Source organism: Pelodiscus sinensis, chromosome 30 (genome assembly GCF_052426305.1).
Source record: "Pelodiscus sinensis isolate ZL-2025 chromosome 30, ASM5242630v1, whole genome shotgun sequence".
NCBI lineage: Eukaryota > Metazoa > Chordata > Testudines > Trionychidae > Pelodiscus > Pelodiscus sinensis.
This window is the reverse complement of record NC_143081.1, coordinates 8,734,111-8,873,756: the sequence shown is the minus strand read 5'-3', so window position 1 is coordinate 8,873,756 and position 139,646 is coordinate 8,734,111. Positions and strand designations below refer to the sequence as shown.

Genomic DNA, 139,646 nt, shown 5'->3' with positions numbered 1-139,646 from the left:
TTGTGGGAGTTTCTGTGGTTTAGTGGTTTTCCCGTTTGCCTAACTCTTATTGGGGCTTTCCTTGGTGTCCTGATAACTGCACCTACTGCTGCCTGACCTGTCCCTCTGGTAGTTCAGTTCCCCTGTGTCGCCAGCTCAGAAGGCACCTTGGTGTCAGCCTGGGGAAGTGAGATCAGTCAGGCTGATGGAGGCTTGTGGCTTGTGGCTTCTTGGCCTCTGGTGACCTTGGTAGGTGGCACATGGAGACGGCTCTTTCTGCTGCCTCCCGTATGTGACCTGCCAAAGGAAGAAGCGAGGCAGGAATGGGGCAAAGGAGGAAACTAAACCGGAGGGAGGCAAGGCAGAAGCTCAGCGCCTCAGTGGGACTAAACGGGCGGGAGCCCATACAAAGCACACGAGATCTTCTATAGGGGAGAAGGCAGCATGCCGCATGTATTGAGACTACAACAGTTAGCATATGCTTTTCACACACACACACACACACACACACACACACACACACACACACACACACACACACACACACAGAGTCCCTCAAGTCGATGTTAGGGAAGGCGGGACCGGCACCTCCGAACGGCCTCACCCAGCGAGGCAGCCATGGGAGCGAGCCAGTGGGAAATTCACAGGCGAGATTGGCCCTAAAGCAGCTCACCAAGATCGGCGCTTAGCTCCGACCCGCAGGTTGCAGGAGTCTCCGCTCTGCAGGAACGGGAGAGATTGTGTTTACACTGTGGATGCAGAGCCGGTTGCGGGATTCTCTGTGTTAGTGCTGCAGAACCGCCTCCCTTACAACTTCCAGCCGAGGGTTAAGCCCCCTAACGCGGGAGGTGGAAGAACAGGGATCCAGCCCCCTCTGCTGGATACAGAGAAAGGGTTTGAGCAGAGGAGAGAGCGCTAAGCTCTAAGTTGTGGGGAGCGGGGGGCGGGTGCCTCAGTCTCTGTTGAAACTATTTCTCTCCGGATCAATAATGAAAGAGAATCGGTTTGACGTTGGCTCTCCCCTGTCTCTCCTGTTGGTGTCCGAACCACCTGGCTAGGGTCATTCTCATTCGCCGGCTCCCTGGTACCCCACCGCAATGACTCTCCATGGGACGCTACGGAGAAATCCCCCTCAGCTCCCTGCTGAGCACCTCACAAAGCACAGGCTGTCTGGCTCACTCTCGGAAGCCCGCTGAGAGCAGCTCACACCGCTGACACGAGCGTGTTTTCCTTATAAGCAGAGGGAGATGCAAATGAAGGCGAGAAGTTACCAGTTAAATCGGCCTCCCGCTCTCTGTTCAGGCTGCAGACTGAGAGACAACCCGCAGTCCCCTGGGTCTCGGCAGTGACCAGCCAGTCCCCTGAGAACTTTCCCCGCCAGCACCAGGGACAATGAGACTTTGGCTTCATTCTCTTTTGATTCTCGCCTCTTTCGATGGTAACTGACCCAAAAGCATTTGCGGGATAGGAAGTAAAATCGCCGCCTTAGAAGTGACGTGAACTCACCTATTATTTCATTCCCAGGTGCCCGGTCCCAGGAGCTGGTGGAGTCCGGAGGGGATGTGAAGAAGCCCGGAGACTCTCTGCGCCTCTCGTGCAAAGCCTCCGGCTTCACCTTCAGCAGCTACTACATGGATTGGGTGCGACAGGCTCTCGGGAAGGGGCTGGAGTGGGTGGCTGATATTAGGCCCGATGCATCGGCGCAGTGGTATTCTCCGGCTGTTCAGGGGCGATTCGCCATCTCCAGGGACAATCCCAACAACCTGCTCTACCTGCAAATGACCGGCCTGAAGCCCGAGGACACCGCCCGCTATTACTGTGCCTGACACACAGTGACACGAACCCTGCGGCTCCTCGTACACAAACCAGAGCTGCGGAACTTCCCGCGTCCGCCGCACGGGGGCAGCAGAGACACGCGCAAAACAGCCCTGCCTGGGACTTAAGGGAACTAAGGCGGGTCAGGAAGGGGGGATCACTCTGACGTCACGGATTAACTCGTTCGTGTCCCGAATACGCCCCCTGGGTAGAATAGCGCTGCCGCCTGCACAAACTGCTCTTCTCAGTGGAGCTAAAGGGGGATCCCAGAGTGACGCCGGGGCGATTGGCCCCATTTCCTTCTGGCTGCACCTGCGAGGGAACGGTTCCCTCTGTCACTGCACAGGGAAGTGGGCCGGCCCGTGCTGGGAATGCAGCCTGCAAGAGGGAATTCCGAGCCTTAGGATAGCACAATCTATGTGTCTCCCTGAACCTTTCCTTGCCCATAGAAACCCCGAACCGCACCGCTAGATCAGCGGGCCTCCTGGTAAGTGACAACCCCACCCGCACCTGCCCGGAAAAGTCCCCCTGCTGCCGGCAGGGCGCCCGGGTCGGCCATTGTCCAGATCCCCATCTGCCCTAAGAAACCCCAGGCCAGCTGCAGCCGCACATCCCCGCTTCCCCAGATCCAACTCACGGTATTCATAGAATCAAAATTGGGAGGCACCTCGAGCGGTCATCAAGTCCAGTCCCCTGCACTCAGGGCAGGATCAGGCACCATCTAGAGCAGAGGTGGTTAAATGCCAGCCCCTAGGCCGAATCCGGTCTGCCAGGGCGTGAGGCCGCAGGCACGGCTGAAAGGTGGATTCTGGCGGGGCCCCACGCTCCCGTATTTACCTGCGCCTCTGTACGTGCAGGGGATCGTAGCTCCTGTTTGCCTCTTATCTCTGTGTCGCCGTAGCTGTGGGAGCTTAGGTAAATATAGTGGCAACAGCCCAACAGGGGCTAACCCTGGTGTTGTTTTCTTGCCTCTGACTCTACCCCCCCCCCCTCATTTCTTTTGCATCCAAACTAATCGGTGTCAGAAGATGTTTCACATACCAAGGCCAATTTCTCTACGTACCTGTTGATGTAGAATATTCCCCCAAACCTCCAGCAGTGCTGGTCAGCCTGGGGAGCAGAAGGATGCTGCCCCTCAGAGGCATCTAGATTCTTTCTCTCACTGCTCTCAGGCGTAGAGCGGGGTAGACAAAAGGGCCTCCATGGGCCAGATCCAGCTTGGCAAGCAGCTTGATCTGACCCACAGAGACCCTGCTCCTAATTGGCCTGGGGGCTGGGGAAGTGTGAGAAGCCTACTCCCACTGCCAGGGGCTTGAGTGTCTAGGGGGAACCTCTGGGGGTGGGGGTGGGGGCAAAGAATTCACATGCTCCCCTCCCACCAGGCCAATCATGGTCTGTGTTTGGGGAAGCAGGGAAGTATCCTGGCCCCATTCCTTCAGCTTCAGGCTCCGCCCCTTCTGGTGTGGTCTGGGGCTACTTAAAAAATGTCTGAAGTGGCCTTCAGCAAAAAAGTATTGCTCATCCCTGTCCTAACCTCCATGAATTTATGTAGTTCTTTTTTGAACTCTGATTTCACAGGTTCCACAGGTTGACGGTGCTCTGTGTGAAAAAAAGTCCTTTTGTCTCTTTTAAACCTGAGTATTGATTTCAATTGGTGGCCTCTAGTTCTCATGTTATAGAAACAAGTAAATCACTTTTTCTTATTCATTTTCTCCATATCTGTCATGATGTCATATAGATCTATATCATACCCCTCCTTAGTCTCCTGTTTTCTAAAATGAAAAGTCCCATTCTTTTAAATCTAACTTCATACGGCCCCCTTCCATACAGCTAATCATTTTGTTGTCCTTTACTGAATCTTTTCCAATGCCAAGATTTTTTTTTAAGATGTGGTGAGCACATCTGTGAACAGTATTCTAGATGTGGTCATACCATGAATTTATACAGAGGCAATAAGATATTCTCTGTCTTATTCTCTATCCCCTTTTTAAGGATCCCTAACATTGTTTGCATTTTTGACTGCTTCTGCACACTGAGTGGACGTTTTCAGACAACTATCCACAATGATCCCAGGATCTCTCTGTGACGGCGCGTTGGGGGTCCCCCGTCTCCTGCACCCCGAAATGGCACAAACAGACTGCACCAGCCGGTGGAATAGAGGAAGTTTATTGCCTCTCCAGGGTACAGCACAGCACAGATGTAATCTGGTCACAGAGCTGGGCTAGGATGCCTCAGGCCCCCTTGAGATGGGGGAGACTGGGCCCCTAAACTCCAGCCCCTTTCCCTAGGCTGTCTCCTCCATGCTCCCAGCCCGCAACTAAACTCACCCTCTTCGAGCCCTGCCCCCCAGCCAGGGAAGCCTCCACCTTCCTTTGTTCCTCTCCATGGGGGGTGTCTGGTTCAACAAGTTTGGCATCACCTTTGCATAGTGAGGTTTTCCTTGCTGGGTCTTGCTCCAGACAGCAGAGGTCACCACAGCCCAGCAAGCACCCCCACTACGTCACACTCTCTTTTGAGTGGTTTGAGCTAAATTAATCCTCAGTATATTGTATGTGTAGTTGGGAGTATTTATTCTAATGTGCATTACTCTTCATGAATCAACATGAAAATTCATTTGCCATTTTGTTGCCCAAACACCTAGTTTGGTGAGATCCTTTTGAAGCTCCTCTTGGTGTGTTTTGGTCTTAACTGTCTTGAGCCGTTTAGTGTCAGCTGCAAGTTTTGCCACCTCACTGTTTACCCCTTTCTCCAGATGATTTATGAATAAATGAATAGGATCTGTCCCAGGACAGACCTTTGTGGGACCCCACTAGTTATCTCTCTTCACTCTGAAAACTGTCTTTATTTCTACCCTTTTCTTCCTGTACTTTAACTAGTTCTCAGTCCATGGAGGGACCTTCCCTCTTATCCCACCACAGCTCACGTTACTTGAGAGGTACAAACACACACAAAGGTGCAATGTCCCTGTGTCACTGCGGCACAATGTCCCTGTGTCACTGTGTCACTGTGTCCGTTTATACCCGGTGGATGAATCCTGCATGAAAATCCCTGCTCAGGTGCTTCCTGTTTCAATGGAGATCCCTGGTTCTCGAAGCCTCAATCTTTCCCAGCCACAGACCTGCCCGCGGGGGAATTTCCCTCAGTGCATGAAAGTGAGACTGAAATTTCTGTGGCTTCTCCTTTGCCTGTTCTCATCCCCAGCTGTGAGTGCGTGTTAGAGAGAAATGGGACAGACTCAGATTCACTGGCTGGATAATTGGTTCCTTGCTTTGTCTCCCTTTCCCTAGGTGTCCTCTCTCAGGTACAACTGGCTCAGCCCGGTCCAAGCATGGTGAAGCCCGGAGAGACCTTCACCCTGACCTGCGCTGTCTCCGGGTTCTCCATCACTACTCGGCATTGTGACTGGAACTGGGTCCGGCAACCCCCTGGGACAGGACTGGAGTGGGCGGATCAGACATACCCCTATGACGGGGGAAAGTGGTTTGCCCCGTCTCTGCAAAGCCGGACCCGCAGGTCTGCAGACGGGGTCTCCCTGCAGTTGCAGACACCGCCCCCTATTACTGCGCCAGACACAGTGACACAGAGCTTAGCGGGGCTGGTGTAAAACGGGGAAATGGGTTCTCTGGAGTCACTGGGGCCCAGAGGGGGAGACACTGGCCGAAGGGAGTAAGGGAAAGAAGGGAAAAAATCGCTTCCCTGCTAATAACGCAAATGTGCCAGCCAGCGGCATAGGCCACTCGCCGCGTCAAACTCACTGAGCTCAGCGGGAAAGGGATGGGGGGAAAGTTACAGACACGATGCGAACTCGCGTGTCCCAAGGGGCGTAAAGGAGCAAGATTCGCACTGAGCGTCCCTGGGATCCAGCCACCGATTCGCATTAAACCTCCGTGAACTCCCAGGGCTCAGTTCCCAGCCAACCTAAACAGTTTCCGGGCGCACAACAAACACGGATTTGCCCCTCGCGAAGCCCGCTAAGGACAATGAAACTACTTCCCTTCCCACAGCCGATTCCCAGGCAACCCAATGGCGAGCTAAGTGACGTCATTCCGCTTTCTCTCCGCAGCGCGGTGAGAGCCGCATCGGGACCCCTGCGCTGTGCCAGGCGCTGCACAAACACACCGGGACGGGAGAAGAGACTCATTCTGCCAGAGGCTCCATGACAGTGACTCGGCTGGTTAAGGGAAGGCGCTTGTGTCTCTGATAAGGAGGGGAATATGGAGGTTGGAGTTCTGTAGCTCGGGCTTTTGCCTGTGACCTGGCCGGTGGCAGGGGAAGGGCTGTGGAGCTCTCCTTGGGACTGAGCTGTGCTGGCTAGAGAGCCCACAACTCTGCAGGCTTCTCCCCACAGGGAGGGCTCCGCGGTGCCACTCCCAATATGAACCCCACCACTCACAGCTTGGAGGATGGGAGGAGGTGGGATCGTGTCTTCAGCCAGATGGGTGCTGGGAATTCATGGGGTGGCATCACCAGGGGCTGTCAGGGATGGGGCTTCAGTCCTGCAGACAGAAAGGGCTGGCACCCCCCCCCCCTTGAGAAACCCTGCGTTGGGGTGTCCACAGGGAGCGGTGACACAAACCACTGAGTCACCTCCCATAGCCCGTGTGACGTAGTGGGGGGTACCTTGCTGGTTGCTATGCTGGGCAGTGGGTTGTGAGTGATCTCCACTGGCTGCTGGCTGCAGCAGGGCCCAGCAGGGCAGGGGATGAGTCATTATGCAAAGGGGGCTCTGAACATGTCCGACCAGTATCTCCCAGGGAGTGGAACAATGGGAAGAAGGGAAGTGTAGCCCTGGCTGGGGGGCAGGGCTGGAAGTGAGTGAATTAGTTTTCTGTCTGGGAGCATGGAGGAGACAGCCTAGGGAAAGGGGTTGGAATTTAGGGGCCCAGTCTCCCCCATCTCAAGGAGGGGCTGAGGCATCCTAGGCCTGCCCTGTAACCAGATTACATCTGTGCTGTGCTGTATCCTGGAGAAGCAATAAACTCCCTTTATTCTGCTGGCTGGTGGAGTCTGTTCGTGCCATTACTCGGGTGCAGGAGATGGGAAAACCCCAGCGCGCCGTCACACCCCGACCCCTCTATCACACACAGGCTGCCTCTGCTCTTACTGGCCTCTGCATCCTGCCCGAGAGCGCCACCTACTGGCCACCGCCTGCCGCATTCACCTGCCAGCCACACACAGGCGGCTGCTGTGTCTGCACTGATCGCGACTGACCAGCAGGGGCAGCAAAAACGCGAGAGACTTTGCTCATTAAAAGAAGTCGGGACACCTGCAGGGGGCTTAGATAAGGGACTGTCCCATTCAAATTGGGATGGATGGTCAACCCCGGGATCGTGGCTCCCGTTGGATACGGATCGCTGTTCCGGCCAATGGGAGCTGCGACAGCACAATTGTGGCTCCTTTGCCATCACATCCTCCCAGGTGATTCTTATGAGCGGTCTCTGAATATCTCCGCTCTATTCACCTGGTGCAGCTGGAAGGTGGGATTCAAACCCCAACCGGTGCATTCACATGAGACTCAGAAAAATCATGCCCTTTGAGGGGCTCCAGTGAACCCGACCTACTCTGCGTCACACGCTGGGACATGCAGGGGAATGTGACTCTGCTTCCCACCACACACTGCTCCCCAGCTAGAGGTCTGCTCCGTTTATACCCATTGGGTGCAAGTCGCATGCAAATCCCTGCCCCGAAGCTTCCTGTTTAAATACCAATCGCTGGTTCTAGGCGCCTCAGTCTCTCCCTAGGCACAGACCTGCTAGACCCTGCCCGCTGGGGAGTTTTGCTCATTGCAAGAAAACAAGAATGACATTTCTGTGGCTTTTCCTTTCCCTGCTCTCGGCCCCCCGCTGTGAGTATTTGTTAGAGGGAATTGTGTACAGGGACAGAGATTCATTGATTGGCTAGTGTGTTCCATGTTTTGTTTTATTTTTTTCCCAGGTGTCCTCTCTCAGGTGCAGCTGGTTCAGTCCGGCCCGGGGTCCGTGAAGCCCGGAGAGACTCTCACCCTGATCTGCGCTGTCTCGGGTGAATCCCTCAGCGTCGGCAACTATTGGAACTGGATTCGGCAGCCTTCCGGGAAAAGTCTGGAATGGATGGGTCAAGGGGACTTCAGGAGCTCTGGATGGTACACGACCTACGCCCCCTCTTTCCAGAGCCGGGTCACCATCTCTGCAGACTCCTCCAAGAACCAGGTCTCGCTGCAGCTCCGCTCGCTGACAGCTGCGGACACTGCCACCTATTACTGCGCCAGAGACACAGTGACAGAGAGCGCAGCAGGGCCCGTACAAAAAAAGGGGAAGCGGATTCTTCGACCAGTGAAACCAGTTTAGTAGAGAATGCTGAGTCCGTACCGCATGTATACAAACCTTGGATTTATGCTTGCAAAGCACACTCTTCTTTATGAAATAGGATCCGGGTGTGTGTGTGTGTGAGAGAGAGATTCTCGTTACTCCCAGCAGATATCGGAATATGCGCACTCGTATTAAATACTCATTTGGCCTCAACTCAAACACACGAACAGACTTACTAGCCTCATGACCTTATTTAGGGGATAGCGGTCATTTGTACAAACACGCGCACACACACACGCAACACAACTGAACATTTATGGATGGTTCCTAATCCCTGTTCCACTCAAGCTATTTCGGGATATCTATTTCTACACCTATTCCATACCTAGACATAGAGCTATATTTGACAACAGCTTGGCCTAAGGCCACTTTATCGTTTAATAATTGTAAGGTAAGAAGAGAGAACCTGGGTATCGCAAGCCATAGAATTCCATCCAAGTATTCTGCATTGAACCACATAATTTGTGTTTGACTAAGGAATATCTTCCAGAAATGCACCCACCCAATATTGATCTGAAGGCAGCAAAGTATGAACGCCCAGCACTTCCCGAGGGAGAACCTTCGAATAAAGCAAGAGGTGGAACCCAGACTAGAATTCTGCTTTCGGAGGACAATGGAATCAGCAGAGAAACGCGCAAAAACCCAGGCTGCGGAATCGCCCATCCCCTGCCAGGCGCGAGGGGGCAGCAGAGACACATGGACCGTTCTGGGCTCGGACAGGGGACCCGACACAGGGGTAAATGTAACACAAACCTCCCACCCCTGTTAGCCCCTCGATTGCCGGACAATATCTCGCCTTGGGTGCAGCGATTCCTCGCCTCCTTCAGGAACCTCAATCCGGGGCGAATCCCGTTCTGAGTCACCCTCCCCACGGAGGTCTGGCACTTTGACTCCCCCCCCCCCCCCCAATCTGGGACTTGGCAAAGGACTCGGGATTGTTTCCACCTGGCTAAGCTGGAGTCATGGGGTGGAGCTGAGACCTCCGGGGCCGCCAGCAATAAGGTTCCACAATTTCACGCAATCACCCTGGACGTAGAAGACACCATATATGATGTCATCCAGCCCAGAGTGGGCACCCCGGTCAGTGGAGCCAGTCACGTGGCGAAGGGCTGTAAAATAGGGCGGGGCCATTGGAATCACTTAGAGACAGGCTGGTGCGCAGGGCCGAGCTGCGGAGAAGTCGAGGGCACTATGGACACCGCCAATCCCTCAGAGACAGGTTGATGCGCAGGGGGACGCAGGGCAGGGTCGGGGGCATGAAGGACTCCCACAGAGACAGGGCCCGATGCTTCCCTGGGCCTCCTGTGAAATCCCCGCCTTAAGTCAGGCATCACCTGAATTGCAGATGGCGGGTTTGTGTCATTGTGTCCGACTAGGGAAAGGTGTTGGGGGGAATGGGCGAACCCTTCGCTTTTCTACGGAGGAAAATAATCTTCCGGGTCCCCTGACCAGGTGCTGCGCGCCCACCGCGAGCGCCACCGCCTGTTCCGCTCCCTAAGGCCAGGAAACATCGCCCACATCACCCGGGGAAGGAGCGTGTCTCTTATAAAGCGAGGTATGCAAATGAGGGAGTCAGTGTCCTGTTTAAATCTGTCCCTCCCTCTGCCCAGGCTGCACCCGCAGAGACAATCCGCAGCCCCCTGGGTCTGGGCAGGGAGCAGCCAGTCCCCTCAAAGGTCCTTGAACAGCTGGAAAATGAAAACGTTTCTCCTTTTGCTTTTCGCCGTAGCCGCTTTGCGAGGTATTTTCATCCTCCGAATAAGGGAAGTGTTGGGAAAATATTGTGTTATCGCTGCTTTTCTCCCCCTATTAACACTCAGTCTTTATTCCCAAGGTGTCCGGTCCCAGGTGCTGGTGGAGTCCGGAGGGGATGTGAAGAAGCTCGGAGACTCTCTCAGCCTCTCCTGCAAAGCCTCCGGATTTAACTTTGGAGGCTCCCATATGAGCTGGGTCCGACAGGCTCCGGGAAAGGGGCTGGAGTGGGTCGCTTATATCAGCAACGGTGGGGTAACTATACTCTACCTTGATGCCGTAAAAGGCCGATTCACCATCTCCAGGGACAATCTCAACAACCTGCTGTACCTGCAAATGACCGGCCTGAAGCCCGAGGACACCGCCCGCTATTACTGTGCGAGAGACACAGTGAGGAGAAGCCGGTCTGAGCCCAGACACAAACCTCCCCCTGCAGTGAGCAGAGAAGCCGTTTGGCGCTGGGGGCGCCCAAGCTCCATGCAGGAAATGAAACCGAGTTCAGAGAGAGGCTGGGACCAGCAAACCCCTTTCACTGTCGCTCTCAGCCCTCCGCCTTGAGGGGCGGCAGCTCCCGGGACAGGTCTGCAGTGGCTGAGGCGAAGATATTACAGCGGTTCCACCCGGCGCACAGACTTCCAGAGCCGGGTCAACATCTCCCCTGACCCCTCAATGAACCAGCCCTGTGCACCTGCTGCCTGAGGCTATGGGAGGGGCTGAGGCCCAGCGCCAAGTTCCCCCCCAGCAGCGGGTCTGTGCGGCTGGTGCTCAGGGCAGGCGGAGGTTTGTTCCCCCAAACATCAATGTGATCGCGACGGGGAGCAGACCCGGAATCGCAAAGGGGTGTTGATTGGAACGTGACCATGAACCACAATTACCTGAACGATGAGAAATGAGGCAAAGTCCTTTCATTTCACAGAACACCCAAATTAGACCCAGGAATTTACATCCAGAGAATGACACAGTTCAGGGGCCCTTCACCCTCCCCGGTGCTGCTCGAGCTGCAAATACGTCATTTCCGGTGTCAGGGCTCAGGCCTCGTCCTTTTGAATGATACCGTAGTTCACGCAGAGGGACCGTAATTCTTTGGAGCCTCGTTTTCATTCCGGGGCTGAATGTCCGGACCATGTTCAGCATCAAGGACCCCACGGGCCGGGCCGGGGCGTTCCATCCACAGCGTCACCGAGAAACCAGCCCCATCGGGCTTTGGCACTTAAGCAACATTCACCGGCATTGAGCGTGAAACTTCCCTGAGGGTCTGCAAAATATCACACCGAGCCTGCTCCCGCCTGTGTTTCTAAAGACATCATAATAGAGGCCCAACTTACATGTATACCCCCAAATTTAAAAAAAATAGGAAGAGACCTAAAAAAGAGTCACCGTGGCTTAACCACTATGTAAAAGTAGCAGTGAGGGACTAAAAAGCATCTTTTAAGAAGTGGAAGTCCAATCCTAGTGAGATAAAGAGGAAGTAACATAAACACTGTCAAATCAAGCAAAAAAAGATTTTGAGGAACAGCTAGCCAAAAACTCAAAAAGAAATAACAAAATGTTTTTAAGTACATTAGAAGCAGGAAGCCTGCTAAAAAACCAGTGGGTCCTCTAGACCGTGGAGATATAAAAGGAGCAATCAAGGAGGATAAAGCCATTGCGGAGAAACTAAATGATTTCTTTGCTTCAGTTTTCGCTGCTGAGGATGTTAGGGAGATTCCCAAATCTGCACCGTCCTTTGTGGGTGATGAACCTGAGGAACTGTCCTGGATTGAAGTGTCATTAGAGGAGGTTTTGGAACAAATAGAAAAACTTAATGTTAACAAATCTCCAGGACCGGACGGCATTCATCCAAGGGTTCTAAAAGAACTCAAATGGGAAATTGCTGAACTATTATCTGTGGTTTGTAACCTATCCTTTAAATCAGCTTCCGTACCTAATGACTGGAAGGTAGCTAATGTGCCACCAATATTTAAAAAGGGCTCTAGAGGAGATCCTGGCAATTACAGACCGGTAAGTCTAACTTCAGTACCTGGCAAATTAGTTGAAACAAATAAAATTGTGAGGCACATAGAAGAACATAATTTGTTTGGACAAAAGTCAACATGGTTTCTATAAAGGGAAATCATGTCTCACTAATCTATTAGAGTTCTTTGAAGGGGTTAACAAACATGCAGACAAGGGAGATCCAGTAGATATAGTGACGAGGAGTCCTGTGGCACCTTATAGACTAACTGAAGTGTAGGAGCATAAGCTTTCGTGGGCAAAGACCCACTTCGTCAGATGCATGTGGGTCTTTGCCCACGAAAGCTTATGCTCCTACACTTCAGTTAGTCTATAAGGTGCCACAGGACTCCTTGTCGCTTTTGCAGATTCAGACTAACACGGCTACCCCTCTGTGACGTAGTGGGGGTACCTGGCTGTTTTCTATGCTGCTGGCTCTGGGGTAACCCCCACTGGCTGCCGTCGGTACCACGACCCAGCAAAACAGGATGAGTCACTATGCAAAGGTGATGCCAAACCTGTTGAACCAGATAAACCCCATGGAGAGGAACAAAGGAAGGGGGAATGCTGCCCTGGCTGGGGGGCAGGGCTGGAAGAGAGTTAGTTAGAGTGGATGGCTGGGAGCATGGAGGAGACAGCCTAGGGAAAGGGGCTGGAGTTTAGGGACCCAGTCTCCCCCCATCTCAAGGGGGCCTGAGGCATCCTAGCCCAGCTCTGTGACCAGATTACATCTGTGCTGTGCTGTACCCTGGAGAGGGAATAAAGTTCCTCTATTCCACCAGCTGGTGCAGTCTGTTTGTGCCATTTCGGGGCTGCAGGAGACAGGGGACCCCCCAACATGCCGTCACACCCTCTGATACTTGACACCAGTAGATATAGTATACTTAGATTTTCAGAAAGCCTTTGACAAGATCCCTTACCAAAGGGTCTTGTGTAAATTACATTGCCATGGGATTAGAGGGAAGGTCCTTTTTTGGATTGAGAAATGCTTAAAAGACAGGAAACAAAGGGTAGGAATAAATGGTAAATTTTCAGAATGGAGAGGAGTAACTAGTAGTGTCCCCCAAGGGTCAGTCCTGGGATCAATCCTATTCAACTTATTCAGAAATGATCTGGAGAAAGGGGTAAGCAGTGAGGAGGTAAAGTTTGCAGATGATACCAAACTGTTTAGGATAGTCAAGACAGAAGCAGACTGTGAGGGACTCCAAAAAGATCTCACCAAACTGAGTGATTGGGCAACAAAAGGGCAAATGAAGTTTAATGTGGATAAGTGTAAAGTAATGCACATCGGGAAAAATAACCCCAACTATACATACAGTATGATGGGGGCTAATTTGGCTATGACAAATCAGGAAAGAGAGTTTGGAGTTATCATGGATAGTTCCCTGAAAACTTCCACACAGTGTGCAGCAGCAGTCAAAAAGGCAAATAGGATGCTAGGGATAGAAAATAAGACCCAGAATATCTTACTGCCCCTGTATAAAACTATGGTGCACCCACATCTTGAATACTGTGTACAGATGTGGTCTCCTCACCTCAAAATAGATATTTTGGCCTTGGAAAAGGCTCAGAAAAGGGCAACTAAAATGATTAGGGGTTTGGAATGAGTCCCATATGAAGAGAGGTTAAAATGATTGGGACTTTTCCATTTAGAAAAGAGGAGACTGAGGGGGGATGTGATAGAGGCATATACATTCATGAATGGTGTGGAGAGGGTGAATAAAGGAAAGTTATTTATTAGTTCCCATAATAGAAGAACTAGAGGACACCAAATGAAGTTAATGGATAGCAGATTTAAACTAATAAAAGAAAGTTCTTCTTCACACAGCGTGTAGTCAACCTGTGGAACTCCTTGCCAGAGGAGGCTGTGAAGGCTAGGACTATAACAGAGTTTAAAGAGAAACTAGATAATTTCATGGAGGTTAGGTCCATAAAAGGCTATTAGCCAGGGGATAAAATGGTGTCCCTGGCCTCTTATTTGTCAGAGGCTGGAGAGATATGGCAGGAGACAAATAGCTTGATCATTGTCTTCGGTCCACCCTCTCTGGGGCACCTGGTGCTGGCCACTGTTGGCAGACAGGATACTGGGCTAGATGGACATTTGGTCTGACCTAGTACAGGCGGTCTTATGTTGTTATGTTCTATCGCCCCTCAGCTTCATCGCTTTATTGAGCAACTTCCCTCTTCATCTTCTATTACTAATATTATTATTATATTCCAATGCGCAGTCTCGGAACACCCTTGAGAAAGATCCCAGTATCCCTCTCCACTATGCTGAAGGGCGGGGGGGGGGGGGGGGGGACGACTGAGGCAGTGAGTGCCTTGTCCCAACGGGCAGCCTCCCAGAATGAGGCGCAGAGTTCTGCTCTTTCCGTTTCCAGTTCAGTGGTTCATCCACGATGCTCCCCCGTTCATCTCTCACGGGAGGAATCTCGGCTCCTGTCACTAGCTGTGACTAGAACAGACAGGACACTGACAGGGATTTGAAGAACACTCTGAGTTGTCATAACGGCATCACCACGCACAGCGAAGGGATGTAAAACCGGGTGCTGCCGGGCTGAGGCCATCCCCCCCCCCCTTACTGGAAATCAGGGTGAGATGTAACGAGGAAGGAAGGGGACCCAGTCCTGCCCACTGCGGGGTTTCTCACTGACTCTGGTGCATCTGGCACAGTTCACTGTCCTAGGGCTGCTCCCGGACTATAGGGAACGAGGGTCCGACTCGTGGGGCGGTGACCAGGGTCCTGTGTCCGCCTGCCCCGGGCTAATTCTCTGCAGGCGGAGATGCTGAGATGTCGGTTCCGGCAGGGACAGGGCTGGATTCCCCCCTTTGTGCCTGGGGATGACACGTCCCCTCTGAGCCAGAGCCGCCCCTGCCGGCCCCTTTGTACCCCCGCTGGTGAGACCCGCATGCAAATCCCTTCCCGGGGCTTCCTCTTTAACACCGACCACTGGTTCTAGGAGCCTCAGTCTCTCCGCAGACACAGGCCCGCCCGCCCCGTCCCGCGGGGCGCAGTGTCTCTCTCGATCGCACGCAATGAAGCGCCTGGTGCTTTTCCTTGCCCTAGTGGCCGCCCCGGGCGGTGAGTGGCTGCTGCAGGGGCCGGGAAACACACAGCGAGGGGGCTGATCGGATTCATCGCCGCGATGTTTTGTTTTCCCCGCAGGTGTCCGCTCCCAGGTGCGGCTGGTCCAGTCCGGGCCCGGCGCGGTGAAGCCCGGACAGACCCTCACCCTAAGCTGCGCTGTCTCCGGGGTGTCCCTGGCTAGCAAGAGCTGGGACTGGTTTCGGAAGCCTGCGGGGAAGGGGCTGGCGTGGCTGGGGTACCTCAGTTCTTCTGGGGGCACAAGCTACGCCGCGTCTCTCCAGGGCCGCCTGACCTTCTCCAGAGACACGGCTAGAAATGAGCTGTCCCTGCAGCTCCGCTCGCTCACAGCTGCGGACACCGCCACCTATTACTGCGCCGTGGCCACACAGTGACACAGAGCAACGCGGCCCCCGCACAGAAAGGGGAAGCAGCCTCCAAGCGCAGCTGAATCGGGAGCGCAGAGTCCCCGGGACAGAGAGAGAGGCGGGCCCCTGGAGCCGAGTCCAACCCACGGGCCTGCCAAGAGGAGGGCCACAAACTGCCTCTAGGATCGGCCTCAGGTCTGGCCCGCCTCGGAGCTGGCGACGATGAACTTAGACACAAACCCCCAAGAGTTGATTTGCACGTTCTGCTAGGAACAGACAGGGAGAGAGTCACAGAGAGACACAAGAGGCAGTTTTCTCTCCCTTTTTGTGAACGAGAGAGCGAGAGAGACAGACAGACAGACCGATAGACAGACGAACGGACAGACGGACAGAGATTTCTCTGTGAAAAGCCCCCAGCACCTTATGTCCCCCTCCCACTCCCGGTTTATCTGGTACTGTCAGCACAGGCCTCGCTGTGACAAAGCCCGGAAGCGGCTTTTCCCCCTCATGCCGAGTCCTCTCCCGTTCCATGACGCTGTTTGTCGGTCTCCGGGACGGTTACCAAAGGGTTAAACGGGTAGCTCAGGGTGTCAGTAGGGAGCCAGAAAAGCCAATGGGATACAGCTCTGAAATTTTAATTACCTGCTGTTGCTCCTGGCTGATATTTGTCCTGCCTCAGACTCAGCCCCCGGGAGCCTTTTTCCCACTTACCCACTTTCCCACATCTGTAAGGATATAATCCTGGTAAGAAAATATGAACGTCCAGACTGGGTCAGACCAAAGGACGATCCAGCCCAGTATCCTGTCTGCCGACAGTGGCCAGTACTAGATTCCCCAGAGGGAGGGAACACAACAGGAAATCCTCACGTGATCCCTCCCTTGTCACTCCAGACAGCGGCTAGGGACCCCATTCCTAGCAATGCTGGCTAATACCCATTGATGGGCCTAACCTCCATTAATCTATCTAGCTCTTTTTTGAACCCTGTTAAAGTTCTAGCCTTCACCACATCTTGTGGCAAGGAGTTCCACAGGTTGGCTGGGCTTAGCCAAACTGAGCTCTGAGTCACAGGGATGATGTGGAGACTGCAGGAGCCGGTCACTCAATTCCTGTGTGAGGAAATACATCCCCCCTCCCCCAGGTATCCGAAAGTGTAAGAAGCATCCCAGAGCCTTGTGCCAAGCGCTGCAGAAACCTGGGAGGGGTCAGTCTGACTCCTGCACCCAGAGCCTTAGACCGCGTCAAGCCCATCACTGGCAGGAGCAGGCGACTAGAAGGAGGCAGTCGAGTATGAAAGGAGGGAGTCGGAGTCCTGTTTAAATCTGCCCCTCCCCGTAACCAGGCTGCAGCCTCAGGGACAATCCACAGCCCCCTGGGTCTGGGCAGTGACCAGCCAATCCAGCTGTGACGTAGTGGGGGTACTTGCTGGGCTGTGGTGACCTCTGCTGTCTGGAGCAAGACCCATCAGGGAAAACCTCATTATGCAAAGGTGACTCAAAAACCTGTCTGACCTACGGCCCCCCATGGGGAGAAACAAAAGGAGGTGGAATGCTGCCCTGGCGGTGGGCAGGGCTGGAAGAGGGGGAGTTAGTTCCTGGCTGGAAGGCAGGGAAGAAGGAGCTGGGGAGGGGGCTGGGACTCCCCTATCTCAAGGGGGACACTGAGGCCTCTTAGCCTCAGTTCCTGTAACCAGATTACATCTATGCTGCGCTGTGCTGGAGGAACAATAAACAACCTCCATTCTACTGGCAGGTGAAGTCTGTTCATGCCATTTCGGGGGTGCAGGAGACGGGAAAATCCCGACGCGTCGTCACAGCAGCACCTAACCCTAACCCGGTCCTCCGAGAACTTTCCCCGCCACCACCAGAGAACATGACATTTTTGCTCTTTCTATGTGTCGCTATAGCTCGGAAGGTATTTAATTCTTCTGAACAACGGCAGAAGAATATCACATTTCCCTCGCGTGGATACCAATACTGACAACTTGTCTCTGTTCCCAGGTGCCCGCTCCCAGGTGCAGCTGGTGGAGTCCGGAGGGGATGTGAAGAAGCCCGGAGACGCCCCCGGTCCTTGACCGTCTGTTTCCTGGTTCCCTGTGACTAGGGAGTGAGGGCAAAGTGCGGCGCAGCCTGCTGCGTCCTATTGCTCCCGGCTGTCCAGGGGAGGGCAGAGGACGCAGCAGACTCAGCACTCCCCTCCTCTCCATCCTCCCCCCCCCCGCCCCCGGCACAGCGAAAACGGGAACAACGCCCCGCTGCAGCTCCCCCCAATGGTCCCAGGGAAACCAGGGCTGGAAGTGGGGGGCGCCCCCAGCCAGACCCTTTGTGACGGCGCGTTGGGGGTTCCCCGTCTCCTGCACCCCGAAATGGCACAAACAGACTGTACCAGCCAGTGGAATTGAGGGTGGTTTATTGCTCCTCCAGCACAGCGCAGCACAGATGTAATCTGGTTACAGGAACTGGGCTAGGATGCCTCAGGCCCCCTTGAGATGGGGGAGACTGGGCCCCTAAAACTCCAGCTCCTCTCCCTAGGCTGTCTCATCCATCCTCCCAGACAGCCACCAACCCTAACTAAATTCCCTTGCAGTCCTGCCCCCCCAGCCAGGGCAGCATTCCACCTTCCTTTGTTCCTCTCCATGGGGGGTGTCTGGCCCCTGGCTCAACAAGTTTGGCCTTACCTCTGCCTAGCGAGGTTTTCCCTGCTGGGTCTTGCTCCAGACAGCAGGGGTCACCACAGCCCAGCAAGTACCCCCACTACGTCACACCCTTTAACCTGCCTCTCCGCCTGCTGCTAGCCTGGCTGCCGGCAGAGCCTCCCAACAGCAACGCATCGCAGTCTGGGTGAGCGGCCAGAAATGGGCCAGCGGCATCGGCCACGCACCGCATCGCACCCACTGAGCGCAGCCGGAAGGGAACGAGGGAAAGTTCCAGACACTGTACGAACTGGGGCTCGCGTGTCCCAGGGAGCAAGAATCGCACTGAGTGTCTGTGGGATCCAGGCACCGAATCACATTAAACAGCCCTCAGGCCCCAGGCCCAAGCTACAGTCTCCACCAAACCAGCCCAGAGAGGGGAAATGTTCGCTCCTCCGGCCTCGCCACAAACACGAACCCTCCCTTGCACCACGTGAGCAGAAGCCCACAAACGCCAGTGAAACGATTTCCCTTCCCCACAGCCGGCTCCCAGGCAACCCCTAGACATGAATGGGGAGCTAAGTGACGTCATGTCTCCTCCTCTCCCCAGCGCTGTGAGAGCCCATCGGGACCCCCGAGCTGTGCCAGGCGCTGCACAAACACACCGGGGGCGGGGGGAGATTCCTTCTGCCGCAGACTCCATGTCAGTGACTCGGCTAGTTAAGGGAAGGCGTTTGTGCCTCTGATAAGGAGGGGAATATGCAAATGGCGGTGACCGGGGCCTCCTTAAATCGGTGTCTCTCTCTCCCTAGTCCGCACCCGGAGAGACACCCCGCAGCTCCCGGTGTCTGTGCAACTAGCAACCACCTCTGCCCCCTGCAACGGCGAAAATGAAATTGTGGGTCTCTTTAGTGTTCGTGGTGGCAGCTTTGCCAGGTATTTTCTATCTAAGCACACTGGAGAAGCGGACGGAGGTTTTGTATTTGTACGGAATATTTTGATACTAATGTTTGTATCGCGTCTTTGTTCCCAGGTGCCCGGTCTCAGGTGCAGCTGGTGGAGTCCGGAGGGGATGTGAAGAAACCCGGAGACTCTCTGCGCCTCTCCTGCAAAGCCTCCGGGTTTAACTTTGGAGGCTACTCCATGGGCTGGGTCCGCAGGCTCTCGGGAGGGGGCTGGAGTGGGTCTCTGATATTAGCACGGATGGGAGCACCACGCACTATGCAGACTCCCTGAAAGGCCGAGTCACCATCTCCAGGGACAACCCCAAAAACCTGCTGCACCTGCAACTGACCGGCCTGAAGCCCGAGGACAGCGCCCGCTATTACTGTGCCACACACAGTGACACAGAAACTTCGTGAGGTCAGACAAAAACCCGGGCTGCTGAATCCGCCTTTTCCCGTTCGCCACAAGGGGGCAGCAGATCCACAAAGAGCTCCGCCTGAGAGCTGCGGACCCCGCCCTGCGTTACTATCTCAGAGAGGCAGCCGGGGCCCTGGGTGTAGCCCTGGGGGTGTCGGTGCGCAGGAGCGCGCTGTGGGCTCACAAGGGGCTGAGGCTCCTTCTTAGAACGCCGGGCTCCCCATGGAACCTACAGCCTCGAACCCACCGCCCGGCCTCAGCTCCGCCCTCATCCAAAGACTGGGCCGCAGGGGGATCTTGTACCTCCCAGGAGAGTGCCCAGCCCCTGGACTGTGAGGGTTTCCGGGGGTGTCGCCTCCAGGCCGTACCCCACAAAAAGGGATTTTCTTTCTTCCTTCCTTCCTTATGTTTTCCTGACAGGGAAGGGGGAGGGGAGGACACCCCATTTCTCTCCCTGTTTTGCTGGAACCCAATCGGTTCTCCCTCTGGACCAATCCTTCTGTTAGTTGTAACCAGGCTGGACTCCCCTTTCCTGCACCCTACCGAGTCTAAACGCAGCGTGACATCACTGGTCTCTTTGAGAAACTTAATTAGGGATGTTCATCCCTGTCACTGAGGCGGGGCGGATCCGCCAGTTGCACCCCGGATGTCACTGGGAGCAGGACCCACCCGAACTATATTTACGGTTTGGGTGGCGAAGTGGGGGGTGCTGTCTGCTTTGTGACCCGGGGTCTCCCTGCGCTGTGATGGGAGATTCTCATTGACTCTCCCAAATGTGTATTAACCCAGACACCCAGGCGGAGATCAACATGTGGTTGGGGGGGCAGGGCCTGTGAGGGGGGGGGGGGCAGTGGATGACTGGGAAGCGTCGAGAGGACAAGCTAAGCTGTGCTGTATCCTGGAGAAGCAAGAAACTCCCTCAATTCTACTGGCTGGTGGAGTATGTTCGTGCCAGTACGGGGGTGCAGGAGGCGGGGGAACCCGTGTGACGTAGTGGGGGTACTTGCTGGGCTGTGGTGACCCCTGCTGTCTGGAGCAAGACCCAGCAGGGAAAACCTCACTATGCAAAGGTAATGCCAAACTTGTTGAACCAGACACCCCCCATGGAGAGGAACAAAGGAAGGTGGATGCTGCCCTGGCTGGGGGGCAGGGCTGGAAGAGAGTTAGTGAGTGGTTGGCTGGAAGCATGGAGGAGACAGCCTAGGGAAAGGGACTGGAGTTTAGGGGCCCAGTCTCCCCCATCTCAAGGGGGCCTGAGGCATCCTAGCCCAGCTCTGTGACCAGATTACATCTGTGCTGTGCTGTATCCTGGAGAGGCAATAAGCAACCTCCATTACACCAGCTGGTGCAGTCTGTTTGTGCCATTTCGGGGTGCAGGAGACGGGAAACCCCATCGCGCGGTCACACCCCGTGAATCACTTCTCTCGTGTCCCGCTGCGGGTGCGGCACCTCAGTGAGTTTCTCCCATGTAGCCCCGAGCCACCGCCCCGCCGATTCTTTTCATCTCCCACCTTGGCTAGGTGCCACCCGCATGCAAATCCTGGTCCAGGGACTCCGTTTAAATACCAGCCCCTGGTTATCGGAGCCTCAGTCTCTTCCCAGACACAGACCTGCCGGGCCTGGCTGCGGGGAGTGTGTTCCTTCATCCAGAGCATCATGGACTCGTTCTTCGCCTGCCTGTTCCTCCTGGCCTCCCTGGCGCGTGGGAACTCTTGGATGCTAGGTCGTTTGTAACGTCCCCATTATTTATTTCGGGCAGTAGGTCCTTCTCGCATGACATTAACATGGAGGTGTGACGGCGCGTTGGGGGTTCCCCGTCTCCTGCACCCCGAAATGGCACAAACAGACTGCACCAGCCAGTGGAATTGAGGGTGGTTTATTGCTCCTCCAGCACAGCGCAGCACAGATGTAATCTGGTCACAGTAACTGGGCTAGGATGCCTCAGGCCCCCTTGAGATGGGGGAGACTGGGCCCCTAAACTCCAGCCCCTTCTCCTAGGCTCTCCTCCATGCCCTCCGACAGCCAGCAACCAACTCACTAACTTCCAGCCCTGCCCCCCAGCCAAGGCAGCATTCCACCTTCCTTTGTTCCTCTCCATGGGGGGTGTCTGGCCACTGGTTTGCATAGTGACTCATCCTGTTTTGCTGGGTCGTTGTACCCAGGGCAGCCAGTGGGGGTTCCCCCAGAGCCAGCAGCATAGAAACCAGCCAGGTACCCCCACTACGTCACAGTTCTCCCCCCTCCGAGAGCGAACTGAGCAGGGTCACTCCGCTCGTGACCTAGGGAAGTTCGGGTCCTCTGCGTGGGAACCCGCCCTGGGGACATGGGTGCTCCCCTTGACTCGGGCCGGCCGTGGCGAGGCCCCACATGAATTGGCTTCCCTCTGTCCACTCGCCGCCCCGCTCCAGGGCGACTGGCGCAGGCCTGTCCTCGGGGGTCACACCCACCCTTCCGCTGGCCTTGATCTCTGGCCGGGGTCTCTCGGGCCGGGGCCATGAGCCCAGCGAGCCTTCTCTGGACAGCCAGGGCGGCTTCCACCCCCGATGCTCCATCCAGGGAGGACTTCCCCTCCCATAACTCTCTCAGCCAGCCCAGAGGGTCTATCTGGGGTAGAGACCCCCAAGCCGCTTTCCTCCTGTCTTGGGCCTTCCCGCCCCTCTGGCAGGAGTCACAGGACCGGCAGTACCGCTGCACGGCTGTAAAGATTCCCGGCCAATAGAAGTGCTGGAGCAGCTTCAGCCGGGTGCTCCGGATCCCCCGGTGGCCCCCAACGGGGGAATCGTGGGCCAAATACAGCAGCTTGAGGCGATACTTTCGGGGGACGACCAGCTGCCGCTCTACCCTCCATGCCCTCACCTTCCTGGGGGGGAGCCACTCACGGAACAGGAGCCCACGCTCCCGCAGGAATCTCTCCTGGCCACCTCTCCCCCGGGGCTGAGCTGCACGGAGGCCAGCCTGGTCCCTCAGCCTCTGCAAGGAGGGGTCTGCCTGCACCTCAGCCTGGAATTCAGCTGCTGAGGCAGGGATCGGGACCTGTCCCCCACCTCTGCCTAGGTCCGGAGTCCCAGCCTGGCTGGACCCCGTGTCCACTGGGATGGGACCCTGAGGACGCTGCCAGGACTCCTTCCCTGGACCCACGTTGTCAGCCCCCCGCTGGCTCTGGCTCCGGGTAGTGACTAGAGCCCGCTGGGATTCATGGGGCCACTCCTCTAGGTCGTTCCCCATCAGCACCTCGGTGGGCAAGTGCGGGTGCACCCCCACTTCCTTGAGGCCTTCCTTCGCCCCCCATTTCAGATGCACCCTGGCTACAGGCACCTTAAACGGGGACCCGTCTATGCCCTTCAGGGTCAGCTGCGCGTGGGGTAGTATCCGCTCCTGGGCCACTATGTCAGATCGGGCCAGAGTCACCTCCGCCCCCGTGTCCCAGAAGCCCGTCACCTTCCTACCATCCACCTCCAGGGGTATGAGGCACTCGCTCCGCAGGGGCCGTCCTGCCCCCACCCGGTACACGGAGAAATCCGCCTCCTGAGAATCAGACCTCCCAGGGGAGGTGCACTGAGCATCCTTCCCCTCTCTCTGAGCTGAGGTTTGCCTGCCAGCCCCTGCCTCTGGGGCAGCCTGCCCTTCCTCCCGCCCCAGCCAGTTAACCCTGGAAAGTCCCCGGTCCTGGGACCTGGTGCACTGAGCCCTCTTGTGGCCTTTTTGCCCACAGCGCTGGCAAGTTAGGCTTTGGGCTGTCTCTGTCCAGGCCCTGGCTGGTTCTCTGAGGCGCAGACGACCTGTTCCTTGGTCTCGCCCCGTAGTTGACTCCCTCCGTCGCTCAGCCGAGATCCGGTCTCTGCGTGGTTCCCTTTCTCTCCGGGACTCTCGTTCACACCCGGACCGGCTCTCCGTGAACTCGTCCGCCAGTCTCCCGGCCTCCTGGGGGTTCTCTGGTCTCCGGTCCTTGAGCCACAGCCTCAGTTTGGGTGGGCACGCTTCATAGAACTGCTCCATCATGACCAGCTTGAGCAGCTCCTCTGCGGTCTGGGCTCCGACTCCAGACACCCACTTGCGGCAGTATTGCGCCAGGCGGGAGGCCAGGTCCACATAGGTCTCCCGTGGCCCTTTCTGTACCCCCCGGAACTTCTTCCTGTACATCTCGGGGGTCAGCCCGAACTTGTGCAGCAGGGCCTCCTTGACTCGGTTGTAATCCCCTGGCTGTAGGTCCTCCAGCTGACTGAGCACTCCGGCCGCCTCCTGGCTCAGTGCGGGGATGAGCTCCTGCAGCCAGTCAGCTGGGGGAACCCGTTGCAGTCCACAGGCCCTCTCAAAGGAGCTGAGGAACCCGTCTATGTCACCCATGTCCTTCAATTGGGCCACCACGAGCCTCTCCAAGTGGCTGGCAGCCCTGGGACCTTGGGGCCCATCCGCACTTGGCGCAGCCGGGGCCCCGCCGGTTCTCCGCTCTGCCATGGCCAGCTCATGCTGTCGCTGCCTCTCTCGATCTTGGCGCTCCTTCTCTCGGTCCTGGCGCTCCTTCTCTCGGTCCTCTACTTCCAATTCCCTGATCCGCAGCTGGATCTCCAGCCGCCGCAGCTCCGCTGGGCTGGCCCCTGCCCTAGATGGGCTACGGCTTGCAGGCCTCCCGGGAGACGCTGTCTCATCTCTCCGTTGGGTTCCAGCGCTCCTCCCCCTCTCTGAGCCTGACACACTCTCAGGGGGGGTCTGGCTGCTTCCCCTGGGGACAAGATCCTGGCCCTGTGGCTGGTCATTCTCTTCCAGCTGGGTAATCAGCTGGGCCTTGGTTGCTTTCCGCACAGGCAAGCCCCTCTCTCTGCACAGCCCCACCAGCTCTGCCTTCAAGAGTCGGGTGTAGGCCATCTGCCCGCTGGGCCCCTCGGTGCAGACTCACCAGTCTAGTGCTGCAGCGCCCCACGATTCCCAGGAACCGCTTCGCTCTGTCTCCAGTACGCCTGGCTCCAGGGCTCTTGCTTCTACTGCGCCTTGTCGCTTGCTGCTGGGAGCTTCATCCACGGGGTGCAGTGCCTCCCACTCCTGACACCAGTGTGACGGCGCGTTGGGGGTTCCCCGTCTCCTGCACCCCGAAATGGCACAAACAGACTGCACCAGCCAGTGGAATTGAGGGTGGTTTATTGCTCCTCCAGCACAGCGCAGCACAGATGTAATCTGGTCACAGTAACTGGGCTAGGATGCCTCAGGCCCCCTTGAGATGGGGGAGACTGGGCCCCTAAACTCCAGCCCCTTCTCCTAGGCTCTCCTCCATGCCCTCCGACAGCCAGCAACCAACTCACTAACTTCCAGCCCTGCCCCCCAGCCAAGGCAGCATTCCACCTTCCTTTGTTCCTCTCCATGGGGGGTGTCTGGCCACTGGTTTGCATAGTGACTCATCCTGTTTTGCTGGGTCGTGGTACCCAGGGCAGCCAGTGGGGGTTCCCCCAGAGCCAGCAGCATAGAAACCAGCCAGGTACCCCCACTACGTCACAGGAGGATTCAAGATGTGACTGTGGAAGACAATTTCGCCATTGGTTCAGAATATACTTCAGATTTGGAAAAGTCCTCTCGTAGGATTCCTGAGCTGCAGACGAGGTTAATACATATTTGTAGGCTAGAAAGAAGTGCCCGTAGGCCTGCGTGTGCAAATCAAACTTGGCCAGAACCTGGTGTGACGGCGTGTTGGGGGTTCCCCGTCTCCTGCACCCCGAAATGGCACAAACAGACTCCACCAGCCGGTGGAATAGAGGAAGTTTATTGCCTCTCCAGGATACAGCACAGCACAGATGTAATCTGGTCACAGAGCTGGGCTAGGATGCCTCAGGCCCCCTTGAGATGGGGGAGACTGGGCCCCTAAACTCCAGCTTCTTCCCCTAGGCTCTCCTCCATGCTCTCAGACAGCCAGCAACCAACTAACTAACTTCCAGCCCTGCCCCCCAGCCAGGGCAGCATTCCACCTTCCTTTGTTCCTCTCCATGGGGGTGTCTGGTCACTGGTTTGCATAGTGACTCATCCTGTTTTGCTGGGTCGTGGTCCCCACGACAGCCAGTGGGGGTTATCCCAGAGCCAGCAGCATAGAAACCAGCCAGGTACCCCCACTACGTCACACCTGGTAACAACATGGCTGCAGGACAAGGTTTAACATCCCTGCCAAGAGCTCCCCCCGCCCCAGTGTGTGTCTCAGCGCCGCTCCTGACCTGCCTCCTTCGGCTACAGCCCAGAACCTCCCTCCCGCTGTTTGCGGCTGTGACTGGGGCAAATGCAGCCTGTCTCCCTCTGCCGGTCACACCTCTTGGCTACAGACCCAGCTGTCGGGGAGCCCTCCGGCACCCGCCCGCCCCGAGCTCCCTTGGCACAAGTCCCCGCTCCACTGACCGACTCTTGGTGCTTCCCTTTGCCGCCTTCGTCTGCGGTTTGTGTGAGCCCGGGTCACCCCCTGGACTGATTCCAAATCTTCATTCCCCGCCTGCACCTGGGGACACGCTGCCGGACACACCGCGCTCGCCAGCCGGTCATTCACCCTCTGGAGAGTGTCCCAGCCCCGAGCAACCCGGTGACCCGTCCCCTCCCCAGGCACTGACCCCCCGACCCGATGGCCGCACGGGCAGGGCCCCGGAGTCCCTCCCCCACGACGGGATCACTAGATGACAATCGAGCCCTAAATTTAATACCGGAGAACTGGCTTACACCCAGAAGCTGCTTCTCTCCCCTTTAAACCCCCGCCCCGGGGCCGGGAGCTGCACAGACACAGCGAGGGACGGTCTGACTCCGCCCTGAGCCCCGAGCCAGAAATTTACTGCTAAGGAAAGGTGGCTGGGACCGTTATAAGCAGAGGGCCATGCAAATAGGGGCGAGAGGTTCCTGTTTAAATCTGTGCCTCTCTCTGCCCACTCTCTGCCCAGCCTGCACCCGCAGGGACAATCCGCAGCCCCCTGGGTCTGGGCAGTGACCAGCGAGTCCCCGGAGAAATTTCCCCTCCAGCATTAGGGACAATGAGACTTTGGGTCGCTGCTGTTTTCATTGTAGCGGCTTTGGAAGGTATTTTCGTGTCCCTGTTCAAATAACAGGACCAGAAGCCCAGACAATTCTAGTTCGTTTTCTACCGGTTCTTCTAACATCCCTTTATTCGCAGGTGCCCGGTGCCAGGTGCAGCTGGTGGAGTCCGGAGGGGATGTGAAGAAGCCCGGAGACTCTCTGCGCCTCTCCTGCAAAGCCTCCGGCTTCACCTTCAGCAGCTACTGGATGACCTGGTTCCGGCAGGCTCCCGGGAAGGGGCTGGAGTGGGTCTCTGATATTAGCACGGATGGAAGCACCACGCGCTATGCAGACACCCTGAAAGGCCGAGTCACCATCTCCAGGGACAATCCCAACAACCTGCTGCACCTGCAACTGACCGGCCTGAAGCCCGAGGACACCGCCCGCTATTACTGTGCGACACGAAACCTGCGGGTGGTCAGACAAAAACCCGGGCTGCAGAATCCACCTTTCCCCGTTCACCACAAGGGGGCAGAAGATCCACAAACAGCTCATCCTGAGAGCTGCGGACTCCGCCCTGCGTTACGGTGTCACAGACACAGATGGGCCCGGCGGCAGCTCTCGCTGTGTGAGGTCCCTGGAGCGCGCTGGGGGCTCGAGTCACACGAGGGGCTGAGGCTCCTTCTTAGAACGCCGGGCTCCCCATGGAACCTACAGCCTCGAACCCACCGCCCGGCCTCAGTCCCCCCCAGCTAGAGAAGGGACTGGCAGGGGGATCTTGTATCTCCCAGTCGAATACCCAGACCCTGGCTGGGAAGGTTTCCGGGGGTGTCACCTCCAGGCCCTGCCCCACAGCTAACGGCTCTTTATTTCCTTTTTTCTTTCTAATGTTTTCCTGGCTGAGACGGGGGCGGGGAGGACAGACTATACCCACCCTGCTCTCCTGTAACCAGACCGGTTCTCCATCTGGACCGATCCCGCCGTTAGCTCAGCCAAAGGTAACCAGGCTGGACTCTCCTTTCCTGCACCCGGCGGATAAAAATGCAGCGTGACGTCACTGGTGTCGGTGAGGCTCTTTATTGGGGATGTTCATCCCTGTCGCTGGGGCAGGACTGAATCCGGCAGTTGCACCCTGGATGTCCCTGGGGGCAGGAGCCGCCCGAACGATCTTTGCGGATAGTTCCGAGTTCCCCAGAATAAAGGTCTTTCATTTCCTGCCTCTGGCGCTGACCCGAGAGCCTCCCCTCGCGCCCTGATCAGAGCCCCGAGTGTTGCCTGGTAACAGGGGCCAGGCCCAGAGAGATCCCGGCCTGACACCGGCCTAACGGATCCGCCAGTCACTTCTCTAGTGTCCCGGGGCAGGGCAGCAGCCTCCGCAGCTCAGTGAGTTTCCCCCATTTAGCTCCGAACCACCGGCCCGCCGGCCCCTTTCATCGCCCATCCCCGCTGGCTGCCAGCCGCATGCAAATCCCGGCCCGGGGGTTCCCGGTTAAATACCAGCCCCTGGTCCTAGGAGCCTTGGTCTCTGCCCAGACACAGCCCTGCCCGGCCTGTTCCTTCATTCCGAGCATCATGGACTCGTTCTTCGCCTGCCTGTTCCTCCTGGCCTCCCAGGCGTGTGAGTGTCTGGGGCGGGGGCAGGGAAAATCCTGCTCCCATTGTACTGGGGGGGGGGGGGAGAAATTCCCTGGGGGCTTCAGAGCCGATTGTTCCCCTCCTCAAAGCACCTGACAACATCCGGCCCCTCAATCCCTGCGGGAGGAAACACAGTCAGTGCAGGGAGCGGCTCGTGCCTCCCCGGAGCCCAGAGGTGCCGGGAGCTGCACAGATACCCAGGCCGCGGCAGTCTGACTCCTGCTCCCGGATCCCTGGGACAAGTCAGTCAGATCCCTGGCAGGAGGAACTTGTGCCTCTCATAGGGAGGGGTATGCAAATGACGGAGCTGGTGTCCTGGTTAAATCGGTCCCTGTTTCTGCCCAGGCTGCACCCGCAGGGACAATCCGCAGCCCCCTCGGTCTGGGCAGTGACCAGCCAGTCCCCTGAGAACTTCCCCCGCCAGCACCAGGGACAATGGGATTTTGGCTCGGTTTGATTTTCATTGTAGCTGCATTGGAAGGTATCGCTCATTGTAGCTGCAGAGAAGGGAGGATTTAGCCGCTGCGGCTACTCTATTTTCTATACGTGTCCTTATTCCCAGGTGTCCGGTCCCAGGTGCAGCTGGTGGAGTCCGGAGGGGATGTGAAGAAGCCCGGAGACTCTCTGCGCCTCTCCTGCAAAGCCTCCGGCTTCACCTTCAGCAGCTACGACATGAGCTGGATCCGCCATGCTCCTGAGAAGGGGCTGGAGTGGGTCGGGCGAATTTACACCGATGGGAGCCAACAGTTTTACGCAGGCTCAGTGAAAGGCCGATTCACCATCTCCAGGGACAACCGCAACAACCAGCTGTCCCTGCAAATGACCGGCCTGAAGCCCGAGGACACCGCCCGCTATTACTGTGCGGGAACCACACACCCACACACACTGATACGAAAGCGGCTTGTGGCCCTACAAAAACCCAGGCTGCGGAATCGCTATGGTCTCGGTAGCCACGAGGGGGCAGCGGAAACACGTCTGTGCTCTGCACGGGCCTGTGACTGTTCGTGCGGCGGTACTGGAGGGAGAGGGAGAACTAGAGATTTGGTCGGCTGAAAATTCTCTCTCTGCTCCGCTTTGCTTCCCCTCTCCACCCCCGCCCCCGTCCGCTCCCAGGCGCAGCTATTCCAGTCCGGCCGGGGGGCGGTGAAATCTCCCGCCTTGGCTAGGTGCCACCCGCCACACAGGCAGCAGTTTCAACTGGGCTTGGGTCAGGAGGCCTTGGGAATAGCGCAGATGGGTGGGAGACATTCACCCGCACAACCAGGACACAGCCTATGCCCAGTACCGCCGGGGCCAAATCACCATCTCTGAGTTTTTCCAAAAACCAGGTCTCCCTGCAGCCCCGCTTTCGCCGGCTCTCACTGCGCCGGGCACAGCGCAGGACACAGCACAGAAGAGAGCCACGGAACGCGAAGATATTAAACAACCCAGCACAGCGGTGACAGTTACTGGGGCAATGAAACCACCCAGGGACACACGCTGAATCGATTGGGGGGACGGACCTTAAATACAAAGAGTTTTTCTTCCATTAATCCAGATTTTTTCCTGCATTGGGCAGGGGCTGGACTCCATGAGTCCTGAGGTCTCTTCCAACCCTCGGATTCTATGAATCCCTGCCTCTCCCTGGGCAGTTTGCCTCTGACTTACCACAGGAGCTGGCCAATCTTCCTGAGAAAGGAAAGGTGTTTGGTTCCATTCATTGACTCACCTGAGAGCGGGGGTGTGACGTAGTGGGGGTACTTGCTGGGCTGTGGTGACCCCTGCTGTCTGGAGCAAGACCCAGCAGGGAAAACCTCACTAGGCCAAGGTAATGCCAAACTTGTTGAACCAGTGGCCAGACACCCCCCATGAAGAGGAACAAAGGAAGGTGGAATGCTGCCCTGGCTGGGGGGCAGGGCTGGAAGTTAGTTAGGGAGCTGCTGGCTGGAAGGCAGAGAAGAAGGAGCTGGGGAGGGGGCTGGGACTCCCCTATCTCAAGGGGGGCATTGAGACCTCTTAGCCCCCAGTTCCTGTAACCAGATTACATCTGTGCTGCGCTGTGCTGGAGGAGCAATAAACCACCCTCAATTCCACTGGCTGGTGCAGTCTGTTTGTGCCATTTCGGGGTGCAGGAGACGGAGAACCCCCAACGCGCCGTCACAGGGGGACAGCGCCCAGTTTCGCTGCGAGAGAGACACAGCGAGGGGAAGCGAATCTGAGCTCGGACAGAAACCTCCCCCTGCAGAGCCCAGGGCGGGATTTCCTGGGAGCGGCGCTCACACGCCCCGCACAGTGAGAACACGGGCAGTGTTCAGCGGGGGTAGGAGGGGTGGGATGTTGAATAGAACACGCGTGGCGGTGGGAATGGGAATGTGGCGGCAGGAGATGGTTCTGGGCCTGGGAATGGAAGTGTTTTATTCTTTGTTATTTTGTAGAACTAGCGCTGTTGGAATCCCTCGATGTTATACCGCGGGGACGGGTTCTGCAAACGGCAGCTTCCCTACGGCACAAGGACTTTGAACGCGAGAAGGAGGAAGCTTCTGTCTGCACGTTGCGTCTCACTAATCTTGGACTAAAGACATGAACTTGCCGTTGACGTTCACACGACCCTCGCTGCTTCTCCTACCTGCACCCACCGGCGGGCCCCGCGCTCCCGCGCTGCTCCCAGCGCTGGCTCTGAGCGGTGGGAGTGGCCATCAGGGGGCACAAAGGAGTCAAGAATTCGGAAAGAAGCACCGTGGGAGGCGTGGGAGGAAGAAAATGGGAGGAGCGCAGAGGTGAACCCGACACCAGACTGCAGCCCAGTGAGGCGTGGAGTGAGTGAGGGAAACGAGCGGTCAGAAACTCTGAATAATGCCCAGTAGATTTCAGCAGCAATTAGAAAACCACGGGAAAGGCAGTGATGCTGTAACGTTCCCACAGGGGGCAGCAGCGAGCAAGGACGAGCTCCGGCAGCTCTGCTCTGAAGTGCCCTATAGGCGGCAGCACGCGCTGCGTACGTGTAAAGGGGCCCGTGCGAGGCATTGGAACAGCCTGGGACAAGAATCTCCCAACATGTAACCTGATGTTTAATTACGAACCGAACTATTTTCCCCATCGGGGAAAGCAAACGAGGCAATTATACAAGGTACAGGGAGTGCAAGTCCCATTATGCAAGTCCCGCTGGGCGTTGTTAGCGTCAAATCTTTGGAGGCAAAACCGGTCAGTCGGGGAAAGGCTGGCGTAGGGCAGTCATGAAAAGCATGAAGACATCAGAGGATACTAATATCAGGAAGCGTTGATGGGAGTCCCAGTGGGACCAGGATACGATCGCTCTACTGGGGCAAATGGCAAAGAACGGGGCACAGAAACCCCCACACTATTAGTCTAATATTTAGATTCTCCAAACCAGGAAGCAAACAGCCCAGAAGCCTGAAATACAACGCAGCCTAGGGCTCCCACCCAGACAGCCAAGTCAAATACAATGAGGATTAATTAGAATCGTGTTCATCGCATAAAAAGTTCGACAAGTCCTTAAAGACATCACCCACCAGGTCAATGATTATTTCAGGTCTTAGCCAAATACAGATGCAAAGCGAATTCTGTAACAAAGATTTATCTGAAAAAAGACATAGAGTAGGGGTTAAAATATCATGAGAGACACATAACGGCCACACTGGGCCAGAACACAGATCCATCTAGTTCAGTATCCTGGCTGCCAACAGCGGCCAATGACAGGTGCACCAGAGGGAATGAACTGAACAGGTAACCATCAAATGATCCCTCCCTTGTCACCCATTTCCAACATCTGACAATTAGAGACCAGGGACACCATCCCTACTCATTCTAGTTAAGTCATTGATGGACTTAACCCCCTTGAATTTCTCGGCTCTTTTTTTGAACCCTTTTAAAGTCCTGAGCTTCACAACTTCCTCTGACAAGGAGTTCCACAGGTTACTGTACATTGTGTATGTGTGTATGCGGTGGTGGAGGGGGTGGTGTGACGTTAGTGGGGGTACCTTGCTAGTTGCTATGATGCACAGTGGGCTGTGGGTGACTGTGACGTAGTGGGGGTACCTGGCTGGTTTCTATGCTGCTGGCTCTGGGGGAACCCCCACTGGCTGCCGTGGGTACCACGACCCAGCAAAACAGGATGAGTCACTATGCAAACCAGTGGCCAGACACCCCCCATGGAGAGGAACAAAGGAAGGTGGAATGCTGCCTTGGCTGGGGGGCAGGGCTGGAAGTTAGGGAGTTGGTTGCTGGCTGTCGGAGGGCATGGAGGAGAGCCTAGGAGAAGGGGCTGGAGTTTAGGGGCCCAGTCTCCCCCATCTCAAGGGGGCCTGAGGCATCCTAGCCCAGTTCCTGTGACCAGACTACATCTGTGCTGTGCTGTGCTGGAGGAGCAATAAACCACCCTCAATTCCACTGGCTGGTGCAGTCTGTTTGTGCCATTTCGGGGTGCAGGAGACGGGGAACCCCCAACGCGCCGTCACACTGGTGTCAGAAGTGGGATGCACTGCACCCCGTGGATGGAGCTTCCAGCGGCAAGCGACAAGGCGCAGTAGAAGCAAGAGCCCTGGAGCCAGGCGTGCTGGAGACAGAGCGAAGCGGTTCCTGGGAATCGTGGGGCGCTGCAGCACTAGACTGGTGAGTCTGCACCGAGGGGCCCAGCGGGCAGATGGCCTACGCCCGACTCTTGAAGGCAGAGCTGGTGGGGCTGTGCAGAGAGAGGGGCTTGCCTGTGCAGAAAGCAACCAAGGCCCAGCTGATTGCCCAGCTGGAAGATAATGACCAGCCACAGGGCCAGGATCTTGTCCCCAGGGGAAGCAGCCAGACCCCCCCTGAGAGTGTGTCAGGCTCAGAGAGGGGGAGGAGCGCTGGAACCCAACGGAGAGACGAGACAGCGTCTCCCGGGAGGCCTGCAAGCCGTAGCCCCTCTAGGGCAGGGGCCAGCCCAGCGGAGCTGCGGCGGCTGGAGATCCAGCTGCGGATGAAGGAATTGGAAGTAGAGGACCGAGAGAAGGAGCGCCAAGATCGAGAGAGGCAGCGGCAGCATGAGCTGGCCATGGCAGAGCGGAGAACCGGCGGGGCACCAGCTGCGCCAAGTGCGGATGGGCCCCAGGGTCCCAGGACTGCCAGACGCTTGGAGAGGCTCGTGGTGGCCCAACTGAAGGACATGGGTGACATAGACGGGTTCCTCAGTGCCTTTGAGAGGGCCTGTGGACTGCAACGGGTCCCCCCAGCTGACTGGCTGCAGGAGCTCATCCCCGCACTGAACCAGGAGGCGGCCGGAGTGCTCAGCCAGCTGGAGGACCTACAGCCAGGGGATTACAACCGAGTCAAGGAGGCCCTGCTGCACAAGTTCGGGCTGACCCCCGAGATGTACAGGAAGAAGTTCCGGGGGGTACAGAAAGGGCCACGGGAGACCTATGTGGACCTGGCCTCCCGCCTGGCGCAATACGGCCGCAAGTGGGTGTCTGGAGTCGGAGCCCAGACCGCAGAGGAGCTGCTCAAGCTGGTCATGATGGAGCAGTTCTATGAAGCGTGCCCACCCAAACTGAGGCTGTGGCTCAAGGACCGGAGACCAGAGAACCCCCAGGAGGCCGGGAGACTGGCGGATGAGTTCACGGAGAGCCGGTCCGGGTGTGAACGGGAGTCCCGGAGAGAGAGGGAACCGCGCAGAGACCGGATCTCGGCTGAGCGACGGAGGGAGTCAACTACGGGGCGAGACCAAGGAACAGGTCGTCTGCGCCCCAGAGAACCAGCCAGGGCCTGGACAGAGACAGCCCAAAGCCTAACTTGCCATCGCTGTGGGCAAAAAGGCCACAAGAGGGCTCAGTGCACCAGGTCCCAGGACCGGGGACTTTCCAGGGTTAACTGGCTGGGGCGGGAGGAAGGGCAGACTGCCCCAGAGGCAGGGGCTGGCAGGCAAACCTCAGCTCAGAGAGAGGGGAAGGATGCTCAGTGCACCTCCCCTGGGAGGTCTGATTCTCAGGAGGCGGATTTCTCCGTGTACCGGGTGGGGGCAGGACGGCCCCTGCGGAGCGAGTGCCTCATACCCCTGGAGGTGGATGGTAGGAAGGTGACGGGCTTCTGGGACACGGGGGCGGAGGTGACTCTGGCCCGATCCGACATAGTGGCCCCGGAGCGGATACTACCCCACGCGCAGCTGACCCTGAAGGGCATAGACGGGTCCCCGTTTAAGGTGCCTGTAGCCAGGGTGCATCTGAAATGGGGGGCGAAGGAAGGCCTCAAGGAAGTGGGGGTGCACCCGCACTTGCCCACCGAGGTGCTGATGGGGAATGACCTAGAGGAGTGGCCCCATGAATCCCAGCGGGCTCTAGTCACTACCTGGAGCCAGAGCCAGCGGGGGGCTGACAACGTGGGTCCAGGGAAGGACTCCTGGCAGCATCCTCAGGGTCCCATCCCAGTGGACACGGGGTCCAGCCAGGCTGGGACTCCGGACCTAGGCAGAGGTGGGGGACAGGTCCCGATCCCTGCCTCAGCAGCTGAATTCCAGGCTGAGGTGCAGGCAGACCCCTCCTTGCAGAGGCTGAGGGACCAGGCTGGCCTCCGTGCAGCTCAGCCCCGGGGGAGAGGTGGCCAGGAGAGATTCCTGCGGGAGCGTGGGCTCCTGTTCCGTGAGTGGCTCCCCCCCAGGAAGGCGAGGGCATGGGGGGTCCAGCGGCAGCTGGTCGTCCTCCGAAAGTATCGCCTCAAGCTGCTGTATTTGGCCCACGATTCCCCCGTTGGGGGCCACCGGGGGATCCGGAGCACCCGGCTGAGGCTGCTCCAGCACTTCTATTGGCCGGGAATCTTTACAGCCGTGCAGCGGTACTGCCGGTCCTGTGACTCCTGCCAGAGGGGCGGGAAGGCCCAAGACAGGAGGAAAGCGGCTTGGGGGTCTCTACCCCAGATAGAGGACCCTCTGGGCTTGCTGAGAGAGTTATGGGAGGGGAAGTCCTCCCTGGATGGAGCATCGGGGGTGGAAGCCGCCCTGGCTGTCCAGAGAAGGCTCGCTGGGCTCATGGCCCCAGCCCGAGAGACCCTGGCCAGAGATCAAGGCCAGCGGAAGGGTGGGTGTGACCCCCGAGGACAGGCCTGTGCCAGTCGCCCTGGAGCGGGGCGGCGAGTGGACAGAGGGAAGCCAGCTCATGTGGGGCCTCGCCACGGCCGGCCCGAGTCAAGGGGAGCACCCATGGCCCCAGGGCGGGTTCCCACGCAGAGGACCCGAACTTCCCTAGGTCACGAGCGGAGTGACCCTGCTCAGTTCGCTCTCGGAGGGGGGAGAACTGTGACGTAGTGGGGGTACCTGGCTGGTTTCTATGCTGCTGGCTCTGGGGGAACCCCCACTGGCTGCCGTGGGTACCACGACCCAGCAAAACAGGATGAGTCACTATGCAAACCAGTGGCCAGACACCCCCCATGGAGAGGAACAAAGGAAGGTGGAATGCTGCCTTGGCTGGGGGGCAGGGCTGGAAGTTAGGGAGTTGGTTGCTGGCTGTCGGAGGGCATGGAGGAGAGCCTAGGAGAAGGGGCTGGAGTTTAGGGGCCCAGTCTCCCCCATCTCAAGGGGGCCTGAGGCATCCTAGCCCAGTTCCTGTGACCAGACTACATCTGTGCTGTGCTGTGCTGGAGGAGCAATAAACCACCCTCAATTCCACTGGCTGGTGCAGTCTGTTTGTGCCATTTCGGGGTGCAGGAGACGGGGAACCCCCAACGCGCCGTCACAGTGACCTCCACAGGCTGCTGTCTGTAGCAGGGCCAAGCAGGGCAGGGGATGAGTCATTATGCAAAGGGAGCTTTGAACCTGTCTGACCAGTTACCTCCCAGGGAGCAGAACAAAGAAAGGAGGGTGAGGTCAGCCCTGGCTGGTGGGCAGAGCTGGAGGAGTTTTGGTTGTCTGGTATCATGGAGGAAGTAGGTAAGGCAACGGGCTGGGATTTAGGGGCCCAGACACCCCCATCTCTAAGGGGGGCTGAGGCATCCCAGGCCTGCCCTGTAACCAGATTACATCTGTGCTGTGGTGTATCCTGGAGAAGCAAATAACCCCCTCTATTCTACTGGCTGGTGGAGTCTGTTCCTGCCACTACGGAGTGCAGGAGACTGGAAAACCCCAACGCGTCTTCACAGGGGAACCTTCCTTTTCTTTCTTTTAAACCTCCTACCTATTCATTTTACATGACCCCTAGTTCTTGAGTTACAGATACAGGTGTTCCTAGAATCACTATGTTATTTCTTCGCTCGCCACAGAGAGATTTGCTTCAGGGTTCAAAGTTTCTCCCCTCTTCGGGACTTTGCCGTAGGGACTAGAAGTTTACATCTGCCGGTGTCATTCAGAAATAGACCAAACTTCATCCTCCCTCGCCGGCAACGTTCCCCGCGGGACCCGGGACTGGGGAGGCGTCCCCTGCCCGCAGCAGGCTATACAGAGCACCGGAGCAGACTTTCCCCAATTGGCTCAGGGCTGAGGCGTGAGGCGCGTCACCGGACAGGGCGAAGGAGCCTCGGTCGCTGCTCTGGGCTCTGAGGTTCCATTGACCGGGCCGGGGCGCAGGGGAACGCGTCGGGCAGAGCAGACGGGCGGAGGAACCTGCCTCTGGCCCTGAGACGCTGCATGAAGAGCTGGGAGCCGGGATCCCGTTGCTGCCCGACCTGCCTTGGAGGTAAATCAGCCGTTTCCTCCCTGCGCCCTGGCGCTCCAGGGTTGGGAAGCAACGTGGGTTTGGTAGGACGCTAGTGCCGGGGGCGTTCACGGCTCACTGGGCGCTGGTCTCTCACTCCCCCTCCCCTTCCAAGGGCAGGAGTTCAGATCCGGGAAGAGTTTTCGGGTGACAGAGTCCCCTGCGCCCATCACCCTGGCATCTGGACACCGCACTCTCCGGAACGTGTTTCTCCTCCGCCCCCTCGCGTTGCTACCAGCTCAGCTTGGCCGAGGGGCGCCTGAGGCGCTGGAGGACCGATTTCTGGAGCTGTTCGGGCAGCTAACGGTGTGAAATCAATGGGCGCGCGATACCGCCCCACGCTGGCACCAAACCGCGGTCCGAGGCAGCGGCGGAGCCTTGCTAACTGGCCCGGCGAGTCCCAGAGGGAGCCGGGGGCAAAGCAGGGGCGGGCACTGACATGCCGCGCCCAGGGCCGCCCTGCAAACACCGGGCCCGCAGTGTCCCGCTTCGCGCTCCCCTCCGGCCGGCTCAGCGAGTGTCCTTCCCTGCCTGGCGGCCCTCGCCCGGCGGTGCAGAGCGGCCGGCGAGAGGCGAGGAGCGCAGAGCTGAGATTCGCTGCTGTCTCAGGCCAGGGTGCGGCCGGCCGGGGGGAAATGGCCCTTCCACAGTCTCATGGACTAAACTTCCGTTTTAAGGATCCCCGCCCCCATCGCAACCAGTTTAATTGTTCACCCTTGTGCGGAACGCAGCCCGGCTGGGGGTGGGGAAAGGTCCGCGGGGCTGCGGGGAAAGCCCACCTGTGACAGCGGAGATACACCAGCCCCCTGCACCGCCGAGGGGGCAAGACGTCGGGGGCCAGGGACAGGAACGGCGTCTGCTCTGGCCCAGGGCAGGGTCCATCCATAGCCGGGGCTGGGAGAAGGAGGCGGCTCCAGCACCATCACCCCCTCCTGATCATCCTGGTTGCCTTCCCCTGGACTCTCTCCAATGCGCCCGCAGCCTTTCCGTGGGGCAGAGGGGGCGGAACAGGCTGCGAAAGTCACAGGGCCCGAGTGCAGGGAGCTGCCATTTCTGCCAGGCAGGGCTCCCCAGCATCGAAGCTGGGAACAGAGCAGAGAGACGGGGGATCCCATCGGTGTCTGCGGCTGGGGGTTACAGGAAGGGGTCTATTGGGTGAATAGCGGTAGCTGGGGGAGAGGAAAACTCTATCGGCCCACAGAAATGTGCCTGACTGGTGCGCAGGGCCTGGGAACCCACCTGCTTGGACACTGGCCCAATACAAGTCCCAGTGTCTGCACTTCAGACTGTGCCCTGCTGCTTTCTGCCTCAAGGAGCAGAACCAGGGGCCAGGCCGAGGGGAAGCCCCTCACACCGGCCCTTACAGGTCCCAGGCCCGTTTGCTTGGTTGGTTTCTCTGCTGGAGCCCCCTGTCAAATATCCCCTCCTGGCCCAGCTCCCCAGTGGAACGGCTCCTCCCTCGCTCGGCTTTTACCCACCAGACAGTGACTGGAGGGACTGTCTGACACAGCGTCTGTCGCATCTGTCAGGGTGTCTGCACCCCCTGTTCGAGCCCAGCGCCGCAGGGTTTGAGTGCGCGGCGCTGTCTCTTGAGACGTTCCCCAGGGTGTAGAGACACGGTCTGATTCACCTGCTCTCTGCTCAGATGTTGAATCTGTCCCCGCGGCCAAGAGACGGTGATTCCCTTCCCCACCCTCCACTCCTCACTCCTCACTCCTCTGCTGTGCCAGGGCCGGCAGAGGGAGGCGATGGAGACAAGGCTGCCATATTGCAATGAATGTTAGTTACTGCTCCCAGTGACCCTGTTTGTGTCCCACAGACACACCCCATGGCAAGCCAGGGACAAGGAAACCAAACGTCTGTCACAGAATTCATCCTCCTGGGATTCGGGGATCTTCCTGGCCTGCAGGTTCCTCTCTTCCTGCTCTTCCTCGTGATCTACCTGGTGACCATGGCTGGGAACATCGTTGTCATAGTTTTGGTTGTGACTGATCGACACCTTCACACCCCCATGTACTTCTTCCTGGGCAACTTGTCCTGCTTGGAGATCTGCTACAGCTCCACCCTCCTGCCTCTGCTGCTGGCCGGGCTCCTGACTGGGGACTGGACAATTTCCGTCACTGGGTGTCTCACACAATTTTACTTCTTTGGTGCTCTGGCAGGCTCAGAATGCCTCCTACTATTGGGAATGTCTTACGACCGGTATCTAGCCATATGCAACCCGCTGCACTACGCAGCTCTGATGAGTGGCAGGTCTTGCCTCCAGATTGCTGGGGGATCGTGGATAGGTGGCTTGCTTGGCTGTAGTATAACCATAGTGCCAATATCCCAATTAACCTTCTGTGGCCCCAATGGTATCGACCATTTCTTTTGTGACTTTATTCCTCTTGTCAAACTGTCCTGCAATGACCCTCTGCTGATGGACACGTTGGCAATTGCAGTCTGCTTGATTTTCTCACTGGTCCCCTTCCTGCTCACCTTGGTGTCCTACATCTGCATCATCAGCACCATCCTCAGAATCCCCTCCAGCACTGGGAGGCAAAAGGCCTTTTCCACCTGCTCCTCCCACCTCATCGTGGTGAGCATTTACTATGGAGCTCTCCTGATTGCCTACATGTTCCCAACCACCGACCTCCTGAGAGACTTCAAGAAAGCTCTCTCAGTGTCCTACACCATCCTGACACCCCTGGTCAACCCACTCATCTACACCCTGAGAAACAGGGAGGTCCAGGAGGCCCTGTGCAAAGCTTGCAGGGAATTAAGGTTTCTGAGATATTGGCAGATTGGTTTGCTTAGGAGAAAATGAAATATCTGTACCATGGGTGGGAATCAAAGCCTACAAAATATAAGGTTCCTTCTTCACTTGTATCTGTGAGTTTCTTGTCATACACTTGCAGAATCATATCCCTGGGGGCAATGGAGGTGCAGAGACCTTTTTAAAATAGTTGATCTGTTATATTTAGCACCAAATGCCAATGCCACTGAGGAAGTAGAATTGGGCTGCAGGGGACTTGAATTGGTGGCTACTTGAAAGATAAAGAACAGGGGACATTCTATACATCTGCACTGCAGTGATTTTGCAGAATAATGGCCGTTATTCCAGAAAAACAATACTTGGGACCACACTGCTCTTGTATGCTTACGCTACCCCGATGTCCCGTTACTAAAGGGTTAAAGCGGGGTGGACAGTAATTTTAATGGGTGGGGGGGTACTCTGGAGGAAATGCAGGGTGTGCTATTGCGAGTGGGGTGTAGAGCGAGCTTGGGATATGGGCCTGGAGTGCGGGCAGAGATGTGGGGTCTGAGAGGGAGTTTGTACGAAGGAGGGGGTTATTATCTGGGACATGGGCTTGGGTTGCGTGTTCGAGAAGGACGTAGGGGTGCAGAAGAGAATTCCAGCCTAGAGAAGGGATGTAGGAGAAATGCAGGAGCTCGAAGAGAGCTCTGATCTGGAGAATGTGGAAAGAGAAAGTACAGAGAATGTGGGTGGTGACCTGGGATAAGAGAAGGTGGTGGTCTGGGGCAGGAATTTGGAGGGAAAGAAGAGTAACGAGGGAAGCCCTGGCTGAGAGGAGCTTACCTAGGCGGCTCCAATCCACCAGCCCTGCATAAACCAGAGGCAGGTCTCCATGTCTGTCTGCCAGGATGGCTGCTCCACGTGGCTCTTCTCCTGCACAGGGAGGGAGGACGCTCCCCTCGCTGCCCCTGCCTCCAGCAAAATGTCTCAGCCCCTATTGTCCGGAAACTGGCCAATGGGAGCTGAGGCATTTTTCTAGGGGGAGGGGACAGCGCGGGACGCCACCCTATCCCTCCCCAGCGTCTAGAGCAATTAGCAGCCAGCCGCTTCATGCGGAGAGGCAGCAGGACCGCCCGGGCACTCACCGGCGGGAGCAGCACAGCGAGCTGTAGCAAAATTGCTCCGCTCCCCCCACCAGTGCCAGTGCCCCCCTTACTGCGCGTAGCCCCTTGTACCGCACCCCGCCCTGCCGCTTTCCTTGGTTCCCGCCCTCAGGAGCAGCACGTGGGCAATGGCTGTAGAGCCGGGTCTGGCTTGACAGGGCAGGGTGCTGAGCACTGGTAGCCCAGGGCGGGACCTATCCGGAGCTGCGTGAGCACGTATGCAAATGTGTGGGCACGCGGAACATTGTGGGAGCGGGACAGGGGTGATGAGCAGCGCCCGAATGTGGCGAGTGGGGCTCCACGTGGGGTCCCAAGTTGGTGCTGGAGCAGCTTGCGGCAGCAGGAAGCGGTGTGGGCGGGATTATTTGGCGTTGGAAGGCGGGTCCTACCGTGATGTGAGAGTTCGGGGCGCTCGAGGGCGGGCGGGGGTTGGGGGACGGGATTTTATACTTACCTGGCAGGGGAAATACCGCAATCAGGAACGTGGTTTTCCCAGGGGGAGCCCCATCCATTGCGCTGCGGGTGCGCGGATCCCTGCGATTTCCTCGACTAGTGGAAACTCGACTGCACAATTTGTGGTATTGGGGGACTGCGTGCGCGCTTTCCCCCGGTTCTAGTGGTGAAAAACAGTTGAATTTTTTTGCAAGCACAGACTAATACGAGCTGCGATTCTTGCTTATGCTGCAAAGATGGGTTGTGTTCTTTAAAGATTAATTGCAGTGCAGCATGTGAAGCAGGACTGTGTTATTTCGGCTTATGTCTTTGCTGCTTTCGAAGTTGTGTTCGGGGTTCAGTGTTTCGTGTAATCCCCCATCCCCCACTGGGTTGGGCTCTTTGCTAGTTTCAGTCTCTTTATTTCTCCCTTGTCTGGTAGAATAATGGTCTGACCAAAGCCACGTGTCACTCCTGTTCCCTGGGAAGTTTTGATTGAACCCCAATCACTTTGGGACCAGTTTGGCTTTTGGTAATTGTACCAGAGGGATGGTCAAACACTGGCCCTCATCCGGATCTGGTCTGCCAGGACGAGGCACTGGCGGGTCCCCACGCTGCAGTATTTACCTGCGCCCAGGGGCAGACTGGCAATCGAAATAGGCCCGGAACATGGGTTGAGAATGGCCGACTTTATCACGGCACACTATTTTCGTTTACACCATGCTCCAGCACTGTTATTTATTGTCAGTTACGGAAAACCACACACCCAGAAGGACAGAGCATAACAGAACTCATCCAAGCACTGAGTACTCTCTACTTGCTGGTCAAGACTCCAGCGACTTCATCACCAATTCCACCGTTGCACAAAGCAGGCCAAGGCGTTGCTGTCATGCACCATCACGCATTGCACGTCCATTCAGTTGATGTCAACCATGACAGCATTCATTTTGGCACCAAAGAAACCAAGGCAGTGCCAGTGCTGCGTCCCATGCCCGGCCACACACACATAGGCACACAGCCTTGGCCGGCTCGGATTTATTCGGAAACATTTAGAATTTTGGTGTTATAGATTTTTTTATATTAGAACAGTGGTCTCCAGCCTTTTTACACCCAACATAACTTTTTAAATGTCAGAACAGGCCAAGATTTACCACCCCATCCTTCCCCCAAGACCCCACCCCTTCCTTGAAGCTCCACCCTTTCTATTCTCCTCCTTTCCATCACTTGCTATCCCCAGCCCCTATACACACTACACTGCCACTTTTCTTTTCAATTCTTCCGTAGGAAGAGGTTTTTCCAATATTTGGCCTGTCTGGATGGGACCAAAGGTCAGAAGAAACCCCTTCTTTTGGAAGTGGAACGAGGAATATAGGGCTTGCCAAAAAAGCATGTTTGTTCTTCCTCTAAAAAAAGTGGAAAAACAAACGCATCCATGGATGTGGAAATTTTTTTGGGGATATCTCCGGAATCCTGGAAAAACTCTTGGGCTATGTCTACACTGCTGGGTTCTCGCACAAGAACATCTTGCACAATAGTTCCGGCACAAGAAATCTTGCAAAAGAACCCATCCACATGGCCATGTGCTTTTGCGCATAGCAGTGTGGATGCTCACTTGTGCAACAAAGCTCCTATGTCCATTTTACCTATAGGGCTTCTTTGTGCAAGAAACCCCTACAGTGCATCCACACTTGTTAGAAAAGAGCGTAGCTCTTGCACAAGAAGCCCTGTCTTCTGATGCCATACTGTAAATCTTCTTGTGCAAGAGCAGACGGGCGTGTGGATCCCCTGTGGGTTCTTTCACAAGAACGGCCGTTCTTCCCCTGCACCTGCCTCCTCCTGGGACTCCTCTACCCTCGCCCTCCCCACTGCAGAGAAGGGAAAGCCCTGGCACGTGCCTCCTCCACAGATGATTGCCCTCTTCCACCTGTAGAGGAGGGAAAGCCCCAGTGCACGCCTCCTCTGGGGTCTCCCCCCACCACTCCATGCCACACCAGTTTCCGGGATGCCACAGACATGGGGGAGGGTGAGCAGCCACTGTGACTTCCAGAACCCCCAAACGTGGCGGCGCACTGATGCCGGACTTCGGTCCACACCTCAGGAAGCTGCCACTACCTCCATTGTCACTGGAGATAGGTACTGGGGCTTCTTGGGGGTTGGGGGGAAGTTGGAGTGAGGCCCCTGAATGCCTCGCGATCGACTGGTTGAGCTCTCCCAATCGACCAGTCGATCTCAATCGATGGGTTGGTGACCACAGTATTAGAAGCTTTACTGTGGATATTACGGTCCATTCAGTATCCTGACGGGCCAGTCTGCCCCTGCCCCTGGCTGCTGAGTGTAGGCAGCGGCAGCAGCTCTGGGTACGGCGGTGGTGCCAGCACCAGTGGTGTGTCCAGGACCTAGGCATAACGTTAGTGGGGGAGGGGAGGTGTCTGACTGGGGAAGGGGAGGGAAGGGAGGTTTGGGCAGTGCCCATGGCGTGCCGGCCAGTCATCGCACCGGCTGCTCAGGGCATGTGCCCCAGCGCCTGGAGGGAGAGGTACAACTGTAGCGGTGGTGGCAGCTCCTGGACCTGAGAATTAGGTTAGGGGTGGCTTGGTATAAAGGGCATAGGTGTCTGGCTTTGGGGGGTTGGGATAACGACTGGCTCTGGGGAAGGGAATGGGGATTGAATGGGGGTGTGTGCCTGATTCTGGGAAAGGGAAGGGGGATTGGATTGGGGGGGAGTGCCTGGCTCTGGGGAACGGAAGGGGGATTGGATTGGGTGTGTGTGCCTGGCTCTGGCAAAGGGAAGGGGGATTGAGTTAGAGTGTGTGTGTGGGGGGGAATATCTGATGGAGGGGAAGGGGAAAGGAAAAGCAGCCAGTATGCTTCCTGAGACCTGGGATCCTCAGGTACTGGCCCCTGCTGTCTCTGTCCCCCCCCTCTTGACCAGACACTCCCACGAGTACCCTGCCCCAGCACCCTATCCTAGGACCCTGTCCCCTGTCCCCACCAGCACAGTTAGTGAGGCTTGGGGGGGGGGGGGAGGTTGGAGGGGTTGGTTTTTTGCATTTCACTTGTGTGACCTCTACTGTCTTTTCTGTGGGTCAGTGACCCCTAACTCAAAACAGGTTCCCTGCCCATCTCATAAATAAAGACAATGCTGAAACATTTTGTGTTTGACATAGTATTTTATTTAAAAATGAATCCTGGTCAACAAGCCCCCAATTGGGGCCAAGCCTCCATCTGGCTGCAGCATCATAATGCTCCTGAACCCCTCTTCACCCCAAACCTTAGCCTATCATACACTGGAACACCCTGTCATGAGCTTCTTACATCCCCAAACTCCTGCACCCCCACATCCTCAGTCTTCTGCCACAACACTCCTGCACCATCCACACACTGCAAATCTGTGTCCCAGCCTCCCTGCCCTGAGCCCCTCATGCACCCCAGCCCAAACTCCTGCACCCTCACAGCTATCAGCCTGTGGCTTGCACACAAACCCAGCCCTCCCCCTGACCCCAGCACTGTCCAGCCTGGGGCCCCCTGAGCCAGCATCCTCTTCTCTACTTCCTCATGCATCCAAATTCTCTCCCCGAGCTTTCACCTCTCAACCCTTCCCAGTGCATTTTTTGTGAGGTACATTAGCAGTGGTGACAGTATGAAGAGCCAGGGCAGTCATTGAGCTCCCCTTCCCCCCCCCCCCGAAAAAAAAGGCCAGGGGAAAAGTTGTTAACAAAAGAGAGAGAGAGAGAGAGAGAGAAAGAGAGAGAGAGAGAGAGAGAGAGAGAGAAGCCGTGCCCTGGGACACATGTACCATCCACTACTTTCCCCCAGCGTGGCGATTTTTTTTTTCTCCATAACTTTGTCCCAGCACTTCACGCTGTCTCCACTGCTACTGTGGTTCTTTGTCTGGAAAGGGTTGGCCACCCCGGTAACTGTCTTCTTGGGCCAGTCAAGGGCACCCTGCTGGGTTGCCTCGTGGTGCAGAGCCGGCCCGAAGAACAGAGCATGCGACCGACCCCTGCACCTCTCTCTGGGCTCAATCTACCCAGCTCTTCTTATTTTGTGTAGCAAAATGTAGCCCATTGGTACGTCCCTGGGGCCATCGGCCACTAGTCCTAAATATCATGGGGCAACGGTTTTGAAAAGGTCCCTGCACTCCCGTTGCTCCCAGGCCTGTGACTGTGCAAGCTCAGGGCAAGCAGGTCAGAGAAGCGAGTGGAAATGGAAGCTACTATTTGGTAGGCTTTGATTCTGGCCCCAACCCCACCCACGCTACAGCTATTCCATTGTCACCTAAGCAACCCAATGGGACAAAATCTTGGAACACTTAATTGCCTGCAAGCTTTGCATGGGGCCTCCTGGACCTCCCTGTTTCTCAGGGCGTAGATGAGTGGATTGACCAGGGGAGTCAGGACGGTGTAAGAGACCGAGAGAACTTTCTTGAAATCGCTCAGGCTGTCCGTGGTCGGGAACATGTAGGCAATCAGGATAGTTCCATAGTAAACACTCACCACGATGAGGTGGGAGGAGCAGGTGGAAAAGGCCTTTTGCCTCCCGGTGGAGGAGCGGATTCTGAGGATGGTGCTGATGATGCAGATGTAAGACGCCAAGGTGAGCAGGAAGGGGACAAGTGCGAAAACCAAGCAAGCTGAGAACGCCAACGTGTCCATCAGCAGAGGATGATTGCAGGAGAGTTTTACAAGGGGAATAAGGTCACAAAAGAAATGGTTGATACCATTAGGGCCACAGAAGGTTAACTGGGACAATGGCACTGTGGTTATACTACAAGCAAGGAATCCACCTATCCATGACCCCCCGGCAAGCTGGAGGCAAGACCTGCTACTCATCCGGGCTGTGTAGTGCAGCGGGTTGCATATGGCTAGATACCGGTCGTAGGACATCACTGATAGGAGGAGGCATTCTGAGGCTGCCAGACCACCGAAGAAATAATATTGTGTGAGACACCCAGTGACAGAAATTGTCCAGTCCCCAGCCAGGAGCCCAGCCAGGAGCCGGGGCAGGAGGGTGGAGCTGTAGCAGATCTCCAAGCAGGACAAGTTGCACAGGAAGAAGTACATGGGGGTGTGGAGGTGCTGATCGGCCACAAACAGCACAATGATTAGGCTGTTCCCAGCCATGGTCACCAGGTAGATCATGAGGAAGAGTAAGAAGAGAGGAACCTGCAGGCCAGGAAGGTCCCCGAATCCCAGGAGGATAAATTCTGTGAGGGACGTTTGATTTCCTTGTCCCTGGCTTGCCATGGGGTGTGTCTGTGAGACAGAAACAGGGTCACTGTGAGCAATAACTAACATTCATTGCAATATGGGAGTGTGACGGCACGTTGGGGGTTCCCCGTCTCCTGCACCCCGAAATGGCACAAACAGACTGTACCAGCCAGTGGAATTGAGGGTGGTTTATTGCTCCTCCAGCACAGCGCAGCACAGATGTAATCTGGTTACAGGAACTGGGCTAGGATGCCTCAGGCCCCCTTGAGATGGGGGAGACTGGGCCCCTAAACTCCAGCTCCTCTCCCTAGGCTGTCTCATCCATCCTCACAGACAGCCACCAACCAACTAACCCACTTCCCGCCCTGCCCCCCAGCCAGGGCCGCATTCACCTTCCTTTGTTCCTCTCCATGGGGGGTGTCTGGCCACTGGTTTAACAAGTTTGGCCTTACCTCTGCCTAGTGAGGTTTTCCCTGCTGGGTCTTGCTCCAGACAGCAGGGGTCACCATAGCCCAGCAAGTACCCCCACTAGGTCACAGGGAGACTTGTCTTCATTGCCTCCCTCTTCCGGCCCTGGCACAGCAGCCGAGTGGGGCATGGAGGGCAGAGAAGGGAATCGCCCCATCCCCCCATTCCCAACCCCCTTCCAACTCCTTCTTCTCCTTCGCAGGCCCAGAAACACCCACAGTGCACACCTCAGTCACACACCTGTTAGACGTCATGTTCCATTCAGGGGGGCTGTGAGTCAGGGTCTGCATCCCACCCCTTTGGTCCCCTTTGGGACGGGTAAGGGGGGAGGCTGAGTGGGTCAGGGGCTAGAATATCTCTGGTCACTGAGTGTTTGACCTCTCAGCCAACCTCTCTTGCCCCTCCCATCGGGCTGCAGGGCCTGGCTCTGAAACATGGACGTGGGGCAGTCGGGCAGTGAGCGCTCACACATCCCATCCCGCCCTGTTGCACTGTGAACTCCGACTCGGGTCTGCCTTGTGGGTCCACAGGCCCTGCCTGGTGGTGGGAACACGGCACCACATCGCTTTGCCCTTTGTCCCACACACGTCTGGGGGGAGGGACGGATGCAAGTGTCTCAAAATTTAAACCCCCAAGAATCTCTCAGGCTCACAAACTGGCTCAGATGCCAATGGGACGGGGAGGGGTAAAACCCCTCCGTGAAGTAGGCGGGAAACGGCAGCTCCATGTGCTCCTGCCCCTCTGTTCTAGGGTGCGGGGGCATTGGATAGAGGCCAGAGGAGGACAACCAAAATGATCGAGGGGCTCAAGTTGCCTCCTCCTTCCAGCTGTGGCTCTGGATGGACCCAGCCCTGGGCTAGAGCAGCCACCGTCCCTGCACCTGGCCCCCTGATGTCTTGCCCCCCCCCCCTCGGTGTTGCAAGGGACTGTTGTATCTCCGCTTTTGTAGGAGATACAACAGCCCCGTGCTGGCACTGACCTACCCCTCCCCTAACCCAGCTGGGTTCCCCACAACAGTGAACAATTAAACTGGTTACAAATGGGGAAAAGACATAAAATCAAAGATTAGCCCATGAGATTGCAGGAAAAGGCCATTTCCGCCAGGCTGGCCCCAGCCAACATCTCCTCCCTGGCCTGAGACAGCAGCGATTCCCAGCTCTGTGCTCCCTGCATCATCCCGCCCCCTCTTCATGGCCCTGCGAGGGCCGTCAGGCAGGGAAGGACTCTCACTGTGCCACAGGGAGGGGAGTGGAAAGTGGGCCCACTGTTTGCAGGGCTGCCTTGGGCGCAGGATATCAGCTGGGAAATAACACAGGGGGGCACAGACTGGCCAATACGTTTGTGTGCTACATGAGGACAACTTTTTATTTCAGAAGGTTGGAAAAGCTACTGGGGAAGCTGCTCTAGATTTGAGTTTATCAAAAAGGGAGGAACTGGTTGAGAATTTGAAAGTGGCTTTGGTAAAAGTGATCATGAAATCATAGAGCTTGTGAATCTCAGGAATGGTAGAAGAGAAAACACCAAAATAGGGACAATGAATTTCAGGAGAGCAGATTTTGGTAAGTTCAGAGAACTGGTAGGTAAGGTCCCATGGGAAGCAAGACTGAGGTGAAAAACAACTGAAGAGAGTTGGCAGTTTTGAAATGGACATTATTAAGGGCCCAAAAGCAAGCTATTCAACTGTACAGGAAAGATAGAAAGTGTGGCAAAAGACCGCCTTGGAGTAACCAGGAGATCTTGCATAATCTAAAAATCACAAAGGAGTCCTATGAAAAGTGGAAAGTAGGACAATCAAAGGATGAATATGAGCAAACAATACAGGTACGCAGGGGCAAGATTAGAAAGACAAAGGCACAAAATGAGCTCAAACTAGCTGCAGACGTAAAGGGAAACAAGAAAACTTTCTATAAATATATGAGAAGCAAGAAGAAGACCAAGGACAGGGAAGGCCCACTGCTCAGTGAGGAGGAAGAAACAGTAACAGGAAACTTAGAAATGGCAGAGGTGCAATGGGCTTAAACTGTCAGGGTGGTTAAACACTGGAATAAATTGCCTAGGGAGGTTGTGGAATCTCTTTATTTGGAAATCTTTAAGTGCAGGTTACATACACATCTATCAGGGATGGTCTAGACAGTACTGGGCCATGTCGCAAGCGCAGGGGACTGGATTCGATGACCTCTTGAGGTCCCTTCCAGTTCTAGTGTTCTGTGACTCAATGATTCCCATCCTGGCTTTGCCCCAAGCTCTCTCTGGGACTCGCTGGGCCCATTAGAAAGGCTCTGGCACAGCCTCAGAATGGGCTTGGTGGCAGTGTGGGATACTACAGCATTAGCTGCCTAAACACCTCCAGAGATCAGTGCCTGTGTGCGCCAGACACCCCGCAATGCACAGGGCCGGAAGAGGAGAGACATGTTCCAGAGAGTGCGGTGCCCAGATACCAGGGTGATGGGAGCAAGGAAAGTTGTGAGCTGAAAGCTCTTGGCTGATCTGAAATCCTCTCCCTTTGTGTGGGAGGGTTGCTAGAGGCCAACGCCCTGTGCCCCATGAACATCCCCCTCCCCACTAGTGTCCTACCAAACCCACGTTGCTTCACAGCCCTGGAGCGCCAGGGAGCAAGGAGGAAACGGCTGATTTACCTCCAAGGCAGGTCGGGCAGCAACGGGATCCCGGCTCCCACCTCCGCACGCAGCGTCTCAGGGCCAGAGGCAGGTTCCTCCGTCTGTCTGCTCTGCCCGGCGCGTTCCCCTGCGCCCCGGCCCGGTCACTGGAACATCAGAGCCCAGAGCAGCGACCGAGGCTCCTTCGCCCTGTCCGGTTACGCGCCCCGAGCCTCAGCTCTGCGCCAATTGTGGAAAATCTTCTCGGTGCGCTGTATAGCCTGGTGCGGGCAGGGGCCACCTCCCCAGGTGCCAGTCCCACGGGGAACATCACCGGTGAGGAAAGTTGGTGTTTGGTCTGTTTCTAGATGACATCAGCAGATGCAAACTTCTAGTCTCAAAGGCAAAATCCCAGAGAGGGGAGAAACTTTGAGCCCTAAAGCAAATCCCTCTGTCGCGCGCAATGTCTGCGCTGGCTCTCAAGAAATAACACACGGATTCCAGGAACACGATGTGTGGCTGAGTTTGTCAGAGCTGCCTAAGTGCACAAAATTCTCATCCACTTCCCTTTAACAGGTTTGACAATCTCAGCTTGGTTCGCTGAGCTTGCCCCGTCTGGAAACAAACCTCCTGCTGCCCTTGGAAAGGAACAGCCAGGTCCCTGTCCTGTCAGCGTCTGTAACAGCTCAGTTCAGGTGTCATTATAATGAGCATCTAAGTGACTGGGGAGCTTGGATCCCATTTTCAAAGGGGCTTCATCGCCAGGGCTGAGCAGTCTCTGCCTCGCTGAAATTAAACCGGCTCCTTTCGAGATTCACTGAAGTGTGTGTGAGAATGTTCCCCACAGTCTCTGATACTGAGCTGGGAAGGGACAGGAAACTTCTGGGCTACATCACCCACATTCAGCCACTAAAGGCAGATTAGAACGGGGTAGAAATGGTCATTAGAGCCCGTCACCAGAGGTGGCGAATGGAGCCATGTCCGACACAGCAGCGCTTTGACCGACCGGCTGGTTGCTCGCTAGTGACTGTGCTGCTCTGGGGTCCCTGCACCTCACTGGAGGTCAGTGATGTCCCCATGCGATTTCTGTCCCTGCTCTATTCTATTGGTTCTGAGACCCCAAGGGGCTGTGACTGGCCAGGAATTGGCTGTGACAATGTCAGTGTCCATGAGTCACTTTGAAGTCGTGGCACCTGGGCAGCTGAATGGTTAATTGTCGCGGGCTGAGGAATGCAACTAGCTTCCCATGATCTGTAGGAAAGGGGAAAGCTCTCCAACCTTTTAAACCACAAGATAACATTTTCAATGTAAGTGCAATGTGAGATCTACCTCAAACTCAAATACCCTTGCCCGACTTCCTTCTCCCCTTCTTTGAGGCCCCGTCCCTGATCCATCCCTTCCCCAAGGCCTCATCCCATAAACTCCATCCTCCTCCTCCCCCCAATCTCATTCACTTTCACCAGGCTGGGGTAGGGGGGTTGGGGTGCAGGCTCTGGTCTTGGGCCAAGAGGTTCAGCGTGTGGGAGGGGACACCCTAAAGTTAGGGAGGCGGGGAGGGCTCTGGGGTGCGTTATCGAATAGGGCATTTGCCTGGGGCAGGTTTAGGGGTGTTGGGTTTATGCCTCACCCACCCCGAGAGGGGCAGGATAGCCAGGAAGAGACTAGCTCCTGCATTTGGAAAGCAGGGTAAGGGACCCTCTGAAGATAGATAGGTGGGGTGGGCTGTGGAGGGGACTGGGATGTTTGCCATTTCCCTGGGGAGCACAGTGTTGGGAGCTTGAGGCAACCCTATGCGTGACCAGACAGCTTATAAGGACCCTCTGAAAGTAGGCCAAAGGGTGAGTGGCTTGGAGTACAGGGCATTTTCCTGGGGAGCAGAGGGTGGTGGGTTCAGGTCCTCTCCAGGCTGGGGATCCAACAAACCTGCCCCAAGGATTGAAGTGGCCTCTGCCTTAGGAAGACAAGATAAGGGACCCTCTGAAGTTATGGAGGTGGGCTCTGGCATGGGCTAAAGCATTAGCCTGGAAAACATAGGACTGGGTGCTTGATCTTCAGCCGCTCTGGGGCTATGTCTACAATGGCGGGTTCTTGTGCAAGAACGACTGTTCTGCAGAGCGTCACACTGCTCACCTGCTCCTGCACAAGAAGATTTACAGTAAGGCCATGTCTACACTGGAATATATGTCTGGTGTCCCTAGAACAGAGAGGCTATGTCTACAGTGGTGGCTTTTTGTGCAAGGGTTCTTGTGCAAGAAGTCTTGTGCAAGAACATGTCCACACTGTGATGTGCAAAATGTGCTTTTGTACAAGAACGCCCATGGCAGTGTGGACACTCTCTTGCAGAAGAAAGCTCTGATAGCTATTTTAGCCATAGGGCTTTCTTGTGAAGAAAACCCTGCTGTGCAGCCACACTGCCTTCTTGTGCAAGAAAGCTTACACTTGTAAGAAAAGAGCATAGCTCTTGTGCAAGAGGTCGCCTCTTACTAAGCCGTACTGTAAATTTTCTTGCGCAAAAGTGGGTGGGCAGTGTGGACACTCTGCAGAAGAACGGCTCTTCTTTTGCAAGAACCCGCAGGTTTAGACATAGATTAAAGTGTGGGAAGAGAGGGCTTCTGGTGCAAGAGCTACACTCTGTTCTAACAAGTGTAAGAGCTCTTGTGCAAGAGGGCTGTGCGGACACGTGGCAGGGGTTTCTCGTGGCTAAAATGGCCACGAGAGTTTTCTTGCACAAGTGAGCATCCACACTGCCATGGATGTTCTTCCTCAAAAGCACATGGCAGTGTGGACGTGTTCTTGTGCAAGAATCCACCAGCGTAGACATAGCCTGGGAATGGCTGGGGACAGCTGGCCCAGGGATGGAGCAGCAGAGCCACGGTAGACTCACACCTGCCCTGGTCCCACAGCCCTCCTCACAGCAGCTGGCAATTACAGCAGTGGCTCCGTGGTTTGAGGTGCTGCCCCTCGGCTACAGACACTGATGCCACAGCTCCCGGATATTGATCAATGGGAGCTGCAGGAGCGGAGTCGGCAGGCAAGGACAGCGTGTGGCGACTCCCTGCTCTGCCTCTCAGGGGCTGCAGGGACTTGCCAGCCACGTCCAGGAGCAGCAGTTACTTTTGGTCACGTGTCCATCTTGCCCCCAGAGTGTTGCCTGCAGAGGCTAATGGGGGGCAGGGGCGTGGTTAACAGGCGTCAGGGGTCTGGCTAATGGGGGTCAAAGAGAACATGTAAAACATTCCCTGGGTGCACAGCCTAATGAGATGTGCTGCGCATGCCTATGACGGGACGCAGTGGGGCATGTAACTGCAGGGCTGGGTCCTAGAGAGAGCCGAATGCTCTGCCTGCAGCACAGTCTGAGGGAAGGGGGTGGAAGAGCAAGTCAGGCCTAGGGGCACCAGTTTAACAATCCCGCCTAGGGCACCATGGATCCTAAGGACGCCCTGAGAGCACACACACGCCATGGATGCTCTTGCACAAAAGCACCCAGCAGTGAGGGTGCGTTTGGTGCAAGTGTAGACACAGCCTGGGAGCGGCTGGGGAGCCCTCACCAGCTGGCCCCTGCTCTAGGAGGCAGGATAAGGGACCCCCTGACGTTATGGAGGGGTGCTGGGCTGTGCAAGGGCTGGAGCATTCACACAGAGAGCACAGGGCCTGGCGCTTGATCTTCACCCACCCTGGCCCCACAGTGCTCCTGAGAGCAGCGGCTACGTACTGCAGTGGCCTCACGGTTTGATGTGCTGCCCCTCATCTACAGACAGTTCCCTGGTATTGGTCAATGGGAGGGGCAGGTGCGGTGTCTGCAGGCAAGGACGGCATGTGGACACCCCCTGCTCTGCCTCGCAGGGGCTGCAGGGACATGCCAGCCACACCCAGGAGCAGCAGTTACCACGGGGATAATGACTCCAGACGTGGCAGGTTCGGCATTTTAGAGCTCACTGCTCCAAGAATCACATTTAAAAAACCCAGAGAAATGAAAGTGATGTCTGCACAGCCCAGTCAAACCCAAACTAACCCACTTTGCAAGCAGTGAAAGTGGTAACCTCCCCTCTCCCCTCCCCCCCTTCCCCTGCATACATGATGGGACCAGAGACGAGAGGGAAGGGCAGGGTCTGTGTGTGTGTGTGAGAGAGAGAGAGAAATGACAGAGACACACAGACTGTGAGCGTGGCAGAGATTTACATTGCCAAGCTCCCTCCATCCCCTTCTCCTGAACCTACACAGAGAGGGGGGAGGAGGGACACCCTGACATCAGCTCCTTTCCTCTTCCCCCTCCCACACCTGCCCAGCAAGCAGGAGGCTCCCAAGGGAGCGCTCCAAGGCAGAGGGCAGGAGCAGCATGACAGTGGGTGGAAGAGCAATGTTAGTGCCAGCACTTGACAGCTTCCTGGGCAAACCAGTCGGGATCCCCTGCCAGAGGCTCCAAGATCTACTGGTAGATCCCCATGGACTGGTTGGTCAGCACTGATTTAAGGGAACTGTGTTTCTGGCTTCTGGGTACCAGCAAAGTCCTACAGAAGCTTTTCGCTCCCCCGTTTGAACAATCCAAATATCAGACTGACAGTTTGGGGGACTGTCTGCCCCCTTCTTTGCCATTTGCCCCAGCAGAGCAATCCCAGCCTGGCCCACTGGGACCCCACTCAGCGTGTCCTGAAGTTTGTATCCTCTGATGTCTTCACACTTTTCATGACTGCCCAGCGCCAGCCTTTCCCCCGCTGACTGGTTTTGTCTCCTGAGCTTTGGAGTTAACAATGCCCAGTGGGACTTGCATAGAGGCACTTGCCTTCCATGTGCCTTGGCTAATTGTCTCTTTCCCTTCTCCCCATGCGGAAAATAGTTCAGTTCCTAATTAAACACTAGTTTGCATATTGGGAGAGTCTTGTCCCAGGCTGCTCCACTGTCCTGCACCAACCCCATCTTCATAGAACTCTAGCACTGGAAGGGACCTCGAGAGGTCATCGAGTCCAGTCCCCTGCCCTCCCAGCAGGACCCAGTACATTCTAGACAGTCCCTGACACGTGTCTATCTAACTTGCTCTTAAATATCTCCAGAGATGGGGATTCCACAGCCTCCGTAGGCAACTTATTCCAGTGTTTAACCAACCTGACAATTAAGACATTTTTACTAATGTCCAACCTAAACCTTCCTTGCTGCAGTTTAAGCCCATTGCTTCTTGTCCTATCATCAGAGGCCAAGGAGAACAATTTGTCTCAGTGCAGTGTAGAGCGGAAGAATGACTTCTTGTGTCTTGCTCACAACACTCATGTTCATCCATTACAGAATCATGTTTGCCATGTCACACTGCTGGCTCATATTTGGCTCGTGGTCCATTACTTGTGGGTCATTTCCTATTCAGTATGTGTGAAACTGATTGTTGTTTCTCAGAATAGTAAAACTTGAAGCAATGCATTTCAGGGGTGAAACTGATCTAAGAAGAGTTTTGGGAAGGTTTTTTTTTTAACTTTTGCTTTCACAAAGGTAAATTAATTTTTTTTCAACCTCAAATATGTTTTTCATTTTCAAGGTCACCGAACACCTTCATTCACACTGGTACACTGACACACACTCATTTGTTACAATTCATACAGTTTGTGTGTTTAAGAATGCAATCCATAGAAGTGCTTGCAAAATGAATAAAGAATTGGTGACTGTTGAAGGGAAATACTTTCCAGTGTGTTTTCAGGACATCCTTCCAAACTTTGATGGGGGGGAGGGGATAATGAAAAAAACATCAAAAAGTGAGAAATTAAAAAAATGAATTAATCACCGACGTCTGTTTTAAAATTATAGAGTGGGATTTCCAAAGATTCCTATTGGGATTTGATCATCTGAATTCCATGGGAGGTTTGTACTTAACTTCTTTAGTTTTTTTTTAAATGTGATCCTTAAAGAAGATGACAATTTTTCTGTTCAATTTTTTTACATAGCTCAACAAGTCCTAGGAAACTTTTTCCATTTGGAATTTCCCACTGGTATTGGCAGAGCCCAGATGAAACCATCCCACTTTAAAAAAACGTATTTATAGAATGGATGCAGGCAAAGTTTATTTCCCAGATGGGCAGAGGCAACATGATAGATAGAGCAACGGAGACTGACAGAGAGTAATTTGGAAAATAAGAGAGAGGGGCGTTTATTTCATTTGTGATTACAGCATCTGAACCACAGTCAGTCTGAAAAGGTGAGATCTGTATAACTATGCAGACCTATTCCTACGCTTTGATGTTCCTTGGCTCACAATTTCATGGACAAGAAGGGACCGTTTTGGTCTTCTAGGCTGAAATCCTGTGTAACACTTCACATAAAAAAAACTCCTACAGCAGAACTTTTAGAAAAAAATCCACTCTTAATTTAAAAGCAGTCCATTACGAGGAATCTATCACAATCCTCGGTAAAGTGTTAATTATCTTTAATGTTAAAACGTGCATCTTATGTCTAGTGTGAATTTGTTTTTTTTAACCACCATTCAGCGGGGCATTTTTGAATGTCTCTGTTAGAAGAGCCAATTTCCTCCTCATGTAGGTGCTACGTATGAGCAACCAAGACATTTCGGAATGGATTGAGTTCCTTGAGTCTGTCACTACAAGGCACACGTAAGTGGCACTTTGGCTGCTGTGTTGATGTTGTTGCTCAATTAAAGAGAAATAGAAAAAGAATCTAGCAAGGAATACAGAAAGGCGGAGGAAAAAATGTAGCAGTGAAGTTCAATCCAAACAGATTATTTAAGAACAGGCGGAGAGAAGACTTTGCGGGGAACAGATTTCTGAGAGTTCAAAACTGCTTCATCGAGCAGAAAAAAAAAATCCCCTGGCTGGAAACTGAAGTTAGACACATTGAAACAAGAGGTCAGGTGCATGTTTTAAAGAGTGAGAGTTGTTAACAATTGAGTTAGGGTTAGGGTTGGGATGAGAGAGGTGGTAAATATGCCGTCACATGAACTGTTTACATTGAGTCTGGATGTCTTTCCTGAATATATCCTCTATTTAAAATCCAAGTTGTGGGTTGAGTTGTGAAATTACCATACAGTGGTATGGTTTATGTTATGCTGAGAGAAGATTCAATCTTTATTTGGCAACTAATTTGGGGGCAGAAAAAATGAAAGGCAATCCGAGAGAGGTAGCTGTAGGCCACTGATATTTTTACACATTGTATTTTCCTGATACAATGAAAGTACATCTTTTAGAATAAATTTGGAATTATTAAAAGCTTCAGAGTTTCTGAGGTCACACACAGTGGTTGTATTACACAGGTTTCTTGTTGTCACTGATAAAATATTTTATTCTTTACATCTACCATGGTAGGATTCTGAATATATTTTCATGGAAAGGTTTGCCAGCCTTGAAATGCTGAAAAATATTGTTCCGTGTAAAGCACATGAGCGGCAATGGGGCATTTGAAAGTGTTTTGTGTGAGATGTTCTAGGATGAGTCTTAAGGAAAAGTGGGTTTGAAAAAAAATCTCCAGGGTCCTTTTGAAAAAACAGCAGAACATGAGCCTCCGACAGGCAGAACTGAACCTGGGCACGAGGCTCTACTGCAGGGGTTCTGAACCGAGGGTCTATGGACCCCCAAGGGGTGCATGAAGCCGTGTCAGGGGGTACGTGATGTTCGCGTATGTTCAACTATAGGTAATGTATTGAATTTAGTTATAAAAAATATTATCACCCAGCGGGATAGGTGATGTGTTTAGCTGAGACCAAGGGGTATGTGGACCGAAAAAGGTTCAGAACAGCTACTGCTTGAGGAAAAGAACAGCTGGGTCCCCGCTGAGGCTGTAGAGCAAGCTCATTCTCGCTCACTCACAGTGGGTGGTGTCGGTGCCACTACATGGGACAATGAACCACACCCAGCAGGTGCGGGGGTCACGCTGTGACCTAACAGGCTGACTGCTTTCTTGGCTGTTAAATCAGGGGAATAGTTACTAGGAGAAGAGGTGTCCTTTCTCCCCTGGATTTGGCACATGCGGAAATCCCACGTCCCGTTTTGCGGTGCCCATCTGAAAAAAGCTACTGAGAAATTAAGGCGTGTTCAAAAACTAGCCACAAGAACGGCGGAAGCTCTGGGAAGTTTCCTTGCAGTAACAGTCTCCATACGCTCCTCTTAGCAAGGAGAAGCCGGCTGGGTAATTTGATCCTGGCCTGTAGGTACCTACCCGGGGAAGACAGAGCTGGGTCCAGCAGACCGAAATGTCACGCGATGAAATGGCTGGAAGTGGAAGCTAGAAAAACAGAGACTGGAGCAAAGGTTCCCAGTGTTGATACTGAGGGGAGTGAGCCATCCGAATACCCCGCCCAGTCCTGTGGGGGATTCTCCTGCTCTGCTGAGATTTAAATCAAGGCTGGACGTGTTCCTGGGGCAGAGGTGGGAAATACTGGCCTGTGGCTGGGTTCGGTCTCTGGGGGTTAACCCCTGTAGGCCCCGGCCCCACCATATCTACCTGCACCGCCTCAGGCACTGGGAGCACAGCATCCCTTGGCCACGGATCGCCGTTCCTGGCCACTGGGAGCTGCGATCTCCAGGACCAGGGGCGGTGCAGGTAAACATGGCGGCGGCAGCCCAGCAGGGGCTAACCCTGGTGAAATGGCCCAGTTTTAGTTCCCACCCCCGCAGTAGATGATCATTCATGATTTCACAGACCATCCATAACTGCACAATTTCGATGTTTTTCTTCTCCCCTCATTTGAAACTGTTTCCAAGCCCCTCGTGTTTTATTGCCCTCTCGGCACCTTTTCCATACTTAGTGTAGATTTTTTGGGATAGGACAACCACACCCGCTTGCACATTCAAGGTGGAGATGTACATACAATAATTAAACCTAGTTTGGTTGTACCTGCTACCTACAGTACCAGGCAGGAGGTTCCTTTGAATGCTGGGTATGGGGAAGGGCTCCATTATTTCTAGTTACATCAAAAGCAAAACCTGTGGGTCATTCCTGCTTATTCCCTCCCATCGATTCTTCTTACTAAACCCAATTTATAGCAAAGCGAGACTTGGTGATTCTAGTCATAACTACCAATCAACTGCATATCGTGTACGATACCTATTATGTCAATATTTAGGATACATTTTGCTGGGCCAAAATATTGCAAAAGTGCTTAATTAATAGTTTTCCGGATGTCTCTGGAATTTTTCTTATAAAAATGGGATGCACTAGGACCAGGTTGTTTCTGGTCCAAGTGCCCTGGTCTCGCTGTCCTGTACAAGTTATGCAAGATTGGGCAGCACTCCTGACTCTCCCCCACCCTCTTTGGCCTTATTTTCATGTGTCCCTGAGTCCCCCAGAGCTGAGTCAGACCCAGGCTTTGCTTTGTGAGAGATCCAAGGACCGGATGAGGCTGGCACTGGAGACATTGTTGTTCTGGTTAAGGAAGGGCCGTCCAGGCTCCTCTACATGTGCCCTGCTGCTTTCTATCCATAGGAGGAGAACCGGGGGCCAGGCCAAAGGGAAGCTCCTCACTCGGCCCTTACAAGTCCCAGGCCGGCTTGCTTGGTTGGTTTCTCTGCTGAAGCTCCCTGTCAAATATTCCCTCCTAGCTGATATCCCCCTCACTCGTTCAGCTTTTAGCCACCAGGCAGTGACCAGAGTGACTGTCTGAGCCAGCCTCTGTCACATCTGCCAGGGAGTCTGTACCCCCTGTCCAAGTCCAGCACCACAGGCTGCCATATTGCAATGAATGTTAGTTATTGCTCCCAGTGACCCTGTTTCTGTCCCACAGACACACCCCTTGGCAAGGCAGGAACAAGGAAACCAAACGTCTGTCACAGAATTTATCCTCCTGGGATTCGGGGATCTTCCTGGCCTGCAGGTTCCTCTCTTCCTGCTCTTCCTCGTGATCTACCTGGTGACCATGGCTGGAAACGTTGTCGTCATAGTGTTGGTTGTGACTGATTGACACCTCCATGTACTTCTTCCTGGGCAACTTGTCCTGCTTGGAGATCTGCTACAGCTCCGCCCTCCTGCTCCAGCTGCTGGCCGGGCTACTGACTGGGGACTGGACAATTTCCTTCACAGGGTGTCTCACACAATTTTACTTCTTTGGTGTTATGGGGTGCCTCAGAATGCCTCCTCCTATCAGTGATGTCCTACCACCGGTATCTAGCCATATGCAGCCCGCTGCACTACGCAGCCCAGATGAGTGGCAGGTCTTGCCTCCAGCTTGCCGTGGGATCTTGGATAGGCGGCTTCATTGCTTGTGGTATAACCACAGTGCCAATGTCCCAGTTAACCTTCTGTGGCCACAACGGTATCGACCATTTCTTTTGTGACTTTATTCCCCTTGTAAAACTCTCCTGCAATGACCCTCTGCTGATGGACACGTTGGCATTCACAGTCGCCTTGATTGTCTTACTAGTCCCCTTCATGCTCACCTTGGGGTCCTACATCTGCATCCTCAGGACCATCCTCAGAATCCGCTCTACGATTGGGAGACAAAAGTCCTTTTCCACCTGCTCCTCCCACCTCATCGTGGTGAGCATTTACTATGGAGCTCTCATGATTGTCTACATTTTCCCAACCACCGACCTCCTGAGCGACTTCAAGAAAGTTCTCTCTGTCTCCTACACCGTCCTGACGCCGCTGGTCAATCCACTCATCTACGCCCTGAGAAACAGAGAGGTCCAGGAGGCCCTGTGCAAAGCTTGCAGAGAATTAAGAACATAAGAACACCCACATTGGGTCAGATATAATGTCCATCTAGCCCAGTATCTTGTCTGTAAAAAGTGGCCAGTGCCAGGTGCCCCAGAGGGAGAGTACACAAGAGGTAATCCTCACTGATCCCTCCCCTCTCACCCATTTCCAGACAAACAGAGACTAGGGACACCATTCCTACCCATTCTGGCTAATAGCCATTCATGGACCTAACCTCCATGAATCTCGTTAGCTCTTTTTGGCCTCTTGATCGCTCCCTTTGCCCCCTTCTGTAGGTCTGTGACGTCAGCGAATGATGTCATTTCGCTGCGGGTTTGTGTGCAGCATCATTGGCTGTAGCAAGAGGCAAAGGAGCAGGAATCAGATTAGCAGCAGCAGAGCTGATCCATTTCACTCGTGGGTTGTCCCTGCGCATTTCTATCCGCCCAGGCTGCGGCGCAGGCCCAGCTGGCGGAGGTACAGGAGACACCAAGGAGCCGGGAGAATCCCTGCGCCTCGCCTGCAAAGGCTCCGGATTCGATTTCAGGCGGGCGGGTTTACACTGGATCCGACAAGCCCCCGGGAAGGGACAAGAGTCAGAGCCACTTTTATTCTGGGATTTTGAATTGTCCAAAACATAGTGGGACAAAATAAGCACGGCCAGGGGAGTTCCCTGCTGATTCTGGGCTCACTAACCCCCCTGCCATTATATAGCCCAGCGCGAAGCTGCGTCACACCCCGCCTGGGTTCCCCCTCAGCCACTGCACCGCGGGTGCGCTGATCCAGCGATTTCCCCAAGCAGGAGGAACTCCCTGCACAATGCGCGGCAGTGGGGGGCTGTGCGAGCTGTGACACAGATGAACCTGCCTCCAGAATGGACCAATGGGAACAGCGCTCCGGAGAGAGCAGCTGCTGTTGAAAGCCGGAGCGTTACAGACCCACGAAAGCTCCGTGCTAAGACACAGGACACTCACCGAAAGGGGCTTCGTGCACGTCACTGCGCGCCTTAATCCCGCCAGAATCTGAGGCGAGCAAATACTGGCCCGCAGGCTGGGTCCCTCTGCGCATGAGTAGTGGTTCCGCAGATCACTTTCCCCTTCCCCTCCCCGCCCCATCGTCTGAGAGTCACCAGCCCTCAGTACCTGTGTAGGAAGCACAGTCACTGTAGGGAGCTCTTCAGGGGGGTCTCCGCGGCCTGTGCCCGGCGCTGCACAGACACCCAGCCCGGTGCAATCTGACTCCCGCACCCGGAACCCTGGGGCGAGCAAGTCAGATCCCTGGCAGGAGCAGCGCGAGTGTTTTACAAGGCAAATAATAGAGACAGTGGCCTGTTTAAACCTGTCCCTGCCTCTGCCTCTGCACAGGCTGTGCCCGGAGAGACCACCCATAACCCCTGGGGCTGTGCAGTGACCTCTCCCACCCACCACACTGCGCTCCCATGGGGTTCCCTGCTCCCGGTATTTTATCCCCGCTGGGGGAAACCCCCATGGAAATCTCTGACACAGCGGGGTCTCCTGCACCCCAGTCCGGGGCACCATCCGGAGTCCGCATTACCCGAGTCATTACACGTGGGCGGAGCTGAGCGTGCGGTTTCTGTGTCATGTAAACGGGCCCCCTGTCCTAAGAGCGCACCGCCCTGTACTGGGCACTGGTGTCTCTTCTCCCCGTCCTGGGGAACCCGCATGCAAATCCCTGCCCGGGGGTTCCTGTTAAATACCAGCCCCAGGTTCTAGGAGCCTCAGTCTCCGCCCAGACACAGCCCGGCCCGGCCCGGCCCGCTGGGGAGTCTCCCAAAGGAGAATGAGAAGGGAATTTCTGCTGCTTCTCCTTTCCGTGTTCTCTGCCCTCAGCTGTGAGTGTCCCTGGGCAGCGGGGGAGTCAGGGACACACAGAGACGTTCCTCGCTTTGCTTCACTTTTCCCAGGTGCCCACTCCCAGGTGCAGCTGATCCAGCCCAGCCCGGGTACAGTGAAGCCCAGAGAGACCCTGTGAGATAGTGTTGGTACCTTGCTGGTTGCTAGGCTGGGCTGGGCTGTGGGTGACCCCCACTGGTTACTGTCTGTACCACGACCCAGCAGAGTAGCTGATGGGACAGGGAGGTAACCCGCATATCACTGCCCGGACACAGCCCAGGGACACAGAGCACGACACCGACTGGCACAAAAAGAGGCCATTAAACAACGCAGCGCAGTGGTCAGAGCTACAGGGACAGTTAAAGCCCCCAGCGACGATTTCTCCAAATCGATTTGGAAAAACAGACCAGAATAACAACATAAATACAAACAGACATTTCCCTTGAATCCAAGAATTGCCTGTCGTCCTGGCCGCAGTTTGCCTTTCACCTACCCTAGGAGTTGCCAATCCTCCCGATAAAACAAAGGGGCGTGTTTGCATCATAGTGACCTGCCTGAAGCCCGAGGGCACCGCCCGGTAACGCTGGGCCGGGACACAGCGAGGGGAAGCGAATCTGAGCTCGGGCAGAAACCGCCCCCTGCAGAGCCCGGGGAAGGAATATCCGGGGAGTGGCGCTCACGCTCCACCGCAATGAGAACAGATCCTCTACGGACCCCCGCGCCCAGCTGGGAGGAGAGACAGGCGCTGCTGAGCCCAGCTCTCCGGGGAGCGCAGGGAGCGGATGCCCAGCGGGTGTTTTCTGACTCAGAGAGAACGAACAGCTGCATCCGGCCTTGCGCTGCGGGTACCCCAGGGACTCGCTGCTCAGACACTGTATAGTGTGAAGCTCCTGCCTCTTCCCAGGAAAAGCAGCGGGGAAGCTGGGCACTTCCATGGGAGCGCTGAGCCGGGGAGAGGATCCCTGGCTGGGGGCAGTGGGTGTGATGGGGGGCGGGGGAATGCTGTGGTCTGCGAGTGACCTGATGTCTGGTAGAACATTGGCTCAGCATCGGCGGAAAGACAGATAGCTAAATACATGGGCCGTGTATGGGGATAGATCGATGGATCTATAGATGCGGTTTCTGGGGAGGAGGGGGAAGAGAGATCGCATAACCTGTTCAGTTGTTCTGAATTGCCCAAACCATGGAAGCGCAAGAGACGTGTCCAGAGAAGTTTCCCTGTTTGAATTTGGACTCACTGACCCGCCTGCCGTTATATAGCGCAGCGCGATGCTGCCTCACACCCCGCCCGGGTCCCCCTATTCTATTGGCCCCGCCCCCGGCCATGCAAATAAGTTCCCCGGGGCCTGTTCATAGCCCGGATGCAGGCAGCTCCCACCGCTCAGAGCCAGCGCTGGGCTGCAGCTTCCCATCCCGCCTGGAGAACGAACCGCCAGCCGCAGCCATGACCCCCAGCCTGGTCAGCGCCCTCCTCCTGCTGCTCCCCGCGGGTAAAGGACCAGGCTGTGCTGCCGCTAGGCGCCGAGACCGCATGTCTCATAGTAACTGCGCCTCCGGAATCACTGCCGTATTTCCCCTTTATTCTCTGCCCCTCTGCAGGTGTCTGGTCCCAAATCAGCCTGGTGGAGTCCGGAGGGGGAGTCAAGAAGCCCGGAGAGACCCTCACCCTGACCTGCGCCGTGTCCGGATTCTCTCTCACTTATGACGATATTCACTGGATTCGCCAGCCAGCGGGGAAGGGGCTGGAATGGGTGGGAGCCGTATGGACGGGTGGCGGGACGGCTCTTAACGATGCTCTCCAAAACCGCTTCAGCATCACCAAAGACAACTCCAAAGGCCACGTGTTCCTGAAGCTGAGCGGCCTGCAGCCCGCAGACACCGCCCTGTATTATTGTACCAGTTACGCACAGTGAGGCGAAACCTCTGGGAGCCAGCACAAAAACAGAGAACCAGGCTTCCTGTGCGAACCGCCGAGAGCAGCGCCTCAGGGCCCAGCGTCTCTCTGCTCCGCTGCTCGCTGCATCCCACAGCGCGTCCCAAGCACTTGTGAGCGACACCGCCAGTGTCCGCTACAGTCAGTCAGTGTCCGTTCCACAGGTGTTACTCGAAACTTCCTTGGAATCTGCTAAAGCTAGAAGCTGTGCAAGGCAACCCCCACCCAGTGGGCTGGCATTTGTACCCTCCCTACCAATCCCCTCGTTCTCCTCACTGCCAACATGAGCTGTGATCCCCCGTACCTACTGAGGCGCAGGTAAAAACGGCGCTTAGGGGGGCCCAAGGTGCTGATTCTGGCAGACCGAATCCGGCCCGCGGGCCAGTATTTGCCCACCAGTAGTCTGCAGCAAGTTACTAGCGATAGCAGGGTATTTACCTCACCCGTGTGTCAAACCCCACCCTCGTACCTACTTCTCATCGGACTCTGAAGCTCATTCAAAGGAGCTGTCAGTGCTATTTTGGCCCGTTTCACATATGGGGAAACTGAGGTACAGGGAGCAGAAGGGACTTGTCCGCAGTCACCCAGTGAAAAACCAAGAGCCGCATCACCTCTCCTGAGTCCCAGCTTGCTGTTTCGTCCTCACAGACCTGCTCGTTTCTTACCCAGCAATACCTGCGTGACCCGTACGGGGTTGCTTTTCAGACTAGGGAGTCCCAGCAGAGATTTCAGGTAACAATAAATAAAATAAATCGTGTCCCTGCCTTTGGCTCACCCGCGTGTGCAGGCCCCTCACAGACACCTCAGGGTGAGGGGTGTGGCCCCTTCCCAAGGGCCGGGCTCACTGTGACTGCGGGTCTGTGCAGCGCCGAGCACAACGGGGCTGCGGACTTGGGTTCGGTTTCTAGGCGACACCTCGCTGGTGACTCGTGGGAGCCGCACGAGCCGCTCGCTGGGGACTATGAGGCCGGGGCCGCATCTCTGGGCACTAAAGAGCGAACGAACCGGCCCCTGCTTTGCATACCGCGCGCGCTATGCAAATGAGGGGTTTGTTTCCCCTCCAGCACAAACTATTTCTGTCCACTAGTCCCTCGGCCCCTCCCAACGCCCAGCCCGTGTCGCTCCCTCCGGGTCTCGGTGCCTGTGTCTGTCCGGCTGCCCAGCGGGGAGATGAAATTCCTGCTCCCGTCTCTCCTGCTCTGTGCCCTGGCGGCAGGTAAGTGCCTCGGCGCGAGCTGTCTCTGCCCCCCGGGGCCCGCCGCGCCCCGTGCTCTGGCTGAGGTTTCTCCTGGCTCTTTGCAGGTGGCCGCTCCCAGGTGACACTGCGGCAGCCCGGAGCCGCCCAGGTGAAGCCTTCGCAGACCCTGAGCCTCACCTGCTCCGTGTCCGGATTCTCTCTGACTGATAATACAGTGAGCTGGATCCGACAACCCCCGGGGAAAGGCCTGGAGTGGCTAACCACTGTGTACTGGAATGATGACAAGTATTACCAGGAGTCCCTGAAAAGCCGCTTGAGCATCTCCAGGGACACGTCCAAGGGCGAGGTGTATTTGGAAATGAGAGGCCTGGAAGCAGGAGACAGCGGCACCTATTACTGCGCCAGACACACAGTGACACAGAGCCCAGCAGGGACTCGCACAAAAAGGGGAAGCGGATTCCAAACAGCGCAGCAAGGCCAGATCAGCTCAGAGCAAAGAGATTTCCCGAACCAACCTTCCTACCAATGGGAAGGAAATTGAAAAAGGAGGAAACGCAACTGAGCAGTTCTCCCTGACTGAGCGGGGTGGACGGTCCTACCTACCAGCTACGGAGGTACTGCCCTAGGAAGATCGGAGATCACCGCTCACAGGCAGATTTCCCCTCGTGTTTACACATCCCTGGATTCTGTGTTGTGTCAGTTTCACATCCACTGTGTGTGACATTGTGACAGCCCGACACTGGGCACCTTAGCATTCAGCTTCTGCAATTGTCCCTTAGCTCACACGGACGCCCAGCTGAGGTCAAGTAGCTTCAGCGTTGTCCTAGGTCGGGGCCCAAATTCCATAGATCTGCTCTGGCCTCCTCCAGATTCTGCGGCCATGGCTTTGCACAGACTGGCACAGCCGAGGTTTCGTCAAACCATGTAGCCCCGCCCACATGCAAATGGGGTAGGCAAACTGCCTGATAAAGATTAGCCAAGGGGGCGTCCCCAACAGGCGGCGGGTTTCCTGCTTTGCAGCGCACAAGGTGGGAGAGGAGAATGACAATGATCGGTCTGGGGTTCTGTTTCCTTCTGGCGGCTGTCTTAGGTAAGGGGGTGGATGCGGGTGTCTGCTGGGCACAGCTGGTCTGGTGAACAAAGATGGTTTGAAGGTGAAGACGCAGGAGGTGGGTCAGGAACTCTGGATTCTAAATCCCAGCTCTGGGCACATCGAACAGGGTTGAATTTTAAAGCCAAGTTGAGTATTTTGCTGCCCTGGTTTCATTACTCGGTATTAGGAATCCCGTACACAGCTCTGAAAAAAAATCCAGCCCAGTTTATGCCTCACATTCCCCTCTGAAAAAAGGATGTATCTGCACTTCCCTACTGCACAGGAATATGGCGGGGACAAATTCGTTCCTACAAAAAGGCAGATCAGAGACGGGGCAAGACAAGCACTTGCATAAGTTTGGGAAGAGGTGCAGTAGAATGGATTTAACGGAATTTTTATTATCTTTGCACAGGTGCCTGCTCCCAGGTCCAGCTGACCCAGACTGGGGCAGAAACCAAGAAGCCCGGAGAGTTTGTGAAGGTGACATGTAAAACCTCCGGCTACACATTACATCCAGTGCCTAGGCACGGCAGGCTCCCGGGCAAGGCCTGGAATGGGTAGGACGGTCAGTCCCTACAGCGTAGCACGGGCTATGCTCCGGCCTTCCAGGGCCGAGTCACCATCACCAAGGACACCTCCTTCAGCACGGCCTGACTGCAGCTGGGCAGCCTGCGAGCCGATGACACCGCCACGTATTACTGCGCTCGGTGACACGAACCAGAGCTACAGCCCGTCACACACCTCACTGAGAGAACCCAGGGCTCTCGATCCTTCCGACGCTCCAGAGAGTATTCCCCTGTGTATACAGACCTTTGCTCCTTTCCCCCGAAAGGTCTTAGGTTCCTGACTCACTGCAACCTCATGGGAGAGTGTTTCCCTCCCCTCTCCCCTTCTTATAAGTCACTTTCCAAAGGATGAATTAGACTCCTGTGACAATCACCTGTCACAGCCACAAAGCTGCCCTGGGCAAATGCCTGCAGCACCAGACTATGGGGAATGTGGAGGACGGGTCTTTCAAAGTACCTTCTTGAAGCTGTATATGAATAAATTAATACTCATTAGGGCTGAAGAATCGCGGTGTCTGCAACACAAATTCCTTCAGCAGTGGAACATGTGGGCTCAAATTCCTGCCCCGGTGAGCCTGGCTTTACCCTGTCCTAGGCAAGTGCTCTAACCACTAGGTACAAGCTGTGGAACGCACCACTCACTCCTTCAGCACAAGGGGCTCGGGGCGGTTACTAAATACCAGCCCAAGCAGCTATCTACAAGAGAGGGCTGCGAATCCCAATTGCCCTTCTTGGCACCGAACTCTCCGTAACACCTGGGAGGTCACCTCCAAGCCCGCCTCAGAATTGCCCTGCGGATACAGCTCGAAGATGCCCGCTCAGAGCTCTGTCCTTTGCAGATCCCACAAGCAAGCCCCTAACTCTCCTCTACAATATCTGGGCATCGCTCCGGGCCGGGTTCACAAAGGGCCTCACGTTAGCGGCCATGAGTTCCCGACGGCACCGGCAACATCAGGCGGAGCGGCACTTCCGAATTGCTCCACGAAGGCAGCGCAGTGGCAGGGAGCCGTGGGAGCGAGCCAGCAGGAAAGGCCAGATGGGCCCGAACTCGCTCATTGAGATCGGCGCTTCTCTCCGCAGGGTATCTCCGCAGGAACGTGACTCCCGCTCCGGAATCGGGCCCCTACCCTGCCCTAGGCTTTTCTTGGGAGACTTGCACCTGACGACACACGGAAGGGCGAAAGGCGCCGAATGTGGGGGCGCCTCCCTCACAACTTCCAGCCCAGCAAGTAAGCCCCCGAAAGCGGAAGGTGGGGATCAGAGATCCAGCCCCCTCTGCGGGATAAAGGGGAAGGTTTGAGCAGAGGGTCTCCTGCCCCTCAGGAGAGCGGGAGCTGAGCACTGAGCCGTGGGACAGGCGGAGTGGGAGTGTTTCAGTCTTTCCGGCTGAAATTGGTGTAATAAGGAAAGAAGACGGGAATTTGAGCCTCTCTCGCTGGTGTCCTAACCACTAGGCTAGAGAATCATCTTCCTTCTCCGGTTCTGTCACGCCATCCCCATGACTCTCCACTGGACGCTCCCCATTAAATCTAATTTATCCTAGGGCGGAATTATCATCAGCACAACATTTAGGACAGTTTGATTCTGTTCCTTTGCCTCGGTCTGTGTCTCAGTCCCGAAATACAAGTCCCCACACTCAGGGAAGGAGCAGGCTTCTCTCATAAGGGAGGGGCTATGCAAATGGAGGTGGGAAAGTCTAATTTATACCTGCCTCTGTCTGACTCTGCCCGGGCTGAACCTAGACAGAGAATCAGCAGACTCCTGGGTCTGGGCAGTGACCAGCCAGTCCCCTGAGAACTTCCCCGGCCAGCGCCCAGGACAATGGGACTTTGGCTCCATTTGGTTACCATTCTAGCAGCTTTGGAAGGTATCGCCCATCCGGATTCCATCGCACAGGAGGGGGATTTAGTGTTTGCTGTTAATATAATTTCTAACTTGTCCTTGTTCCCAGGTGCCCGGTCCCAGGTGCAGCTGGTGGAGTCCGGAGGGGATGTGAAGAAGCCCGGAGACTCTCTGCGCCTCTCCTGCAAAGCCTCCGGCTTCACCTTCAGCAGCTACAACATGAACTGGGTTCGGCAGGCTCCCGCGAAGGGGCTGGAGTGGGTTGCCCACATTAAAAGCGCCCCAACCTACTACGCTGACTCAGTCAAAGGCCGATTCACCATCTCCAGGGACAACCCCAACAACCTGCTGCACCTGCAAATGACCGGCCTGAAGCCCGAGGACACCGCCCGTTATTACTGTGCCAGAGACATCACAGTGACACTAACCCTTTAGCTGGCAATGCAAAAACCAGAGCTGCAGAACTTCCTGCGTCTGGCCCACGCTGGCGGCAGAGCAGGGCTGGCCTTACTATGAGGCGAACGGAGGCGGCGCCTCAGATACCACACTGGGGGGCGCCTTTAGGACCCAGAGTGTAGAACATCGTGTCTGCCACTGGTGCATGTGTTCTCTCCGCTCTAGATGCACAGAGATGGTGCAGTGCTGAGTCGTGGGACAGGGCAGCGCCAGCTGGAATGGATGGGACGCATTAATGGAGCGGTTAACACGAACCTCTCCGTCATTCCCAAACCGATTACTCGTGTCCCGGGACACGTCCAGAAATGAGGATTATCTCGTGCTGAGCGCTCTGAGCACTGCAGACAGCGCCACGTATTATTGTGCTGCAAATAAATATTACAACCGCACAGCGCTACATCCCACTGCAAAAACCCAGCCACCGGCATGCGAGGGAGAGGCAGCGCATGTGGCCACTGTACAGAGAGTGGGGACTTGGTGTATTTTAGGCTTCTCTTACTAATTTAAGCAGACTAGGCGGGTTTAAGTCTGTTAATACAATCTCTCTGCGCCTCCTTTTAATAGGAAAGGCTGATTGGTTGGCTGGCTGGCTGGGTGTGGATGAGGATGGATGGATAGGAGGGTCATGGCAGGGGCTGGGAACCTCGGTCTCGTTTAAATCTCACAGGCCACTGACAACTGCCCGGTTTGCTCCCCCGACACCTGGCACTGGGCCTGGGCACAGGAGACAGGCAGGAAGGGACTTTCTGAGCCCCCAGGGACCGAGTGGCGGAGCGACCCGGGGCTCCCTTGTGGGAGGGGAAGCTGCCAGGCGGGTTCGGCTGGGAGCGGGGTGTGACGTAGTGGGGGTACTTGCTGGGCTGTGGTGACCCCTGCTGTCTGGAGCAAGACCCAGCAGGGAAAACCTCACTAGGCAGAGGTAAGGACAAACTTGTTGAACCAGTGGCCAGACACCCCCCATGGAGAGGAACAAAGGAAGGTGGATGCTGCCCTGGCTGGGGGGGGGGGGGGGGGGGGCAGGGCTGGAAGGGATTTTAGTTAGTTACTGTCTGGGAGCATGGAGGAGACAGCCTAGGGAAAGAGGCTGGAGTTTAGGGGCCCAGTATCCCCCAACTCAAGGGGGCCTGAGGCATCCTAGCCCAGCTCTGTGACCAGATTACATCTGTGCTGTGCTGTATCCTGGAGAGGCAATAAACTTCCTCTATTCCACCGGCTGGTGCAGTCTGTTTGTGCCATTTCGGGGTGCAGGAGACGGGGGACCCCCAACGCGCCCTCACACGGGGTCACAGACCCGGGATCCAATCGCCACGTGGAGTCACAGGAGCCTGGAACCTGCAGTGTCCGCGCAGAGGGCGGAGCAGAAATTCCGCGCATGCGCCTGCGCCTCCCTCCCGCTCAGTGACCCATCTCCCAGTTCCCAAGCGAACATCCCTGCGCCGGCTCAGAGCCGCACCGACCTGCGGCCCAGGGGCTGGGATGGGAGAGGAGGCCAAACCGCCCGGCAAATCAGCTCGCTGGCCGCGCGTGTGACACCAGCTGTGAGCGCCACGGCCCGTGGAAATGTCCCACGGAGGCACCAACCCGCAGCAGAGCCCCGCGCGCCTCCCTCCAGCCGCTGCTCTCGCTGCAGTGAAGGGGGACACCACAGGGAGTGAGAAGAGGTGTCCCAGCCCGCCAGGGGTAGCTCTGTCTGGAGCCGGGCACTGCTGGGCAGGGTGCGGGTGCGGAGTTAGCTCCATACCTGCAGTCAGGGACCGAGACGACATCACACTGTTGGCTCTGACGTGGGAGTGATTTGTAACCGGTCTGTGTTCCCAGGTGCCCGCTCCCAGGTGCAGCTGGTGGAGTCCGGAGGGGATGTGAAGAAACCCGGAGACTCTCTGCGCCTCTCCTGCAAAGCCTCCGGCTTCACCTTCAGCAGCAACTGGATGGATTGGGTCCGGCAGGCTCCCGGGAAGAGGCTGGAGTGGGTGGCTGCGACTAACGAAGCTGGATCGAGCCAGTGGTATTCCCCGGCTGTTCAAGGACAACTCACCATCTCCAGAGAAAATTCTAACAAACTTCTGCACCTGCAAATGACCGGCCTGAAGCCCGAGGACACCGCCCGCTAAGACAGTGACACTAACCCTGCGGCTGCTCGTACACAAACCAGAGCCCCCCCTCTCCTCCAGCCCTTACCCCACCGCATATCCCATACCCCCACAGCTCCACCCCCTCCTCCAGCCCCCACCCCAGGCCCGCCTCCATACCCCACAGCCCCACCCCTCCTCCAATCCCCACACCCTGACCCCACCTGCAGCCCAAAGCCCCCATACTTCCCAGTCCCCACGCCCCTCTCCCCGCAGCTGACAGCCTTGCTGAACATGAGCCCCAGCGACACTCCCACCGCGGTTCCAGGTTTCAGTGGGCGGGGGGCGGGGAGAGCGGGAAGGACCCTGCCCGCTTCGGTTTAGTCGCTTCCAGAGAGGACAGAATTAAAACTCGAGCAGTCAGGCTGGGCGGTAGCTAAAGCCAAGAGCCCCGTTCCATTGTGTCAGCCTCCGGCCAGGGGGGTCTCTCAAATCCTGCCAGGGGGTCTCAGATCTAGTCTCTCAGTTTCCATCCTAAAAACACTACCGGCTTCAGTGAGGGTATGTCTACACTACCCCGCTAGTTCGAACTAGCGGGGTAGTGTAGACATACCCTGACATATTCCTGCAATAATCGCACTCACCTGCCAGCCACGAGCAGGAGACACCAGCTGACCAGCAGGGGGAGCCCACGAGCTGCAAATACTGGACAATTCGCCCGTCAAGACATCTTCAGGGGACTTAACTACAGGACTGTCGCGTTAAAAACGGGGCGGGTGGTCACCCAGTTTACAGGACATTTATTATCGGGGGGGGGGGGATACATTCAGGTGAATGCGGCAGGCGGTGCCAGCAGGGGGCGCCCTCAGGCAGGGTGCCGAGGCAGAACAACAGGCAGCCAGTAAGAGACGAGGCAGCTTGTGTGTGATAGAGGGGTCAGGGTGCGGGGGTGAGTCAGAGGTTTGTGTCACCCCTCCCTATGGGCGCCCTAAAGACGGTTCCTCAAGGGGGGGGCGGTGCTGAAGCCCCAAATCCCGGCACCTGCTGCGGGGCTGAAATGTTGATCCCTGGCAGCCCCTTCCATGCTGAATTTCCAGCGCCCCCCAGGCTGAAATGTTGGAACCCGGTGAAACCTCCTGATTTTCCAGCACCTCTCCAGGCTGTAGCCGTAACCCGCAGTGCCCCCGGAAGTTCCAGCACCACCCCAGAATGAAGCCCTGGTCTGTGCTGACTTCCTGAATCGCCAGCACAAATATGATGCTGACGGGCCAGTCCCTGCCCCCTCCCACTTCCCAAGCCATGAATGCTGCAGCCCAAGCTGGGAGTGGCAGGGCTGAATCCTGCATGCCCAGTGCACCCTGAAGGGAAGAAGGCTCCAGAGCCCACGGGCAGAGTTGCGGGGCTCTCTAGCAAGCGCAGCGCAGTCCCGGGAGACCCCACGGCTCTTTGGCTCCCTGCCCCGGCCAGGTCAGAGGCAGGAGCACAAGCCACGGGAATCGCTCCCCCATCTAGTAAAATCTCCTGGAGTGAAAGTGCCGCGTGTTTATCAGCAGGTGGCGCTGTTGCTCCAAAGGGACCGACTAGCCCAGAGAAGAGCCCCCTGCCCGCACAGGGATCGATGCTCTCCCCAAAGGGCTTTGGGAGCCAGACCATAGGACCTAACAATAGTCACTGCAGGGTTCATTCCTCCGGGCGCCGAAAGTGCTCGGAGGATCCCAGCGCCCTGTGCCCGGCGCTGCACAGACACTCAGGCGGGGCCCCAGGGCGAGTCAAGCCCATCACTGGCAGTACCAGGGCGGGGCTCTTATGAGCAGCGCGTTATGCAAATGAGGGAGTCAGCGTCCTGTTTAAATCTGCCCCTCGCTCTGCCCAGGCTGCACCCGCAGGGACAACCCGGAGAACTTTGCCCGCCAGCGCCGGGAAACATGAAATTTTTGCTCCTTCTGTGTTTCGCCGTAGCGGCTTGGGAAGGTATCTTCTTCCTCTGAGTAACGGCGGAGGAGAGTTAAATTCCTCTCGCGTGGCGACCAATATTAATATCTTGTCTGTGTCCCCAGGTGCCCGCTCCCAGATCAGCCTGGTGGAGTCCGGAGGGGATGTGAAGAAGCCCGGAGACTCTCTGCGCCTCTCCTGCAAAGCCTCCGGCTTCACCCTCAGCAGCTACGAGATGCACTGGGTCCGGCAGGCTCCCGGGAAGGGGCTGGAGTGGCTCGCCTATATTTACAGCTCCACCACATACTACAGCGACTCGGTAAAAGGGCGATTCACCGTGTCCAGAGATGACCCCAGCAGCCTCCTGCACCTGCAAATGACCGGCCTGAAGCCCGAGGACACCGCCCGCTATTACTGTGCGAGAGACACAGCGAGTGGAATCCGGACAGGCTGATACAAAAACTCCAGCGGCAGAATCGCTCCCCTGCGCCGCGAGGGGGCAGCACTTCCACAGGAATCCCGCGCCAGGCCCAGAAATAAAGTTATCGGGTTCCAGCGCCCTGTGTCTGTGTGATCAGCTCTGAACTAACAATTGCTCGGCGCGCAGATCTCTGCTGTTTCCCAGAGGGCCAGAAGGAAAGTTGAACAGAGAAGAGCAAAGGCCGCTACAAGAGAAGCGCGGAACCTTTCTTGGGGTCGGGGACAGCTGACCCACAAAAAAATCTGTGGGGGGGGAGGGAGAGGGGCTGCAGACAAGTGAGAAACAGAAAAAAATATCAAATCCTCCGTGATGTGGCTCCTGACTGAGAAGGAAAAAGACTCCTCCGCACACTACCGCCTTGGGGTGCAGTCTGGTAGATTTTTGTACCCATCGTGGGGCAGGGCCCTAGGGCCAGCTGGAGCCCCCTTAGATTCCCCACTCCTGCCCTACAACAAGGGACCAGTGAGAATCAAATCCGGGTGTGACGTAGTGGGGGTACCTGGCTGGTTTCTATGCTGCTGGCTCTGGGGGAACCCCCACTGGCTGCCGTGGGTACCACGACCCAGCAAAACAGGATGAGTCACTATGCAAACCAGTGGCCAGACACCCCCCATGGAGAGGAACAAAGGAAGGTGGAATGCTGCCTTGGCTGGGGGGCAGGGCTGGAAGTTGGTGAGTTGGTTGCTGGCTGTCGGAGGGCATGGAGGAGAGCCTAGGAGAAGGGGCTGGAGTTTAGGGGCCCAGTCTCCCCCATCTCAAGGGGGCCTGAGGCATCCTAGCCCAGTTCCTGTGACCAGATTACATCTGTGCTGCGCTGTGCTGGAGGAGCAATAAACCACCCTCAATTCCACTGGCTGGTGCAGTCTGTTTGTGTCATTTCGGGGTGCAGGAGACGGGGAACCCCCAACGCGCCGTCACACTGGTGTCAGAAGTGGGATGCACTGCACCCCGTGGATGGAGCTTCCAGCGGCAAGCGACAAGGCGCAGTAGAAGCAAGAGCCCTGGAGCCAGGCGTGCTGGAGACAGAGCGAAGCGGTTCCGGGGAATCGTGGGGCGCTGCAGCACTAGACTGGTGAGTCTGCACCGAGGGGCCCAGCGGGCAGATGGCCTACGCCCGACTCTTGAAGGCAGAGCTGGTGGGGCAGTGCAGAGAGAGGGGCTTGCCTGTGCAGAAAGCAACCAAGGCCCAGCTGATTGCCCAGCTGGAAGATAATGACCAGCCACAGGGCCAGGATCTTGTCCCCAGGGGAAGCAGCCAGACCCCCCCTGAGAGTGTGTCAGACTCAGAGAGGGGGAGGAGCGCTGGAACCCAACGGAGAGATGAGACAGCGTCTCCCGGGAGGCCTGCAAGCCGTAGCCCATCTAGGGCAGGGGCCAGCCCAGCGGAGCTGCGGCGGCTGGAGATCCAGCTGCGGATCAGGGAATTGGAAGTAGAGGACCGAGAGAAGGACCGCCAGGACCGAGAGAGGGAGCGCCAAGATCGAGAGAGGCAGTGGCAGCATGAGCTGGCCATGGCAGAGCGGAGAACCTGCGGGGCACCGGCTGCGCCAAGTGCGGATGGGCCCCAGGGTCCCAGGACTGCCAGACGCTTGGAGAGGCTCGTGGTGGCCCAACTGAAGGACATGGGTGACATAGACGGGTTCCTCAGTGCCTTTGAGAGGGCCTGTGGACTGCAACGGGTCCCCCCAGCTGACTGGCTGCAGGAGCTCATCCCCGCACTGAACCAGGAGGCGGCCGGAGTGCTCAGCCAGCTGGAGGACCTACAGCCAGGGGATTACAAACGAGTCAAGGAGGCCCTGCTGCACAAGTTCGGGCTGACCCCCGAGATGTACAGGAAGAAGTTCCGGGGGGTACAGAAAGGGCCACGGGAGACCTATGTGGACCTGGCCTCCCGCCTGGCGCAATACTGCCGCAAGTGGGTGTCTGGAGTCGGAGCCCAGACCGCAGAGGAGCTGCTCAAGCTGGTCATGATGGAGCAGTTCTATGAAGCGTGCCCACCCAAACTGAGGCTGTGGCTCAAGGACCGGAGACCAGAGAACCCCCAGGAGGCCGGGAGACTGGCGGATGAGTTCACGGAGAGCCGGTCCGGGTGTGAACGGGAGTCCCGGAGAGAGAGGGAACCGCGCAGAGACCGGATCTCGGCTGAGCGACGGAGGGAGTCAACTATGGGGCGAGACCAAGGAACAGGTCGTCTGCGCCCCAGAGAACCAGCCAGGGCCTGGACAGAGACAGCCCAAAGCCTAACTTGCCATCGCTGTGGGCAAAAAGGCCACAAGAGGGCTCAGTGCACCAGGTCCCAGGACCGGGGACTTTCCAGGGTTAACTGGCTGGGGCGGGAGGAAGGGCAGGCTGCCCCAGAGGCAGGGGCTGGCAGGCAAACCTCAGCTCAGAGAGAGGGGAAGGATGCTCAGTGCACCTCCCCTGGGAGGTCTGATTCTCAGGAGGCGGATTTCTCCGTGTACCGGGTGGGGGCAGGACGGCCCCTGCGGAGCGAGTGCCTCGTACCCCTGGAGGTGGATGGTAGGAAGGTGACGGGCTTCTGGGACACGGGGGCGGAGGTGACTCTGGCCCGATCCGACATAGTGGCCCCGGAGCGTATGCTACCCCACGCGCAGCTGACCCTGAAGGGCATAGATGGGTCCCCGTTTAAGGTGCCTGTAGCCCGGGTGCATCTGAAATGGGGGGCAAAGGAAGGCCTCAAGGAAGTGGGGGTGCACCCGCACTTGCCCACCGAGTTGCTGATGGGGAATGACCTAGAGGAGTGGCCCCATGAATCCCAGCGGGCTCTAGTCACTACCTGGAGCCAGAGCCAGCGGGGGGCTGACAACGTGGGTCCAGGGAAGGACTCCTGGCAGCATCCTCAGGGTCTCATCCCAGTGGACACGGGGTCCAGCCAGGCTGGGACTCCGGACCTAGGCAGAGGTGGGGGACAGGTCCCGATCCCTGCCTCAGCAGCTGAATTCCAGGCTGAGGTGCAGGCAGACCCCTCCTTGCAGAGGCTGAGGGACCAGGCTGGCCTCCATGCAGCTCAGCCCCGGGGGAGAGGTGGCCAGGAGAGATTCCTGCGGGAGCGTGGGCTCCTGTTCCGTGAGTGGCTTCCCTCCAGGAAGGTGAGGGCATGGGGGGTCCAGCGGCAGCTGGTCGTCCCCCGAAAGTATCGCCTCAAGCTGCTGTGTTTGGCCCACGATTCCCCCGTTGGGGGCCACCGGGGGATCCGGAGCACCCGGCTGAAGCTGCTCCAGCACTTCTATTGGCCGGGAATCTTTACAGCCGTGCAGCGGTACTGCCGGTCCTGTGACTCCTGCCAGAGGGGCGGGAAGGCCCATGACAGTAGGAAAGCGGCTTGGGGGTCTCTACCCCAGATAGAGGACCCTCTGGGCTTGCTGAGAGAGTTATGGGAGGGGAAGTCCTCCCTGGATGGAGCATCGGGGGTGGAAGCCGCCCTGGCTGTCCAGAGAAGGCTCGCTGGGCTCATGGCCCCAGCCCGAGAGACCCTGGCCAGAGATCAAGGCCAGTGGAAGGGTGGGTGTGACCCCCGAGGACAGGCCTGTGCCAGTCGCCCTGGAGCGGGGCGGCGAGTGGACAGAGGGAAGCCAATTCATGTGGGGCCTCGCCACGGCCGGCCCGAGTCAAGGGGAGCACCCATGTCCCCAGGGCGGGTTCCCACGCAGAGGACCCGAACTTCCCTAGGTCACGAGCGGAGTGACCCTGCTCAGTTCGCTCTCGGAGGGGGGAGAACTGTGACGTAGTGGGGGTACCTGGCTGGTTTCTATGCTGCTGGCTCTGGGGGAACCCCCACTGGCTGCCGTGGGTACCACGACCCAGCAAAACAGGATGAGTCACTATGCAAACCAGTGGCCAGACACCCCCCATGGAGAGGAACAAAGGAAGGTGGAATGCTGCCTTGGCTGGGGGGCAGGGCTGGAAGTTGGTGAGTTGGTTGCTGGCTGTCGGAGGGCATGGAGGAGAGCCTAGGAGAAGGGGCTGGAGTTTAGGGGCCCAGTCTCCCCCATCTCAAGGGGGCCTGAGGCATCCTAGCCCAGTTCCTGTGACCAGATTATATCTGTGCTGCGCTGTGCTGGAGGAGCAATAAACCACCCTCAATTCCACTGGCTGGTGCAGTCTGTTTGTGCCATTTCGGGGTGCAGGAGACGGGGAACCCCCAACGCGCCGTCACAGGGGCGGCTTGGTATAAAGGGCGTAGGTGTCTGGCTTTGGGGAGTTGGGATAAGGACTGGCTCTGGGGAAGGGAATGGGGATTGAATGGGGGTGTGTGCCTGATTCTGGGAAAGGGAAGGGGGATTGGATTGGGGGGGAGTGCCTGGCTCTGGGGAAGGGAAGGGGGATTGAGTTAGAGTGGGGGGGGGAATATCTGATGGAGGGGAAGGGGAAGGGAAGAGCAGCCAGTATGCTTCCTGAGACCCAGGGTCCCCAGGTACTGGCCCCTGCTGTCTCTGTCCCCCCCCCCTCTTGACCAGACACCCCCACGAGTACCCTGCCCCAGCACCCTGCCCTAGGACCCTGTCCCCTATCCCCACCAGCACAGTTAGTGAGGCTTGGGGGGTTTGGAGGGGTTGGTTTTTTGCATTTCACTTGTGTGACCCCTACTGTCTTTTCTGTGGGTCAGTGACCCCTAACTCAAAACAGGTTCCCTGCCCATCTCATAAATAAAGACAATGCTGAAACATTTTGTGTTTGACATAGTATTTTATTTAAAAATGAATCCTGGTCAACAAGCCCCCAATTGGGGCCAAGCCTCCATCTGGCTGCAGCATCATAATGCTCCTCCACCCCTCTTCACCCCAAACCTGAGCCTATCATACACTGGAACACCCTGTCATGAGCTTCTTACATCCCCAGACTCCTGCACCCCCACATCCTCAGTCTTCTGCCACAACACTCCTGCACCATCCACACACTGCAAATCTGTGTCCCAGCCTCCCTGCCCTGAGCCCCTCATGCACCCCAGCCCAAACTCCTGCACCCTCACAGCTATCAGCCTGTGGCTTGCACACAAACCCAGCCCTCCCCCTGACCCCAGCACTGTCCAGCCTGGGGCCCCCTGAGCCAGCATCCTCTTCTCTACTTCCTCATGCATCCAGATTCTCTCCCCGAGCTTTCACCTCTCAACCCTTCCCAGTGCATTTTTTGTGAGGTACATTAGCAGTGGTGACAGTATGAAGAGCCAGGGCAGTCATTGAGCTCCCCTTCCCCCCCCCCCCGAAAAAAAAGGCCAGGGGAAAAGTTGTTAACAAAAGAGAGAGAGAGAGAGAGAGAGAGAGAGAGAGAAGCCGTGCCTGCCCTGGGACACATGTACCATCCACTACTTTCCCCCAGCGTGGCGATTTTTTTTTTCTCCATAACTTTGTCCCAGCACTTCACGCTGTCTCCACTGCTCTTGTGGCTCTTTGTCTGGAAAGGGTTGGCCACCCCGGTAACTGTCTTCTTGGGCCAGTCAAGGGCACCCTGCTGGGTTGCCTCGTGGTGCAGAGCCGGCCCATGCGACCGACCCCTGCACCTCTCTCTGGGCTCAATCTACCCAGCTCTTCTTATTTTGTGTAGCAAAATGTAGCCCATTGGTACGTCCCTGGGGCCATCGGCCACTAGTCCTAAATATCATGGGGCAACGGTTTTGAAAAGGTCCCTGCACTCCCGTTGCTCCCAGGCCTGTGACTGTGCAAGCTCAGGGCAAGCAGGTCAGAGAAGCGAGTGGAAATGGAAGCTACTATTTGGTAGGCTTTGATTCTGGCCCCAACCCCACCCACGCTACAGCTATTCCATTGTCACCTAAGCAACCCAATGGGACAAAATCTTGGAACACTTAATTGCCTGCAAGCTTTGCACGGGGCCTCCTGGACCTCCCTGTTTCTCAGGGCGTAGATGAGTGGATTGACCAGGGGAGTCAGGACGGTGTAAGAGACCGAGAGAACTTTCTTGAAGTCACTCAGGCTGTCCGTGGTCGGGAACATGTAGGCAATCAGGATAGTTCCATAGTAAACACTCACCACGATGAGGTGGGAGGAGCAGGTGGAAAAGGCCTTTTGCCTCCCGGTGGAGGAGCGGATTCTGAGGATGGTGCTGATGATGCAGATGTAAGACGCCAAGGTGAGCAGGAAGGGGACAAGTGCGAAAACCAAGCAAGCTGAGAACGCCAACGTGTCCATCAGCAGAGGATGATTGCAGGAGAGTTTTACAAGGGGAATAAGGTCACAAAAGAAATGGTTGATACCATTAGGGCCACAGAAGGTTAACTGGGACAATGGCACTGTGGTTATACTACAAGCAAGGAATCCACCTATCCATGACCCCCCGGCAAGCTGGAGGCAAGACCTGCTACTCATCCGGGCTGTGTAGTGCAGCGGGTTGCATATGGCTAGATACCGGTGTGACGTAGTGGGGGTACCTGGCTGGTTTCTATGCTGCTGGCTCTGGGGGATCCCCCACTGGCTGCCGTGGGTACCACGACCCAGCAAAACAGGATGAGTCACTATGCAAACCAGTGGCCAGACACCCCCCATGGAGAGGAACAAAGGAAGGTGGAATGCTGCCTTGGCTGGGGGGCAGGGCTGGAAGTGAGGGAGTTGGTTGCTGGCTGTCGGAGGGCATGGAGGAGAGCCTAGGAGAAGGGGCTGGAGTTTAGGGGCCCAGTCTCCCCCATCTCAAGGGGGCCTGAGGCATCCTAGCCCAGTTCCTGTGACCAGACTACATCTGTGCTGCGCTGTGCTGGAGGAGCAATAAACCACCCTCAATTCCACTGGCTGGTGCAGTCTGTTTGTGCCATTTCGGGGTGCAGGAGACGGGGAACCCCCAACGCGCCGTCACAACCGGTCGTAGGACATCACTGATAGGAGGAGGCATTCTGAGGCTGCCAGACCACCGAAGAAATAATATTGTGTGAGACACCCAGTGACAGAAATTGTCCAGTCCCCAGCCAGGAGCCCAGCCAGGAGCCGGGGCAGGAGGGTGGAGCTGTAGCAGATCTCCAAGCAGGACAAGTTGCACAGGAAGAAGTACATGGGGGTGTGGAGGTGCTGATCGGCCACAAACAGCACAATGATTAGGCTGTTCCCAGCCATGGTCACCAGGTAGATCATGAGGAAGAGTAAGAAGAGAGGAACCTGCAGGCCAGGAAGGTCCCCGAATCCCAGGAGGATAAATTCTGTGAGGGACGTTTGATTTCCTTGTCCCTGGCTTGCCATGGGGTGTGTCTGTGAGACAGAAACAGGGTCACTGTGAGCAATAACTAACATTCATTGCAATATGGGAGTGTGACGGCACGTTGGGGGTTCCCCGTCTCCTGCACCCCGAAATGGCACAAACAGACTGTACCAGCCAGTGGAATTGAGGGTGGTTTATTGCTCCTCCAGCACAGCGCAGCACAGATGTAATCTGGTTACAGGAACTGGGCTAGGATGCCTCAGGCCCCCTTGAGATGGGGGAGACTGGGCCCCTAAACTCCAGCTCCTCTCCCTAGGCTGTCTCATCCATCCTCACAGACAGCCACCAACCAACTAACCCACTTCCCGCCCTGCCCCCCAGCCAGGGCCGCATTCACCTTCCTTTGTTCCTCTCCATGGGGGGTGTCTGGCCACTGGTTTAACAAGTTTGGCCTTACCTCTGCCTAGTGAGGTTTTCCCTGCTGGGTCTTGCTCCAGACAGCAGGGGTCACCACAGCCCAGCAAGTACCCCCACTAGGTCACAGGGAGACTTGTCTTCATTGCCTCCCTCTTCCGGCCCTGGCACAGCAGCCGAGTGGGGCATGGAGGGCAGAGAAGGGAATCGCCCCATCCCCCCATTCCCAACCCCCTTCCAACTCCTTCTTCTCCTTCGCAGGCCCAGAAACACCCACAGTGCACACCTCAGTCACACACCTGTTAGACGTCATGTTCCATTCAGGGGGCTGTGAGTCAGGGTCTGCATCCCACCCCTTTGGTCCCCTTTGGGACGGGTAAGGGGGGAGGCTGAGTGGGTCAGGGGCTAGAATATCTCTGGTCACTGAGTGTTTGACCTCTCAGCCAACCTCTCTTGCCCCTCCCATCGGGCTGCAGGGCCTGGCTCTGAAACATGGACGTGGGGCAGTCGGGCAGTGAGCGCTCACACATCCCATCCCGCCCTGTTGCACTGTGAACTCCGTCTCGGGTCTGCCTTGTGGGTCCACAGGCCCTGCCTGGTGGTGGGAACATGGCACCACATCGCTTTGCCCTTTGTCCGGCACACGTCTGGGGGGAGGGGCGGATGCAAGTGTCTCAAAATTTAAACCCCCAAGAATCTCTCAGGCTCACAAACTGGCTCAGATGCCAATGGGACGGGGAGGGGTAAAACCCCTCCGTGAAGTAGGCGGGAAACGGCAGCTCCATGTGCTCCTGCCCCTCTGTTCTAGGGTGCGGGGGCATTGGATAGAGGCCAGAGGAGGACAACCAAAATGATCGAGGGGCTCAAGTTGCCTCCTCCTTCCAGCTGTGGCTCTGGATGGACCCAGCCCTGGGCTAGAGCAGCCACCGTCCCTGCACCTGGCCCCCTGATGTCTTGCCCCCCCCCCCTCGGTGTTGCAAGGGACTGTTGTATCTCCGCTTTTGTAGGAGATACAACAGCCCCGTGCTGGCACTGACCTACCCCTCCCCTAACCCAGCTGGGTTCCCCACAACAGTGAACAATTAAACTGGTTACAAATGGGGAAAAGACATAAAATCAAAGATTAGCCCATGAGATTGCAGGAAAAGGCCATTTCCGCCAGGCTGGCCCCAGCCAACATCTCCTCCCTGGCCTGAGACAGCAGCGATTCCCAGCTCTGTGCTCCCTGCATCATCCCGCCCCCTCTTCATGGCCCTGCGAGGGCCGTCAGGCAGGGAAGGACTCTCACTGTGCCACAGGGAGGGGAGTGGAAAGTGGGCCCACTGTTTGCAGGGCTGCCTTGGGCGCAGGATATCAGCTGGGAAATAACACAGGAGGGCACAGACTGGCCAATACGTTTGTGTGCTACATGAAGACAACTTTTTATTTCAGAAGGTTGGAAAAGCTACTGGGGAAGCTGCTCTAGATTTGAGTTTATCAAAAAGGGAGGAACTGGTTGAGGATTTGAAAGTGGCTTTGGTAAAAGTGATCATGAAATCATAGAGTTTGTGAATCTCAGGAATGGTAGAAGAGAAAACACCAAAATAGGGACAATGAATTTCAGGAGAGCAGCTTTTGGTAAGTTCAGAGAACTGGTAGGGAAGGTCCCATGGGAAGCAAGACTGAGGTGAAAAACAACTGAAGAGAGTTGGCAGTTTTGAAATGGACATTATTAAGGGCCCAAAAGCAAGCTATTCAACTGTACAGGAAAGATAGAAAGTGTGGCAAAAGACCGCCTTGGCGTAACCAGGAGATCTTGCATAATCTAAAAATCAAAAAGGAGTCATATGAAAAGTGGAAAGTAGGACAATCAAAGGATGAATATGAGCAAACAATACAGGTATGCAGGGGCAAGATTAGAAAGACAAAGGCACAACATGAGCTCAAACTAGCTGCAGACGTAAAGGGAAACAAGAAAACTTTCTATAAATATATGAGAAGCAAGAAGAAGACCAAGGACAGGGAAGGCCCACTGCTCAGTAAGGAGGAAGAAACAGTAACAGGAAACTTAGAAATGGCAGAGGTGCAATGGGCTTAAACTGTCAGGGAGGTTAATCACTGGAATAAATTGCCTAGGGAGGTTGTGGAATCTCTTTATTTGGAAATCTTTAAGAGCAGGTTACATACACATCTATCAGGGATGGTCTAGACAGTACTGGGCCATGTCGCAAGCGCAGGGGACTGGATTCGATGACCTCTTGAGGTCCCTTCCAGTTCTAGTGTTCTGTGACTCAATGATTCCCATCCTGGCTTTGCCCCAAGCTCTCTCTGGGACTCGCTGGGCCCATTAGAAAGGCTCTGGCACAGCCTCAGAATGGGCTTGGTGGCAGTGTGGGATACTACAGCATTAGCTGCCTAAACACCTCCAGAGATCAGTGCCTGTGTGCGCCAGACCCCCCGCAATACACAGGGCCGGAAGAGGAGAGACACGTTCCAGAGAGTGCGGTGCGCAGATACCAGGGTGATGGGAGCAAGGAAAGTTGTGAGCTGAAAGCTCTTGGCTGATCTGAAATCCTCTCCTTTTGTGTGGGAGGGTTGCTAGAGGCCAACGCCCTGTGCCCCATGAACATCCCCCTCCCCACTAGTGTCCTACCAAACCCACGTTGCTTCACAGCCCTGGAGCGCCAGGGAGCCGGGAGGAAACGGCTGATTTACCTCCAAGGCAGGTCAGGCAGCAACGGGATCCCGGCTCCCACGTCCGCACGCAGCGTCTCAGGGCCAGAGGCAGGTTCCTCCGTCCGTCTGCTCTGCCCGGCGCGTTCCACTGCGCCCCGGCCCGGTCAATGGAACTTCAGAGCCCAGAGCAGCGACCGAGGCTCCTTCGCCCTGTCCGGTTACGCGCCCCACGCCTCAGCCCTGCGCCAATTGTGGAAAATCTTCTCGGTGCGCTGTATAGCCTGCTGCGGGCAGGGGCCGCCTCCCCAGGTGCCAGTCCCACGGGGAACATCACCGGTGAGGAAAGTTGGTGTTTGCTCTAGTTCTAGATGACATCAGCAGATGCAAACTTCTAGTCTCAAAGGCAAAATCCCAGAGAGGGGAGAAACTTTGAGCCCTAAAGCAAATCCCTCTGTCGCGCGCAACGTCTGCGCTGGCTTTCAAGAAATAACACACGGATTCCAGGAACACGATGTGTGGCTGAGTTTGTCAGAACTGCCTCAGTGCACAAAATTCTCATCCACTTCCCTTTAACAGGTTTGACAATCTCAGCTTGGTTGGCTGAGCTTGCCCGGTCTGGAAACAAACCTCCTGCTGCGCTTGGAAAGGAACAGCCAGGTCCCTGTCCTGTCAGCGTCTGTAACAGCTCAGTTCAGGTGTCATTATAATGAGCATCTAAGTGACTGGGGAGCCTGGATCCCATTTTCAAAGGGGCTTCATCGCTAGGGCTGAGCAGTCTCTGCCTCGCTGAAATTAAACCGACTCCTTTCGAGATTCACTGAAGTGTGTGTGAAAATGTCCCCACAGACGCTGATACTGAGCCAGGAAGGGACAGGAAACTTCTGGGCTACATCACCCACATTCAGCCACTAAAGGCAGATTAGAACAGGGTAGAAATGGTCATTAGAGCCCGTCACCAGAGGTGGCGAATGGAGCCACGTTCGACACAGCAGCGCTTTGACCGACCGGCTGGTTGCTCGCTAGTGACTTTGCTGCTCTGGGGGTCCCTGCACCTCACTGGAGGTCAGTGATGTCCCCAGGCGGTTTCTGTCCCTGCTCTATTCTATTGGTTCTGAGTCCCCAAGGGGCTGTGACTGGCCAGGAATTGGCTGTGACAATGTCAGTGTCCATGAGTCACTTTGAAGTCGTGGCAACTGGGCAGCTGAATGGTTAATTGTCGCGGGCTGAGGAATGCAACTAGCTTCCCATGATCTGTAGGAAAGGGGAAAGCTCTCCAACCTTTTAAACCACAAGATGACATTTTCAATGTAAGTGCAATGTGAGATCTACCTCAAACTCAAATACCCTTGCCCGACTTCCTTCTCCCCTTCTCTGAGGCCCCGTCCCTGATCCATCCCTTCCCCAAGGCCTCATCCCATAAACTCCATCCTCCTCCCCCCCCCAATCTCATTCACTTTCACCAGGCTGGGGTAGGGGGGTTGGGGTGCAGGCTCTGGTCTTGGGCCAAGAGGTTCAGAGTGTGGGAGGGGACACCCTAAAGTTAGGGAGGCAGGGAGGGCTCTGGGGTGCGTTAGCGAATAGGGCATTTGCCTGGGGCAGGTTTAGGGGTGTTGGGTTTATGCCTCACCCACCCCGAGAGGGGCAGGATAGCCAGAAAGAGACTAGCTCCTGCATTTGGAAAGCAGGGTAAGGGACCCTCTGAAGATAGATAGGTGGGGTGGGCTGTGGAGGGGACTGGGATGTTTGCCATTTCCCTGGGGAGCACAGTGTTGGGAGCTTGAGGCAACCCTATGCGTGACCAGACAGCTTATAAGGACCCTCTGAAAGTAGGCCAAAGGGTGAGTGGCTGGGAGTACAGGGCATTTTCCTGGTAAGCAGAGGGTGGTGGGTTCAGGTCCTCTCCAGGCTGGGGATCCAACAAACCTGCCCCAAGGATTGAAGTGGTCCCTGCCTTAGGAAGACAAGATAAGGGACCCTCTGAAGTTATGGAGGTGGGCTCTGGCATGGGCTAAAGCATTAGCCTGGAAAACATGGGACTGGGTGCTTGATCTTCATCTGCTCTGGGGCTATGTCTACAATGGCGGGTTCTTGTGCAAGAACGACTGTTCTGCAGAGCGTCACACTGCTCACCCGCTCCTGCACAAGAAGATTTACAGTAAGGCCGTGTCTACACTGGAATATATGTCTGGTGTCCCTAGAACAGAGAGGTTATGTCTACAGTGGTGGCTTCTTGCGCAAGGGTTCTTGTGCAAGAAGTCTTGTGCCAGAACATGTCCACACTGTGATGTGCAAGATGTGCTTTTGTACAAGAACGCCCATGGCAGTGTGGACGCTCTCTTGCAGAAGAAAGCTCTGATAGCTATTTTAGACATAGGGCTTTCTTGTGAAGAAAACCCTGCTGTGCAGCCACACTGCCTTCTTGTGCAAGAGAGCTTACACTTGTAAGAAAAGAGCATAGCTCTTGTGCAAGAGCTCGCCTCTTACTAAGCCGTACTGTAAATCTTCTTGCGCAAAAGTGGGTGGGCAGTGTGGAGACTCTGCAGAAGAACGGCTCTTCTTTTGCAAGAACCCGCAGGTTTAGACATAGATTAAAGTGTGGGAAGAGAGGGCTTCTGGTGCAAGAGCTACACTCTGTTCTAACAAGTGTAAGAGCTCTTGTGCAAGAGGGCTGTGTGGACACGTGGCAGGGGTTTCTTGTGGCTAAAATGGCCACGAGAGTTTTCTTGCACAAGTGAGCATCCACACTGCCATGGATGTTCTTCCTCAAAAGCACATGGCAGTGTGGACGTGTTCTTGTGCAAGAACCCACCAGTGTAGACATAGCCTGGGAACGGCTGGGGACAGCTGGCCCAGGGATGGAGCAGCAGAGCCAGGTCAGACTCACGCCTGCCCTGGTCCCACAGCCCTCCTCACAGCAGCTGGCAATTACAGCAGTGGCTCCATGGTTTGAGGTGCTGCCCCTCAGCTACAGACACTGATGCCACAGCTCCCTGATATTGATCTCCCACTCAGAGAGTTTCCAGTCGGACCTGTCAGTGCAGAGACGGGAATAGCGATTGTGGGGCCTGTTTTTGCCAGAGCCAGCTCTAGCTTTCTTGCCACTCGAAGCAAAACTTTTTTTGGCTGCCCCCTTTTTTGGTTGGCTTTTACACATTTGCACTTTCTATTTTTTTTTTACTGTTTAAAATTATTTAAAAATGAAAACTGAAAATGTGTAGTTAGTGAAATAAAACAGTTTCCTACTAGTGTACTCATTTTATTTTAATATAATCACAATGACCAAAACCAAATTGATAGACGAGAGAGGGAGGTCCAAAAGCCACGCTCACAGAAAATGAGCTAATAAGGAGAAGTCCTGTGGCAGCTTATAGACTAACTGATTTATTGGAGCACAAGCTTTCGTGGGCAAAAGATGAAAAGTGGGCAAAAGTGGGTCTTTTGCCCACAAAAGCGTGTGCTCCAATAAATCAGTTAGTCTATAAGGTGCCACAGGATTTCTGGTTGTTTATGCAGATTCAGATTAACAGATTCACAGATAATAAGGATTGTGAAATCTGTTATGTCAAATGTATTGGTAAACTCTTGGGGGAGACTATATGGACTCAACCAAAGATGCCGGCTCTTTTGGGAGGGTTCCACTTCTTAGGTGGAGGGGTCCACGTTACAATGATAGCTATAAGAAACTTAAGTGTTGTGCATGCAGAGACACAAGGCTGAGGGGTATGAGGCGCTCAGGGCAGGAGCTGAGAACATGGGGGTGCATGCCGCAGAATTGAAGAGTATGAGGGGCTGAGGGCAGGGAGCCGGGGACATGGGGGGGGAGGGGCACATAGCTGAGGAGGGTTGGAAATAGTGTGTGAGGGCTTGGGGCTCAGTGACATTCTCCTTCCGGCTGGACGAGACGTTGGGGCAGGATCACTGCGGCCAAATGGTGGCCTATTCTGCCTCCCCTGTTATTATCGCTACAGAGGGGCTGTGTCTACACTGGCCACTTATTCCGGAAAATAAGCCACTTTTCCGGAATAACTTGCCAGCTGTCTACACTGGCCCCTTGAATTTCCGGAAAAGCACTGATGATCTAATGTAAAATCATCAGTGCTTTTCTGGAAAAACTATGCTGCTCCCATTCAGGCAAAAGTCCTTTTCCAGAAAACTGTTCCGGAAAAGGGCCAGTGTAGACAGCAGAGATTTCTTTTCCGCAAAAAAGCCCCGATTGCGAAAATGACGATCGGGGCTTTTTTGTGGAAAAGCACGTCTAGACTGGCCACGGACGCTTTTCTGCAAATAGTGCTTTTCCAGAAAAGCATCCTGCCAATGTAGACACGCTTTTTCCGAAAATGCTTATAACGGAAAACTTTTCCGTTAAAAGCATTTCTGGAAAATGAGTGTAGATGTAGCCAGGGAGTGATGCCCCCTCCATCCTCTCCTATGGCCAGATGGGGTCGGACCACGAGGCTTCTACCAGGATCGGGGTCAGGGACAGGCCTCCATTCAGGAAAGCATGGAGGAATTTGCTGAACCCCAGCTCTGTGCGGGACACAGTTCTCCATTTCAGCCCAGTTCTTGGTCTCCGGCTGCACATTACACTCTACTCTCAGCAGTGTCACTGGCTGCAGGAGACCTGCGGGAATATTTGTCTTGTGTCCCTAGAACACAGAGAGTTCCTAAAATATTCACCTGCTGCTCTGGGCACCGACCTGCCCTTTAAAACTGAAGCACTATGTCTACACTGGCAGCTTCTTGCACAAGAATATCTTGTGCAATTGTTCTTGGGCAAGCAGTCTTGTGCAAGAAAATGTCCACACTGCCATGTATGAGCTGTGCTTTCGTGCAAGAGCATCCATGGCAGTGTGGATTCTCTCTTGCACAAGAAAGCTCTGATGGCCATTTTAGCCATAGGGCTTTCTTGCACAAGAAATCCCTGCCGAGAGTCCACACTGCCCACTTGCACAACAGCTCCTGTGCAAGAGAGCTTACACCTGTTAAAAACGAGCATCGTTCTTGTGCAAGAAGCCGGCTCTTACCAGCCATACTGTAAATCTTCTTGTGCAAGAGTGAGCAGACAGTGTGGACTCTGTGCAGATTCTTGCTCAAGAACGGCCATACTTGCACAAGAAGCCCTGAGTTTAGACATAGCCTAGTGTCTTATAGCAGGGGTGAGGAACCTATTTTAGCTGGGGGTCGCTGACCCACAAAGAAGGAAGACACTCCTCACATTCCTCTTGCACACCGCAGCATGTAGGGCAGAGGGAGAGGGGTCAGCATAGTAGATTTTCTTTGCTCCAGCCTCATGATGGGGCAACAGTAGGGCTGGATTGAGCACCCATCATTAGGTTCCCCACCCCTTTTATAGAGCAGGGAGTTCATGTGTCTCATTCTTTTATTCTTTCCTTTCTCCCATTGCCCCAGAGGACTATTGCCTGACCTAGCATAGAAACTAAGGGTTATTCCAGTACTGAGTGGGGATTAGGAGACAAATGAACCTTGTGGGAAGGGAAGGGAAAACTAAATTGTTTCTGCCTGGTTTCGAACCAAGGACCTTTTGCGTGTTAGGCAAACGTGATAACCGCTACACCACAGAAACCAGCTGCGCTTACAGCGGCAGCACCTTCCGCCCAGACACGCTCAGGTGAGCTTCAAGGCAGGTTTTTGGCCATCTCTGCTTCATTCTTTGTACTCCCCAGCCTGTCCAGGGCATGGGGCAGAAGGCGCAGATGGAAGGTGCGATTCCAAACCCCTCATCTTAGGGACCGATATTCCGAGTGAGAAAAGAACAGAAAAGACCAGAGGCGGATGGGGTAACAGGGCACCTTTACCGCTGATTCTGGATCCGCCTCAGATCCCGCCTACCTGGGGTGTGAGAGAGTGAGAGACGAAGGGAGCCCAAACATGCTCCACATGCGCCCTGTAGAGCCGAACGCGGCAGTGCGAGCACCCGCACAGCGCACAGACAGAGCCATGGGCTGAGGAGCGTTAGCCCGCCCCTGTCTGCTTATTTACTAGAGTTTGCTGAAGTCGGCTCATTATGGAGGGGTCCTGACTAAGTGCAGAGCCCTGTGCTCATTGGAGCTCAAAGGACCAATAACTGAGAAACCCAGCGACAGAGCAGTGTAGATAGAGAGCCCCCTTTAGAACCTTCCAGATTGAACCGCGTCTCTCTCTCGGATCTAGGGGCGGCAGACAATAAACCCGGGAAGGGGCTGGAGCGATGTATCCGTTCGGCTGGGAGACAAGCTACTGCCCGTCTCTCCAGGGTCGAGTCACCATCTCTGCAGACACCGCCAGGTTCCAGCTCTCGCTGCAGCTCCGCTCGCTGACAGCTGGAGACAGCGCCCTCTACTGCTACGCCAGACGGACCAACAGTGGCACAGAGCGCAGCGGAGACCTGGCTCAGAAGGGAGGTTGTTTCTACATAGACATGGGGCGGTGTTGATGCCCCCAGGACTTGCACTGATTGGAGCTAAATACCAGTTTATTAAGTTGCAGATCGCTCTAGCCCTGAGAGGGCATCGCCGATGGAGGCCTCTTCTGTCCGGAGCGGGATTTAAATTCTGGCAGCAAAGACTACAAAGCACCACTGGGAGTTGAACCCAGGATCTCCTGTTTACTAGACAGGCACTTTAACCAGCTAAGCCATGGCACCCTCCCTGAAAGTTTTTTTCCTTACTGTTCTACTTTATTGCCCAAGACAAAGCCTTCAGCCCAAAGTAGAGACACTCCCCATTTCCCTCAGCACTTCCACACCTACTCGAAGAGAAATCCGAATTTACCCATCCAGGTGCTCTCAATGGGCTGCTTCTGAAGGTATTGGAAGTCTCTCCAGCTTCTCTTGTCACTCCTCTCAGAGAAGCCCTAAGCACCTGCTCTTGCAATGTTAGGGGACACATGGAAATGACTTGAGGGTCACTCCTCCACACAGATAACAAAGGCTGTGCCCAGAGTGGGATCTCGCGAGTCTATACTACATCGGCTAGAACACCTGGGCTGTGTCTACACTGGCCACTTATTCCAGAAAATCAGCCTTTTCCAGAATAACTTGCCAGCTGTCTACACTGGCCCCTTGAATTTCCAGAAAAGCACTGACAATCTACTCTAAGAAATAAGCTGCTTTTCCAGAAATATTATGCTGCTCTCATTCTGGCAAAAGTCCTTTTTCCAGAAAACTGTTCCAGAAAAGGGCCAGTATAGATAGCACAGGAGTGTTTTCCTCAAAAAAGTCCCAATCGCGAAAATGACAATCCGGGCTTTTTTTGCGGACAAGAGTGTCTAGATTCGCCATGGACGCTTTTCCGGAAAAAGTGCTTTTCTGGAAAAGCATCCTGCCAATGTAGATGCACTTTTTCTGGAAATACTTGTAACGGAAAACAGTTCCGTTAAAGCATTTCCAGAAAAGGGTGCCAGCGTAGAGGTAGCCCTGAAGATCTGCAGGATCAGGGATCAGTATTCACTGTAGCATAGACCTGCCCACAGAGAGACCCTGACAGCGGCCAGACGGGACAGGGTCAGTCTCAGAAACGTTTGTAGCTTTGCCACATGGAATCTCCTTCTTGAGGTTTCTGCTTGAGGTTGGAAAGAGAATTTGGGGTCACATTCGTGAGCGCAAGGAGGAGACTCGGTTTAGCTTTCACAGCAACGCAATTTGAAGAGATTTGTGTGTAGGAGGGAGCAATAAAGAGGGGGCTTCCCCTGACTGACAGCAGATCTAGGGGAAACAGGACTACAAACCTGCGATAAGAGTAGGAGTCGAACCCACGTGTGCAGAGCACAATGACTGGGCCACCTCCTCGGAACCAGTTTTATTTCTTCCGAAGTAGCCAAAGTCAGCGCCGCTGGGAACCCGCTGGCGGGCCAGGGACACCGGATGGGAGGGTTTGGCTTTTACTAATGTTCCCTACGCGATTCTACAACACTAAGCGCTGTCCAGAAAACCCTTAAACACCCCCTGCGCGCAGAGAGGCGGGTCGGCTATTCCCAGCCGGGCTGGGAGTGTAATGGACAGACGAGCGTGCAGCGGTCACAGGGCAGCAGCGCACAGCTCCGGCCGCGCGGGGCGGGAAGTCCCAGCCTCTGGAGGAGCGTTTCGGGGACTGGCCGCTAGTGACACTGTCTGTCTCTGCTCTGATTGCCCCTTACGGCGAGACACCGGCCCCTACAGCAGCGGGGACAGTCCCAGGCGCTCGGCCCTTATCGCTTCTCTACAGCTGCTGTGTCCCCGGGACTCCCTCTCTCCTCCCTTGGCTCCCTCACCTCCCGGCCCTGCAGCGCTTCCCGCCTGCCCCGGTCCTGTGGATTTGAGCCTCCAGGCTGCTTCCTAAGGGCCCCCGGGAGAAAGGGAATTTCCTTAGGGGCAAGCAGGCAGCGGAAAGAAACACAGACCCGGCCTGGGCACTCTCGCTCGGGTAGCTGGGAAGAGGAGTCCGCGGGGCTCGAACCCCCCGCTCATTATCGTGTCTCTCCTGCTTCCCGTCGAGCTGCCCTCAGGGACCGGACCGGCCCCTCCGCAGCGCTGCTCCCTCGCGCATCCCTGCACACCGCGTCCTTGGGAACCGAGAAGGCTCGACAGAGGCTCGTCCGCCGCTGGGGCCATCAATTCTCGTTCCGTGGCCAAGTCACCACCGGCTCTGAGCTGGCTCCTGTCCCGCGTGGCTGTTGTGACGCGCTCACTGTGACGTCACTGCCTCCCGAACTGCCTTCAGCTGAGGAGTTGCAAAAGGCCCTTCTGATGTCACTACCCCCCCCCCCCCCGCCTCCTTGAAGGGCTTATCACACCCATCCCCCCATAAAGCCTCTGTCAGTCTCTGGGGCAGACACCAGACTCTCTTCCTGCCCCATCTGCCCCTCCCGGGAGAAACTCCCCCTCTGGGCATCCCCCTCTGGGCATCTCCCGGCCTCGTCTGTGTCCTAGGCAGGCTCCAGCAGATTTTAGAGGAGGCCGCGGGCCAAGGGTCTCCCGGAGCAAATGTGTGTGCGAGTGAAGCATTGTGGGAGTAGGAGCAGGCTGACGAGCGAGTCCCTAATTTGCAAGCTGGGCTCTGGGTGGGGAATGGGGGGGCGGGGGAGGCAGCTGGCAGCAGCGGGAAGCGGTGCGGGCGGGGTTTTTTGGAGGTGCAGGTGGGAGCCACCGTGATGTGAGAGTTCGGGGCGCTTGAGGGCTGACGGGGGCTCTGGGACAAGAGTTTATACTTACCTGGCAGGGGAAATACCACGCTCAGGAAGGTGGTTTTCCCAGGACTAGGCCCATCCATTGCACTGCGGGTGCGCTGACCCCTGCGATTTCCTCAAATAGAGGAAACTCGACTGCACAATTTGTGGTAGTGGGGGACTGCGTGCGCGCTTTCCCCTGGTATAATTGCTGAAAAAAAGACAATCTTATTTCCGCGATAGGGAATTAAGCTGACATGAGTAACTCTTACCTATTTTGCACCCATGCAGTTAAACAGATTCCCCAAGAACCGTTCCCGGCCGTGTATAAAGCAGGGTTAATGTTTGACGCTAGGAATTGTGTTCGCTCCGCTTTGGAAGTTTTTCATCTTAAGTATCATCAGTTTATTTCCCCGCGGGGCTGGGCTCGTTGCTCGTTTTTGTTTCTTTGCTTTTTCCTTGTCTGGCAGGAGAATGGTCTGACCGAAACCGCGTGTTTCTCCCACCTTCTTGGGACGTTCTGATCCAAGCTACAAGCTCCCCGCCCCCACTCACCTCTGGACCCAGCTTGGATGTTGGAACCCCCGAGTAACGCAAACGTTTAAGAAAACGAAGGTCGGAAGAAACTGCCCCGGGGCGCTCTCAGGGCGGCCGAGTGATCTAACAAAGCGGCCCACTCCGGGGCCTGCCTGCCCCCTCATGGGTGTTCTGGTCTCCGAACTCAGCCGTGGGTTCAAATCCCGCTCCGGGCGCCGCCTTTGCTTCCTGTGCGGAGAAGTAACCGCATGTCCATGTCCCCCCGTCATTGCAACAACACGCGCTTAGGAATCTGCCGGTTCGGGGCACCTGGACAGGTACGTTCTGGCTCGTTCCCCAGGAGATAGTTGGTCTTGTCTGGGCTTTGGTAGGCTGAGGGGGAGGCGGAGGGGAGAAGCGCAGCAAACACTGATCAGAATCTGTCCCCTCTCCCTGAGGAAACAGGAACCCAAAGGGCGCCCAGAACTATTGTAACTCAGACCAGTATCACAAACGCTGGAAGAGCTTCTGCAACGTGCCCGGGGCTGGAGTGGGTGGGACGGTGGAGCGGGATCACAGTCTAAAACCCGTCCCTGCAAGGCCGCATCGCCATCACCGCGGATTCTTCCAGCACCAAGTATTATTTGCGGCTTAGCTCGCTGACAGCTGCAGACACCGCCACGTATTTCTGTGCCAGACACAGTGCAGGGACCAGCACAAACAGGGGAAGCGGATTCTGAGCATGGCAGTGAAACCAGAGCAGCAGGGAGAGCTGAGACCTGAGCCTCGCCCCTCCCCACAGGGACACGGACAGGGATTGATCCCGCCGGCACGGAGCAGCACAAACCCACCCACCTTCACGCAGGGGATACTGCAATGGGAACTCCCTGATTTAAATCCCCCGTTTCTCAGAACATAGAGTCATGGGACTGGAAGGACCCAGTAGGGCGACTATCCTGACCAGTCCTCTGCCCTTCTTGCAGAGCTCAGTGTTAACTCAGCCGTCCCTGACAGGTGCCAGTTCCTGCATCTGGGGTTGGAACTAGCAAAATCCTTAATCCGGATTAGATCTGGTAAAGAGGCTGCCTTCCATTCACACAGAGAACCAGTTTGGAATTGACTGCAGCCTGTCGTGGCTGGGCTGCTGGGTAACTCTGACCCTGGCTGTGACAGGGGGAGCAGCTTTGAAATAGGACATGGCTGATCTCCGGCCTTCGGTCAGGTGGGGACTTGTGTCGATCTGGCCCCGCTGTGGGGAGTGGGCCCTGCGGGACCTGGCTCCGAGCCGGTAGGAGAACGTGGTTCTTTAGGAGCATCTGAGGCTCTGGGTCTATTTCCGCTTCCTAATATGGCCCTGGCTGCTGGACCGGTCAGAGAAAGTCTCCCGGAATCAAACACTCGCGTGTCTGTTCCCATGTGCTGGTGTCACAGGGTGCATTACAGACACTGGCGGACAGACAGACCCCACCCCTCCCTTCAGCGATTTCCCTGCTGCCCATTGTCAACGGGCTATTGGCCCGGGGCAGAGGAACCAGCAGCGGGACATTCTGTGTCCAGCCGGACTCTGGAACCCCCCTGCCAGGAGACAGAACAGCGCGACGCTGCGTCACACCCGGCCTGAGCCCCCCATTCTACTGGCCCCGCCCCCGGCCCATTTCCTTGCAGCTCACCACAAACCACCGCACCGCTGTAGGTTTGCAGACTGCTGGCTGTTTGGAGTCACCCGGGCGAGTCGCCTGTCCAAGCGGGACTGAGTCCCTTCCAAAGAGAAACCACGGCAGCCGAGCAAGTCCAAGGCTGCACGGGAAACCTCAGGAGCCGTGACTGGGGCTTAGTTGGTGCGGCCGGGCTTCCCAGGCGAGGCATGAGACAGGCCCAGAGGTTTGCGCAGCAAACAGGCCGGTAGGAGGGAGGCGGCTAAGAACCCGCGCGGCTCGTGCGTTTCTCCCGCTCAGCCGGCGTCGAGGCGGGAGGGGAGCGACACCCGCCCGGCTGGAGGTTTTGCTCTTGGACTCGAGGCTTAAGCCCTGAGGCCGAGGCCACGGGGCAGCTGCTGGGAGACGGGCTCCCGTGACACGGCACGGCCCCTGAACCTTGCCGGCCACAAGTTGACCTCACTGATTTGCTCTTCTACTTCTCGGTGTCCTGCCTCCCAAATGCTGATCAGTCTAGTGAAAGGTGACAGTTTTCTCTCTTTGTTTGGGGAGCAATGGTCTTGTATTTGACCCTCGGAGGCAACAAGCAATATGATTAGAAGCAGCTCCTGCAAGCAATAGATAAAAACAATCACACAGAAAGACAGCCTGGAAGTGCTCAAGGGAGGAGGTTGATGTTGTGGAAGCTGATAGCTCGTCAGCATCCACACCCCTCCGAGGGCCCTTCCCTCTGATTTGCCTCCTGTTCTCGCCAGACAAGTGTTCTCCTGCAGGGTTTGACCCAACGTTCTCTGAGCGAACGAGACTCTGTTCTGCTCGCAGCGGCTTTCGAGCCAAGCTAGAACCATGTCTCGGACACTGGGGCCGTAGAAGGCCCCCTGCAATCTCTCCTTTCGGACACGGTGCGCTGTGCTAGGCGCTGCACGTTTGTCTTTACCCAGACCGAGTCCGCTCAGAGCCTTAGTCACAGTCATTCCGGTGCCAATGACAGATGTTTGTACCTTAGAAAGAGGGACACTTGTACATTACGCTACCAGCCCGTTTAAATCTTTCCCTGTCCAGGCTGCCCCTGCGATCACAGCTCCCAGAGCCCTGTGTCCAGGCAAGAACCAGCTATTGGCTCGGAGAACCTTCCCCTCCACACGGCCGACTCTAGATTTTTTGCTTCTCCAAAGAGCGTTTAGCTCTTGCTCCGTCTTCGATGAGCCGCGAACCAGCGCCTTGGCTGGGGAGCGATTGCAAACGGCCTTGCTGGGCTGCAGCCGCCGTGGGGTCTGTCCCGGGGGAAGGGCCGAGGGCGCTGCCAGGTTAGTGACCGCTGCTGCCTCTCGCTCCCAGACCTGCTGACAGCCTGAAATCCGCGAGAGGGGAGAGAGACAGGGAACCGATTCCTCGCCACTAGGGGTCGCTGTTGTCCGAAAGCGGAAAGGTCCCCGCTCTGCTGCGGGCGGCGAAGGGAGCGACCTTCCCTCCCTCTTCTCGGAGCCGAGGCCGCCTCTCCGATTGGAATCTCACAGAACCCCCGTCGGCTCCTCAGTCCACCGCAGGGAGCAGGAGCCTCGAGTTCACCTGGACCAAGTGTCCGCTCACACTGACAAGCAGGGGCCAGACTGGAGGTGAACTTGGGACCATTCTACCCACTGTGATCCCTGGGGGAATGTCCAGTCTGTGAACATTGCCCGCATTTCGGGCTGCAGCTGAGATCAGGACCCTGCTGTATTAACCATGGTGCAAGTGTACAGGAAGAGAGAAATCTCCCCCCCCCCCCCCAAATCCTTGAAGGTAATATAAGACCATAATAATGACTATCCTGGGTCAAATCACATGTCCATCTAGCCCAGTATCCTGTCTTCTGGCAGGGGCCAATCCCAGGTGCTCCCGAGGGAATGAATAGACCAGGTACTCATGAAGTGAACCGCCCCGTCACCGTTCCCAGCTTCTGACAAACAGAGGCAGGGGCACCATTCCTACCCCTCCTGGCTAATAGCCATTGATGGACCTTTCCTTTATGAACTTATCTAACTCAATTTTGAACCCTGTTAAAGTCCTAATCTTCACAGCATCCTCTGGCTAGTAGTTCCACCAGCTGACTGTGCATTGAGGGAAGGAATACCTTGTTGATTTTAAACCTGCTACTTATTCATTTTATTTGGTGACCCGCAGCTCTTGTGTTGTGGGAACAAGTAAATAACTTTTCTTTATTTACCTTCTCCACACCAGTCTTGATTTTATTGACCTCGATCATTTCCCCCTCTTAGTTGTTTCTTTTCCATGATGAAAAGTCCCAGTCTTATTAATCTTTCCTCATATTGCAGCCATTCCATATTCCTGGTAATTCCTGGTAATTCCTAACTGCCAATGGGTCTGAGCCCCCTTTATGAAGAAAGATTTGATCAGTTGCATGGTCTTTGTGAAACTTTTGAATTTTAAACAATATTGGAAATATTAAAAATCAGTTTTCTAAAGAAGATCTAATCATGAAGCACTGCCAGGACCTACATTTATCGCTCAGTACTGATAACGCTGCTGACGCTGATGGAGTAGAATTGTATGATGAATTAATAGCTTTGTCTGAGCTAATAAGTCCTAAAACTTCTCCTCTAAAAGTATTAGAATTGAGAGCAAGAAATGATTTTTTCACTCCAAACACTGCTATAGCGCTACTCATTCTTTTAACATTACCAGTGCCAGCGGCTCCTGGTGAGTGCAGTTTCTCAAAACTGAAATTACTAAAAAATTATTTGAGATCTACCATCTCTCAAAATTGTTTGTCAGGACTCACATTAATTTCAATTGAAAGTATCATTACAAAAACTGTAGATTTTATTGAATTATTAAAAGGCTATGCAAGTATAAAAAACCAGAAAAATTCAGTTCATATAAATTCTTTAAATTTAGGAGAAACTGGGCGCACGGGAAGACACTAACGTTTTTCATTACAGTGTATAGTTGAACGCAAATAGTTTGTAATTGTGATTTCGTTAAAATTAAATGAGTACACTAGTAGGAAATTGTTTTATTTCTCTAACTACAAACTTTTTGTTTTAATTTTTTAAATTTTATTAGTCTAAAACAGACAAACAAACAAACAAACAAAAATTGCAAAGTGCAAATATGTGTAAAAGCCAACAAAAAAGGGGGGGCGGCCAAAAACTTTTTGCTTGGGGCGGCAAAAAACCTAGAGCCGGTCCTGGCAGGCTGCTCCCCCTGCCTGTTAACTCTGGGATCCCCGAGCGGAGTCAAAGCTCTTTGTGGCATGAACCCCCAAAGCTGCACCGTCCCTTCCGGTCTCCATTTCCTCCTGCCTCACGGCACCTGTTTATCTATATCCCCTGCCCAATGCCCGGGCTCTCTCCACCACTTTCCTTATCGGCTCTGTCCGCGGGGCAAGAGATTCATTAGTTAGTGTTACAGAAAGGAATCACCTTCCCCTTTACTCGTCCCCGCGGCAGCTCATTTCCACCCGCTGTGTCTGCGCTCTGGTTTAATCTGTGCCATCTCTATTCTCAGGAGCCGCAGCTGGAGGGCGCCAGATCCCGCTAAACCCCGCCCGAAGGTACATGGCACTCGGGGAAAGGCTTTTCCTACCGCCTGTGACCGCCCCATCCCAGGCCGGACGCGATGACGAGTTGCAGGTGGCTCCGCCGGACAACGCTCTAAGGAGACGTTGCTTTGTCACCTTGTATCCGCTGGGTGCGACCCGCATGCAAATCCCGGCCCAGGCCTTGCTGCTTGAATACAAACCCGGGTTCTTGGAGGCTCAGTCTCTGCCCAGACACGATAATGGAGCCTCTGCTGCTTTTACTCGCCCTGCTCGCCGCCCCCGGCTGTGAGTGTGGATGAGACGAGGGCAGAGGGGGAAATCAGGGACAGAACCGTGGGTTGGTTCGGTGGCTAATTCTTTCCTCCCTTTGCTTCCCTTTCGCCAGGTGTCCGCTCCCAGGTGCAGCTGGTCCAGTCGGGCCCAGGGACGGTGAAGCCTGGAGAGACCCTCGGCCTGAGCTGCGCTGTCTCGGGTGTGTCCATCACTGACGGCAGCTACGCTTGGCACTGGGTCCGGCAGCCTCCCGGGAAAGGGCTGGAGTGGATGGGGCGGGTGTATCCAGCTGGCGGGGGGAGCACAAGCTACGCCCCGTCTCTCCAAGGCCGAATCACCATCTCTGCGGACACCGCCAAGAACCAGTTCTCGCTGCAGCTCCGCTCGCTGACAGCTGCAGACACCTCCGCCTATTACTGCGCCAGAGAGTCACAGTGACACAGCGCGCAGCGGGCCCCGCACAAAAAGGCGAAGCGGTTTCTAAGCAGCCTGGCGAGGCCAGAGGAGCAGGGCGAGCGGGGCCCCTCAGAGATCAGGACACACGCGGGGATGGATGCGAACAGCCCACACGCTCCTGTCGGGCAGTGACCGGGGCGGGGCGATTGTCTGTCAGACTGGAACGCAGAGCGCAGGGACAGTCTGAGTCCCGGCTCTTTCTTCCCGGGAAATACAAGGGGTCTGGGAAACACCATCCCCGCCCCGCCCGCGCTACACAAGAAAATGCAAACGATACCAATGGAACTAACTCGCTCTGCCTCTTCTGGGGAGAGAGGGGGCCTCCTAGGGATCCCACAGTGCGCACTAGGGGGGAGGCGGCTGCGCTGGGAGTCAGACGCGGGGATCTGTCCCTGGCTCTGTCACTCCCCCGCTGCTGGGACAGTCCCTGCCATCGCTCTGCCTCTATTTGTCCTGAGCTCGCCCGGAACCTTCCCACTCCGAGCCCCTCCACACAAATCCAACTCCACCGACCGAGTCGTGCTGCTCCCGCCTCGCCACCTTCTCCTGCGCTTTGTGTGAGCCCGGGTCACCCCATGGACTGATTCCAAATCCTCATTCCCCGCCCGCGCCTGGGGAGAGGCTGCCGGACACGCGAGCTCTCCAGCCCACGACTTGTAATCCCCTAGTGTTTCCCAGACCCCTTGTATTTCCCGGGAAGAAAGAACCGGGACTCAGACTGTCCCTGCGCTCTGTGTTCCAGTCTGACAGACAATTGCCCCGCCCCGGTCACTGCCCGACAGGAGTGTGTGGGCTGTTTGCATCCATCCCCCAGTGTGTCCTGATCTCTGAGGGGCCCCGCTCGCCCTGCTCCTCTGTCTGTTCCAGCCTCGTTCAACCTTGTGACTACACTGACCCTATGTCCGCACGGGCGGGGTCCCCGAAACCTCTCTCTCCAGGACCAGAGGAGCTCATGAAAATTAAGCCCCTCACTGATGACCGAGAACCTGCGTTCAGACCAGACAGCTGATTCTTTCCCCTCGATACTCCACCGCCCGGGGGTCCTGCGGGCCATGGCTGTGATGCCTGGCCTGGTGGTGCTCGGGGGCAGGGGGCACAGCTGTCGGACTGGTGGTCTTCCTCTCCCCATCCAGATCTGGGAACAAGGGCTGGGGGAGGGGCTTGGGGCAGAGGGACCACTTACCTGGGCTACTGGCAGGCAAAATGGTGAGCTCTGCCCCCAGCTGGCCTCCCCCTGACACTGCAGGATTTGTCTCCTGCACTCACTGCCCCCAGTGGTGACTGTGAATGTCACATCCCTCCTGTCTCTGCCCCCTCCCTTTCCAGGTTTTGGGAAACAATCGAAATCCAGGCACATCCCGTTTTTCTGGCACAACCAAACCTTGACATTGAGAGAAGAGGAAATTGCCTACAAAAGTTGAATCCAGATTGGAATTCTGCTTTCGGATCACAATGGAATCAGCGCACAAATGAGACACGTTGCCTCTTTAATTGATTCACCTAATTTGACAGATGCGCAAAATCCCAGGCTGTGGAATCGCTCTTCCCACGGCAGCCGCGAGGGGGCAGTAGAGAAACAGGCTCCGGGATAGAGCAACGGACCCGGCACTTGGGTGCATGTAACACAAACCTCCCGCCCGTGTTAACTCCTCCGTTGCCGGACAATGTTTCACCTTGGGTGCAACGATCCCTCGCCACGTCCGGGAACTTCAATCCGGGGCGAATCCCCTTCTGAGTCACCCTCCCCACCCGGGTCTGGTACGTTGGCTCCCCCGCCCCCGCCCAGCTGGGTCTCGTTTCCCTCCAGCTCAGCTGGTGTCACGGGGCGGAGCTGAGACCTCCCAGGCCGCCCGCAATAAGGTCCCACAATTTCACGCCGTCACCCCCTGGAGGTAAAAGGACCCGCACTTCAGCTATTGATGACGTCACAAAGCAGAGCAGGCACCCAGGTCAATGGCGGCAGTCACGTGGGTAAGGGTGTAAAACAGGGCGGGGCTAATCACTCAGAGCCTGATGCGCAGGGGGACGCAGGGCCGGGCTGCGGAGGGGTCGGGAGCACGAAGGACTCCAAAGAGCTCCCCCCTGAGACTCCTGTGAAATCCCCGCCCTAAATTAGGCGTCATCTGTATTGCAATGGGCCGGTTTGTATCATTGTGTCCGGCCAGGGGATGGGGGGCGAACCCGTCGCTTCTCACTTGGAAAAAAGTATCTTCCGGATCCGCCTCCCAGGCACTGCGCGCCCATCCCGAGGGCCTGTCCGAGCCCCGCTCTGTAAGGCCAGGAAACATCCCCCACATCACCCGGGGAAGGAACGTGTCTCTTATAAGGCTGGGGGTATGCAAATGAGAGAGTCTGTGTCCTCTTTAAATCTGTCCCTCCCTCTGCCCAGGCTGCACCCGCACAGACGATCCTCAGCCCCTTGTGTCTGAGCAGGACCAGCCAGTCCCCTCAAAGTCCCTTGAACAGCAGGAAAATGAAAAAGTTTCTCCTTTTGCTTGTCGCCGTAGCCACTTTCCCAGGTATTTTCTACGGGAAGAGTCGGGATAATATTGTGTTATCGCTGCTTTAATCCCCGTATTAACACCCGGTCTTTATTCCCAGGTGCCCGGTCCCAGGTGCAATTGGTGGAGTCCGGAGGGGATGCGAAGAAGCCCGGAGACTCTCTGGGTCTCTCCTGCAAAGCCTCCGGCTTCACCTTCGATGATTACGGGATGCACTGGGTCCGGCAGGCTCCCGGGAAGGGGCTTCAGTGGGTCGCTTATATCAACTGGAATGGGGGTACTATATACTACCTTGATGCCGTGAAAGGCCGATTCACCATCTCCAGGGACAATTCCAACAACCTGCTGCACCTGCAAGTGACCGGCCTGAAGCCCGAGGACACCGCCCGCTATTACTGTGCGAGAGACACAGCGAGGAGAAGCCGGTCTGAGCCCAGACACAAACCTCCCCCTGCAGTGAGCAGCGAAGCCGTTTGGCGCTGGGGGCGCCCAAGCTCCATGTATGGAAACGAAACCGAGTTCAGAGAGAGGCTGGGACCAGCAAACCCCTTTCACTGTCGTTTTCAGCCCTCCGCCTTGAGGGGCGTTAGCCTCCCGGGACAGGGCTGCACTGGCTGGGGCTGGGATATTAGGGCGGTTCCCCCTGGCACACAGAGAACAGCTCCTCCTTCCTGAGCCGGGTCACCGTCTCCTCTGGTCCCTCCAAGAACCTGCAGCTCCGCTCGCTGGCAGCTGCGGGCATCGCCCCCTATCGCTGTGCCCGGAAAGACACCGCGACACAGAGCGCAGCGGGGACCCAGCCAAAAAGGGGAGGAGGATTCTTAACAGATTTTTCGGCCTTTCTCAGCCTGTAATTTGCCTGGCCAGGTGTGAGGTAGTGTTGCTAGGCTTGGGGCTGTGGGCGACCCCCACTGGCTCCGGTCTGTACCACTGCCCAGCCGAGTAGCTGATGCTGCCTTGCGATGGCCTGATCTCAGTTGCAGCCCGAAATGCGGGCGATGTTCAAAGACTGGACATTCCCCCAGGGATCAGAGTGGGTAGAATGAAGAGCAAACAGGTCCCAAGTTCACCTCCAGTCTGGCACCTGCTTGTCAGTGTGAATTGTCACACAGCCCTTCACAAACCTCCAGTAAGAGAACCCAGGGCTCCTGCTAATCCCGCACTCACCCTGGACAGTGGTTGCCCGTGTGAACCCGGGTAATTGACCGCAGTGACTTAGAATCAGAGACAGCAAAAGGGGTTTAGAGCCCTAAGTGCCTAAATCACTTTCCAGAGTACGACTCAGTTCCTGGGACACAGTCAGCTCCAGCTGGAGGGGACCGGAGCCATCGCAGCCGCTGGAGAAGCTGGATGTGGTTGGAGCAAGGGGCAGGAAATGTGGGTCTGTCCCAGGACCGGACTCGCCCCAGAGCCCTGCCCCCGGCGCTCACCCACAGCCCCAGCGCGGGAGGGACCCTGTCTCCTGACGCCTTTTAGCCAACCCCGCCACGAGCGAGGAGCCCTGCCAGTCACAGGCTCCTGGAACGCGCCTGCGGGCGGAGAGCGAGCCCGAGACAAAGGGCGCTACTCGGGGAGGGCTTTGCAGGGAGGGCAGAGCGGGGAGGAGCGGTGCTGAACGGAACAGCCGGGCATTGGTCGCTGTGGGTTCCAGCCGGAGTCAGCCCCGAATAAGGTCTCGCTGACTCTGGGTTTCCAGGATCCCTTCTTACCGCCAGCAGGGCCACAAGGGAGATTTGGTTCCAATTCTGGTTGCTCAAGTAGAGACACTTTTAAAAAGGCGGCTCCAGGTGGGGGCTCTGCCTGCCTCGGTTTAGTCGCTTCCTGAGGCACAGAATTAAAACTCGATCAGTCAGGCTGGGAGGCGGCTAAAGCCAAGAGCCCCGTTCCGTTGTGTCAGCCTCCGGCCAGGGGGTCTCAGATCTAGTCTCTCAGTTTCTGTCCTAAAAATTCTACCGGCTACAGTGACATATTCCTGCAATAATCGCACCCACCTGCCAGCCACCAGCAGGAGACACCAGCTGACCAGCAAGGGGAACCCACCAGCTGCAAATACGGGACAATTCACCAGTCAAGACATCTTCAGGGGAGTCAGGGGACTTGAGTACAGGAATTTCCCGTTAAAAACGGGACGGGCGGTCACGCTATTTATAGGAAATGTATTATCGTGAGGGGAAGGATTAAATTCAGGTCAGGTGAATGCGGCATGTGGTGCCAGCAGGGGGCGCTATCAGGCCGGGTGCAGAGGCAGAACGACAGGCGGCCAGTAAGAGACGAGGCAGCCTGTGTGTGATAAAGGGGTCAGGGTGCGGGGGTGAGTCAGAGGTTTGTGTCACCCCTCCCCATGGGTACCCCAAAGAAGGGTTCCTCAAGAGGGGAGATTTCAGGCTGCGGTGCTGAAGCCCCAAATCCCGGCACCTGCTACGAGGCTGAAATGTTGATCCTGCCAGCCCCTTCCATGCTGAATTCCCAGCGCCCCCCAGGCTGAAGCCCCGAACCCGGTGCAACCCCCAGAGTTTCCAGCAGAGTTGCGGGGCTCTCTAGCAAGTTGTGGCAGCGCGTCGGGGTTCCCCCTCCTCCTGCACCCCCATAGTGGCACGAACAGACTCCACCAGCCAGCAGAATAGGGGGAGATTATTGCTTCTCCAGGATACAGCCCAGCAAAATGCAATCCGGTTACAGGGCTGAGATGGGGGCCCCTAAATTCCAGCCCGTTGCTTAGGCTGCTTCTTCCATGATACCAGACAGAAATTAAAAAGCTCTGCCCCCTCCTTCCTTTGTTCCTCTCTCTGGGAGGCAACTGGTCGGACAGGTTCGGAGCCCCTGTGCTGCTGGGCCATGCTACAAATAGCCGCCAGCAGAGGTCACCCACAGCCCGCCGCCCAGCACAGCAACCACCAAGGTACCAACATTACATCACACAAGTGCAGCGCAGTCCCGGGAGAGCCCCACAGCTCTTTGGCTCCCTGGGCCCGGCCAGGTCAGAGGCAGGAGCAAAAGCCACGGGAATCGCTCCCCCCTATCTAGTAAAATCTTCTGTAGTGAAAGTGCCGCGTGTTTATCAGCGGGTGGCGCTGTTGCTCCAAAGGGACCCTCTGCCCATATATAGATCGATGCTCTCCCCAAAGGGCTTTGGGAAACAGGCTATTGGCTCCCATGACACCTGGAAACAGCCAGTCTATCGGCCCCTGTGTGAGGAAACACAGTCACCGCCGGCTTCATTTCTTCCAGGTGTCCAAAAATGTCAAGACGATCCCATCGCCCTGTGCCCGGCGCTGCACAGACATCCAGGCCGGGGTAGTCTGACCGTAGCCCTAGGGCGTGTCAAGCACATCACTGGCATGAGCACGGCGAGTCTCTGTTATGAGGCGGGGTATGCAAATAAGGGAGTAAGAGTGCTGTTTAAATCTGTCCCTCCCTCTGACCAGGCTGCACCCGCAGAGACAATCCGCAGCCCCCGGAGAACTTTCCCCACCAGCCCCAGGAAACATGGAATTTTTGCTCCTTCTCTGTGTCTGTAGCGGCTTGGGAAGGTATTTTCTAGCGCTGAACAACGGAAGAAGAATATTAAATTCCTCTGGCGTGGATACCAATACTGATAACTTGTCTGTGTTCCCAGGTGCCCGGTCCCAGGTGCTGGTGGAGTCCGGAGGGGATGTGAAGAAGCCAGGAGACTCTCTGAGCCTCTCCTGCAAAGCCTCTGGCTTCACCCTCAGCAGCTACTGGATGCACTGGGTCCGGCAGGCTCCCGGGAAGGGGCTGGAGTGGCTCGCCCAGATTCACGGCTCCACCACATACTACAGCGACTCGATTAAAGGGCGATTCACCATCTCCAGAGATGACCCCAACAACCTGCTGCAAATGACCGGCCTGAAGCCCGAGGACACCGCCCGCTATTACTGCGCGGCAGAAACACAGCGAGGGGAATCCCGACAGGCTGATACAAAAACACAAGCGGCAGAATCGCTCTCCCCTGCGCCGCGCGGGGGCAGCACTTCCACAGGGAATCCCGCGGCCAGCGCAGCAACAAAGTCATCAGGCTGCAGCTCCCGGTGTCTGCGTGATCAGGTCTGAACTAGCAACTGCTTGGAGCGCAGATCTCTGCTGTATCCCCGCGGGCCACAGGAATACACGGGCAGAGAAGAGCATAGGCCGTTTACAAGCGAAGAGTGGAAGCTTTTTGGGGGTCGTGGGCCAGTTCCCAGGTCCAGCTGATCCAGTCTAGGGCCGAAATGAAGAAGGCCGAAGAGTCCGTGAAGCTCTCATGTAAAACTGCACCGTTACCAGCTGTAACCTGCTCTGGATCCGGCAGGCTCCCGAGAAAGGCCTGGGGTTGGGCGGGATACATCTCTCCTGGTAGTGGTGTCACTGGCTACTCCCCGGCGTTCCAGGGGCGATTCACCATCACCAGGGACAAATCCATGAACTGAGCAGCCTGCGAGCCGCGAGCCGATGACACCGCCACGTCTTACTGTGCGTGATGCAGTGACACAAACCGCAGCTACAGCCCTTCACAAACCCCAGTGAGAAAGCCAAGGGCTCCTGCTAATTCCTCACTCACCGTGGCCAGTGGTTGCCCGTGTGAACCCGGGAAATTACCCTCTAGTGTCTTAGAATCAGAGACAGCTGAAGGAGTTTAGAGCCCCAAGTGCCTAAATCACTTTTCAGATTACGACACAGTCAGCTCCAGCTGGAGGGGACCGGAGCCATCGCAGCCGCCGGAAAAACTGGATGTGGCAGGAGGAAGCGGCAGGAAATGTGGGTCTGCCCCAGGGCCGGTCCCGCTACCAGGGCAGACAATCGCTGTCTGAAGGCAGCAGATACAAACCCACCAACGCATGCCCCCAAGCGCGGTTACAGCAGCCTCAAACCTGCAGACCCGGAAATCCCTGATGCCAGGCTGCCATAAGTGCTGTGCCAGAGAGAGACTCACCTCATAGTCCGGCGCTAAGGACACTCTCTGAGGCTGGGGAGCTGGGGAGGCTGGTCTGTAGGGGCCGATATGTGGAGACCACCCACAAGGAACCCGCAGAAGCCCCCCCGCCACCAACACTCACTGACCGCAGCAGGAGCAGCAGAGCAACACGCCCCCGGCTCCATCTGCTCCCCTGGTGACTCGTTCCGGGGAGGGGACAGGACCACACCGGGGGGAAACCTGCGGCCACGCGGCTTCCCCGCCGGTGACAGTGAGCGCGGGGCGTGTGGCCGGGTGCACCCTCTCCTGCTGCGCCCCTTTGTCCCCCGCCCTGCTACTTTCCCTTAACCCCCCGCCCCTCGGGCAGCACTTGAGAGAGGCCCCTGGGTCTGTCTGCCGGCCGCTGAGCAGCTGAAAAGCCGGGTCTGGCTGCACAGGGGAGAGTGTGGACCAAGGGCAGTCAGGGGTGTGGCCCATCCGGAGGGGCGGAGCCGCGTGAGCACGTATGCAGATGTGTGTGCGAGCGGAGCACTGTGGGAGTGGGAGTGGGCTGCAGAGCGGGGCCCTAATTTGCAAGCGGGGCTCTGGGTGGTGTCTGGGGACAGGGGCGGGGCAGCTGGCAGCAGCGGGAAGCGGTGCCGGCGGGGTTGTTTGGAGGTGGAGGTGGGAGCCACCGTGATGTGAAAGTTCGGGGCACTTGAGGGCTGGCGGGGGCTCTGGGACAAGAGTTTATACTTACCTGGCAGGGGAAATACCACGCTCAGGAAAGTGGTTTTCCCAGGGTGAGGCCCATCCATGGCACTGCGGGTGCGCTGACCCCTGCGATTTCCTTAAATAGAGGAAACTCGACTGCACAATTTGTGGTAGTGGGGGACTGCGTACGCGCTTTCCCCTGGTATTGTTTTTGAAAGAAAGATAATTTTGCTTTGAGGACACAGGATTAACGGTTCTTATCTATTCTGCACGCATGCAGATAAATACTGTGAGATAGATTTTCCCAAGAGCTAACCCTGTGTGGCCTGGTTTGGAGCTGCGGTTGGGTTGCAGGAGTTATGTTCAGATTCTGTGCTGGGCGGTGCTGGCGGAGCAGGGTCACATTCCAGGGAATGCCGAGAACGAGGGAGGTTTGGTGTCTATTTAGTTTTTCCTCCCAGATACTCGCAGAGACAAACGGGCTGGTGCATTCTGCGCACCCCCCACAACTCACCACTGCTGCATCGCCTCCCTATAAACACCATTCCCGAGAACCGCTCCCTCGGTCGCCCGCTGGCCAGGTGCGCTGGGAATGGGAAAGGGGCGTTGGTCAGAGGCACCGGGACATTTCCAACGAGGCTCGTAGCCAGGAACATTTGTCCTCCTGCGAACCCCGGCCCCGGCAGACACACCCCGCCCCTCGGGGGGCTTTGCCGTGGCTTGTGTTGCGAGGCGTTGCAGAGGCGGGTCCGATGCGCTGCGAACTGGCGGTCGGAGTCCGATGGGGTCGGTGCGGCCATCCCCGCGCGTTTCCGCCGGAGGGGGCGGTCAGTGACTCCGACACTGTATCGGGACCCATCGCAGTGTCCCCGCCTGGGAGTCACGTCCCCGAGGAGCATCCCGGGGCCGCTGCTGTCAGTGTGAATCCCGCGGGGAGGGGACGCGCCGAGATGGGGGCGGGCAGGGACTCAGGCGGACGAAGCGCTGCCCGGTCAGTGTCCGGGGCTGTGTCGCCGCTCCTTGGGGTGACGCGCTTTCGCGGGGGCTTCCCCACAGTCACACGATGACGATCGGCCCCTGCTGCGTTTGTCACCGCCCGGGCGCCTCCCCTCGGAAGTGTCCAGACCCCACATCTCCCCCGATGGCCTGTCACCGCCCCACGCGCAGGCGGAGCAATCTTCTGTGCTGAGTTGGCGCAGCCATCTCTGGGGGCAGCTGTCGTGTGTGTAAATGGTGCCCCCACTCTATGGGGTGTTTCTCCTTCCCCCCATAGCAGGGGCCGATCCGCACGCGCTGTCAGTCTCCGGGCGGCTGCGGAGTGGCCCAGCGCCCTGCGATTTTCAGCTCCCATGTCCCGTGCCAGGCTGAGCACAAGGCATTGATGCCCCAGAGGCGACTGTTCTGCGCACGCGCAGTGGGGGCTGGTTTCTGTCCATGTCGAACTGCCGGAAAAATCTGGCGGGAATCACCCTGCAGCCCCCACGTGGTGTTGTGATTTCCGAGCATTTCAGCTGCAATGACACGTTCAGTAACAGCCTCTCCCGCTCCCACCCCTCCCCCCACGTGTTTCCGGCGGGTAACAGCCCCTGCAGCCACAGGTCCCAGGCCCAGGTAAGAGTCCCCCCCTCCTGCCACGGGTCCCCAACCCAGGCAACAACACCCCACCAGATACGTGTCCCCAGACCAGATAACAGCCTCCCAAGCCAGGTGTCCCGGTCCAGGGTAACACTCTCCCTCCCTCCCACTCCTTCCCCCAGCCGCTTGTCTCACAGTGGGCTGCAAAGCCAGAAAGTGTTCTCCAGAACCTCTTCATCTGGCTGCGCTTTTCTCCACACCCCACCTGTGGCCCCACAGAATCGAGACCTTCTCGTCAACCTCCTGCCTGCTTTCGATCGGGAGCTTCCTGAGGCACAAAACTGGAGCAGCCAGGCTGAGAGGCAGCTAAAGCCAGGAGAGCTGTTCGGTTGTGTGACCTTCAACCTCCTGCCAGGGGGTTTTGCGGCTGGTCTACCAGTTTCTAGCCTAAAATATTATTTGCTCCAATGACTTTTTCCTTCAAGAATCGCATTCACCTGCCAGCCACAAACAGGCGGCTGCTGTGTACGGTGACACCAGCTGATCAGCGGGGGGAGTGCAGGAGCTGAAAACACAGGACAATTAGCCTGTTCTTAGAAAAGAAGTCAGGGAAGCTTCAGCGGGTCTTAACTACAGGACCCTCCCGTTAAAAACGGGACTGATGGTCGCCCTATTTACAGTAAAAGTATTATCCTGGTGGGAGACGTAAATTCAGGCGAATGCGGCAGGCGGTGCCTGCAGGGAGCGTTCTCAGGCAGGGGTGCAGAGGCAGGACTACAGGGAGCCAGTAAAAGACACGGCAGTCAGTGTGCGACAGAGAAGTCAGGGTGTGTGTGTGGGGGGGGGAGTCAGAGGTTTCAGTCACCCCTCGCCACGGGCACCCTAAAGAAGGGTTCCTCAAGGGTGGTGGGAGGGCGAGGGGGGATGTTGTCAGCCCTTTCAGGCTGCGGTGCTGAAGCCCCAAATCCCGGCACCTGCTGCGGGGCTGAAATGTTGATCCCGGGCAGCCCCTTCCATGCTGAATTCCCAGCGCCCCGCAGACTGACGCCCGGAACCCGGCGCAACTCCCATGAATTTCCAGCAATTTTTCAGGCTGTAGCCGTAATCCGCAGTGCCCCCTGAAGTCCCAGTGCTCCCCACCCTAGACTTATCTGTTCCGGCCCACACACACCCTGCTGAAAGCCCGATCTCTGCCCCCTTCCACTTCCCAAGCCATGAATGCTGCAGGGAGTTTCAAGGCTGAATCCTGCAGGCCCAGTGCTCCCTGTAGGGGAGAAGCCTCCAGAGCCTGTGCGCAGAGTTGAGGGGCTCTCTAGCAAGTGCCCAGGAGAGCTCCACGGGTCGGAGGCCGGAGCTCAAGCCATGGGAACCATTCCCCGTATGAGTGAAAGTGCCGCGTGTTTATCGGCAGGTGGCGCTGTTGCTACAAAGGGATGAACTAGCCCAGGGAAGAGCCCCCTGCCCGCACATATATCGATGCTCTCCCAAAGGGGCGTTGGGAGCCCGACCACTGGCTCCCATAACACCTGGCACCAGCCTGTCTCTCAATCCCTCTATGAGGAAACACAGTCACCGCCGGCTTCGTTCCCTCCAGGGCTTCGAAAGTGTCAGGAGCATCCCAGCGCCCGGTGCCCGGGCCGGGTCAGTTTGACTCCTGCACCCAGAGCCGTAGGGCGAGTAAAGAACACCACTGGCAGGAGCAGTGCGGGGCTTTTATAAGCTGCGGGGTATGCAAATGAAGGAGTCAGTGCCCTGTTTAAATCCACCGCTCCCCCTGCCCACACTGCACCGTAGAGACAATCCGCAGCCGCTGTGTCTGGGCAGCGACGAGCCAATCCAGCAGCTAACCCTAACCCGTCCCCTCCAGCACCAGGAAACATGAAATTTTTGCTCCTTCTGTGTTTCGCTGTAGCGGCTTGGGAAGGTATTTTCCCCCGCTGAATAACGGCAGAAGAATATTCAATCCCCCTTGCGTGGATACCCATATTGATAGCATGTCTGTGTTCCCAGGTGCACGGTCCCAGGTGCAGCTGGAAGAGTCCGGAGGGGATGTGAAGAAGCCCGGAGACTCTCTGCGCCTCTCCTGCAAAGCCTCCGGATTCACCTTAAGCAGCTACTGGATGCACTGGGTCCGGCAGGCTCCCGGGAAGGGGAAGGAGTGGATCGCCAGCATTTATAGCTCTGGCTACTACAGCGACTCGGTAAAAGGGCGATTCACAGTATCCAGAGATGACTCCAACAACCTGCTTCACCTGCAACTGAGCGGCCTGAAGCCCGAGGACACCGCCCGCTATTACTGTGCGAGAGAGACACAGCAAGAGGAATCCCTACAGGCTGATTCAAAAACTCAAGTTACAGAATCGTCCTTCTGTCTTGCGCCGCGAGGGGGCAGCACTTCCACAGGGAATCCCACTGTAGGCGCAGCAATGGGATCTCCGCCCGCAGTGTAAACAGAATCCCTCTCACTAGGCCCCAGGTCTCTACACCCATCGATGACCCTGTGTCCATGAACGACCGGGCTTCATGACTATTCACGTTTTGGTGCGGCCGGTGTCAGACATGGAGGTACAAAGGAGTAGCTCGGAAAAGCCAGATGCGGGGATCGGTTGTTAGCGGTGCAGGAACTAGAACCTGGATTTCCCAAGCTGACTTGTTGCAGGGCCCAACATCTCCACATCCGCCTCAGTCCCAGAGTGAGGGAGAAAACAGGAAAAGCAAGAGCAGCCGCCCTGGCTTCTGGGGCTCACTTCTGCAATTTCCTGGGCACTGGGCACTGATGCTCCGGACTGTCCTTCAAAACTCCCCCAGTGCCAGAGTGGGTCTAATCCGCGTGGAAAAAGCCCGTCAGGTTCCTAACTCCGGGCCTCCTTAGTATACAGATGTTCGCCTGATGTCCCCTCAAGAATTCCGCACCCTCCTTCCAAAACACATAAATGGGCCTTGGTGGGGGAAGCGCAATCCTCTCCTGCCCCCACTCCGTGTAATCCCAGCCTGTCGTCGGTCACTGTCCCACATTCATCCACCTGCAGGTGTCTCTCCCACCCACCTCCCCCACTCTGCCCTCCAGCAGCCCTGTGCCCAAATGGGATCCTTCCCCTCTCTGGCCACAGCCCAGCTTTGCCCCGAGGGGTGCTGTGCCCAACTCAGCTCCTTTCTCCCAGCGTCTCTGCCAACCCCTGCCTGCAGCCCTCCGCTCTTTCCCCTTCCCAGCCTGGTTTCTTCGCCCCCTTGGCCACAGCGCCCTGCAGCCCTGTGCCCGACTCTACCCCACAGCTCAGCTCCCTCCGTGTAATCCCAGCCTGGGTCCCTCCCCGCTTGCTCCCACGGTTACAAAAAGTTACAGCCTTGTTAACGTGAAGTCCCCCCGGGGACTGCTCTGCCCACTGGCCCTGGGCCGCTCAGAGTTCCTTCGGCTCCTGCACTGATTGGCGGGTGCACCCAAACCAGACAGATACTGGGACTCGGCGCAGGGAGGGCTACGGGCCAGCAGCCCTCCCAGGCAATGTGACAGACCCGAGTCTCCCAGCCCCCATCACTGCGGCCCCGTCCAGAGAACGGGGCCCCTTTAAATAGTCCGGGGCCTTGGGCGATGCCCCAGTTGCTGACAATGAGGGTCCCTGCGGTTGGTAAATGGGTATCAGAGGAAATGACCCGCAGACACATAGACAATCAGAAACTGGGAAGAAGGGATGTTTCCTTGGGGCCCCACTTCAGTGGCTGCCACGTTGGTCCCTTTGGAGAGGGGAGAGGAAATAAAACAGCGCAGGAAAGGAGTTTGTGCATCTGTGACGTAGTGGGGGGTACCTTGCTGGCTGCTATGCTGGGCAGTGGGTTGTGAGTGACCCCCACTGGCAGCTGGCTGCAGCACGGCCCAGCAGAGCAGGGGATGAGTCACTATGCAAAGGGGGCTTTGAACCTGTTTGACCAGTTATCTCCCAGGGAGCGGAACAATGGGAAGAAGGGAGGTGGAGGCCTGACTGGCGCAGGGCTGGAAGTTAGTTAGTTTTCTGTCTGGTATCATGGAGGAAGCAGCCTAGGAAACAGGCTGGGATTTAGGGGCCCAGGCTTCCCCATCTCAAGGGGGGCTGAGGCATCCTAGGCCTGCCCTGTAACCAGATGACATCTGTACTGTGCTGTATCCTGGAGAAGCAATAAACTCCCTCTATCCTACTGGCTGGTGGAGTCTGTTCGTGCCACTATGGGGGTGCAGGAGACGGGAAACCCCAACTCACCGCCACACCCACATGCAAATGAAGCAGCAAAACTGCCTGATAAGGAGCATCCAGGGGGCCTCACCAACAGATGACGGGTTTCCTGATTTGTAACACAAGCGGTGGGAGAGGAGAATGACAATGATCGGTCTGGGGTTCTGTTTTGTTCTGGCGGCTGTCTGAGGTGAGGGGGTGGATGTGAGTGTCTGCTGGGCACAGCTGGGCTGGGGGAGCAAAGATGGTTTGAAGGAGAAGACGTAGGAGGTGGGTCAGGAACTCTGGATTCCTAGCTCTGAGCACATTGCATAGGATGGAATTTTAAAGCCAAGTAGGGTATTTTGATGGCCTGATTTCATTACTTTGTATTATGAATCCCCTACACGCCTACGAAAAGCCTCCAGACCAGATCGTGCCTCAGCCCCTCTCCCCACGCGGCTGAAGGGATGTTAAACCTGGTGCTTCAGAGCTGAAGTCAATCCCCCTCTATTGGAAATCAGAGCGAGATGTAACGGGGAAGGCAGGGGTCCACGCCCTGGCCACTGCGGGGTTTCTCACTGGCTCTGGCGCTTCTGTCACTGGTCACTGTCCCGCAGCTGTTCTGGGACTAGAGGGAACGAGGGCCCGACCGGTGGGGCGGTGTCCATGGTCCTGTGTCCGCCTGCCCCGGGCTAATTCTCTGCGGGTGGATCTGAGATATCGGTTCCGGGTCAGGGCTGAATTGTCCCCTTTGTGCCTGGGGATGACACGTCCCCTCTGAACCAGAGCCGCCCCTGCCGGCCCCTTTGTATCCCCGCTGGGTGAGACCCGCATGCAAATCCCTTCCCGGGGCTTCCTCTTTAACACTGACCGCTGGTTCTAGGAGCCTCAGTCTCTCCCCAGACAGGCCCGCCCGCTCCGGCCCGCGGGGCGCAGTGTCTCTCTCGATCCCAGGCAATGAAGCGCCTGGTGCTTTTCCTTGCCCTAGTGGCCGCCCCGGGCGGTGAGTGGCTGCTGCAGGGCCGGGAAACACACAGCGAGGGGGCTGATCGGATTCATTGCCGCGATGTTTTGTTTTCCCCGCAGGTGTCTGCTCCCAGGTGCAGCTGGTCCAGTCCGGGCCCGGCGCGGTGCAGCCCGGACAGACCCTGACCCTGAGCTGCGCCATCAGCGGTGACTCTGTCACCAGTAATTGGTGGGAGTGGGTCCGGCAGGCTCCCGGGGAAAGGTTGCAGTGGATGGGACAGATCCGCTGGAGCGGCTCCAACTGGGGCACATACTACGGCCCGGCTTTCCAGAGCCGCGCCACGCTCAGTGCGGACACCGCCAGGAACCAGTTCTCGCTGCAGCTCCGCGCGCTGACAGCTGCGGACACCGCCACCTATTACTGCGCCAGGGCCACAGTGACACAGGGCAACGCAGAGCCTGGCACAGAACAGGGGAAGCGGCTCCCGAGCAGCGAGGCCTTGTTCTCTGGTGTCCCCCGAGCAGGTCAATAGACACAGAACAGGCCGCAGAGAACCACGACACTGGAAGGGAAACTCCTTTTCCTGACCCAAGGGCGCGCGGCAGCTATGCCTAGTGGCTAGAGCAGAGCCCCGGGCAACAAGACTCCTGAGTTCCCTTCTGCCGTTGTGCTGCAGAGTGACTATGGACAAGCCAGTTTCCTTCCCTGCGTCTCCTTCCCCGCGCAGCCTGCGATTCTCACAGGGCAGTTTTCCTTTGCCATTGAACAATAGGAACGTGTCACTGAGTTGCCTTCCCTTAAGGCCCTCTCCCGCGTGTCGCTGTGTCCCGGAGAGGGAGGCGAAGGCGCAGGGGATGATTGGGGCAAGGTCTAGGACCGGTAGCAAACAAAGCTGGCGCATCCTCGCAGAAAACGTAGGCCCTTCAGGAACGTAAACATGAAAATATTTCTGATTTTGTCAAGGGGGACAACGAAGCCCTGTTGTCTTGAAAGCGCGGAAAATAAGAACAAAATAAGGATTTTTCACGCAGAAAATTACAACTTACAAACCAAAACTCTTTCAGGTGTTTTGTGATCACATTCCAGCGATTTTTCTGGCAAGAGACCCAAACGTTAAATTTTTGCTCTAAAATGTTGGCACTTCCGTTTCCTAACCATATCTATATCTCGAAATGTTTCGAAAGAAGTAGACACCTCTGTGGGGAAATGTTTGATTTTCCCTTCAGATTCTGTGTAATCCCCCCGACTCCCCTTCGAGAAAGCGGTTTGTCCCTCTCTGGGGCGGAAACCAGCCTCTCTCCCTGCAGCTGCGGTTCCTCTCCGAACTGCCCCTCCGAGGAGAGATCCCTGTCTCTGGGCACCAACTGGGCATTGTCTGTGTCTGTGTCCATGGCAGGTGCCCGGCACATTGTGGAGCTGCCCGCGAGCCAAGAAAGAGACACCCCCGGTAACAAGGGGCTTCCCATTCAGATGAGGCGTTAGGACACTCCCGTCCACCAGACAGCGCTCCCCGCACAGGGTCCCTCCCCCTGCGAGTGTATCCCCTACAACAGGAAACCCCACCTGCAAATCCCTGACCACAGGCGGCTCCTGGGTCCTAGTGCTAGTGGGTTTCCTGCTCCCTCCGAACTGCCTCTACAGCCCGCTCCTGCCATTCCCTGTCCGCTGAGCTGAGCGCCCGGCCTCTCTGGGGTGTGACGGGGACATCTCCATGTACTGAGCGCTCCCTCCCAACCCCGCCGTGAGGGGCAGGGAGTTACCGCTACAGCAGCCTGTGCGGGAAACACCGACAGTCACCTGGGGCCCTGTGCTGTGTGTTTGCAGATTCTTAAGGTGTCAACAGAAGGAAAAGGACGTGGGCATCCGTGTGCAGGAGGGGGAGAAAAGACCGTCAGCCTCGCAGAATCGGTCATTTCATCTCAACGAATCAAGAATTGTAATGTTGTTTAAATGTACTCAGACCCCCTACTCCTAGCCTGTTTCTGCACCCCAGTTCCCTCCCAGATCCTGCACCCCATTCCTATCCTCCCTGCATCCCTGTCTGTGCACTTTACCCCTCATTTTTGTCTCTACCCCAGAGCTTAAGGGGGAGTGCCATAGAATCCACTAATTCCAGAACCCCAGAAACGTAAATCTGGTCAATGAGAAGCCCTGAATCTCAGTCCCACCTGTCCCTTCCCGTTGCCTGTGGGGCTGGAGCACCAGAGGAGTGAGGTGTCTCAGTTGAGGCCACATCAGTGAGCTTTGGGGGGGTTTGGAGGAGGGGTTTTTTTTGATTCTGCAAATGTTTTTTTTTGTGGATCAGTGACCCCCGACCCAAAAAGGGATCCCCACCCCTGCTATAAATAAGGAAAACATTAAAACCTTTAGTGTTGGACATAATATTTTACTTTATTTAAAATGAAGTTTGATAAACTAACATGGTCTCTGAAGGGAGACGCGAGTTCAAATCCCACACCCTTTGTTTTCTATTTGCACAAGTGACCTCATTTCCATGGCTCCTCTGACTTTGTAAGAGCGCTTGCTAAAGATTTATCTCAGACTAGTGGCAAGAAAAGGAAATTCAAATTCTTTCGGACACTGCCCAGTCGGGGCAGGTAAATTCCGGCTCATTCCCCAGGAGGAAGTTGGCCTTGCTTGGGATTTGGCAGGTTCAGGGGAGGGAGAAGGGAGCAGCGCAGCTTCTGGAATGTGAGGCTCTTAGTCTCGGGGTTTGGGCTTGATTCCTGCTTGATTCGGTTTAGTCGCTTCCAGAGGCACAGAATTAAAACTGGAGCAGTCAGGCTGGGAGGCAGGTAAAGCCAAGAGCCCGGTTCCATTGTGTCAGTGTCCTGCAGGGGGTCTCAAATCTAATCTCTCAGTTTGCGTCCTAACAATACTATCGGCTTCAGTGACTTTTTCCTGCAATAATCGCATTCACCTGCCAGCCACAGACTGGGGGCTGCTTGCTACGGTGACACCAGCTGACCAGCGGGAGGGGTGTGTGGGGGGGCTCAGCAACTGAACATGTGGAACAATTCCCCTATTCTTTAAAAAAAGAGTCAGGAAATCTTCAGGGGACTTAACTACAGGACTCTCCCGTTCAAAACGGGACAGATGGTCACCCTATTTACAGGAAATGTATTATCGTGAGGGGGAGGAGGGATAAACGCAGGTGAATGCGGAAGGCAGCGCAGCCAGTAGAACAGGAAGCAGCCTGTGTGTGGTAGAGGGGTCAGGGTGCGGCGGTGAGACAAAGGTTTGTGTCACCCCTCCCCATGGGCACCATAAAGAAGGATTCCTAAGGGGTGGGGTTTGTCACCCCGTTCAGTCTGCGGTGCTGACGGCCCAGATCCTGACACCTGCTGCGGGGCTGAAATGTTGATCCCTGCCGGCCCCTTCCATGCTGAATTCCCAGCGCCTCCCAGGCTGAAACTCCGAACCCGGTGCAACCCCCTGAGTTTCCAGCACCTCCCCAGACTGTAGCCGTAATCCGCAGTGCCCGCTGAAGTCCCAGCACCCCACACCGCAGACTGAAATCCTCATCTTTGGTGCCCCCCTGAACCCGCAGCACACACACATGCGGTCCAAGCTGGGAGTGACAAGCCTCCAGAGCCCGTGGGCAGAGCTGCGGGGCTCTCTAGCAAGTGCAGCGCAGTCCCCGGTAGAGCCCCACAGCTCTTTGGCTCCCTGCCCCCGGCCAGGTAAGAGGCAGGCGCACAAGCCATGGGAATCACTCTCCGTGCCTAGTAAAATCTCCTGTAGGAAAAGTGCCGCGTGTTTATCAGCAGGTGGCGCTTTTGCTGCAAAGGGACGGACTACCCCAAGGAAGAACCCCCTGCCCGCACATAGGTCGATGCCCTCCCAAAAGGGCTTTCGGAGCCAGGCCATTGGCTCCCATGTCACGTGGCAAGTGCCAGTCTCTCAATTCCTGTGTGAGGAAACAAAGTCACCGCCGGCTTTATTCCTTCTAGGGGTCCAAAAGTGTCAGGATCGTCCCTGTGCCCGGCGCTGCACAGACACCCAGGCCGGATCAGTCTGACTCGGAGACCCAGAAAAAGTCAAGCCCAACCCTCGAAGGAGCAGGGTGGGGCTCTTATGAACAACGGGATATGCAAATGAGGGAGTCAGCGTCCCGTTTAAATCTGTCCCTCCCTGTGCCCAGGCTGCACCAACAGGGACAACCCACAGCCCCCTGTGTCTGGGCAGTGAGCAGCCAATCCTGCCCCGACCCATAATCCGTCCCCAGAGAACTTTCCCCGCTAGCGCCAGGGAACATGAACTTTGTCATCCTGCTATGTTCCGCTGTAACAGTGTGGAAAGGTATTTTCTTCTTCTGAATAACGGGAGGAGAAAATTAAGTTTCTCTGGAGTAGAGACCAATATTTATAACCGGTCTGTTTCCCCAGGTGCCCGGTCCCAGGTCCTGGTGGAGTCCGGAGGGGATGTGAAGAAGCTCGGAGACTCTCTGCGCCTCTCCTGCAAAGCCTCCGGCTTCACCTTCAGCAGTCCTTGGATGGTCTGGGTCCGGAAGGCTCCTGGCAAGGGGCTGGAGTGGGTCGCTTATATCAGTGGCAAGGGGGATGAAATAGATTACCTTAATGCCGTGAAAGGCCGATTTATCATCTCCAGGGACAATTCCAATAACCTGCTCTACCTGCAAATGACCCGCCTGAAGCCCGAGGACACCGCCCGCTATTACTGTGCGAGAGTCACAGCGACACGAAACCTATTGATGCTCCTGCAAAAACCCAGGCTGCAGAACCCGCGGCCGCCACGCGGGGGCAGCAGAGACACGAACAACCGGGCGCTGGGCACAGAGCGGGGAACAAGTTCTGTGGATGAAAGACAAACTCATTGGGGGATTTTAACTCTTTCGTTGCCTAGCAACGCCCCCGCTTGCGTCACGAGGTCCCGCTGGGCCTGCGGGCCAGACATCGCTGTCTGCCTCATCCAGTCCACTTGAGGCGGGAGCCCCGTTCCTACGGCCCGGCTCGCCTTGCAGATCGGGCCCTTTCACTGGTGTAAATCGTGGTTAGTGGGACTCGTCCCCACGTGGCTGCTTCGCTCTCCCCCACCCAGTCCCACGGACCCGGCCCAGCAGCTTTTCGGAGGGGGCTTCTTGGCTTAGCTGGTTAAAACACCTGCCGTGTAAACAGGGGATCCTGGGCTCAACTCCCAGTGGTGCCCTGGGCCGTTGCTGTTCTCAGCTCCTGCTTTCTTATGTCCCTCTGGTTTGTTAAGGAAAAGGCTGATTGGGGGGAGCATTGGACAGAAAGAAACCACAAACCTGGAGCTGGTGAGGAGGCTGCTGGGACTGGCACGGGCAAGGCTCTGACTGCACGTGCTGGGACAGGAAAGCCAAGCTCCAAGCTCTTGTGATTCCCCGGGGGGTATCAGCGCCCAGACACCCTGAGAGGCAACCTCTGCAGATCGGGCAGCAATGGAGAGTTACTCTCCTCTCGTCTCCCTCTGGATGGTTAATGACAACGCACGGAGCGTGGGAGAAAAGTCCCAGAGGGCGGCACCAGGGTTAAGCCGGCCGGGTGAGGTGGAGAGGAGGGATGCTGCTCCCAGTGACCCCTGGACAAATGCTCATTTCGGTTACTCTTTTCTAAACCTTTTCCAATTAAAAAAAAATCTGTTCTGCTGACAGGGGGCTGCCACCTCTCCGCCCCGTGTCCGAGACACTGGAGGACCATGATTCCTAGCAAGAGAAAACGGTATTTTGTGTTATCTTTCTTTTTGTGTTTCTATCTGCTGTGGTCCCCTGTACCTGCGGTGGCGCAGGTCAATACGGCGGTGTGGGGCCGGATCTGGCCCGCGGGCCGGTATTTGCCCAACCCCTGAGTAAGAGTCTCTCTCCCAACACACAGCTCCGCCGGCTGGAGGTGTCTCTGCCACTTCATCCCAACCGGGTGGACACTGGCATGGGACTCCCTGTCCCAGCGGGATCTGCGGAGTCTCAGTCAGGCCTTGTGCTCACAGCGTCCCCCCACCCCTCACAAAACCGTCCCCCTCCATTCCATGTGCGCTGAACTGCAAGCGGACACCTGCCCCTGAGGGCACATCGCCCCGCACTGCGCGCTCAGCCCCTGGCCTCCCTTATAACCGCCTCGGAACCCGCATGCAAATCCCTGCCCGAGGGGTTCCAGTTAAATACCAGCCCCTGGTTCTAGGCGCCTCAGTCTCTGCCCAGACACAGCCCTGCCCGGCCCTGCCCGATCCGGAGTTTCCCTCAGTGCCTGGGAACGAGAATGGAATCTCTGCTGCTTTTCCTCGCCCTGCTCGCCGCCCCCCGCTGTGAGTGTCCTTGGGGCACGTGGGGGAATCAGGGACACACACACACACACACACACACACACACACACTGTCTGGCTAATTCCTTCCTTAATTTGTTTCCCTTTCCGCAGCTGTTCTCTCTCAGGTGCGGCTTGATCAGTTCGGCCCGACGGCAGCGAAGCCCGGAGAGACCCTCACTCTGAGATGCGCTGTCTATGGGGTCTCCATCACTGACGGCAACTACGGCTGGGACTGGGTCCGGCAGCCTGTCGGGAAAGGGCTGCAGTGGCTGGGAGGTATTTATCCGGCCGGCGGGAGCACAGGCTACTCCCCGGCTTTCCAGGGCCGGGTCACCATCTCTGCAGTCACCGACAATAACCAGGTCTCCCTGCAGCTCCGCTCGCTGACAGCTGCAGACACCGCCACCTATTACTGCGCTAGACACACAGTGACACGGCGCATAGCAAGGACCAGAACCAAAAGGGGAAGCCGTTCTCAGAGGCCTTAGGAAGCAAGAGCGGCTGGGCACTGGATCCATTTATGGGAGCAGGCGGGGAATTGAATCCAGTTTTGTCCCTGTGCCTTACAGAACACGAGTCATTGCCCGCAGCTGGGACAGGACACACGCACACACACACACAGAGAGCACAGAGACACACTCAAGTCTCCTTTCCTCTTCTGAAGCAGTAGCCACCATAGTGAGCCTGTTTATCCTGATTTTCCCCTCACACACACAGGTGTAAATCAAGACTAACACCACTGATGTCCATGCAGTTACACTGTTGCAAAACGGGTGTACTCAACAGAAGGGTCAGTCCTTTTATATTTGACTGATCACTTTCCTTGAGCATTTTCCTGTCTTGTTTTCATGCCCACCTAACGCATTTCGACCCTAGTTTGTTTCCCAGAAGGACGGACACACACACACACACACACACACACACACACACACACACACACACACACACACAGAGAGAGAGAGAGAGAGAGAGAGAGAGAGAGAGAGAGAGAGAGATTCATTCATGGACTCGCCCAAAGTGACTCCAATATGAATAAAATAGGTAAAATCGGGCTTTAAACTAGACAGACTTTGGGACATTTCTCGTATCACGTGCTCTGTCCGGGACACGCTCTGCCTAGTGCCTCACAATGGGCTGTCCCAAAGCTCTGTGTAAACTCAAAATCAGTCTCAACGTGGGTCTGCTCCTCCGACCTGCCATGGGGATTGTGTCACACGGACAGCCATGGGGAGAGGGCCCGAGCACAGAGGCCCACACGCGGCGGGCGGGGGCGCTCTCGGGCGCGGAGGGGCGCACAGACCCTCAGGGAAACACTCTCGGCGCTTGCAGTAGGGGGCGGCGGGCTGAGCAGGCGGTACCTGGGAACACTCCCTGTAGGCAGCTTGACCAGCGATCCTCGGGGAAACCCGCTGGTCCGTGCGCTGCTGGGGCTCGGGTCAGGCGGTCCTAGAGGTGCTGTCGGGACTCAATAGCCATGAGGCGATTCACTTGCCACTGACACAAACTACAAACTGCTGCTCCCCCTGCCTGTTAACTCGGGGGTTCCCCCGGGTGCAGTCAAAGCTCTTCATGGCACGAACCCCAACGCTGCATTGTTCCTTCTGGTCTCCATTTCCTCCTGCCTCCTGGCACCTGTTTATTCGTAGCCCCTGCCCAATGCCCAGGTCTCTCCACCGCTTTCCCTGTTGGCTCTGTCGGCGCGGCAAGGCATGAGTTAACAGAAAGGAATCACTTTCCCCTTCACATCCTCTCAGCGGCTCATTTCCACCGGGGAGGATGTTTCTGCGCTTTGGTTTAATCTCTGTCATCTCTATTCTCAGGAGCCGCAGCTGGAGGGCACCAAACCCCGCTAAGCCCTGTCCTAAGGTACATGGCACTCAGGGGAAAGGCTTTTCCTACCGCCTGTGACCGCCCCATCCCAGGCCGGACGCGATGACGAGTTGCAGGTGGCTCCGCCAGACAGCGCTCCCCCCTTAGACGTCCCTTTGTCACCTTATATCCGCTGGGTGCGACCCGCATGCAAATCCCGGCCCAGGCCTTGCTGCTTAAATACAAACCCAGGGTTCTTCGAGCCTCAGTCTTTGCCCAGACACAAGAATGGAACCTCTGCTGCTTTTCCTTGCCCTGCTCCCCACCCCCCGCTGTCAGTGTGGAGGAGACGGGGAAGGGAAGAAGGGGGAGGGGGAATCAGGGACAGAACCGTGGGTTGGTTCAGTGGCTAATTCTTTCGTCCTTTTGTTTCCCTTTCCCCAAGTGTCCGCTCCCAGGCGCAGCTGGTCCAGTCGGGCCCAGGGACTGTGAAGCCTGGAGAGACCCTCACCCTGAGCTGCGCTGTCTCGGGTGTGTCCGTCACTGGCAGCAGCTACATATGGAACTGGATCCGGCAGCTCCCCGAGAAAGGGTTGGAGTGGGTGGGGGCTTTGTATCCAGCTTTCGGGGAAAGCACCGACGTCCTGTCTGTCCAAGGCAGAGTCACTATCTCTGGGTACACCGCCAAGAACTAGGCGAGCGGGGCCCCTCAGAGATCAGGACACGCTCGGGGATGGATGCGAACAGCCCACACGCTCCTGTCGGGCAGTGACCCGGGCGGGGCAATTGTCTGTCAGAGGAGAACACAGAGCGCAGGGACAGTCTGAGTCCCGGGTCTTTATTCCCGCGTGGTACAAGGGGTCTGGGAAGGACCATCCCCGCACCCCGCTAAACGAGAAAGTCCAAATGATACAAACGGCAGAAACTCGCCGTGCCTCGTGCGCACTGGGGTGAGGCGGCTGGGCTCGGAGTCAGTCGCAGGGATTGGTTCCTGACTCTGTCACTCCCCTGTTCCTGGGAGAGCGCCTGTCAGATCTGTGCCTCTTTATCTCCCCGCCCCCCTTCCTTCTGGGGAGGGGCTGCAAAGCTGAACAAAGATTCTGGATTCTCAATTCGTGTCCATTTGGGCACCTGAACTTTGGATATGGAACCCAGAGAGCGACTCGGCCCGGGCCTAAGGACACTCTCTGGAGCTGGGGGGGACTCAAATCCCTGTTCTAATGGGTCCGTCTGGCAGCTCTGGGCGAGAAGGGCCCTGCCCCCTGAACGTTTCCGGCTGGCCCAGGCTGGGAGCTGGGGAGACGGGCGAGAGCAGGGGGCGATGTGTGGGGGACACAGGGACACATGCCCCCAGTGCCCTGGCAGAACGGGCAAGGGGCAGGCCCCAGATACTGGCGCGCCGGGTAGCTAGCGGATGGGCCTGGCACCCGCAGCAGGGGACACCCCAGCACTCACTGGCCGCGGCGGGAGTAGCAGAGCAACGCGCCTCCAGCTCCCCCGGTGACTGGTTCCGGGGAGGGGACAGGGTCACACCAGTGGGAAACGGAGCGAGCTGGGGCCACGCGGCTCTGTTTAACCGCCCAGGCCAGGAAGATCCCGAGCGTGTTCCCCGGGGCGCCCCGTCCTGCTGCGCCTCTTTCTCCCCCGTCCTGCTACTTTCCCTTAACCCCCCGCCCCTCGGGCAGCACTTGAGAGAGGCCCCTGGGTCTGTCTGCCGGCCGCTGAGCAGCTAAAGGGGCGGGTCTGGCTGGACTGGAGAGTGTGGACCAAGGGCAGTCAGGGGCGTGGCCCATCCGGAGGGGCGGAGCCGCGTGTGCACGTATGCAGATGTGTGCGCGAGCGGAGCACTGTGGGAGTGGGAGCGGGCTGACGAGCGGGGCTCTAATTTGCAAGCGGGGCTCTGGGTGGGGTCTGGGGACAGGGGCGGGGCAGCTGACAGTAGCGGGAAGCGGTGCCGGCGGGGTTGGTTGGAGGTGGAGGTGGGAGCCACCGTGATGTGAGAGTTCGGGGCGCTTGAGGGCTGGCGGGGGCTCTGGGACAAGAGTTTATACTTACCTGGCAGGGGAAATACCACGCTCAGGAAGGTGGGTTTTCCAGGGTGAGGCCCGCCCATTGCACTGCGGGTGCGCTGACTCCTGCGATTTCCTCGAATAGAGGAAACTCGACTGCACAATTTGTGGTAGTGGGGGACTGTGTGCGCGCTTTCCCCTGGTATAGTTGTTGAAAAAAAGACGATCCTGTTTTTGCAATGAAAAATTAAGCGACAGATTCCCCAAAAACCATTCCCTTCAGTGTGTAAATCAGAGTTAATGTTTGACGCTAGGAATTGTATTCGCTCAGCTTTGGAAGTTTATCATTCTGTTAAGTATGATCAGTTTATTTCCCCGCGGGGTTGGGCTTGTGTGACGTAGTGGGGGTACTTGCTGGGCTGTGGTGACCTCTGCTGTCTGGAGCAAGACCCAGCAGGGAAAACCTCATTATGCAAAGGTGACTCCATACCGGTTGAACCAGCCAACCCCCCATGGGGAGAAACAAAGGGAGGTGGAATGCTGCCCTGGCTGGGGGCAGGGCTTGGAGAGGGGGGGTTAGTTTCTGTCTGGAAAGCAGGGAAGAAGGAACTGGGGAGGGGGCTGGGATCCCCCCATCTCAAGGGGGCACTGAGGCCTCTTAGCCCCAGTTCCTGTAACCAGATTACATCTGTGCTATGCTGTATCGTGGAGAAGCAATAAACCACCCTCAATTCTACTGGCTGGTGCAGTCTGTTTGTGCCATTTCGGGGTGCAGGAGACGGGGGACCCCCCAACGCGCTGTCACAGCCTGAGACCAAGAATGGAACCTCTGCTGCTTTTCCTTGCCCTGCTCGCCGCCCCCAGCTGTGAGTGTCCGGGGGGGATGAAGGGGAACTAGGAACAGAGCCCTGGATTGGTTAGGGGGTTAGTATTGTCTTGGCTTGTTTTCTCCTTTCCTAGGTGTCCTAGCTCAGGTGCGACTGGTCCAGTCGGGCTGGGGGGCGGCGAAACCCGGAGAGACCCTCACCCTGAGCTGCGCTGTCTCTGATACTGTGGATAGCGGCGCTGGCTGGAACTGGATCATGCAGCCTGCAGGGAAGGGGCTGGAGCGCATGGGGCAGAGGTGCTATGACAGCAGAAACGAGGATTGGGAAACTGCCTACGCCCCCTCCCCCCAGGGCCGAGTCACAATCTCTGCAGACACCGCCAGGAACAAGGTCTGGCTGCAGCTCCGCGCGCTGACACCTACAGACAGCGCCCCCTAGTGCTGTGCCAGAGACACAGTGACACAGGGCAGAGCCGGGCCCGCTCTAACAAGGCGAAGCGGGTTTTCAACAGTGCGGAGACCCTGGGGACTGGGCCATTGGTCACACTGGGGGGCGGGGCTCTGGCTGTCAGTCTCCATTGCCTTTACCGGGGGTTGTTGCTCACAAAGCTCCCGTGTATGTGCCGGACTCAGGGTCCAGCAACCCCACGAGAATGGCCCGGCTCAGAGTCACGTAACATTTCCCGATCCCCTCCCAGGCCTACAAGGCACCGCCTCTGCGCCCCTGCGCCCACCAGTGTGAAGCGCTCGGAGCCCATTTAAAGTGTCACAAACCCTCCTGGCCAGCGTGTGGTTATGGGGAAAGAACAGCGGGCAAACCCTCCAGAAACGGAGCCTCTTGTCCCTGGGAATACCAGGCCGAGATTTGCAAACTTCTCCTGGGGATCTGGGCGCCAAGGACCCTCTCCCTTAATAAGGCAATAGAAACATGTAACCGCCCACTTCGCTACCTACCTGTGCCTCCAATTGATAATCAATAACCAATAAGCGGAGGTCAATAATGCATCAGGGGTAAGTGTTTGCGGGTTGGAACAGGGAAGGGTGCGGAATAACTGGAGTCCCAGGGCCCAAAACTCGATTTCTTCGGCGCCTGCTTTGCTCACACGAATAAACCAGACACTAATGGGACAGACTGGAGTGGGGTGAGAGAGTTTAATTCCCTGCGGGCTTTCGTGTTTTCCTCCTTTGCAGCGACGGAGCAAAGTGTGTGTGAGAGAGAGACAGAGAGAGAAGGTCCAGGAAGGGCACGAGGAGGCAGAGGGGCCTTTTGATCGGCTCCTTCTCGCTCCTCCCGTAGGCGCTGCCTCCTTATGCAAATCCCCGCGCCGGGCTCTGGGCTAAAGTAGCGGCCCCCGGGAGCTCACAACCACCGTGTCCCCATCCGCCGAGCTGCCTCCTCCTCCTGCACCATGAACTCCCCGCTCCTCCCGCTGCTCCTCCTGGCCCTGGCCCCAGGTGAGTCACGGCTGGAGGCAGTGGGAAGCGGCGCGAGTTCGGGAAGGAGGCAGGTGAGTTGGAGTCTGACCGATCCCTGCTTTTCCCAGGTGCCCGGTCCCAGCTCCAGCTCCAGGAGTCCGGCCCGGGCGTGGTGGAGGCCGGAGAGACCCTCTCACTCAGCTGCTCTGTCACCGGGGGCACCATCGCCGGCAGCTACGGGCGGGCCTGGATACGGCAGGCTCCGGGCCAGGGGCTGGAGTGGATGGGAGTATGGAGCGGGAGTTCAGATATAAACTACAACCCGTCCCTGGAAGGCCGCATCACCATCCTCGTGGCTTCTTCCAACACCAAGTATTATCTGCGGCTCAGCTCGGTGACAGCTGCAGACACCGCCACGTATTTCTGTGCCAGAGGCTCCACAGTGACACGGAGCGAAGCAGGGACCAGCACAAAAAGGGGAAGCGGATTCTGAGCAGGGCAGTGAAGCCAGAGCAGCGGGGAGAGCCGAGCCCAGAGCCCCTCCCCTCCCCACACTGACACTGACAGGGCTGAATTCTCCAGAAGGGAGCAGCCGGAGCCTCCCCCCATCCTCCCCTCCCGTACACACCCACCGGCACGCGGCCCGTTCTACTAGCCCCGCCCCCCCGCCCCCCATTGCTTTGCCGCTCTCCACAAACCACCGCACCGCTGTAGGGAGGGTGGCTGTGTGTGTCCATTAGCGGCCATGGCTGGGAGGGGGCAAAGAGGCGACACGTCGACCTCGCTGAGCAACTCCAGTATTTCAGAAAACTGTGTTATTGTCAAGACGACCGAGTGGCGTCAGGCACCAGAAGCAAGCGTGGGTGATTTCGTCGCCAGAAAAAGATAGGGGATCAAATCCCCCTCCCCGCCATGGCTTTTGTTTTCGATGTAGAGAAGCGACCTCATTTCACTACCCCCCTCCCCCAAGCACTTCGGGCTTCCCTTACAGTAGCGGCAGAAGAAGTTCGAGAGACTTCAAATATCTTCAGCCAATTCAGGGCACCTGGATGGTGCATTCTGGTTTCTCTTCGAGTGGGTCTGGAAGTCGTGAGGGAAATGGGGAATGGGGAATGTCTGCACCTTGGAAACAGAATTCTCGTCCATAAACTAGAACAGTTGAACACAGATTCCCAACAGGGCGCGTGGCTTAGCCTGCTAAAAGGGCTTCCTTGTAAGCGGGAAATCCTGGTTTCAACTCCCAGAGGTGACTTTTTGTGGCCTTTACTCTTCTCTGCTCCCCTTTCCCAATGTCCTTCTGAGGAAAGGAAGAGGCCTCCACTGGCCACCCAATTAATGGCTTGTTAAGCAAAAGTTTTATTGGAGAGGAGCATTGGGAAGAATGAAACTACAAGTCTGGAGCTAGTGAGGAGGCTGCTGGGACTGGCCTTGGCAAGGCAGGGCTCTGACTGCAAGTGCTGGGAGAGGATAGCCAGAGTCACATCCCTTGTGGCTCCCTGGGGGTGTCAGCGCCCTGAAAACGCAACCTCTGCATATCAGGCAGCGATGGGGAGTTACTGTCCTCTCGCCTCCCTTTGGATGGTCAATGGTGCGAGGACGCATCGGGATTTTCCCATCTCCTGAACCACCGAAATGGCACGAACGGACTCCACCAGCCAGTAGAATTGAGGTAGTTTATTGCTTCTCCAGGATACAGCACAGCACAGATGTAATCTGGTTACAGGAACTGGGGCTAAGAGGCCTCAGTGCCCCCCTTGAGATGGGGGAATCCCAGCCCCCCTCCCCAGCTCCTTCTCCCCTGCTTTCCAGACAGGAACTAACTCTCTTCCAGCGCTGCCCCCAGCCAGGGCAGCATTCCACCTTCCTTTGTTTCTCCCCATGGGGGGTCAGCTGGTCCAACAGGTTTGGAGTTACCTTTGCATAATGAGGTTTTCCCTGCTGGGTCTTGCTCCAGACAGCAGAGGTCACAACAGCCCAGAAAGGCACCCCCACTACGTCACAAATGGCAACACACGGAGCGGTTGGGAGAAAAGTCCCAGAGGGCAGCACCAGAGCTAAGCTGGCCAAAGCACCTGTCAGGCTAAGGGGGACGGGAGGGATGCAGCTCCCCGTGGTGCCTGGCAGAGATGCCGAGCAGGAGATCTCCAGGGCTGCAGGCATCAAACACTCAGAACTCTGCACCCAGCGAGCAAAAGGCCTTTGGAAAGACCCACCTGTGCCCAGCTCTGGCTCTGCAGGGCTTAATGCTCCGTGCTCTGGCTGCAGGATCCATGCAAGCAAGCGGAGTTACGGGGCCTTTTCCTTGTTGCTGAATTTCTTAGGTGCCCCGTCCTGAGTCTGGTGGGAAAAAGACTGCCTGAATCTTTTGCCAAGACTTGCCTTGCTGGGCATGTGCAGAACTGTCTGATTCCTCAGGAGATGGAGGAAATGGTGGGAAGAGCAGACACGTTTGCCCAGGCCTGGCAGCGCCGGTTGAGCCCGATGTATCGGCCCAGGGATATTCCTGGACTGTGAACTGGCGAGTCACCGTCTTCAGGGACAGTCCCAGCAACCTGCTGTCTCTGCCCGGAGCCAGGTTGTTTCCCCGGGGGCTCATCTCCCTGCGCCCCAAGCGCAGGCAGGCGGCGGGGGATCCAAGCAGTTCGGACCTGAGGGTGTGACGACGCGTCGGGATTTTCCCATCTCCTGCACCCCGAAATGGCATGAACAGACTTCACCAGCCAGTAGAATGGAGGTCCTCCAGCTGACTGAGCACTCCGGCCGCCTCCTGGCTCAGTGCAGGGATGAGCTCCTGCAGCCAGTCAGCTGGGGGAACCCGTTGCAGTCCACAGGCCCTCTCAAAGGCACTGAGGAACCCGTCTATGTCACCCATGTCCTTCAATTGGGCCACCACAAGCCTCTCCAAGCGTCTGGCAGTCCTGGGACCATGGGGCCCATCCGCACTTGGCGCAGCCGGTGCCCCGCCGGTTCTCCGCTCTGCCATGGCCAGCTCATGTTGACGCTGCCTCTCTCGGTCCTGGCGGTCCCTTTCTCGATCTTGGCGCTCATTCTCTCGGTCCTGGCGGTCCCTCTCTCGGTCCTCTGCTTCCAATTCCTTTATCCGCAGCTGGATCTCCAGCCGCCGTAGCTCCGCTGGGCTGGCTCCTGCCCTAGATGGGCTACGGCTTGCAGGCCTCCCGGGAGACGCTGTCTCATCTCTCCGGTGGATTCCAGTGCTCCTCCCCCTCTCTGAGCCTGACACACTCTCGGGGGGGGGGGGGGTCTGGCTGCTTCCCCTGGGGACCAGATCCTGGCCCTGTGGCTGGTCATTCTCCTCCAGCTGGGCAATCAGCTGGGCCTTGGTTGCTTTCTGCACAGGCAAGCCCCTCTCTCTGCACAGCTCCACCAGCTCTGCCTTCAAGAGTCGGGCGTAGGCCATCTGCCCGCTGTGTCCCTCGGTGCAGACTCACCAGTCTAGTGCTGCAGCGCCCCACGATTCCCAGGAACCGCTTCGCTCCATCTCCAGCACGCCTGGCTCCAGGGCTCTTGCTTCTACTGCGCCTTGTCGCTCACCGCTGGAAGCTCCATCCACGGGGTGCAGTGCATCCCACTTCTGACACCAGTGTGACGGCGCGTTGGGGGTCCCCCGTCTCCTGCACCCCAAAATGGCACAAACAGACTGCACCAGCCGGTGGAATGGAGGAAGTTTATTGCCTCTCCAGGATACAGCACAGCACAGATGTAATCTGGTCACAGAGCTGGGCTAGGATGCCTCAGGCCCCCTTGAGTTGGGGGGAGACTGGGCCCCTAAACTCCGGCCCCTTTCCCTAGGCTGTCTCCTCCATGCTCCCAGACAGCCAGCCACTAACTAACTCTCTTCCAGCCCTGCCCCCCAGCCAGGGCAGCATCCACCTTCCTTTGTTCCTCTCCATGGGGGGTGTCTGGCCATACTGGATTGCATAGTGACTCATCCTGTTTTGCTGGGTCGTGGTACCCACGGCTGCCAGTGGGGGTTACCCCAGAGCCAGCAGCATAGAAACCAGCCAGGTACCCCCACTACGTCACAGTGAAGTGCCAGAGCAGGAACAGCCTTGGCAGGGGAACAGTCAAAGCTCACAGTGCCCCAGCGTAGAGGCAAAGGGCAACTCCCTGACCCAGCTCGCCAACGGGAAGATCTAGACCCATCTCAGTCCTGCTTTTGGCCACAAGTTTTTGTCCAGCCCTAATTCTGTGTTCTTTTGCACCAGAAAGATCCTGTTTCAGTAAGACAGATGGACATTGTTCATATTACTCTTGCCTCTTCTTCCTCCCCAGACCTCCCTTCTTCTTTGCTGTGTCACTGGCATCTTTCCTTAGACTAAGTTCTTGATGGTGCAAGTGGAAGTTGTGACATCACGTCAGGGTTCCCGCGACTCCTGCACCCCGTGATGGCACGAACAGACTCCACCAGCCAGTAGAATAGAGGGTGTTTATTGCTTCTCCAGGATACAGCACAGCACAGATGTAATCTGGTTACAGGGAAGACCTAGGATGCCTCAGCCCCCCTTGAGATGGGGGAGACTGGGCCCGTAAATCCCAGCCCGTTTCTTAGGCTGCTTCCTCCATGATACCAGACAGAAACTACCCAACCTCCAGCCCTGACTCAAGCCAGGGGCTGAACTCCGCCTTTTGCTCCCTTCCTCTTTGTTCCCGTATCTGGGAGGTAACCGGTAGAACAGGTTACCTGCCTGACCCATCAGCTACTCAGCTGGGCCGTGGTACAGACAGCAGCCAGTGGGGGTCACCTACAGCCCAAGCCTAGTGTGACGTAGTGGGGGTACCTGGCTGGTTTCTATGCTGCTGGCTCTGGGGGAACCCCCACTGGCTGCCGTGGGTACCACGACCCAGCAAAACAGGTTGAGTCACTATGCAAACCAGTGGCCAGACACCCCCCATGGAGAGGAACAAAGGAAGGTGGAAGGCTGCCCTGGCTGGGGGGCAGGGCTGGAAGGGGGTTGGTTGCTGGCTGTCTGGGAGCATGGAGAAGACAGGCTAGGGAAAGGGTCTGGAGTTTAGGGGCCCAGTCTCCCCCATCTCAAGGGGGCCTGAGGCATCCTAGCCCAGCTCTGTGACCAGACTACATCTGTGCTGCGCTGTGCTGGAGGAGCAATAAACCACCCTCAATTCCACTGGCTGGTGCAGTCTGTTTGTGCCATTTCGGGGTGCAGGAGACGGGGAACCCCCAACGTGCCGTCACACCTAGCAACCAGCAAGGTACCAACACTATGTCACAGAAGTCAACAGAGATCCATAATTTGGAGCATCTGGAAGGGTTGGGATAAAGGGCCTGATTCAGAAAGCGCCCTGCTTAGCATTTCCAAAGGCACTGAGGGATCTGTGTCCAGGGGGATAAAAGCCGCATCGTACAGCTGTGGCTGGGTCTTTCCTAAGAATAGTTTTTCCTGATATCCAACGTAGACTTCCCCCACAGCAGATTGAGACCATTGCTCCTCGTTCTGCCATCCGCCCCCACTGAGAACAGCCTCTCTCCATTCCTTTGGAAACCCCCTTCAGGGAGCTGAAGGCTGCTGTGGCATTAGCTGGCTGGGGCTAAAAGTTGCTGCATAGACATTGAGTCTGGGGCCCAAGCTCTGGGTCCCCTGCCCCCTCAGGGTTCCAGAGCTCACCCCCAAATCCCAGCCTCAATGTCTGCCCAGTAGTTTTGCAGCCCAAAGCCTGCGCTGGATGAGCCAGGCCAACAGTGAGCCCTGTGTGGACCTGCCCCAAAATCCTATTGGAGACACAGCAGCCGTTCTGGTTCAGACAATGGTCCCCCTCGCCCAGTATCCTGTCTGGGACAGCGTCCTGCACGAGAGATCTGGGGGGAGGGGCGAAAAGAACAGGGCAATTCTGCAGCGCTCCCGCCCTGTCTTCCACTCCTAGCTTCTGACAACCAGAGGTTTAGGGAAGCCCCAAACATTGACTAAAAGCCAGTGAGAGACTTATCCATTCATTTGTGATCCAGGGCCAATAGGAGCTGTGGTCCCCCACACCTGTGGAGGGGCAGGTAAATACACTGGTGTGGAGACCCGGGAGGGGCAAACTCTGACAGACAAGATCCGGCTCGGGCTGGTATTTGAATTCTCCCCATGTTGTAGATGCTGCTGGTGCACATTTACCCAGGGCTCTGTGGTGCACTTTAGCACACTGCAGGGCAGAGAGGAAGGATGGTCCAAGGGGTAGAACACACCTGGACTCCGGGAGACTTTACTCTGGCACCTCGTTCCTTCAGCTACAGAATGTGCTGGGCAAAGAAGCTGAAAACCAGAATCCTGATTCAGGGTCGCTCCCACTGAGACTCTCCCGGGATCGTGGGGTGGGGAAGTAGCCCTGGCGGAAGGGGAGGAAAGGCTGGTGTTGGGCACCAGAGCCTGGCCCTGCCTTGGTGAAAGGGGAGGGGCTGGGCATAGGGAGAAGGGGCAACTTCTGGGGCTTGTGTGAACCAGGCCAGTGTCATGGGTCCTGTTTTCTAGACCTCTAATCATCCGTGTTGCTCTTCTCTGGACTTTTTCCATTTTATCCACAGCGTTCCTGACATGTGGTGCCCAGAACTGGACACAACACTCCAGGGGAGGCCTGATCAGTGCAGAGTAGAGCGAAATAATCACTGACTGCTCCTGTCTCGCTCACAACACTCCTGTCCATGCAGCCCAGAGACATGTTTGCTCTGTTGGTAACAGTGACTGGCTAGTGATCCATATTTGCTTTATGGGTCAGTAGGAGCCATAGTGCTCCTGCTTTGGGGACATTTCCCCTTCTGTGTGCGCTGGATTGTTCCCTTCTAAGGGCCGCACTTTGCCTTTGTCCTTTTTGATTTTCATCCTCTTTGCTTCTGACCAACGTTTTAATTAACCCCAAGGTGCCTTCCACGCCATGGGGCGCTGTACCTGGGAATAACACATCGACAGAGATTAATCACCACGTCTGCCCCGCATCCCGGCTCCCAGGCGAGGTGCCCACCAGGGAAGGGCAGGAAATTAGACTGATTAGTGGAATCCCTGGGGGCCTTATTAGACCTGCAGGGCTGGGACACCAGCAAACGGCTGGATGAGCTCACTGCTGGAACCCCCGAATGTAGGAGCCTATCCCGCTCCCACCCCTCTTTGCGGTGTCTGTGGCTTTGTGTCCATTACAGGGCATCACACCATTGAGCCAACCCCAGCGGGCAGGTGCGCAGCCCAGGTGTCTGGCGAGGCCTGTGCCCACCCCACTTTCCTGGCTAGGGAGGGAGCAGCTTTGGTTGAGTCCAATCAGTCATAGCGCGCTAAGGGCCCTTACTCCTGGATCCTGGCAGTGCAAAGGGGAGGGGAACAGAACCCGCCCATGGCCCGGGAGATGCATCGCAGTGAAGGGGGGAGGGGTGGAGAACCCTGCCTCCGACGGGTCACTGAGACACAAGCTCTGCCAGGCGGGTCTGGCTCGCTCTGTGTCCGCTCAGAACAAGCGTGTCAGGGTCTGGTGGGAGGTTGGGGGAGGGGCGGCTGTCCTGCCCAAAGTGGCTCAACTCTCTACTCAGCGTCTCTGCTGTCCTGGCACAAGGGCTGCGCCGTGGCGCACGGGACGGATGGTGCCTCTGTCTGCAGAGCGGGGAGCGTCCCCCTCACCCGTCCCCACCCCGCTGCACGAACACTTCCCTGTGCGCTCAGAGAGGGGGGCCGGGGAGCAGCGGGACACACCCAGGAGAAAGCGCGGCTGGACTCAGAGGCCTCCAGCCCAACCTCCGGCCCAGCCTCTGCTATTTAACCACACGGGGGGATTCTCTGGCTTGTGTCACAGGGCAGCAGAGCCCAGACGAGCATCAACCTCCCCACAACAGCGCAGGGCGTGGGACAAGCACCGCGCGGCTTCGTTTCCCGTTGGCGTTTCTCCTGCCTCACACCCGTGTGCAGGGCAGGGGCGGCGGGGGAGAGGGGAACAGCCACAGTGAATCCAGCGGAGTCCCCAGGTGTCAGGCCAGGGGGGCGAGAGCAGAATGCGGGCCCAGTGCAGCTGGGGATCGGGCCCTGCCGGCTCCAGGGCCCTGCCGGTAATTACCGGTCTGAGGACCTGGCCCAGGTGGTCTCTGGGCGTCTCCAAAACGAGGCCGAATCTCCGTTAATTGGTGACTGCCGAGGGCTCACCCTGGAGCCCGCTGGGGATTCAGGGCTGGTCTCCCGGGGCCCGAAGGGGATTTAAGGCCCAGGCGAGCCGGGAGGCTGCGGGAAGCGGTAGGAAGCTGCGGGCTCGGCAGCAGCGCGGGCTGCTCTAGTCACGTTGTCAGCAGATTACGACTCCCGGGTGGGTCTCGGGCGCCCTGGCTGAGCCGCTGGGCCGGGCTGGGGAGGACGCTGGATGGGGCCACGGGAGTCCCGGCCGGGGCAGAAGGGAAGAATCCCAGTCAGCTGGAGCCGCCTCTGCCCATGCAGCCAGTGTGAGGCGCCTGCTTTGGTACCGATCCGCTCGCGCTGCCCCTCGGTCTCTGCCTGTCTCTGGCCTGGCCCCGCCGCCCCCAGGGCTTGTCAGCCAGGGGTGTCCTGCAGAGACCGATCCGCCCAGCCCCCTGGCCCATCAGTGCAGCGCCTGCCTCTGGGCTGGTATCTGTGTCACTGATCTCTCGCCGTCTGTCATAACCCGCCCTGCAGCCCTGGCTCCCGCTTCACCATCGCCCCTCCGATTACAGTGTAAAAATCCCCTCTGTGGTCACGGCTGCGCAGCCCAGCCTGCTGATCACGGCGAAGCTGGAGGAGGGGGGGGGGGGCGCTGTTGGAGGTGGGGGCGGCTGAGACATGCTGAACCAAATTGGGAACGCTGTGTATGATGGGAACCACATCAAGTTAGCGTCTCTCTCAGCAGCTCTGGATCCAGCCGCTGGGGCTGCCCCCTATTCCTGCTCCCTCTAACCTCAAAATAGCCCCCCCCAAAGACTCCCATCTTCCTCCGCCCTGGGGCAAGTCTTCCCCACATTCATCGCCTTGCATGTTCCCTCCCCCTCCCCTTGCTCATTAGCACCTACTCCTCGCAGCCGCTCTGCTTCTACCCACTAGACCTTGCCCTGTACAGTCCCTCCGCTTCTCACTAGGGCCAACCCTGAGCAGAGAGGGTCCAGAGAGCAAGCAGCTCTGTTGGTCTGTGTTTGCAAAAAGGAGCAGTCCTGTGGCCCCGGAAAGACTGGCCGATTTATTTGGGAATAAGCATTTGTGGGTAAAAACCGCTTCAGTGAATGTAGGGAGCCCCTGTGGGTGTTTATCTCTGTCAAAGGGATTGGACTGGAGAAGATGCGGTTGTACTTTAGGGCTTGGCTGTAGACAATGGATCATGCCCTGTGCCATGGATGGAAGCTAGAGGCATGTAGATAAGAAGAGCGGTCAGTATAGGCTGGTGTTTATGTGACCATCATTTATTTGTACCGTACTCCACGTGTTTGACAAAGTGATTTTTACCCCTGAACCACAGGTATCCCTAAATAGCTACTCCAGTCTTAACAAGCCTCCTATTAGTTTGAAATTTTGGCTTCCCTGTAACTTTAAGGGTTAAGGGATGTCTCAAAATAGGGCATTATTTCGAAATTTGGCACTGCCTAGATGCCTTGATGCACCACATTTCAAAATAAGTGATTTGCGCATCTTATTTTGAGTTTAGGGTGCTGTGAAGATGCACTTCAAAGTGCCTCGGGCACTAGTTGGGAGTGGTCCTGCTCATGGCAGGGGGCCGGACTCCATGACCTCCTGAGGTCTCTTCCAGCTCTATGATTCTATGATAAGAAAGGGGAAGGAGAGAAAACCGCTCCCCAAATGTTAGCCACACACTGCAAGATACTGTGGGGAACAGGCTTAGAGAGAACATGACTGGAGAAATTGTAACTGCCCAATGAGAAAGGTGAAGAATCTTGCACAGAGCAGCCAGAAGAGATTCTAATACAATCGGATGGTCCGTTTTGTCTGGTCTCACTTGACTCTCCGATATCCATGGCAGGCATGTTCTCTCACCCTGCTCAGTGCCTGCACAGGGAGGCCCTGTCCCCAACTGGCATTACAAGGTCAAGGAAAACGAGTCCCGCAGGCGATGGATGGATGGAAGGGGAATATTGTAGCTAGAGGGTGATGGGCCTTTTTGGTCGGTAACTCACTGGCTGTATTTCTCTCCCTTTGCCCCAGGAAAGAGGCCTAAATGGGGCTGGAGAACCGCACCCAGGTGACTCATTTCATCCTCTTGGGGATCCCCAACACTGAGGGCTTCGAGACCATCCTCTTCTTCACCTTCTTAGCCTTCTACCTCTGCACCCTGCTGGGCAACCTGCTCATCTTCTCAGCCGTCCTCGTTGACCCTCGCCTGCACACCCCCATGTACTTCTTCCTCTGTAACCTCGCCGTGCTGGACATTGGCATCTCTTCCCTCAGCGTCCCCAAATTGCTGGCCAGCCTCTGGTTCCAGGATAAGGTCATCTCGCTGGGCGGGTGCATGTCCCAGGTCTTCACTGCTCACTTCCTGGGTAGCACGGAGTGCCTGCTGTACACCGTCATGGCCTTTGACCGGTACGTGGCCATCTGCCACCCTCTGCGCTACCTGCTCATCATGAACCGCAAGGTGTGTGCCCTCCTAGCCGCCGGCAGCTGGATCGCCAGCTCCTTCCACGCCACCATCGTCACCACCCTGACCTTCACGCTGCCCTACTGCGGGTCCAACGTGATAGACTATTTCTTTTGTGACATCTTCACTGTGGCCAAGCTGGCCTGCGGGGACACGTACATCTTGGAGACCGTGGTCTTCACCAACACTGGGGTGGTGCCCATGAGCTGCTTCGTCCTCATCCTCGCCTCCTACGTCAGGATCGTCTTCTGCATCCTGAAGATGAACGCGGGGGAAGGGCGGCGCAAAGCGACCTCCACTTGCGCCTCCCATCTGGTGGTGGTGACCATGTTCTTCGGGCCCTGCGCTTTGATCTACACTCAGCCACAGCTGAGCAAAGTGCTGGTGACCCCTGTGAATATTTTTGGCAACTTGATCACGCCCATGGTGAACCCGGCCATCTACACGCTGCGCAACAAGGAGGTGAAAGCGGCTCTGAGAAAACTGCGAGGGGGGTCAGACACCTGCACGTTGATGTGCAGCAGATGCAGGAGTAGCATGTGAGTCTTTTTGAAAACCCACCTATAAATACATCGGCATGGCACCTCAATGACTCTCCCTTCACCCATCCTCACACAGCCCAATGTATCTCTCTGGAGCTCTAACTGCCATAGAAATGCTTCTACAATCCCAAGATGTCTGCCTCGCTGTCAAGCTGACATTTTCAATGCTGCCTGAGGGACAGGCACACTCAGTTTGCATCAGAATGAATCAGAACTGGAGACACAAACGTTGCTGAGGTTTCTGAAAATCTCAGCCTCATAGCACAGATCTGTCGAGGTCAAACTCTTTCCATCCATCATTATAAGGCAGGACTTACACTGCCAGGATTCTCCTGGCTGCTGTGTGTGTCCTCCCCAAGCAATCAGCCCCTGGCTTGAGTTGTGCATGCGAGACTCGGGCAGAGTATTCAACCGGTGCTGGTACCAGAGGTCAAACCGCCTCTCTCCTACTCAGAAATCTTCCTTTGTGCGTCCCAGGGTCACTTGAGCTGTGTGGCCCCAGCTTTGTCCTGGGAACTCTTGTTCAGCTAAGTCTACACTCGTGCACTGAGGGGGGCAGCCAGAGTCTTCCTGATGGTGTCTTTGCACTGACCCGAGAGGCAACTTCCAAAGAGCCACAGGCCCAGACTTTGGTGCCTGGGAAAAGCAACCCTGGAATGGGAGGTCACAACGATTTTAAAATCAAGGCAGCTTCTGATGCACAATGGGAAACTTCCATTGATCTCCAAGCTCTGGGCACTGAGTGAGCCTAGAAGCAAAAGCAGGGGCAGCTGGTGCTTATAGTGTTCAGTAATTGAAAACTATCAATTCAACACAGCGACATTTGAGTAGCCCCTGGGAATTATTTGTGAAGCATTATGTTGTGACTAAGACAAAGGCTTGGAACACAGAAAATCTGGGTTCCGGTACAGGCTGCGTAGAGGAACTCCACTTGCTCTTGAGTGTGTCACTAAATTGCTTTAGGCCTCAGTTTCCCCATTTGTTATACATGGATAATTACAGCTTTTGTTATTCTCAGCTATCCGATGCGTATCACATTCAGGCAGCGACTGTCTCTATGTCCCTGTGCAGGGTGTTGCATAAATGGAGCCAGATCAGAGTTCCACACAAGAGGCCCTACCATAACACCCATGATAATAATAGTGATAATACAAATAAAAATAGCATCATAGAATTCTAGAACGCTAGAACTGGAAGGGACCTCGAGAGGTCATCTAGTCCAGTCCCCTGCCCTCACAAGTGGGGCCAAGCACTGTCTATGACACAGACTCCTGCGCTGGGTGATCTCATTTCCCACCCCTATATTCCCAGGGGTAGGGGGGTTGGACTATTCTGACCTAAATCCCATTGAAATCAGAGGTGATATTTGTGATGGCGCGTTGGGGTTTTCTCATTTCCTGCACCCCGTAATGGCACAGAGAGACTCCACCAGCCAGTAGAATAGAGGGAGTTTATTGCTTGTCCAGGATACAGCACAGCACAGATGTAATCTGGTAACAGGGCAGGCCTAGGATGCCTCATTCCCCCCTCAAGATGGGGGAGCCTGGGCCCCTAAATCTCAGCCCATTGCCTAGGCTGCTTACTCCATGATACCAGCCAGAAACCTAAGTGCCTCACTTCCCGCCCTGCTGCCAGCCAGAGCTCCACTCCCCTTCTCCCCTGCTCCCTGGGATATGACTGGTCAGACAGGTTCAAAGCCCCCTTGCATAATGACTCATCCCCTGCCCTGCTGGGCCGTGCTGCAGACAGCAGCCAGTGGAGGTCACTCACTACCCAAGCCTAGCAACCAGCAAGGTACCCACACTACGTCACAATATTTAAGTGGCTTCCACCAATATTGACTCAGGTCCTGCATGTTTGGAGAGAGTGCTGCGCTATGAAGCCTTGGGCCAAGTGCCTCCAGAAATGGGCTGCCAAAGCAGGAACAGAGAGAGGAGGGAGGAAGGGATTGCAGCAGAGAAGAGAGGACGGAAGAGAGAAAGGAAGACAGGAATCTGCTGCCCTGCCAATGGCAGCTCTGCGTCTCTGGGATCCCTGTGAATCTTCCGCCTCATCTTCATCCTCCCCCTGCTCCTCTTGACGTTGAGGGATCCCCAAGATTTACCTGCTGAGTAGCCATCTGAAAAGGGGACCCCGCATCACCGGGTCCCAGAGAGATGAGGTGACAGAGCTTGTGTTGACGCGAATCGGGCCACACACGAGCCTGGGATGAGCCTTGGACTCCCAGAGGAACATCGCTCTGTTCCAACAGTGTCTGGATTAGAACAATGTCTGCAGGGCAGGAACAGTCAAATGCTGCCCTG

At 56.5% G+C, this 139,646-nt stretch overlaps 4 protein-coding genes, 6 non-coding genes and 1 pseudogene across 10 annotated transcripts; 7 read left to right on the top strand and 4 right to left on the bottom strand.

Annotated features, from left to right (window-relative positions):
- Window positions 1–38,407: 38,407 nt before the first annotated feature.
- On the top strand, window positions 38,408–39,385 carry LOC149521147 (olfactory receptor 10A7-like). Its single transcript, XM_089774356.1, has one exon. The coding sequence runs from the start codon at window positions 38,408–38,410 to the stop codon at window positions 39,383–39,385; it is 978 nt and encodes a 325-aa protein (XP_089630482.1).
- Window positions 39,386–40,925: 1,540 nt separating this feature from the next.
- LOC142821409 (U1 spliceosomal RNA) lies at window positions 40,926–41,089 on the top strand. The gene has a single exon (XR_012898183.2). It is a non-coding gene; the product is annotated as a U1 spliceosomal RNA (small nuclear RNA).
- A 4,096-nt stretch (window positions 41,090–45,185) lies between these two features.
- Window positions 45,186–46,157, bottom strand: LOC142821138 (olfactory receptor 10A7-like). The gene has a single exon (XM_075911937.2). It carries the CDS (start codon window positions 46,155–46,157, stop codon window positions 45,186–45,188), a length of 972 nt encoding a protein of 323 aa, XP_075768052.2.
- A 12,696-nt stretch (window positions 46,158–58,853) lies between these two features.
- LOC149521146 (olfactory receptor 6F1-like) lies at window positions 58,854–59,839 on the top strand (annotated as a pseudogene).
- Window positions 59,840–79,012: 19,173 nt separating this feature from the next.
- Window positions 79,013–80,428, bottom strand: LOC149521145 (olfactory receptor 10A7-like). Its single transcript, XM_089774355.1, has 2 exons — window positions 80,059–80,428; window positions 79,013–79,614 (listed from the first exon to the last, which is right to left on the bottom strand). Exons 1-2 carry the CDS (start codon window positions 80,426–80,428, stop codon window positions 79,013–79,015), a joined length of 972 nt encoding a protein of 323 aa, XP_089630481.1.
- Window positions 80,429–88,967: 8,539 nt separating this feature from the next.
- On the bottom strand, window positions 88,968–89,040 carry TRNAV-AAC (transfer RNA valine (anticodon AAC)). The gene has a single exon. It is a non-coding gene; the product is annotated as a tRNA-Val (tRNA).
- A 985-nt stretch (window positions 89,041–90,025) lies between these two features.
- On the bottom strand, window positions 90,026–90,099 carry TRNAT-AGU (transfer RNA threonine (anticodon AGU)). Its single transcript has one exon. It is a non-coding gene; the product is annotated as a tRNA-Thr (tRNA).
- A 2,536-nt stretch (window positions 90,100–92,635) lies between these two features.
- Window positions 92,636–92,799, top strand: LOC142821405 (U1 spliceosomal RNA). Its single transcript, XR_012898179.2, has one exon. It is a non-coding gene; the product is annotated as a U1 spliceosomal RNA (small nuclear RNA).
- Window positions 92,800–107,185: 14,386 nt separating this feature from the next.
- Window positions 107,186–107,349, top strand: LOC149521144 (U1 spliceosomal RNA). Its single transcript, XR_016348127.1, has one exon. It is a non-coding gene; the product is annotated as a U1 spliceosomal RNA (small nuclear RNA).
- Window positions 107,350–124,013: 16,664 nt separating this feature from the next.
- LOC112547070 (U1 spliceosomal RNA) lies at window positions 124,014–124,177 on the top strand. The gene has a single exon (XR_003090812.3). It is a non-coding gene; the product is annotated as a U1 spliceosomal RNA (small nuclear RNA).
- Window positions 124,178–136,192: 12,015 nt separating this feature from the next.
- On the top strand, window positions 136,193–138,191 carry LOC149521143 (olfactory receptor 10D3-like). Its single transcript, XM_089774336.1, has one exon. It carries the CDS (start codon window positions 136,382–136,384, stop codon window positions 137,342–137,344), a length of 963 nt encoding a protein of 320 aa, XP_089630462.1. The 5' UTR covers window positions 136,193–136,381; the 3' UTR covers window positions 137,345–138,191.
- The last annotated feature ends 1,455 nt before the right edge of the window (window positions 138,192–139,646 follow it).

Excerpts from the sequence above, each read along its gene's own strand:
- LOC149521147 (XM_089774356.1), top strand. The coding sequence starts at position 38,408 with ATGGCAAGCCAGGGACAAGGAAACCAAACGTCTGTCACAGAATTCATC.
- LOC142821138 (XM_075911937.2), bottom strand. The coding sequence starts at position 46,157 with ATGGCAAGCCAGGGACAAGGAAATCAAACGTCCCTCACAGAATTTATC.
- LOC149521145 (XM_089774355.1), bottom strand. The coding sequence starts at position 80,428 with ATGGCAAGCCAGGGACAAGGAAATCAAACGTCCCTCACAGAATTTATC. Across the intron at positions 79,615-80,058 it reads CCTATCAGTGATGTCCTACG|ACCGGTATCTAGCCATATGC; the intron begins ACCGGTTGTGAC and ends CCACTACGTCAC.
- LOC149521143 (XM_089774336.1), top strand. The coding sequence starts at position 136,382 with ATGGGGCTGGAGAACCGCACCCAGGTGACTCATTTCATCCTCTTGGGG.